This window comes from Chelon labrosus (genome assembly GCF_963514085.1).
Source record: "Chelon labrosus genome assembly, chromosome: 8".
NCBI lineage: Eukaryota > Metazoa > Chordata > Actinopteri > Mugiliformes > Mugilidae > Chelon > Chelon labrosus.
Window position 1 is genome coordinate 24,989,039 of NC_140358.1, and position 128,491 is coordinate 25,117,529.

General features: G+C 41.2%; 9 protein-coding genes across 9 annotated transcripts; 4 read left to right on the forward strand and 5 right to left on the reverse strand.

Annotated features, from left to right (window-relative positions):
- The first annotated feature begins 668 nt into the window (after positions 1 to 668).
- Positions 669 to 6,835, forward strand: magt1 (magnesium transporter 1). The gene is made up of 10 exons (XM_084550065.1): positions 669 to 820; positions 1,151 to 1,320; positions 1,420 to 1,537; positions 2,848 to 2,988; positions 3,125 to 3,265; positions 3,362 to 3,451; positions 4,019 to 4,082; positions 4,797 to 4,871; positions 6,336 to 6,426; positions 6,539 to 6,835. Exons 1-10 carry the CDS (start codon positions 740 to 742, stop codon positions 6,561 to 6,563), a joined length of 996 nt encoding a protein of 331 aa, XP_084406191.1. The 5' UTR covers positions 669 to 739; the 3' UTR covers positions 6,564 to 6,835.
- Positions 6,836 to 6,988: 153 nt separating this feature from the next.
- On the reverse strand, positions 6,989 to 10,616 carry igbp1 (immunoglobulin (CD79A) binding protein 1). The gene is made up of 3 exons (XM_084550064.1): positions 9,871 to 10,616; positions 8,593 to 8,925; positions 6,989 to 7,545 (listed from the first exon to the last, which is right to left on the reverse strand). Exons 1-3 carry the CDS (start codon positions 10,345 to 10,347, stop codon positions 7,273 to 7,275), a joined length of 1,083 nt encoding a protein of 360 aa, XP_084406190.1. The 5' UTR covers positions 10,348 to 10,616; the 3' UTR covers positions 6,989 to 7,272.
- Positions 10,617 to 12,072: 1,456 nt separating this feature from the next.
- Positions 12,073 to 23,914, forward strand: abhd18 (abhydrolase domain containing 18). The gene is made up of 14 exons (XM_084549996.1): positions 12,073 to 12,281; positions 14,208 to 14,316; positions 14,530 to 14,614; positions 14,717 to 14,817; positions 16,312 to 16,387; positions 16,685 to 16,769; positions 17,969 to 17,996; positions 18,399 to 18,537; positions 18,724 to 18,813; positions 18,917 to 19,018; positions 19,124 to 19,347; positions 20,246 to 20,382; positions 21,695 to 21,857; positions 21,982 to 23,914. The coding sequence occupies exons 2-14, from the start codon at positions 14,225 to 14,227 to the stop codon at positions 22,037 to 22,039; spliced, it is 1,380 nt and encodes a 459-aa protein (XP_084406122.1). The 5' UTR covers positions 12,073 to 12,281; positions 14,208 to 14,224; the 3' UTR covers positions 22,040 to 23,914.
- A 767-nt stretch (positions 23,915 to 24,681) lies between these two features.
- Positions 24,682 to 34,065, forward strand: rnf103 (ring finger protein 103). Its single transcript, XM_084550502.1, has 7 exons — positions 24,682 to 25,709; positions 27,433 to 27,581; positions 29,143 to 29,258; positions 30,030 to 30,452; positions 30,565 to 30,697; positions 30,887 to 30,973; positions 32,256 to 34,065. The coding sequence occupies exons 1-7, from the start codon at positions 25,484 to 25,486 to the stop codon at positions 33,207 to 33,209; spliced, it is 2,088 nt and encodes a 695-aa protein (XP_084406628.1). The 5' UTR covers positions 24,682 to 25,483; the 3' UTR covers positions 33,210 to 34,065.
- A 432-nt stretch (positions 34,066 to 34,497) lies between these two features.
- atoh8 (atonal bHLH transcription factor 8) lies at positions 34,498 to 47,623 on the forward strand. Its single transcript, XM_084549447.1, has 4 exons — positions 34,498 to 36,951; positions 37,191 to 37,346; positions 40,304 to 40,495; positions 46,509 to 47,623. Exons 1-4 carry the CDS (start codon positions 36,298 to 36,300, stop codon positions 46,533 to 46,535), a joined length of 1,029 nt encoding a protein of 342 aa, XP_084405573.1. The 5' UTR covers positions 34,498 to 36,297; the 3' UTR covers positions 46,536 to 47,623.
- A 171-nt stretch (positions 47,624 to 47,794) lies between these two features.
- anxa5a (annexin A5a) lies at positions 47,795 to 67,589 on the reverse strand. The gene is made up of 11 exons (XM_084550431.1): positions 67,510 to 67,589; positions 64,096 to 64,190; positions 61,419 to 61,532; positions 59,567 to 59,657; positions 57,924 to 58,003; positions 57,523 to 57,573; positions 55,218 to 55,311; positions 53,185 to 53,280; positions 52,957 to 53,015; positions 51,396 to 51,518; positions 47,795 to 48,824 (listed from the first exon to the last, which is right to left on the reverse strand). Exons 1-11 carry the CDS (start codon positions 67,520 to 67,522, stop codon positions 48,765 to 48,767), a joined length of 876 nt encoding a protein of 291 aa, XP_084406557.1. The 5' UTR covers positions 67,523 to 67,589; the 3' UTR covers positions 47,795 to 48,764.
- Positions 67,590 to 79,305: 11,716 nt separating this feature from the next.
- Positions 79,306 to 82,582, reverse strand: ccna2 (cyclin A2). Its single transcript, XM_084550503.1, has 8 exons — positions 82,062 to 82,582; positions 81,261 to 81,519; positions 81,063 to 81,169; positions 80,714 to 80,937; positions 80,423 to 80,627; positions 80,230 to 80,343; positions 80,004 to 80,137; positions 79,306 to 79,916 (listed from the first exon to the last, which is right to left on the reverse strand). The coding sequence occupies exons 1-8, from the start codon at positions 82,287 to 82,289 to the stop codon at positions 79,865 to 79,867; spliced, it is 1,323 nt and encodes a 440-aa protein (XP_084406629.1). The 5' UTR covers positions 82,290 to 82,582; the 3' UTR covers positions 79,306 to 79,864.
- Positions 82,583 to 83,558: 976 nt separating this feature from the next.
- Positions 83,559 to 89,424, reverse strand: bbs7 (Bardet-Biedl syndrome 7). The gene is made up of 19 exons (XM_084550380.1): positions 88,944 to 89,424; positions 88,718 to 88,783; positions 88,570 to 88,632; positions 88,305 to 88,480; positions 88,032 to 88,218; positions 87,876 to 87,948; positions 87,675 to 87,782; positions 87,428 to 87,558; positions 86,724 to 86,808; positions 86,493 to 86,595; positions 86,174 to 86,366; positions 86,006 to 86,080; positions 85,823 to 85,891; positions 85,380 to 85,519; positions 84,870 to 85,034; positions 84,670 to 84,779; positions 84,472 to 84,575; positions 84,061 to 84,184; positions 83,559 to 83,955 (listed from the first exon to the last, which is right to left on the reverse strand). Exons 1-19 carry the CDS (start codon positions 88,977 to 88,979, stop codon positions 83,822 to 83,824), a joined length of 2,142 nt encoding a protein of 713 aa, XP_084406506.1. The 5' UTR covers positions 88,980 to 89,424; the 3' UTR covers positions 83,559 to 83,821.
- A 300-nt stretch (positions 89,425 to 89,724) lies between these two features.
- tmem33 (transmembrane protein 33) lies at positions 89,725 to 95,180 on the reverse strand. Its single transcript, XM_084549191.1, has 8 exons — positions 95,094 to 95,180; positions 94,056 to 94,112; positions 92,961 to 93,055; positions 92,667 to 92,854; positions 92,290 to 92,357; positions 91,876 to 92,009; positions 91,540 to 91,623; positions 89,725 to 90,810 (listed from the first exon to the last, which is right to left on the reverse strand). Exons 2-8 carry the CDS (start codon positions 94,092 to 94,094, stop codon positions 90,681 to 90,683), a joined length of 738 nt encoding a protein of 245 aa, XP_084405317.1. The 5' UTR covers positions 94,095 to 94,112; positions 95,094 to 95,180; the 3' UTR covers positions 89,725 to 90,680.
- Between the last annotated feature and the right edge of the window lie 33,311 nt (positions 95,181 to 128,491).

The window sequence follows — 128,491 nt, forward strand, 5'->3', positions numbered from 1 at the left end:
ATAGTTGATAACGCATTGACTGTAGGTTTGAAAATGACATGCTACATACTGCCGTTGACTATAGGCCAGGTATCTGACATCTTCTTGTTGGTTGTTGGTATCTATCTATCTATCTATCTATCTATCTATCTATCTATCCACCCTTTCACCTATCTATCTGTCTATATAAGAAGAAAATGAAGAAGAAAACGAAGAAAAAGAAGAAAACGAAGAAGCTCCAGCTCCACTCCAACTCACATATATCTATCTATCTATCTATCTATCTATCTATCTATCTATCTATCTATATAAGAAGAAAACGAAGAAGAACAACAAGAACAAAAAGAACAAGAACAAGAAGAAGCTCCACTCCAACTCACATCTATCTATCTATCTATCTATCTATCTATCTAAGAAGAAAACGAAGAAGAAGAAAACGAAGAACAAGAACAAGAACAAGAACAAGAAGAAAAAGAAGAAGAACAAGAAGCTCCACTCCAACTCACATCTATCTATCTAAGAAGAAAACGAAGAAGAAGAAAGCGAAGAAGAAGAAGAAGAAGAAGAAAAAAACAAAGAAGAAGAAGAAGACGAAGAAGAAGAAGACGAAGAAGAAGAAGCCCCAGCTCCACTCCAACACAACAGGTGGCGGTAACGCCCCCCACAGCTCGCGCCGCCACACCCAGACGACGAAGAAACCGTCGTGCGCGAGCGCGCGTGTGTGTGCGCTCGAGCACAGCTGGTGTCATAGTGTAGCAGAATGTCCATAAAACTTTTAATTTCCTTGTTTGTCCTTGTATGTTTCTACAATGCATTCACTGAGGCACAGAAGAAAAAGGAGGTAAACATACTTTCAGTAACACGAAGGAGGTTCACAAACTTTGGGTCAAGTTTTTCTTTTTCTGAACGTTTTTAATGTTTCTTTCCTAGTGTTGGCTCGGCTCTTCCGATTCCCATGCCAATGTCGGGTTAGCTAGCTTAACCGAGGTGTCAACATGAGGCGCAGTAACACACCGGCCCGTTTAAGTGTTTAAAGCAAATGGCATTAATTTGGTTTTGACTTGCTTACAAGCCACGCTGACTGACTTTTAAAAATGTTTAGCCGTGCACTTTGGATTTGTTCCAGACTGCACTTTCACTTTTTGTCTCGGTGTGTCCGTGTTGTGCGCAGACGCTGCTGTCAGAGAAGGTGACTCAGTTGATGGAGTGGGCCTCCAGACAGTCGGTCATCAAGATGAACGGAGACAAGTTCCGTCGCTTCGTCAAGGCTGTACCCAGGAACTACTCGATGATCGTCATGTTCACAGCTCTGCAGCCTCACAGGCAGTGTGGGGTCTGCAGGTCAGAAGCAGCAGCAGCAGCAGAACCAGTATCAGAGAACACACACATACAATATAATGCATGAAATTATATGCATCTTGTTTTTCTTTTTCTTTCCAGACAAGTAGACGAGGAGTTCCAGCTGCTGGCGAACTCCTGGCGCTATTCCTCAGCCTTTACCAACAAAGTCTTCTTCGCGTCTGTCGACTTTGACGACGGGTCGGATGTCTTTCAGATGGTGAGACACCACATCTTGTTCCCTTCACACCTTGCATTGAGATCAGATCTCAGGAGCGATCCGTATAAAAAAAACAAAACAACACAGGTGTGAACACCCACGGGATGCATCTGACCACATTCGTGGTTTTGGTTTTGGTTTGACCTAAATACATAATCCTGTCATTGTAAAAATGACACAGATCGGGACGCTCTGGTCTACCTCAGACCCACAGTTTCATTTTAGCAGTGCAAGTAGACAGGGGTGTCAAACTCATTTTACTTCAGGGGCCAGACCAATAACACAATAGCGTATGTACCAATAAATAACGACAACTCCAAGTGTTTCCCTTTGTTTTAGTGCAAAGAAGAACATTATGAAAGTGTTTACATTTAATGACTGGACAATTCTTAAGAAAAAGAAATGCAATTTCTGTTTGGTTCCAGGTCTCAGTGTTGTGTTATGTCCACAACTCTCAGTAAATCTGTGTGAACCCGAGGAATAGCAATTACTTTTAGTTAATATCTTCAATGTAATTTTTGCAATTCGCAAATTCATCCCGCGGGCCGGATTAGACCCTCTGGCGGGCCGGTTTTGGCCCCCGGGCCGTATGTTTGACACGTATGAAGTGGACCATACAGGGGCCACCTTTAACCTTTTTGCTTCATATTTAATGACTTTTTTCTAACTTAATAGGGACACTGACATGGACACTGGCCCCCTACATAATATATGTTATTATTCTTGATAATAGTTTTTCATGCCAAATGTTACACATAACAAGAATATGTACTTAGAAATGATATAAAGCCACTTAAACATGTCTCTTTCCAATTTAAGGTCAATCAGTGAGATTTTACGGTGAACCCCAAGGAACACAGTTATTCACGTCTTCCCTCAGCTTAGCTGCATGACTGACAGATGCTGTGGTAGTGTATAGATTTAACTTGAAGAAATGACACTGTGTTGTTTTAATTTTGAGCTCACCTTGATGGGGTCGTTGGAGGGGAGGAGGGGTATATCCCTACTTTTAAATCAACAAGTGAAATAAAGAAAATAGAGAAGACGTGTGATGGTTTCTAGGAGGAGGAAGGAGAGAATTTTCTGTGCTTATCCAGCCGCTGAGAGAAGGAGGCTGTAATTATATATTTACTAGATATGGTAAATGCTTGCCCCAACAGTAACCTGGATAAAAGAAGGAGCTCTAACATGCTTCAACCACATGGAAGGGACTCATAACTGAATTATTACTTGGATATAATCAAGTGCTGTTGAATCCCACTGCTGCACGTTTCCCAAATGATCTGACGACAGTGTTTGTGTGTTCGCAGCTCAATATGAACTCCGCTCCGACGTTCCTCCACTTTCCAGCCAAGGGGAAATCTCGCAGGGCTGACACGTACGAGCTGCAGGTCAGAGGCTATGCCGCTGAGCAGCTGGCTCGATGGGTGGCGGACCGGACCGACGTGCACGTAAGAGCGAAGCATTAAGTCTCTGCTGCTGCTTGAGATCCAATTGCTGTTTTTGTCACACATGAAAATACATTTGGTCTCCAACGCTGACGTGGTTGTAGCGTCTGATGATTACTCTTTGGCTTGTCTGTTTCAGATCCGCATCATTCGTCCTCCCAACTACGCAGGGCCTCTTCTGCTGGGCTTCCTTCTGGCTGTGATCGGGGGACTGGCGTATCTAAGGCGGCACAATTTAGAGTTTCTCTTTAACAAGAACGCCTGGGCCTTCGCTTCCCTGGTAATAACAACCAACACATACATCCATACAACTGTATTTAGCTTTGTATTAAACAGGAATGTGTGTTTTTTTTTTTTTTCCTTGTGTGTGTTTCAGTGCTTTGTCCTAATCATGACATCCGGCCAGATGTGGAACCACATCCGAGGACCACCTTACGCTCAGAAGAACCCCAGTACAGGACAAATTGTAAGACAGAAACACGACTCATATACTCATACCATATATTAGCCAAATGTTGGTTAACTATAATTATAATCCAAAGCACTGCCATCTGTTTTTGGAAGAAATACTTTTTTAAGAAAAGGAAACGTTCCTCTTGTCTAAAAGGTTTGCTTGACTCCTTATTCTTAAATTTCAGTCACGCTCCTGTCAGGTTGTATAAATGCTCTGGAGTCACGATTACTCAGCAGTCCTTGTCTTTTTGAACTCATCATTTGTGAATTTTGGCTGTTTAACATTGTTCGTTTATGCATAAAGTCTTAGGGATGAGACGATGAGCCCGTATCTCATGATTTTATTTCCTTTGCTGCAGCACGTTACATGTCTTCAGAAACCAATAAATCACTTTAATGATGGCAAACGTTCAAAAACTCTATATAGATGGATACGAACAACTAAGTGAACACAACTGTTGGGTTTTTTTCTGCATGAAAGTACCCATAATGAAAGCTTAAGACTTCAAATAACAAAAATCTTTCTTTTCAGGCCAATACGCTAATGTATGAACTAAGAGTCTCAATTCTGTGTTTTCAGAGTTACATCCACGGCAGCAGTCAGGCTCAGTTTGTGGCTGAGACGCACATCATCTTACTCTTCAGTATCCTTCAACAGTATGCGTTCTCAAACAGCAAAAAAAACTCAACTGGTGTCAGCCGGCTTTACGCGATTCTGTGTTAATTATTGACGTTGTCATGTTGATGTATGAGGAAACCCGTGCGGAAGTTACTATTTCCTCATTTACCGATGTCTTTGTCATAAAACAAAGCTGTTCTCGGTTCTGGAGCGGCGGTAGAGATCCATTAAGAGACAGCAGCTGTTAAAATAATCTACTGCGCCCCAACTCACGATTGGATACCTCAGATCGGATCTTAATGTGAGGTCTGAACAGGCCCTGTATCAGACTTGATCCAGCACATCCACCAACACCCTGGTGCAGGTTCACGGTGTCTATCTAGAGCACCCCACAAGAATTAATGTCAAAGGCTTTCAGGTTTTTCCAACAACAAATATGTATAAAACAACTTTTAATATGTATTTTAATACGTTTAATATGTCCCAGACTTTTAAATGGGCTGTTGCTCAATGTTACTCACTTCACTAGTGCCTTATCTGAAAGGTTGAGCTTATTTTAATGTGTGTGGTTAATGGCAGCTGTTTGTCTACCAGTGGTTATCAGACTCAGAGCATCCGCTTAGTTCCTTCTGAGGTTCTTCACTTTAAATTTTTATTATTGGCATCATTTTAAAGCACATATTTAGTTGTAGTGGTTTGACTTAAGAGTTTGTTTTCATCCCCTTGACCTAACTGTCAGATGCTGCTATTACAATGGGAATGGTGCTGCTTTGTGAGGCTGCCACTTCTGACTTGGACATTGGAAAGAGGAAGCGTACGTACAAACACACACACACACTTCAAATAAAACTCTGTCATTCATGCAAAAACAGAGCTAGTAAGGAAGTTGGGAGTTGGGAATTTACATAATACAAATATATGCTCTCTGGTAGCGTCTGTGCCTCGTTCGAGATCTGCCGTCCTTCGTCGTAGTTTCTGCTTCACACATTTTACATCTTCAGGGTTTCCGCGGAGTCATAAAAAGTCTTAAAAAGTCTTAAATTTGATAATGCCAATTTAAGGCCTTAAAAAGTCTTAAATACGAGCATATTTTGCGTTGTAGGTCTTAAATTACATTTTGTCAAGTCTTAAATCCTTACATCCATTTACCGCCCGGAGATCTATTGCGGTCTACAGCAATGTGTTTCAAAGCCATTTAATTCCATTGAAATACATTACAAAACAATGCATGGCACATTGGATGGCAGAAGTTGGGACATGTCTCAATGCACGTTAAATCACATCTAGAGGGTAGTTCATAGTTGAATGACAATACATTTTGTTATTTTGAAAGTAATTCTGGGTCTCTGATTTTCCTTATTTTTTGTACTTCGAGTAGGTCTTAAATTTAACCTATAATGGTCTTAAAAAAGTCTTTAAAAGTCTTAAATTTCACTTGCTCAAACCTGCAGAAACCCTGATCTTGCACACGGCAAATAAAACCTTGACGCTCGGTTCCTCCTACTCTATTCTTCATCTGCCTGGTCTATGACAAGATATGCGTCCAATCCTGGCTATAATTTACAAAAACTTATATCCAGTCCAAGTCCCATCCACTAACATGGAGGAGGCGGAGCTTATAAGCAATTTCTCTTGTGGATGAATAAAGTTTATCTTTAAGTCTATGACCTATATTGCAGCCAGCCACCAGGGGGAGCTCTAGTTGATTTGGCTTCACTTTAGAGGAGCAGTTCTGCCACTGTCCATCTTTATTTACAGTTTGTGGTCTGTAGACAGGAGATGCTCTTGACAGTTTGACAGATACAGTGTGGAACGGTTTTGCAAAGAAGTGCTGAGCTGGCTCTCAACCGAATAGGCCGAGTGTTGTAATGAAATCAGGAGATTCAACTAAATACTCGTTCATGTGTGCACATGCTTTTGCAGTCATTCTATTTATTTTTCTCTTAAAATGATTTTCAGTTCCACTGCATTGTGACTTTTTTTTTTTTTTATAAATAAAGGTACAAAGGTACCTTTTAAGGACTTTAATCGGTATGAGTGGGCCGTGTCTATTCACTGAACTTTTAAGCAGATGATATTTGTTTACTGGGTACATGTCTTGTTTCTAAGTCCCTATAACGAACAATTAAATTGTAAGTGAACACGTTTGGTTTAGTGATAGATAGGTACTTTATTTATCCTGTGGGAGATTCGGTATCACAGTAGCGTCATTACACTGAGAAAGAGAAATGATTAATGTCTGTGTAACTGATACAGAACATGTGGTTGTGTTCAACAGTGATGTGCATCGGAGGCATCGGCCTTTTGATGCTCTTCTTCAGCTTGCTGCTGTCTGTTTTCAGAGCCAAGTACCATGGATACCCATACAGGTAGGGGCCGACGTTTACAGTCACATCAGTTTACGTTATTTTACGTGCTGTGATTGGAAGGTGTTAACGTCCCGTATCATACTGGCTAAACATTTGGTTGTCTCTGTTGCAGCTTCCTGTTTACTTGGGGCTCATGAGGGTCGTAACATTTCAAAGCAATAAAGGAACTTGTGGACAGGGAAGTTCTCACGGGTGCCTCAATAAGCTAAGGACAAACGAATGCCACGTTCACCAAGCCATTGACTTACCTTTGAGTTAAATCCCAGCAAGTATACCACCATCACTGTGTATTGTAAACTGTCCAGCGTCAAATGGTTTCTCAGGATTTTGTCAAAAATAATGATGTCTACGGGACGCAGAATCCCAGTTTGTATCTCAGCTGTTGGAAACATAAACCTATTGGACTCTTTTTGGTTTGTTTGGATGTTTTTTTTTCATGTGTGGCTGAACTTTAATTAGAATATGACAAAGTAAACATTATTTCAGGGGATTTTTTCTTTTTTTTGCCAACACTGCAGCTCCTGTAATTCATCCAGAAAAACTCCCCCTCCTTCCAAATTCTGGCTTGAACAGTCTCTTTATTTTTCAATGACAGCATTAAGGGGAAAACACGACAAAGTAGAAACATTCACTCCCATGTTGTACATTCATGTAAGACTCAAAAACCTCACAGAGGACTGTTCTGAATGACGAGAGCGAATGTAATATGATACGTTAAACAGCTGCAGTGTTTATGGATGAATCGATGAACGGGTTTGTTGTTTTGGTTTGGTGATGTTAATTAATGTGGCAGTTTTAAGGACCAGAAATGTGAAGAAGAATGTCCACACGCTGTCGCGGCGTCATTCAGCCCATGTTATGGCGGTTTCCATAACCTCTCGGGTGAGTCTCTTTCCAGTCGTCCCAACTTCTGGCTTTCGCCAGAGACTCTTCGTCATCATTTTCAGCCTTTTTCTCTTTTTCTCCTTCCTCAATCTCCTTGGCGTCAGTGTCCTCATCCACAGTAATCCTCTTGGGTATACCCTGGTCAGGCAGCGCTCCGTGTTTCCTGTGTTGATCATACCAGTCGTCTACTGTCATGGTGGGAAGGCTGGGGTAACCGGCGCCAAACACTCGAGCCTGTGGATAATGCAAACACATCCCATTACTGATGGTGACAGCACAGATCATCTATAGCCCCCCACCGATTTACAGCAGATCCTCTTTGAATTAAAGAATAACATGATACGAAATAGGACAGAAATATGAATTCAATTATCAACCTTATAGCATGAACATTGATTTTACTTATTTGGAAACAGAAAACTGTACCAACACACTCAAACCAGAATGAATGAGGTGTTAAAAATGTCTAGAATTACAAAAAAATCATCTTGCAAAAAACAAGACACAAGATTTTCACGTTCAGGAAAAAAAAATTTCAACGGATGTCCTGATCGGTATTGGGAGATCATTATCTCGGCCAATCCAGGCATTTCTAGGTCTGGCATAATTAAAACCTCGTCCCTGTAGCGTATAAAAGTATTCTTTCTCTTCGTCGCCGAGCATCAATGCTGACAAAATATGAAGAAGAGAAAAAGAGTCAAAATCAGATGACTAAACATGTGTGGAAGTAGAAATTTGTAACTTCTGTATTGCGGATGTTTGGCGAGCTGGTAGCAGGAGATCGTTATTCAATACTTCCAACTTGATTTGCGACTGCACTGGAATGACAACAACAAACTGAACGCTGCATTGTCTCAAGAAAAGTTTCAGCGTCAAGCAGAGCACAGGTTTTCTGGAGCCAACGTACCCTCTCCTACTTTGACAGCCCTAGTTACTGGACTTAATACAGACACACCGTGCACATGTGATCTGACAGAATACAAGTAAGATGAGAGGAAAGAGGAAATTTAGTTTATTTTAGATCAGCTCAGGACTCGGATCGGCTGATCTTGAATATTAAACGATTGGAATCGGATCAGGGGGCAAACAAAAACTTGATCGGGACATCCCTAATTAAAATAGAGTGGGATTGTACTGTGTATTTGCTGATTTTCAATTTGTTTTAAGCTAAACTAGAATTAGTTACAATGACTGTGTACAGTTGCTGATGTACGGTGAATGCGAGCACGTGCAATAACCGATGAGAGGAGGGGCACTTCTTAATATAACGGATGGTCTCACCTGTACAGCATCCTTGGTGAGGACAAAAGGTTTCATGGGAGGCCTGGCAGGCTGAGCCGGCTGCTTGGCAGCACCTTGCTTCAGAGCATCCATATTTTTGAGTATCTCTATCTCCTGGTCAATGCTCTCCATCTCCTCCAGACACACGGTGATCCACCTCCGGACACTGAGGAGGTAAAACTCTCTGACGACCTCGTCGTCGGCCTGCCCGCTGTCCACGGCTTTCCGGACGTCCGACAGTTTGGCCTCCAGCTCCTTCTTGCGACGGTACCGCTCAATCTTGGCCTGTCTCTGCGTTGCCATGGCAACCAGGTCGGGCGCCCCGGGGACAGCCTGAAACAAAACAAACAAAAAAAAAGAAGCACATCAGCGATATTGTCCCAAAAACTGCTCCACACCACACACACGCTTCCTGTATTGGTTTCAGACTGAAAGCACACTGAACCGGTTGGTCCAGCCGGAATCACGGAGCCTCATGCAGCGCTGTTAGTTAGTTATGACTCGAGCCACTGTTAGTAGTCACTGAAAAACTAGGCCTGTATCTCAGGGGTAATTACATACCCCACATGCAACACGTTTATTTCAGTTTACTATAAACAGTGTCATATGTATGCCATCAGAAATCCATGACAGCTAACAGTGATTCATTCCTATTAAATATTTCAGGTGAATAATAAATACATGGCCATGGTTTCTGGTCTGGGGGCTTCTTCCCCTGGAGATTCATAGATGTTTTTCTTAGTTTGATTGTATTTGCCTAGATCACGTGAGCAATCGCCAATAAAACAGGAGAAGTAGTAGTTTTGGTTTGTGGCAGACATAAAATTAAAAAAAATTAAAAAAAACGGGCTTGGATTAAGTATGATTCCGATCCGATGTCCCGTTGTATCGAGATATCTCCATCAATAACGCAACTATGCTGGCGGTTGAATCGATATTTCGGTTTTCGATTAGTCATGCTAGCTACCGTGGCTAGGCTAACAACCAGCGAAGGCTAGCGCGAATATTGCATTTGAGTACATCAGCAAGGATGTAGAGACATATTTGGCTATGTCATCTCACAAACAGAGACATAGGACTTAAAACTCATCTCGAAAGAGCCACTTAAGTTGCCAAAATACTTTGTTTCTATTACAAAGGTGATTTATTATGAACATAGCATAAGCTACATAAGCTAACTTGCCTGAAAATGATCGGATGCTAACGTGCATCAGATTTATTCAAGTCTTAAGTCATTTCCTATCGTGTGGCTCATTAGTCATCAACTTAACGACTTACCATGCGTTTAGATTTTCCATCTTCTGAAGCTTCGTCGTTCGTTGTGTCTTCACTCGTCGAGTCTGGCAGCTCAAACTGTGCTACGTTATACTCTTTACACCTCCTTAAGAAATCCATAAAGTAAGCCCGGGATGCGATTACTATTTCCAGCCGTTTGTCCCGTCTGGTCAGTTTCATGTTGAGAGCTCCTAAGAGAGCGGGCAGGAGCAGATATTTCAGGTCTGCTGTGGCGATCTCCTCAAGCTCTTCGTTGCGACTGAACAGGTCGAGCTGAGCCACCATCCTGGACGCTTCTTCTAACATACGAACGCCCCGTTCAACTTGGGCCTGGATGCTGGTCGAGCCCAGGGGTTTGTTTGTACTGTCTACCTCTTCAAATGTTTTCCAACCACGGTCTAGTAAATCTGTTAATGTAACGGGGTCTGCGTCTGAATTTGACAACTGGCTCATATCGTTGCTGTCTTCGCTTTCCGCCATCTTGCAAAGTTTGTGATTCTCTCTTCTTCGTCGGTTTGTATTTTTGCGGCTTACTGCAATGTCACGGAATATTACTGCCCCCCACAGGTCAAACGTTAAAATTACACTTAGCGGTCAAACACGTTTTTACTCAACAATGTTCCAGAAACGCATTGGGGTCACAAAATTATCCGTTTCCTGTTGTATAAAGTTGCCGAAAAGGGAAAGTGATTCTTTAAATAGCTGAACAGTCTCTAAAAGCGGTGTTATTGCTGCTGGGTGTCTTAATTAGCTCATTTTCCTGAATAAGCAAATACACAAGCATAATGTTTTTGTTCAGTTTGTTTGATTATTAGTCCACTTTCAGGACTGAAGGATGCACATTTTTTATCCTGCCATGAGAACAGCCTCATGCCCTGAGACATGGAGACTGGACAATACTGGAAAAGCATGTAACATGTACCAGTTCAATGGCCAGCGGACCTGAGAGTGCAGAAAACCTCAGTGGACAGTAACCATTACAATGTCTGACACTCAAGAAAGGGTCTCAAGTATGAAGAGATGACATGAGCCATGGTTAATTGGTAAAGAAGCCAACCAGCTTGCTAATGGATGGTACCCACCCTGCATAGCTGATTGTTACTGATCTTTAACTGCCCCTGTTCATAGTGACCAGTCCTGGGGGAAAAAGAGGGGGACGCTTGCAATATCCTAGCAGTAATAGTGAAAGACAAGTGTGACACCATAATGTTGTGGGGTGGGGTAACTGGTGCACTTCAGAAAATAGATGACACCATGAGGAAGGAAGATTATGTTGGCATACCGAAGCTACAAACTCAGGTCATTTGAGGGTCCTGTGCTTGAGGGTCCTGTGCAGTACCTTACCTGTTAGCTGTGTATATATTGTGTGTAAATCTGCATACTGTATGTATACAGTTTATATATATGTAGCACCAGTCCGTGGTTTGGACACACATCATTATTCAACTGGTTTTCTTTATTATGCACTCACACTAATCGCAAACATTCTCTCTCACACACACTTTTGTTTTTAGTTAAGCTTATTTAGTTAGATTATAGTGCACATAGCACATTTCAGCAGCAGTATTTTGTGAGGGAAATAAAACTCTCCCCACACCAACATCGTGTGCACTACTGACACTTTACTGTATAGGCGTTAACCACAGTTTGTACACATCCTGCTGTAATATAGTTTCTATTAATCATAGTTTGTACATATCCTGCTGTAATATAGTTTCTATTAATCATAGTTTGTACATATCCTGCTGTAATTGCCATAGATTATATTAATCACAGTTCTATACTGTAAATATCCTGCTATCTATTGTCATTGTGTACACTGGAAACATGGTCAGTTTTAATTAAAATTTTATTGCATCTGCACTTCTTCTTCTTGGGTGCTAAATGCATTTCTTTGCCTTGTATTTAAACACGTGTAAATACAAAAAAAATCGAATCTAATCTAGTCTAGTTCCGATGCTTTTATTTTGATAGTTAAGGACGGAAGCGGCGGAGGGACAAAAAGGTTCAATTGACCGACAATGGAAAAAAAACAGTAGTTTTATTCAAATGCTCAGGCCTCTGTGTTTATTATAACGGTTATTGAAGTACACACAGAATAGCTTTGTTTTTAAACTCGGCGTCCCGGCGTTTTGATTTTATTAGCTTTTTTCAATAGTTTGGGGTAAAATACGATAATTTTAAAGCGACAGTATACGATATTTCTTCCTCGGGCAAACACTGGTGGGCGGCGACAATGCACCAAAAACCATAGAATAAGAGAAGAAGAAGAAGAAGAAGAAGAGACTTCCTATTAGTAGCTTGAGAAAGTACACTTGTTTGCCCTCTGAAGGACGGTAGTTGTTGTTGGCTAGTCGTGCCGACAAACTCAACACATCCACAACAGGGATAACAAACGCCTGCGGCAGTCTGAGGTAACGTTATTTGCGTTGTCACTGTCACTGTCACGTAGTCGGCGCGTTTTGTAACTGTCGGTGATGAATGAACGGGAGGCTAAGCTAAGCTAAGCTAACGGAAGCCAAGTGAAAGTTCAACTTCGGGACACTGGTGTCTGAAAGTTGAGGTGTGCTATGTTGTCCTTTCTAGTTTATGTACTTTTTCAAAAACAGGTGACACGGTATAAGGTTAGCAGTTATAAATGTTACGTGTTGTAATTAACATTTTTATTATTATTATTATTATTATTAGCTCTTTCCTCGAATACCAACTGTCAAATATTTTACACAACTTCGCACATTATTGAAAACATTATCATTATAGCTTTTGAACTGTACCTAAAAAGCTAAAACACAACATTTCTTACTCATATAAAGTGAGAGTAAAATGTTTTAGTTTATTTTTAATTTTAATTTTAATGGTCGAGTACGAAATGTTAGCTAAAGCATGTTAGCTAAAACACGTTAGCTAAAACAACATGTTAGCATTAATGTCTGTTAATGGTCTTAATCTTCCTTTTTAACACGGATTTTATTCATGTAACTTAAAGATGCATCAATAAATCAAACACAGAGGAAAAAAAAGACAATATTATTAATTATAGATCTCATATCTATCTCTCAGATCAGATATTTAGACTATCAGGGCTTCACATCTTTACTTAAATACTGAAATAATATGAGAATGTTAAATCTGTCCAATTTTAATATCCAATCCAATCCAGCTTTATTTATGAAGCACTTTAAAAACCCCACCAAACCAGAAGAAATAAATAAAAGACATAAATTACACAGGGTGTCAGAGGCCAAGGAGAAGAGTAGTGACTTTAAAACAGACAGATAGAGGCCTGACGTCTGATGTGTAGAGGCAAATCATTCCACATTTGTGGAGCCGCAGCAACAAAAGCCCCTCTGAGCTTCTGTTTAGGAGCAGCTGATCAGCTGGAGTAGTGAGCGGGTGGGGGTATGAAGGTGAAGCAGGTCAGAGAGGCATGGTGGAGCGAGACCACTGAGAGATTTAGAAAGCAAATAAAAGAACTTTAAAATGGATCCTGAGGCTAAAATGAGGCTATTGTAAATAAAACAGACGAGTACTGTATTTCACTTGTATATTCAAATTTAATTCAAATTCAAAAAACACTTTATTTACCCCTGAGCATCCCAGAGAGCAACGACAAGGACGAGACATAAAAAAATAAATAAAACACGTGTTGTATCCAGCCCATCTCAAATAAGCTTAATGTTTAACATTTTATGTGCTCTAAAGTTACGCAAGTGTTGATGTAGGTGTACATTAACACCTCTTTTTGTCTGCTCATGTCCAAGTTCTTACAATTGGACATTGGACAGACATTGGACAGATCAGATACTGATATGAGTATTTGTCTGGAGACGTGACGTGGTTCATGTCATGTTTGTTTATCTGCTGAAGTATTTTTCTCTCTACCTCAGATTCAAGCTCTGGCCAGATTTCGTTTCGTTACACATTTTGAATTATCTCATAAGTGGACTCTGGTGTTGCACTGTTCATAGTAAATAAAAACTGCAGATCAGTGTAACTGCTTTGGGGTTAAATTTTTAGTGTAAACATAAATCTACTCAGATTTTTAATGCTATCCTTGCTCGTTTAAGTTATAGCTGATGGATGACAAATGGCATAAACAGACTTCTGTTATTATTTCCCTCACAGGGTTCATCATGATCTGCACATTTTACACAATACCTGTATTTGTTCTCCTTTTAGCTCTGGTCTCTAGCGGAGTACACCAACCGCAAACTAGCCAGTCCGTCTTTAGACAGAGTTGTTTGCTTCATCTTTTGTGTTGGGGAGTTTTCTTACGCTAGAGAACTTATTTTCTCCACTTCCTGACTGAAGCTTGTGTGCTTGTGTCTCTCTCTGCGCAGATGCCCGGGCCTGGTCCATGGGTGTGAGCCGACTGGATGTATTTTACAGAAGGCTGCTCCTCACCAAACTCTTCATTGGGGGATGGGGGAAGCCTGAAGACCTCAAGAGGTATGAAAAACAGACGAGTGTGTCGGAAAATAACTGGAAATATTGCCACGAGGCTGCACTGAACGTAGTCGCTACAACATGTTTTTATGCTCGTGTCCTGTTTGATAGTTTATATTGCAGGTTGAAAAGAAGCATCATGAGCACTTGATAAAATGATCCGTAACAGTACGGTATAGATAAAAAACTCCCTCCTTGATTGATTGTGTTTTGCAGAATCTTTGAGTTTCGTAAAATCATTGGAGACAGAGACAAGTGCAAGTCTCTGGTGCCCAGCGACTATCCGGTTTACATAAGCAAGGTACTCGTGTCTGTTCTCTTCTTATTTACCACATTATACCATTTTTTTTGTATTCTCATCTCATTCTCATTCTGTATGTGTGTTTGTGCCTCTGTGTCCCAGACAGAGGAGTTCACTGACTGCCACATTCATGATGGGTTCTTCATCTCTCCTCTTGAGCACTTGGTGCCTGGGATTTTGCCACCGGAGGCCGTCAAAGCCAGGTACAGAACATTTACCGCAGCTCCTGTTGTAATTATCGAACAGTAGCTCGTGGCAGGTATGAAGATCCTGATCCAGGGTTCCCACGCATCCTGGAAAACCTGGAAAATGATTGACCAATTTTCCAGTCATGGAAAACATATGGAAAATTAGAAAAAAGGTCAAATGTCCTGGAAATTATTAAGTTATCCTGGAAAATTATTTATCCTCCCCCTGCCTTCTGACCAAATGCAAACGGGTTAAATGTTATGCGCATGCATGTCTTCTGGGCAACATAAGGCACAGAGCTTCTCTGCCTCTAGCCAGTGCAGCGCCCCACGTGACACTACCAGCAAATAAAAATTTGATTTTGTCGCTAGCTTTAGCAGAGAATTTCTGGCTTTAGCGGCTTTTCAGACCCTGCGCCTAGAGACAAAACTCGGGACTACGGTAAGTTGAAAAGTGCCAGTGTCGCTAGTATCATTCCAAAGAATGAGCGGGACGGCTGAATGTATTAGTGTATGACATGATAACTTGTCTCTGTAGCAGCTGAAAATGTCCTGGAAAAGTCCTGGAAAATAATTTCAGGTCAGGAGTGGGAACCCTGTGATCTGACCAGCATGCACCTGCTCATATTTCTTAAGTTGTACTGACATGCTATAGCAGTCAAGTTAGATGCCGGTTTTTAGGTGATATGCAACCTGCTGTTTACAAAGTATACACGTTAACGCTTTCATCTCCCATCTTACACCTCCGTATGTACTGTACAAGTGTTTATAAACTGGTATAACTGTATATCGGCCAGAGGGACTTTGCCTGTACCTTTACTGTAAGCACTTAATTACATTCTGCATATAATACTTGTATATACAGTACTTTTATAAAGTAGGATTCTAAATTTTATTGTAATGGGATGGTTTTTGGTTGCTCTAACGGTAGATATAGTCAAGTGAAGGACTGGACTCATTCCATTGCCAGTAAAGAGCAGCATATTAGAGGAAAGGTGCACTAGTTTCAGACATATTTAGACACAAATCGTAGTCGTAAATAAAATTTTACGACTACGATTTGCCCACTCCTAATGTTCGTGCCATCTCTGGTGGATTTGTGTAGTTTCTTTCAGCATAAAGATGCGTCTGTTTCGCTTGCATTTGCATAGAGCACAGTTGGACCCATGCTCAGGATTATAGCAGCAAGTTTCCAAATGCAAATGCCACAGCTGGAATCAACTCGCGACCTTTCACCGCCTTAGCTGATGAATAGTGACGAATCCTCGACACCTGTCCGTGAATCTCCTTTTGAGTCAGTGATCCAATTGTGTAGCTACGTATTAATTACTAAAACCCCGTCTTCTAATTTGGATGTGACGACTGCTGAGGCTGAAGCCGGTTGGATGGTTTCAATCTATTATTGTCGGAGTCCAAAAATAGATGGGTCTAGTTGCAAATGATCACTCGTGATATGTGTGAGCTGTAGTGAGTCCTCACAGTGTGTTGTTGTTGTTGTTGTTGTTTCAGGTTCCAGTTTATAGTTCCCAAGAGATGGCAGAAGAACAGACCAGTATGTATCCACCTAGCTGGGACTGGAGACCATGTAAGGCCCTTAACCTTTTATCAGTATGACTTGAAAATCAATGTATACTTTCCAGAGATGGCAAGTTGTTTGGTGTTTTCACTAATGTACCTAATGTTTTGGCAAGTGAGTGTATTGTGTCACCATTAAACCTTAGAAATCCAGAGATAAGACTTTTGTTCCACGTCGCCCATCCCTACATTGAAACCCTGAAGCATAGTCAATGCCATAGTGATTACAGAAACAGACGTTAGACAAAACAACAACATACAAACAGTTCTCTGACTCCTACTCTATGTATTTGTGACTCCTGTATAGTTTTTCTGGCGTCGACGGACCCTGATGGCCAGGCCCATGATAAAAGAAGCAGGGATGGCTTCACTGCTTCTGGAGAACCCGTATTATATCCTTCTATTGTCTTTTAACACACGCCTAATCTCTTTTTAATAGCTTGGTATTAAATTTCCTTGAAAGTAATCAAAAAAAACAACTGTCAAACCAATATAGATCAAGACATTCAGACGTTTCTTGACAATGTGGGTCAAGCTCCAGAAACACTGAATATAGTGTTCTTATACGGCTATCTTTCTGAGGACTTTAAGTTTTATACCATCAGAGGACAACTGTGCAAAGTGAGGACATTTTGGCCGGACCCCACTTCTTTACATAGCTGTCTGAGGGTTAACCCATTCAGGCCTAAACACTCTTCTGTAAACCCCCTCTCAAAACCTGAGGTTTTTCAGAATATGTCAACACTTAAACCTTAATTTCTCAGGCTCTGTAGCAGATAAAAACATGAGATAAAAAGCATTTGACAGCTTACTTCTTTGGCTTTCAACTTGACTGACTTGCTAGGGCATAATCTTCAAATGCATTTTTTTTAAAAATCAATAAACACCAAACATTTTTAAAATTTTGAAAATTAGTAAAGATCTATTTTTCCAATTACTTCGTCAATATCACTTCCTTCACTTGAGTCAGCCATGACGGATCGCTAGCACGGTGTTTAAAATTTTCGACCAAAACATACTCCACGTGTAGGCTTATTTCGACCAATCACAAAGCGTTTTATTAGTCACATGAGTTTAAAAAAAATCTCTGTCACTCACCCCAAGAATATTTCAGCCAATCACAGTGCATATAATTGGCCATGTGCCTCGAAAAAGACGACAACGCTCAAAATGACACAGATGCGTTCGCCGGCCTTAATGGTAACTACGCATAGATGCGTGATCCGGTCTGAATGGGTTAAGACTTGGTTTTAGGGTAAAGGTTTTAGGTAAGACCCTATGCAGACATTAATACTGTAACCTGACGGCCTCCTCCCCAGAAATTTAACTATACGTCACGGCGACGCAGACTGCAACAGCTGTGATTGGTCCGCTTGGTAGCAGCGTGTTTCCGCTTCAGTATTTCCGGCTGCTTCTCCATCTCCGCAGTTTTCGAATTGATTGTTTTGGATAAATAAAGATGGAACACACTGAGGAAAGGTTAACTGAGGAGATACAAACATTTGTATGACCCAATTTTTTTTTGACTTGTTGTTTTCATCTGATGCATATTGTCTGTGAATATTGTTTTATTCCTTGACTGATGTTTCACATGGTTATCGCAAACCCAAAGACCAACTGTAAGTGAACTCGCCTTCAGACACCAGTGACAGTTTGTTCAGACAAAACTACACGTATATACACTGATCAGCCACAACATTATGACCACTAACAGGAGAAGTAAATCACACTGACCATCTTGTGACAATTCAGTGTTCTGCTGGGAAACTTTTGGACCTGCCATTCATTCATGTGGATGTTACTTAGACATGTAGCACCCACCTAGACCAGACCAGGCCCCCCACCCCATAGCAATGACACTCCTTGATGGCAGCAGTCATCCCCAGCAGGATGCAGCCTGACACAGACACGCACACACACACAAGAACGCTTTAGGAACAACTCAGACCTGCAAAATAATGTTGTGTGAGTAAATTGAAAATAATTGTACAGTAAACAGGGGTGTGATTTAAATATATTAGGCGGTCCTGTCTAAAGAATGTGTCGGACCTGTTTGTGATGGGAGGGGCCTTGATCCTGGAGTCAACGGTGCTTCTCCGGTGGCTGGAGAGAGAAGGATACTGGCCACTGGGCATGACTGGGATCTCCATGGGAGGATATGTGAGTCACATGTCATTTGATTTATTAAAACTGTTTCCCTTTAGGTTTCCTTTTATTTAACTTACACATCATATCCTACACGTATTGCAGTAAGTGACTAATCAAGAAAATAGTCCACATACAAATTTAAGCAGTTCAATCAGATGTGTTTTACGAAGCCCCTTTTTTGTGTGTCCTTCTGTCCAGATGGCGTCCTTGGCTGTAACTAACTGGCCGAAGCCAATTCCTCTGATTCCTTGTTTGTCCTGGTCCACTGCCTCTAGCGTGTTCACCACGGTAACACAAACACTATTCATTCATTTATCATATCATCCTGCTTGTTTACTACCAGTTTAGTGTGACCTTGTGTGTGTGTGTGTGTGTGTTTGTGTGTTTGTAGGGGGTTTTGAGCAAAGCGGTGAACTGGACTGAGCTGGAGAAGCAGTATGCCATTAATTCAGTGTATGAAGAGGAGATCATTAATATGCTGGAGTACTGTGGGGTAAGATATCTGATAGAGATTTAATCCTCTCTTATCTAACTAAAACATGAACACGTGATCATCAATAAGCAGCTAAAATGCCTGTGTCTTGTTTATGTACGTCAGGCTGACTCCTTTAAGATGGGTCCAGAACTTCTGAAGAACGTGGACTCTTTAGAGCATCTTCTCAACCTCTCCGGCGATCACAGTTTGTCTGTGGCCCAGTACACCAAAGCAGGAAGGGAAGCCGAGGTTGGCGGAGGCTCTGACGGGCGAGGACCTGGAGGCCGAGTAAACGTGTTACTGTCGTCGGTGAGCGGCAGCGAAACAAGCTTGGACGCTCTGTCAAGGTAACCGGTTGGAAGTTGTGAATGGAAGTTGCTCAGTGACAGATAATCACTTGTGGCTCCCCATTATTATGAGTCTTAATGTAGCATGATTTTAATGGTAAAGGAGGAGATTTCCTCCCGTTGGAATCCAAATCCATCAAAAGCGCAGCTAAAAAAAAATGTCTTTAGCTTCACCTACAAGCCCCAAACATTTCATGACTTTAAAAACCAGGACAAGGAACAACTTTATTTATTTATTGTTTTTTTTTCCCACATATGGACATGTCTCTCAGACACTGGTGTTTGTACTAAAGGCTTTTATTAAGAAGCTTAACTCCCAGCTATTCAAAAATAAACAAAGAGGTGGAGCGTTGAGTAAAACTGAGGCATCTACCTGTCTCTCCAAGCGGCCACGCCATCAGTTAAGTCTTAACATAGTTTATAAACCTTGCTCGATCATAAGGGTTGATGTTGGAATAGTTTATTCCAGATTCAGCTCAGTGCTGTGATGCCTCATAGCAAGAAGGTTCTGGGTTCGATTCCGTCTGGGGCCTTTCTGTGTGGAGTTTGCATGTCCTCCCACCTCCCGCATGCTGGTTAGGTTCATTGGTGATTCTAAATTGGCCGTAGGTGTGCCCGTGAGTGTAAATGGTTGTCTGTCTCTCTGTGTTAGCCCTGCAGTAGACTGGAGACCTGTCCAGTCTGAACAGATGTAGATGTAGACTGGCAGTTGCTTTACAGAAGGATAATAATGGTTAGTATTGCTGCATTATGAACAACTGAGCTCTCAGACCTGCTTGCTTGTTTTTCTGCTTTGTTTTCCTTTTCACAATTTGTCACTTGTTCCGATAACAGTGTCGGATCGTGCATGTAGGTTTGATCTAAGATGCATACTCTTTTTTTTTTTTTTTTTTTTCAGAAATCTAGATGCACACAAAACTCATGGGAAGAAGAGGAAGTACGTCGCCAAATTCTGTCTCCCAACGTCACACAGAGAGTGCATAAGCTTCATGAAGGGAGTGATGGACGAATGCACACACATGGCCAACTTCTCCGGTGAGTTTAATAGCGCAGACGGGTTAAACTTACAGGCAGTCATCAGGTTGACGTGTTAGAACAACAACAAAAAAGCCAAATACGTCCAAACCCATGTGGAGGTTATTGGTTGGTTTGCTTGTCCTGATGAATACACACAGTATTGCACATCCTGCGTATTAGTGCTTATTCTGCTGCTGTACAGAAATAGTCGGGACCGTACTGAGCAACAACAGTCCGAGCAACAAAGAACTTACATTGATATGAAATTATTAAATTCTTAAATACACCAGAAAGACATTTGGAAAGTCTCTCTACACTGAATATGGGATCTTTAGGTTGACTGTCACACTGTCTTCCGCTTTCGTTCTGCTGCGTTTTTCCACATTCAGGCAGCTGGGAGGCTCCTTAGCTCAGGACTGCTGAATCTGGGTTAGGTCTCTAAGGAGGAGGGCCACACTACAGACCTCCCTCCTGCTCCATTTTTAAGTCTGTGTGCCAGAGTGTTTTAAGCATGAGTAGTAGGGTTTTTTCATAAACGTTCATTTATTTCAGCTTAGAAGTCCAAAATCTGTTTCTGAAAATATTTGAGATGAGAAATCAGCATCTTGGAGCCTGTTCGGACTTTGCATTAAGATTCGATCACGTAAAACGTCCCCAGGATGCACTGAGATCGCATTTAAGAGATCCGATCTCTGACAACGTCTGTAAGTGGTCTGGTTGCATGTGTCCACCTTTGGTAGAGTGAACACAATGTGTCCTGAGTCCCATTAAAGACCTATACTCAACAGGGGTGCTTCTGAGTCAGCGGAGTTTTGCTTCATTCATTCAGAGAAAAACATACAACCGCTGTTATAAATCATCGCCTGAAAAGGAAAAGGCAGCGTCAGTGATGTCTGTTTATTAGTGATGAGAGCCTTTTAAAATATTCTGTCCTTGTAGCTGTTAACTAACTCACAGATGTCTTTATTTACCTTTATTACTGAAGATTACGGTGCCTATGGAAGCTTCCATGAGTTATAATCTGAGTTTTGTGCAGGTCTAACTAACGTCAGGGTGAAACTAACATGTGAAACTAAAGTCATGACTCGCACACATAAAACAGCTTTGTTCTCGGTTCAGGAGCAGCGGTAGAGATCCATCAGCTGTTAAAATATTTTACTGTGCTTTACATTATGTTGTGGTTTATTTGCATAAAGAGCAGGAAACTGAGATGGAACGCATGTTAGTGTCAGGTCGTCGTACCTAAAGCTGGTCATTTGTGATGGATCATCTCTGAATGCAAGGTCTGAACAGGCCCTTAAAGATAAACATATGCTTCTCTCTGTCCCAGTCCCTGTAGACACCAGTCTTATCATTGTGGTCCAGGCCAAAGAGGACGCCTACATTCCTCGAACAGGGGTCCTCAGTCTGCAGGAGATCTGGCCGGGATGTGAAGTCAGATACCTGAATGGAGGACACGTCAGTGCGTACCTGTTCAAACAGAATACCTTCAGGTAAAAAGTTACACATGCTGAAATACATTCAGTTTGTGAATACGGAGTCAATTCATAGTTCATCTCCAATGTTGTGTTACTCCTATCATTTCACAAATATATGAATATCTGTTTTCATTTCCAGACAGGCCATATATGATGCATTCAACAGATTCTGCCTGAAGTACCCCAACCTGCACTAGCCCGACGAGGCCTAATCCCTGTATTCCCTGTCTGAGCACCAGGACCAGTGGGTGGACATGAAAAAAACAAACAAAAAAACAATGCCTTCAAGTCTCGGCGTGTTGTACGACAGTTAAGAGACACGATGTGCCACGGATTTACAGGCAGCTTGTCCGTAAAAAAAGGTTCAGCCGAGCACGGTCACTCTTTTTGTCATCGTTTGTATTCGTTCCACGTCACCAGGCTGAACACAGTCCGCAGTATTCCACCTTTTGCCCTCATCTGGAAAAGGTGTAATTAATAATTAGCTGTAATATATTATAGTGCATATAATGATACACCTTTTAATATTATATTGATGTGATTTGTGAAAGATTTACTTTTGATTGCTGCAGTGCATTATGTGATGAATTACAAGGAAAACAATCTAACAGATGAAAGATTATGACATGAAATCAGATTGTGATTGCAGACTGACACTGAAAAACAAATACTACACACCAGTTGATCCTTAGTTTTATTTATTGCTGAGTAACTGATATATTGAGGGTGTTTTCTTATTTCAGACCCAGTGTTGAATTGTCTATAAAAACACAGTTTTGAAACTGGAGACCTCAATGTTTGAGACAGATTTTTTCAGGTTCAATCTGAGTCCAATAAACAAGACTGAGGATCAAATTGTATCGGCTTCATAATTTGTTTTTCTTTAGAGCAAACACTGACACAGGGAAAAAGGGAGTGCCTCGTATTTTATTTGGTTTATGACCTTGATGGTTGAGCAGTGAGCACACAAGCAGGAACACTATGTTCGGGTTGTGTGCGGTCGTGCAAAGTGGCACAGGTAGCTGCTCCCACACTTTCTGCTCAGGTGCCTTCACAGTTTGAACAGAAAACTCCAGTAGATTTTCCTTTTCTTAAACTTACAGATATTTTTTATTAATCCAACTGTTGCCCTAACAGTGTTCCTGTGTTATATTTCTATCTGTGAGGTGCAATAGTAAGCTGACCTCTAGTATTACAGGTTAATTTCAAGGCCAAATTAGAGTCCACCTGTTCAGAAAGTGTTTCCAGTCGCTGTAAAGAGACTGGGGTGTCGTTCAGTGTCCCGTTTTGTTTAGAAAACAATAAAAAAAATCAGGGATTATCTCGGTCTGATCTTGTTTGTGACAGTGTATGATGGCACAGACAAAGGAGCTTTCTGAGCTTTCTCAGGAAAAAGAGTTGTTGTTGCTCATCAGACTGAAAAGGGTTTACAAAATCCACAGTCGGACAGATTTAAGACGACTGACAACGAAGATCACTCCAAAAGGACACAAACGGAACCCAGGGTAACTTCTAAGCACCTGAAGGCCTCACGTTCTCACACTGACTAATGGATCCACCATCAGGAGAACGCTGAACGACCATGGCGTACATGGCAGAGTGACAAGGAAAAAGGCACTGCCCTCCAAAAAGAACATTTCTGCCCCTCTACAGTTTTCTAAACATCACGTGGACTAGACAGGAGATGACTGGGGAAATGTTTTGTAGACGGATGAGGTTGAATAATGAGAAGCTCATTATCTGGAGATGAAACAACACTGCACACCAGCATTAGATCGAGGACGGTGTTCTGATGAGGAGGCTTGAATATTTAAGCTTCATTTGTGTGATTGGGATCTCCTTGTCTACTTTTGGGACTTGCGTGAATATCTGCTGATGTTCTGAGTCATTTTTATGCAGAAATGTAGAAAATTCTGAAGGGGCACATTTTTTAAACTGAACAGAGCACGTCTATGCAGGGCTACTCAAACCAGTGAGCACTTACAGACCGTCACTTAGGTCACCAGTGGCCTCTTGGTCGTCGTCAGGCTGTGGATAATCTATACGCCAACATCACAGCTTGCTACATGATGCTGTTGGAGTCATTGTTTGTATTTTGTGGAGTAAAATACATTAAAATGCTCATTAAAAAGAAACAACTGTCACACCTGCCACATGACCTCAGTTATTAAACTAAAGTTTTCCTTTTTTAATAGTAAATAATTACTAAAATAGGCCTATGTAGATTTAGTTTGCAGCATCGAGCCTCTATACCGTTAAAAGTGTGCAAAGAATATGAAAAAAAAAACTGAATGGAGGTTTTGAGCAGCAGCCAGGTTTGATTCAAAATGAATGTTTGTAGTGTAGTCAGTCAGGTAAACAGGGCCAGATGAGGCTGTTAAATTTTACAGCCAGTCACAATAACTAATCTTTCATTGTTGCTACAACACTGGTTAAGAACTAACAATAGCAATAGTTTATATTGGTCTGAGGTTGCTAGTAAGGGTTATAAAATAATTAAGCCTATCAACATTTATTTAATTTATTAGTTGTGTGAAACCTCTCACCTTTCATAATCACAATATATTCAAGTTCGTAATACGACAAGGTCTCTCAGACAGTTAACACTTCAAGACTTTTATTTTGTGGTTTGTTTACAAGCAGAAGGTGGAAAGTCTACGAGTACCACTAGGACAGGGGTGTCAAACTCATTTTAGTTTAGGGGCCACATAGCTACAGCCCAAGTTGATCTCTCTCAAGTGGGCCGGACCAGTAACATAACAGAATAATAACCTATATAAGTAACAACAACTCCAGATTTTTTCCCCATTTGTTTTAGTGCAAAGAAGAAGAACAAGTAAATTAGGAGAATAAACAAACTATTCTTTAAACAGTGGTAAGTGCTCTGTCCACTTCTCTTACTAAAAGAGTAGAAAAATTAGGAATAGCAGTTATTTTCATTGAAAAATTGCAGTGTTCTGTGTAATTTTGGGCCACTTTTGCCCTGCAGGCTGTATGTTTGATTTGATACTGGAATAAAAAAAGACTAACTCCTTCCATAATCACAATATATTCAACTTTGTATCGCATTTGATCAGTAAATACGACTAATTAAAAGTAACAGGGCTTCATCATTACCAGATATTACGTTGACGCTTCAAGACTTTTATTTTGTGGTTTGTTTACATGCAGAAGCCGGAAGCGGAAGTGACGTCAGCTCCTCTATGCCCAGTTGCGAATCGGATCTCGGTCAAGATCCGCGATTCTTACCATGTTCTAATGTTTTGAAGGCGTGTCAGTGGGTACGAGCAGCGCCCGGTAGTCGCCGGTGCCCTAAGCGAACCCGGTACACCTGCAGCGGACATTTGAAGCCCGTCGTTTTTTCCGGCTGCATCACCAAGGCCTACCTGCGATGCTAAGCTAACTGGTTAGCTGTCACCGCTAGCCAGCAGGGTATGTAAAGCACTTCGTGGAAGACGTAAACAGTCCGGGAAATGTCTTCCCACCCACATTTGGATAAAACCGGTCTGCAGACATTTCAGCGACGCGGGGAGCTGCTGTCGGTGTGAAGGGGGAGTTCATGTCGGAAGCCTCTGTAGCCTGTCTGCTGATCACAGACAACCTCTGAGCAGACCTGTCGTCGCTCTCTGGCCAGCTGTAAGATGTGGCTGAGACTCTTCTTCCTGCTCCTGTATTTCATCGTGTTGTTTACGCTAGCGAGGATTTTTGAGGCGGTGGTTTGGTATGAGACCGGTACGTTCGCCACGCAGCTCGTGGACCCGGTGACCCTCAGCTACAAGAAGTTAAAGACCATCCTGAAATGTCGAGGGCTGGGGTACTCCGGGCTGGCCGAGAAGAACGATGTCAGTGAGCTGGTGGAGAAATCAGGTAAAGGTGGGGGGCGAGGGCTCTGTGACATTGTGCCAATATAAAACTATTAGACATTGTTATTAAAATAAAAAAAATAAAAAACAGTATCACACCTTTAATCTCTCCTTCATGTTTTACAACAGGCCCCATATTTATTCCCAGTCCACCTGCACCCAATAGGCATATTTGCACTATTACGTAATGTTTATTTACTGTTTTAAAATGCTGCTATTCTTCACTGTACCAATTATATTCATGTGTAAAATGTGTATATACAATATTTTGTTGCGTATACCTATTATATATATATATATATTTATTTTTTTATCTTTATGCTGCTATAGTTTCTATTTTATTGCTCCCGAACCAAAGAGCTGCCAAACTGTTTTTTTTTTTATTGTTTTTCACTGCCAATGACAATAAAACTTCTTAATTCTTCTTCTTATCACTTCTATTCAGTGAAGAGTTTTACAGGGCGTGTCAAAGATATGGCCCGAGGGCCAAAACCAGCACCCCGTAGGCTCCAGTGTGGCCCCTCGGGAGGAATTTAACTGGGAATTTTCAATAAATTTGCAAATATTCCTAATTTGATCAGCCACAACAGGAGAAGTGAATAACATTGACCATCTTGTGACAATTAAATGTTTTGCTGGGAAACTCTTGGACCTGGCCTTTATTGGTGTGGATGTTACTTAGCCATGTAGCACCCACCTAGACCAGACCAGGCACCCCCACCCCATAGCAATGACACTCCTTCATGGTAGCAGCCATCCCCAGCAGGATGCAGCCTGACACAGACACACACACAAAAACACTTGGAACAACTAAAAAAAACATGAAGAACATCACAAGGTGTTGACCTGGCCTCCAAATTCACTAGACCCCAAACTGAAGTATCTGTGGCATGATCCACAGAGGCCCCTCCCCTTTAAAGGCACCACAGGACACCCTCAGAAGGCCCATGTCCATTCTCTGACGAGTCACAACTGTTTTGGAGGCACAAGGGAGACCTACACAATATTAGGAAGGTGGTCATAATGTTATGGCAGATAGGTGTATATGTTATGATAATATGATTTGAGTTTTATGACACTTTTTTATGGGAAATAAGTAATTCAGGAGTATTGAAATTTATATATTGTCTTTTGAAGCTTATTTTCTGTATATACTACATGTAAGGTTATTTAATAGGAGCTCATTGTAAGGTAAGGCATTGTGAGGTGTACACAGTAAACTACTACTATATATAATATAGTTAGTTAAGTTTTAACAACTTTTAAGTGGCAGTTATTAGTTTTTAAAGGAAAATATACTGTTCTTGGGCCTCTGTCGGGGGACATGGTTGCTCTGCAGGCCTTGTTACTATAATACAGTCTAAATGTGCATAGAGGTAAAAGCAACCCGTGCACATGGAATACACCGATATTAAGGCTAAGCTCACATTTGTGTCTTGTAATCTTGTAGGTACCTCCAATCCACCTTTAAAATGGTCTATAACTGGTTCAGAATAAGTTGTGGTGCATACAGATGTGTTCTTGAGCAAAACAAACTCTCCACTCCATAATAACTTATACAAATGAAAAATTAAACCTCTACCTGCTGATTTTTGTGGATGATGAGGTAAAATAGTAAGTCAAATTCATGGTACCGAATGCAAAAGTGAAAAAACAAACAACCGATCACTGCATTATGGATACAAGTTCCAAACCCTTCTTCATGTGTTTTATTCCCCATCCCTCAGGAGAGTTGACACAGGGAGAGCTGTACTCGGCCATCAAGAAAGAGAAGGAGCAGAGGGAGGCAGGAGATTCCAGCACCACACACTTCAATGGAGAGACCCACTTCTATGAGTTAGTGGAGGACACTAAAGATGGCATCTGGCTGGTTCAGGTAAAAACAAAATACTCATTATATAGAAACCTATAGTTAGGGGTACATTATTAAGACAACCGGGAATTCATCTCTAGTCCCACACTGAACTATTTTCTGTTACCCGTGTGTTCTTCCTGATCATGCAAACCCGTCCAACACTGAGGAGCACACGCTCTGACGCTAACACCAAGCTTATTATTCAAATAATGATGCACAGGCTGCAGGTGTAAAGGCTGAGTCTGCTCGCCCGGGCTCTCGCAACCGTTCTACCAAAGTTATCCCTCTGCAGCTGTTCGTGACCACACTACACCTGTGGGTACACGACAGCGGGTAGCGCAGCCTCAGGTACCTCACAGAAAGAAGGTCCTCGGTTCAAATCGGGACGGAGAGGGTTCGGTTCTCTTTCTTTGTGGAGTTTGCATGTTCTTGTGGGTTTTCTCCAGGCACTCCGGTTTCCTCCCATCATCAAAACATGCCTGGTGGTAATGCTGCACTTCTTCTCTACCATGTCAGGCCCGAGAACCTCCTCATCTTCATTTGTCGGTCAAAAATATTGTCTTAAAATATCCTGTGGGTGGGAAACAATGTACGCAGGAGGCAGACTGTCGGAGATAGGAAACAGAACGAGAGAAGACGACAAAGGGAACTGTGTTGAGGAGCTACTGAGGCGATGGATACCGGGTGTAACAGACACCAACACAACAAACACAAAGCTCTATCTCGCACGATCGCATGTAAACTGAAAAACCACAAGCTTCTTCTGCCGCGCTGCTCCTTAACCGAAAAGGAATTTGGTTAGACCACATACAGCAGCTGTGCCAGTCGACTCGCCCCACATCCGTTTGTGAATCAGTCTGAGTGAGCGGAGCAAAACCGAAGCTTGCTACCGCACGCGCAGGATCAGTGAGGATGCCAATGACTTCATCATTTGAAACCGTTACCTCCTTTTTCCCTCCACTTTTTGCTGTAGAAAACATTCAGATAGCAGCTTGGCAGTGCAAAGTCACAACACACTAAATAATAATAGCTGTGTTTCTTTTAGTAATAGTGGAAAAACTATGTTGCATGCATGCTGTGCTTCCAGATATCCCACATATGTGACACCACACACATGCATGCTTGTTTAACCACAGCTATCACACAGTCACGCTGCAAACTTAAACCTGTACATCTAGTAAAGAGAGTCTGTTTCTGCCTCTGGACATTACACAGACTTTTGTACGAGGGAGCTGGCAGAGTCAAATTACTTTAACGTTCTGTCTGATTGATTGTCTCTCCGCCTATTTACTGGGTGATTAATGACTTCCTAACCTATCTGACGGCCCTTACTGCTTCCCCTCCGCCCTCACAATCAAGCATTGTTGCCTCGCAAACAGCAACGCCACAAACATACATCACAGACAACATCGCTGTGGTTACTTTGATCTCAAACAACAATAGCTGACGTTGAAATGTGTCTTCCACCTTGGTTAACCATTGATGTGGGCTCTAACGTGAGTTGTAGTGCATTGATGTGTGTGACTCTGGTTACCCTTCTTTTATCTTTTACCGCTGCCTTGTCTCTTGTGTGCACCTGTAGGTCATTGCCCAGGACCAGGAAGCTATGCTCAGCCAGTCAAATTGGGGGAAGATGGTACAGAAAGTGTCTCAGTTTGGGATCAGAACTGGAACCTTTAACTGCTCCAATGACTCCAGGTAGGAAGCTGCTACTCCACACACACTTGTCGTCATCCCCGTGTGCTATAAACCAAGTCAGTTCATGTGTGTTCAGGCCGTTCCATCAGGCTGAAGAACATAGACTGTATATAAATATGGACAACGCGTCCCCACTTCCTCCCGTTGGTCAAACTGAAGCTAGTTTCGCTAGCTGGGGATACAGGCGGCGCCATCTTGCGAATTTGGAGCCAGAGTCTGTGCAGTAAGCGTTATTGATGCCCCGCCCCCATTTTCGTTTAATTAATACTACAGTACACTCTGTTCTACCTCCACCGTTTACAAAGAAATGTTGGATTATACACCGTACTTATTTCTTTATTTATTTAATTATTCCTACTCTCACGGTCCTAGGTAGCTAGGTGGCTTTACGGAGCGGTTGGCATGGCAACTGGATGTCATCATGACGTCACGTCCTGTTTCTATAGCGTTAAAAATAACTAAAACAAAGAATTGACATTGGAACATGCATCAACGTTATATTAATTACCTAAAATGACGGAAAGCGTCCTTGAAAAAAATGTACTTGACGTGTATTTTAGTGTTTTAGTTTGGCCCAAGTCCCGCCCACTAACATGGAGGGGGTGGAGCTTATGACCTATACCGCAGCCAGCCACCAGGGGGAGCTCTACTTGCTTTGGCTTCACTTTAGAGGAGCAGTTCTACAGCTTTATTGGTATATGAAGCAGAGTCGAGTTACATAATACCATCTGTGTGTAATAATAAGACGTTGTTCTCTCCGCTCTCCACCAGGTCGTGTATAAAGCGTGGCTGGCAGCGCTCCACTCTCGTCATGGCGGTCCCCCAGACCTCCGCATCAAAGGGCAAAGTCATGCTCAAAGAATACAACGGCCTCCACGGTCAGACCGAGCACATCTTCCGCTGGATGACCTCACACGTGGCGCATCGGATCAAAACCCTCCGGCGGTCCGAGCAGCTGATGGAGGAGTGGCGCTCCGACCCGGCCCACCCGGTGAAGATGTTCTTGTTCGCTCGCCTGTCCCAGCCGCCCGCCTTCTTCTCCTCGCTGTCCGTCAAGTTCACCGGCAGGATTGAGTTCATCTTCGTGGACATACGCCGGTGGGACAACCACACCAGCCTGTCGGAGATCGGCGTGACGCAGAGCCCGGCGTACATCCTCAAGATGCCCGAGGGCATTTACCGCTACGGCAACAGGTGACTAAACACGGAGATGATTATTTTTCAGTTTAATCGAACAAAACTGATTCCTGTGTCTTCTCTCTGTCACCTCCCCCTCTGTTCTCCCCCCTCTCTCACCTATTTGCAGTACAGGGGAGTTCCTCTCTCTTGCTGCTATGGATACATTCCTGCGTTCGGTCCAGCCGGAGGTCAATGACGTGTTCGTCCTCAGTCTGGTCCTTATAAACCTTCTGGCGTGGATGGACCTCTTCATTACACAGGTCACTTTCGCCATTTCCACCAGACGTACTGTAGATATGAAAAGAACAAAGGGCATTCAGTCAGTGGCTGTACTTAAATACAATTTTAACATACTTATTTATGTGTTTTTAAGTTCTAAACATGGAGAAAATACTTGTTGTATTCCTGTATTTAGTGTTTTTTTAACATGTATTATCTTTCATGGACAGGGAGCCACAGTAAAACGATTTGTAGTTCTGATCCGGACTCTTGGGACCTACAACTCCGTATTGTTGGTGTCCTGGCTTCCTATCCTGGTAGGCAAACATCTACACCACAGAATTCTTCTTTTATTATTCATACCTCATTCATTTACATATTATTTTGGGAATTAATCCGTGAAGCTAAGGCAGAAACTATTCTTACTTGACGAGTTTTTGACTACACTGTACACTAAACATTTGCACCTGCACAAAAATGACCCCTCCCCCACTCCCTCAACATTGCATTATTTTTTTTTTAACTTTCTTAAAGATTGGTTTGGGAACTATCCTATAAGAAAGGAAATACATGCACCTTGTCTGATTAACACAAATGTGAGCACAACTATTTTTTTGTTTATAAGGAAACGCCATAGACAGCCCTCATCATCTGTCATCATAGCAGTAACTTGATGGGTTCCATGAAAGTTACCCTGGGTTCCTTTGTGACCTCTCAGTCTGTTATGGGTCTGTCGTTGGTCTGCCACTCTTGTGGAGGGTAACAGTCGTCCTAATGGGCGGTTTTGGCTTCTACATTGATTTGACGCCGTAACTACAGCGACAGCTACAGTGACAACGCAGACCCTAACGCCGTAGCCTGACGTGCACCTCCCCAGACCACAAGAGCTGTGATTGGTCCGCTTGGTAGTAGCGTGTTTCCGCTTAAGTTTTTCCGGCTGCTTCTCCATCTCCGCAATTGATTGTTTTAGATCAATGAAGATGGAACACATCGAGGAAAGGTTAACTGAGGAGGTCTGGAGATACAAACATTGGTACGACTTGACTTCGGTGAAATTTCGGCAGAAGTTTCAGTCGCCATTGTAGAAAGTGAAGCAGGAAGTAGAAACAAAAAATAACCTGACTGGCAAAAAAGACACAGCGCCGACTAGTGTTTGGGTGGTGTTTTTAAAGAGCAACCCAGTCTGACGAGCACACAAGTACAAATGGCTCACACCTGTGTTGGCTACGTGCGTAGGTTACGGCGTCTACCTCCCGCGGTGTCTTAAATGAGCCTTAAATCTCCTCCATTTGTTAGCAATCTGTCCAAAGTCTTGGGAAATGGTTTTGTGACCATTTCTCAGCCTAATGAACAACAAAACAAAACATTTGTTGTGAAGATGAGGCTGAGACTACTCCCTGATTGTTTTTTTTTGGGTCACTGAGTGACACCTGAGTCTCATCACATTTATTGGAAACACTTCTGAACAGATGGGCTCTAATTTGGCCTTGAAATCAACTTGTTATTCCAGAGGTGCACCTCACCCGATACGTGATATTGGGTCATCTACCTGTAACTGATAAGACTGATCTCTAATCTCTGATTGGTCACTCCTTCTAGGCTCTCCTTCAGCTTCCTTATCTGGATTCCCTCTACGGCTACAGCCTGAAGCTGCTTCGTTACGCCGACACTACCACACTGGCAAGCCTCGTGAGGGCTGACTGGACCTTCTACTCGTCCCACCCGGCCCTCTTCCTGTCCACCTACCTGGCCCACGGCCTGCTGGTCGACTACTTTGAGAAGAAACGCCGCTGCGGCGCCAGGAGCCAAGAGGACAGCACCACCAACCTGGAGTGGCTGGCCAGTCTGTGGGACTGGTACACTTCCTACCTGCTCCACCCGATTGCATCACTACAGCAGTTCCCATCCGACCACTCAGACTGGGAGGATGATCCCACCTTCTTATTTGAGCGTTTGGCTTTCCCCGACCTCTGGCTGCGCCCGTTAGTAAACATAGACTATATTAAAGCACTACCAACCTGGAAGCTCAGAGTTGCTCAACACGGAGGCGAGGCGACCGGCGTAAAGATGGACGAAGAGACAGATTTAGACACAGATTGTGAGAGACAGAGGGATTCCCCTTGCGCCGGTCCCAGCAGAACTCACAGCAGCAACATGGACCCCAGCAGCAGTTGTCAAAGTGCTGCTGCTGCTGAGTTACCCTCCTGTTTTTGTCACGGGAACAGAACCTCGTCATCAGCCGAAAGGGCGCCGGAGAGCGGCCCCCTCGGACCCGAAGACGCCTCCGGCCACCAGCACTACGACTGGGCGGCGTGGCCCCACGGCGTGCTCAAGTGCTCGGAGTGCGTGGTGTGTCTGGAGAATTTCGTGAGCGAGGAGTTGCTAATGGGCCTGCCCTGCGGACACGCCTTCCACCAGCAGTGCATCGTGGTGTGGCTGGCAGCCGGCAGACACTGCTGTCCCGTGTGCCGCTGGCCGAGCTACAAGAAAAAACAGCAGGGGGCGGCGGCGGCTACACAGAGCGGCTCTGCTGAGAACACACCGCGATACTGATCAGTCGGTCCAACGGTCTCCACTCAAGCTCACTGGGCAGTTTAGTCTGTGCCTTAACATTAAAAACTAGCTTGGAGTGAAGTTGGGATGGGGGAAGGTTTAACAAGACTACACTGCTGATATCGTGAAGCTATTAGTCATGAGTTTATGAAATGAAGGCAAAGATGAAACTATGAACGCTAAATCTCAACGGTTCCTGCGTAGTGGGGATATGAATTCACACCGTAACCATAGTTATAGTCGCATTAAACTGCAATAAAAACGTTTTTTTTCCTCTAGTTTTGCTGTGTTTATCTACCAGCACTCTGATATTTTCTGTTTTTTTGAGGACAGTAAGATTTCTTTCACATACAAGACTTAACTTATCAAGCTTAACTGCATCAAAAAAAAAAATACTATTGTATAAAAACACACACGTTACACTATATACTTAACCCTGTCTCAAGACCGACTGCAGATGCAGAACGTCTTGCTGTATGTGTTGCATTCTAATGTGCGTTTCTGTTAAGAATTCGGAGCGAACTGAGTAGATGTGTCTCTTGATTCCCCGCCAGGGGTCGACTAAGAAAAGATGTACCGGTCTGCACAAAAAATAAAAAGTCATATGAATGAATGTGATGTGGAAGTAAAGCTGATGTACTCTTCGTTATTGTTCTGTTCTGTTCTGTTTCGACGCCACCTGCCACGCTGCTGTCTGTTGTTTTCTCTGACCCCGGTACAAACTGAAACACTATAAAGCATTAAAATAGAAGCTGAAGTTTATTTTTTATTATTTCGGTTCTTTTATCTGTTCTACAGTACAAAAAAAATAATAATTATATTTAATTCTTGTTCTTTGTTAAGTATGTCGTAATAAACAAAATCCTCCCTGGTGTTTCAAAAGAATCCAGATGCAGATTTTTCAACACCTGTATGCACAGATGAGGCATAACATTATGACCACCTTCTTAATATTGTGCCTCCAAAACACTCATCAGAGAATGGACATGGGCCTTCTGAGTGTGTCCTGTGGTGTCCGGCATAACATTATGACCACTGACAGGAGAAGTGAATAACGTTGACCATCTTGTGACAATTCAATGTTCTGCTGGGAAACTTTTGGACCTGGCATTCGAGTAGATGTTACTCAGTCATGTAGCACCCACCTAGACCAGACCAGGCACCCCCACCCCATAGCAGTGACACTCCTTGATGGCAGCAGCCTGACGCACTTTAGGAACAATTTAAAAAAAAAAAAAAAAAAAAACAGCACAAGGTGTTGACCTGGCCTCCAAATTCACTAGATCCCAAACTGATCAAGCATCTTGTGGGATGATCCACAAGGGAGACCTGCACAATATCAGGCAGGTGGTCATAATGTTATGCCTGATCGGTGTACGATTATGTGCCCAAGAGGAATCTTGGGCAGGCGCGGTGTCTCATTCCAATTTCACACGGATGATCCTCAAGAGAAACCCGAGTGCATTAAGCAGCTGTCTCCATGACATTAAAAACTGGACGAGCAACAACTTCTCGTAGCTGAACTCCTCGCGATTGGACCAGAGCAGCTGATAACCCTCGGTAACAACAACATCAGTCCTGGGTTTGGGAAAGCTTGGCGGCCTCAGCTTCGAGTCCCACACTTATTCTGAATCTGAAATTAAACGGAGAGTGCGGTTGAAAGTTATGTGCCTGCGAGCGGCGCTGCTGAGCCGTGTGTGCGGACAGGACTGGGGTAGAACCACGGACACGAACCAGGGTAGAAAACCCCTCTCTCTCTCCCCCTCTCTCTCTCTCTTTCTCTGAGAGTGAGACAGCTCCAGCCAGTCAGACGCCAGGGGAGATCTAGGATCTCTGCTCCGGAGCTGCTCTTCAACACACGGAGGCTTTCGCTGAACGCTGCGCGCACCGAGGTGTCTCCAGACGAGTGAATGGCGCAGAGGACCAGAGCCGACCCAGGATGTAAACTCAGATAATAACAGCTAGAGGATTAATCAACAGTTATATGACAACAATGATCATAATAATGCCTAGATAAGAAACTACCTGTTGAAGCCGCAGAGTGCCGTTAACTCACTCACTGAAGCGCACCGGAGTTTTCTTCAACTTCCCAGAGGGATGGATCGCTTCTAGGGGAGAATGTAAACCGGAGACATTGACACTTTTTCATCTCCAGTTGCTGCAGACACTTCTTCACAGAGGTTTGGTGGAGTTTAGAAACTCCAGCGTTGCTCTGCGGGACACATAAAGTGTGTCTTTGTCATGATTGCCACCCATGTGTAGTCGTTTTTGTTTAATTCTCTTATTAATCCAATGAGATCTTGTCTCCTGGCTGTTAATCAGTGACTGTATATCATGACTGCCCGGTGTGACTGTTTGTGGAATTGTCATTCTGCTCCTAAATCTGCTTTCCTGTTCTTGTGCTGCTCTCATTTTCATACCCAGCAGCTGCACTGCAGCATAGCTGCGCTCAGTGTGTGTGCCTGTGTGAGTTATTCACAGTGCTGCTATGCAGACTGACTGGAGCCATGCTCAGACAGCTCTAATGTAACCCCAATTCTGAGGCAAAGGCCTGGACTGCTCACACAGAAAGAAACCTTCAACAGCAAAGAAAAATCTCTCCGCGCTCCCCAGCCCAGTCCAGACGGAGGACTTGTGTGGAATAGCAGATGTTGCACAGCTTTGTGTACTAATATAGATTATTCAGGATGCTGCTATGCAGACAGAGTGGAGCCACAAAAAAGTGCTGGTAGAAATTAGAGTCACACACATGGCCGTGCAGCTTCTGTCAGAGCAGTTCAACGGCGTGTGTCACACAGTTTGTAAATGAGGCTTTGTCTGCTCGTGTTGTTGTTGTTGTCACCGCCGTGTTTGGATTGTAGTACAGAACAAAACTCAGAACTGGAGCCAAAAGTTGTGTCAGACGCACACAAGTCCCACAAGCTGTTACATAGTGAACTTTTATGGACATGAAAAGTATTGTTGGGACAGTTTCAAAACATATGAAGGTGACACATCAATCATTTCCATTCCCATACACCATTTGCCTTTTGAAAGTATAATTCTGTTTGCATTTAACTGACTTTGTAGCTACAGTTAATGTTGTAAAATGAAGAGTCCTCTTCCACTGAGTGATACCTGGAATGCATCCATTAACAAAGATGCAGTACTCATCTCCAGGCCAGACACTAACAAGAAGTTCAAGAGGAAGTCCCGTGTGCCTAAAAGGCTTTTCACGGGCCCTGAGCCCGAGAGGATGAAAACCTACCAATCGGATGTGGACTCGGTGGACGACCTCACGGAGGCCAGCGATGTCAGCACGCTGGCTCCGCTGCACAGACAGTTGATGGCGTCGCAGGAGGCAATAGCCGGCTCTACGGGGATTCTTTCAGGACAACCAGAAGGCAGCATGTCCCCTGCTCAGAGCGGCGGCGCCATAGATATGAGAATTGGCATCAACGTGCCTGCCATCAGTTCCAAAGTGTCCCAGTTGCCCGCCTTTCCATTCTTTAGCCCAGAGATCTCCCAGTGGCCCACGTCCATTTCTCAGCCTTTGTCTAACAAACTCAAACTGGGCGTCCACTCCACTTTTCCTCTGTTAACGTCCACCAGCAGCAGCAGCAGCCACTCACACTCACCCAGCCAGCTGGCCTTCTCCCTGAAGCCCTCTCTGTCGGGCCAGACTGCAGCTCTGGCTCTACCCAGAGCGTCGAACTCCTCGCAGTGTCAGGAACACGTGGCGTCCCAGGACCTGTCTCCCAAGGTGAGAAGTAGCTGAAATTAAATGACATAAAGCTGAAGTAATTGTGTTAATTAATAGGTCTGTTGACGTAGCGTCTTCATTGTGAGAACTTTCCTCAGTTTCATGTGTGTGGGGCTCAAGTTCAATAACAAACAGTGCGCTGGTGTTTTCTTATTTGTGGTTCAGTTGTTTCTGATTTCCAAATTCCTTCCTTCCTACATTCCTATATTCTGAGGCCGTCCCTTGTCTTCTGCTTTCAGGACTCTCCGACCAAGCGGACTGGAATGAGCGGTGACGGACCTGGGCGTCTTCCAGAAGTCAAAGCCATCCAGCAGACCAGGAGGCTTCTAGCCAATGCCAGGGAGAGGTCCCGCGTTCACACCATCAGTGCAGCGTTTGAAGCCCTAAGGAAGCAGGTCAGACTGAAAACAACAATATGTGCACAATCCACATACATGCACACAGAAAACATTCAAAATTCTACATTACCAGCACAGAGAAATGGAAAATGTAATAGAAACTATATGCTGTATTATACAATCTCAGTGCAACTTAACTCAGCAACAGACAAACAATCTAAATTTTATTAAATTAGACTCTCATAAAGGGTTCTTCTCTAGTAATAGTTGTTCTAACATGATAAATGGGCCTAATTAGTCTAACCTGGCCTGTCTAAATCATTTTATAAGTCGTATTTTCTTACCGTTTCAATTTGCCATAGATGTGAAACAGAAGAACAACGTGTGGTTAAACTCTACCACTGCCATGAAAAGCCAAACTGCATTATTAATTAGGCAGTTTTCCAAAACCTATTAAAGTTACATTATAATACACTGTCTGGCGCCAACTGGATTTAACTAAGCAAAGAGGTACGAGCCTCCTATTGGATAATTACTGCATGGGTGATTATCTTTCAGCTGGCAACAAGTTATTTAACCCCATCTGATGCAATGAGTAGCTTCTCATTTCTTAAACAACCATGTCTAAAGACACATCCCGTGGTTGTGGAAAAGATGTTAGTCTGTTTGAGAAGGGTCAAATCATTGGCAGAGAAGCAGAGAAAACATCTAAGGAGATTGAAGAAACTACTAAAACTGGGTTAAGAACTGTCCAACGCATTATTAAAAACTGGAAGGACAGTGGAGAACCATCGTCTTCCAGGAAGAAATGTGGTCGGAAAGAAATCCTGATTAATCGCGATCGGCGATCACTTAAATGTTTGGTGAAATCAAATGGAAGAAAAACAACATTAGAACTCAGGGCTATGTTTAATAGTGAAAGTAAGAGCATTTCCACACGTACAATGTGAAGGAAAAAACAGGCTTCAATTTGCTAGGGAGCATAAAGATTGGACTCTGGAGCAATGGAAGAAGGTCATGTGGGCATCAGGGTAAGAAGAGAGGCAGATGAAGTGATGCACCCATCATGCCTAGTGTCTACTGTACAAGCCTGTGGGGGCAGTGCTATGATCTGGGGTTGCTGCAGTTGCTCAGGTCTAAGTTCAGCAACATTATGTTGCCCAAAGAATGAGGTCAGCTGACTACCTGAATATACTGAATGACCAGGTTATTCCATCAATGTATTTTTTCTATGTCTGTAGCGGATTCCAAGTGTAGCATTTGCATTTGTAAACTGTCGCTAGAACCAACATCATGGTTTTCAAAGGAGCTCTCAAGTGGAACAGCCCTTTCTTAGGTTACAGAAAATCAGAGAGATAGCTGGAACAATAGGAAGCCAATACAACACTATGCTATAGTGGAACACGGACTGTAAATAAAGATGGATGACAACAGCTCATCAAAAGTGAATCCAAAGCAAGTAGAGAGAAAAAAAGAGAGACTGCACTTTAACCTCAAATTCATTATATATCTATAACATGAACTTGGGCATTCAGCTTCAGAACTAAATAAGTCAACACAGATGTTATCATTGTCCTTCTGTATATAGACCTTTAATCTTATTTTTTCAATAAGAAGTGGCTTTGAAGCATCCTCTTATTTGGCATTTGGATTTGAGAGATTGAGTGGAGGTTGAGTTGGGACAGCTGAAGGCATGTTGGCTGCCTGTATTGTTCGTAATTATGTTATTATGCTATATTATTACATTAGGAATTGTGAAAACGTTTCAAAACAACAGAGATAGAGTGTCTCCAAAGCATGAGAACAAAGGGCTGCTTTGAGACAAAACTGGATTGAGATTATTTTGAGCTTCATGCATAGGAATAAACAACAATATAATAGATTTGCGTATTCAACGAGTAAAAGTCGGGACGGGGATGGGGGATGAAATAAAAACTTTCAGCAGCATTAAAGGCTTTCATATCTGTCTATATCCTCTCGAATGCCTGCTACTGTACAGAAATTAAATGAATAAAACTGGGTAATGGGATAAACAAACTGCTGAGACTATATGAGCTAAAAGCAAGAGTTGCGTCGACTCACTCACAATTCAAAGCTCCACAACGGACCGTCATTCTCAACCCCTATTTCTTCCAAATATAGTTCTTATTACAGTTTTATAGTTCTTCAAGGAGTTCCACAGGGTTCTGTGCTCGGACCGATACTTTTCACATTATACACATGCTTCCCTGGGGCAATTTTATCAGAAAGCACTGCATACATTTCCATTGCTGTACAGATGACAGCCAGCTATGTATCGATCAGCCACAACATTAAAACCACTGACAGGAGAAGTAAATAACATGGACCATCTTGTGACATTTAAGTGTTCTGCTGGGAAACTTTTGGACCTGGCATTCATTCATGTGGATGTTACTTAGACATGCAGCACCCACCTAGACCAGACCAGACACCCCCACCCCATAGCAATGACACTCCTTGATGGCAGCAGACATCCCCACCAGGATGCAGCCTGACACAGACACACACACAAAAACGCTTTAGGAACAACTAAAAAAAAACATGAAGAACAGCACAAGGTGTTGACCTGGCCTCCAAATTCACTAGATCCCAAACTGATCAAGTATCTGTGGGATGATCCACAGAGGCCCCCTCCCCCCACTAACAACATCCTGTTTCCAGACACCACAGGACACCCTCATAAGGCCCATGTCCATTCTCTGATGGGTCACAACTGTTTTGGAGGCACAAGGGAGACCTACACTATATTAGGAAGGTGGTCATAATGTTATGCCTGATTTATCCCTATAGTAAATTAACGGTACCTTTAAATAAAATAACCATTTCTCCAATAGATCTGTCCATTCTGTCCATTATTTTTTGATCAATCTCTCATGTAACGTGCATCACCTATATCTTGTTCTGTTATTTATTTATATGCTGCAGACTGAATAATTTCCTATTCTTCCGTACATTTACCATTATTCATTTCTTTATCTTTTTTTTCTCTCCAGGTGCCGTGTTACTCGTACGGTCAAAAGCTCTCCAAACTGGCTATATTGCGTATAGCTTGCAACTACATCCTGTCTCTGGCTCAGCTTGCCGAGCTGGATTACAGTCCAGACCACAACACTCTGAGCTTTTCTCAGTGCGTGGAACAGTGTACCAGGACCCTGCAGGCTGAGGGCAGGAGCAAGAAGAGGAAGGTGAGTCTGTGCACATTTTCTACGACAAACATACTCCCGTGTACTCCTGAAAATCACAAATAACTGGAATACATACATGTTCTCATGGCTGTGATTTCTGTTTTGTGACGCATTAGAGAGCCTTTATTTTAGTGGGACACATTCACCATGATACCTGAAGGGATATTGAGTTGACAGTTACATTAATTTACGCCTTTCACAGCCATCTTGTGTGAACTGTCCATTGACACTAGAGTTGGATTTGGTGCACATGTTGCTCTCTAGTCTCACGGTGGGCAGGTGATTGTTGGACTAAACTTTCATTTCCCCTCTGAATGATAAAGTATCTTCCTCCTTGGAAGACAAACTCTATCCCGAAGTTGGTTAAGCTCTCCGTTTGCAACTCCTGCATGGTACCTCTCAGCCCAAAGATGGTAACGATGGACTACTGTGATAAGTCCGTGTCTGGAATGACAGTAGCACGGCCGAACCTGGCTTCAGCACTCCCTGCATTTGACTATCCAGGTTCAAAGCTCCACTGTAGCCCCAAAAAGAAAAGGTGGAAGTGTGGTGGACTTTTGGCTCTAGATTAAAACTACAGAATACAAACAAAAAACAGTGACAGGACATGGTAGCAATTGTCCCAACCTGGTGACCTTCCAATATTTCTTTATCCATTTCTGCCAGATTGTTACTGCTCGCTTTCAGACCCCGATTTCCCAAACTACGGCTGCATTAATTGCGTGTTAAAAAAATTTGGGGAGTTAAAAGGAAAATGTTTTGACAGCCCAGATATAGATCTCTTATCAGTGCTTCCGGTAACACTGAACCATCCTGTAGTTATGCCAGTAAAGGTCTAGGCTGCAGGGAGACGCTCTGCATGATGCACAGATGCATGATGTCCTCTGCTCTCTTTCACACCAAGCACCTATCCTCTAATTTCTTCACTCTTACTACTTACGCATTCATATGCTACTACTTTATAGTATGTTAATACTCTGTGTTCCTCTCCCCCTCATCCCCCTCGTCCTCCTCGCTCATCCTGTGTGTCCAGATTGGACCCTCTGTGTTTTTGTGTTTCTGCTCTGCCGAGCTCATCGACCTGTCCAGTTTTCATAGTTATCCATTCGCACCTGAATGCATTAATATTCCAACCCACTTATGACACCTTCATTCAATTATTATAGCAGCTAACTCACCTGTAATAGAACTACTACTGTCAATAACAGTTGTATGTCCCTGTGTACTAGTTTATCCTTATAACAGTAACTTCATGAGCCATTAACCGTTTCTACAGTTAATATTTTGAGTGCCAACTCTATCCACACTCGCGTTTGTGCCATGACTCGATTCCACATGTACGCTTTAGTCAGATTTATGTATGTATGACAGATGGATGTTTATCTAGTTTCTCCTCTCCTCTTTTTCTCTCTCTACCCGGTTGGCCTCAAGCAGATGAGCTTCTCAAGGTTTCTTAATGTCAAAAGTTTTCCCTTGCCACCGTCGCCTTGGTGCTCACTCGGAGCTTTGCCGGCTTCCGTGCAGTTAACGTGGCCGCCCGTCATTCTGTTGCAATGTTTTGAACTGACCAGTCTCTCAAAATATTGATGAAAATAGTCTCTAGAAGACGACATGCTTGCATCTCTAACAGATTTCTTGCATCATGACCTGCGTCGGTATTATGTCTCAATCTCCTGTGCGTGGACGCAGTTTCACATTCAGGTATTACATACCATCTCTGGTGGTCATCCAGAATTCCCAGAACTGTATTTAACTCTTGTTTTAATTCAGAATTTCCAGTATGCACAAAGTGTCCCTTCTCGACCAGGGTTAGAATTTGATGGTAGCTAGCTTTTAGAATTTAAGAGTGTTTCTGGAATTTATTTTACAATAGAAGCACCACTAAAGGACGTGTGCACAAGCTCAAGAGGTTCTTGGTGTTCGTTGTCCATCCCTCTATGTCTGCATATTGTATTTATGTCATGCCATATCTTAAAAATAGACACTTAAAAGTTTTAAAGGCGCTCTGACTGTGAATGAATGAAAAGTGAAGTAGGTGTTTACCGTGGGATGAACACAAAACAAAAATCTTCCTGTCTTAGCCACGTTTGTTAGCACACGCTTCATTGCTGCTGTAGCAGGTTTCTGGTGCGTGATCTAGTTTCTTCTACTATCATCATAATAAATAATGATAAAGTTTTTATTTGTGAGTCATAGTGTACAGCTATTACATCCAACTTCATACTAATGCAATCATGTTGCTCTTCTAGATGTAAACTAGCTGCTGAGCGCTTATTCCCTGCTGGCCGGCTGTTTCTCTCTCTCTCTGTGTGCTGGTGTGTGTGTGCATGTGTGTGTGCATGTGTGTGTGGTTGTGCATGTGTGTGAGTGCATGTGTGTGTGTGCGTGTGTGTGTGTGCTGAAAGTCCCAGACACCAGATGTTTAGAGTGGAGGGGAAGTGGAGCTGGCGCCATGAAGGGCAGAGGGCAGCGGGAAGGCACGCGAACTGAAACCACACACACACACACACACACACGCCGACACACACACACACACAGTCACTTCACACAAATACTTGGCACATTCGATCGTAGTCTCTCCAACACATTCCCCCACTCTGCCTCTCCAGGCCATCTGCTTCAGCATACTTTGAAACATGAGGGGAAAAAACACAGTCATCATCAGCCTGTCAGACAGCAGCAGCTGGTGGAAAGAGAGAGTGAGAGAGGGAGAGAGAGAGAGAAAGAGTGTGTGTAGGGTGGTTGGGGATTATATATGTGTGTGTGTGTTTTTGAGAGAGAGAGAGAGTGTGAGTGTGTGTTTGTTTAAGCTATTTTCTCAGAGCCACTGAGTCTGTGGACACAGTTTGCAGGAAAAGAGACTTTCTTGCTTTGCTGTGATTTTACACAACCATAAATGGGCCCGAGGCCACACAAACAGCAGGACATATAATACACATATATATTATGTATTATATACAGTATATATGTCTGTGTACAGTATATAGATAGGTAGGTAGGTTGACATCTATATCGATAGATAGATAGATAGATAGATAGATAGATAGATGGGTAGGTTGGTATATAGGTATATAGGTAGGTAGGTTGACATCTATATCGATAGATAGATAGATAGATAGATAGATAGATAGGTTGGTAGGTAGGTATATGCATAGGTAGATAGGTAGGTAGGTAGGTAGGTAGGTATATAGGTAGGTAGGTAGGCTGACATCTATATCGATAGATGGGTATACATGGGTAGGTGGTACGTACATAGGTAGTTAGGTAGGTAGGTAGGTAGGTACATAGGTAGGTACGTACATAGTTAGGGAGGTCGGTATATAGGTAGGTAGGTAGGTAATCTGGTATATACGCACATAAGTAGGTAGGTAGATAGCTAGGTAGGTAGCTATGTATTTAGGTAGGTACGTACATAAATAGGTAGGTAGGTAGGTATTTAGGTAGGTCGGTATGTAGGTAGGTAGGTATTTAGGTAGGTACGTACATAAGTAGGTAGGTAGGTAGGTAGGTAGGTATTTAGCTAGGTACGTACATAAGTAGGTAGGTAGGTAGGTAGGTAGGTAGGTATTTAGCTAGGTACGTACATGAGTAGATAGGTAGGTAGGTAGGTACATAAGTACGTAGGTAGGTATATAGGTAGGTAGGTACATAAGTAGGGAGGTAGGTAGGTAGGTAGGTATTTAGGTAGGTACGTACATAAGTAGGTAGGTAGGTAGGTATTTAGCTAGGTACGTACATAAGTAGGTAGGTAGGTAGGTAGGTAGGTATTTAGCTAGGTACGTACATAAGTAGGTAGGTAGGTAGGTAGGTACATAAGTAGGGAGGTAGGTATATAGGTCAGCACATACATAAGTAGGTAGGTAGGTAGGTAGGTAGGTATTTAGGTAGGTACGTACATAAGTAGGTAGGTAGGTAGGTATTTAGCTAGGTACGTACATAAGTAGGTAGGTAGGTAGGTAGGTAGGTATTTAGCTAGGTACGTACATAAGTAGGTAGGTAGGTAGGTAGGTAGGTACATAAGTACGTAGGTAGGTATATAGGTAGGTAGGTACATAGGTAGGGAGGAAGGTATATAGGTCAGCACATACATAAGTAGGTAGGTAGGTATATAGGTAGGTAGGTACATAGGTAGGGAGGTAGGTATATAGGTCAGCACATACGTAAGTAGGTAGGTAGGTATTTAGGTAGGTACGTACGTACATAAGTAGGTAGGTAGGTAGGTATTTAGCTAGGTACGTACATAAGTAGGTAGGTAGGTATATAGGTAGGTAGGTAGGTAGGTACATAGGTAGGGAGGTAGGTATATAGGTCAGCACATACATAAGTAGGTAGGTAGTTAGGTGCAATATCTGTACTGGTTCTGACTGGAGCTTTTCATATACATATCATTATAGAGGAAAAAAACTTCCAGTAGTATAAGATAGAAGATAATTCTGTAAAAACTAGGTGAAGTTCTGCAATTAAAATACTATGCTAAGTTATGTACTTCAATATTACAGTAGTACTTTACTCTCATTGATTTGATGGTTTTGTTCTGCTTTAGCCATCAAAGTTTTAAATGAAAAACCATTAAAAAGCCATTGTTCCCTAGCTGCTCCTCCACAGTGCAGTAACAGGGTAATGGAGCATTCTTCAGAGTAGGATTCAGCCGTTAACATCCTGAATTAGACTCCACTGAGACCACATCAAGCCCTTTGTATGGAGCCGTTCAATCAACACAACAGGAGGAAACCTATTTACTCTACATCTTCTGCCTACTCATAAACTTCTGTGTACTGGAATGAGCTATAGACACGAAGTATTTCCAGCCTACAGTAACTGGAAATGATGTGATACGGTTGGAATCGGCGGCTGTAATTAAGAGAAATGCAATTATGGAAAGGTCACACTTTAAGGCTGAACATTGACTTGTCACAATATGGTCAGTGTTACTTACTTCTCCTGTCAGTGGTTTTAATGTTGTGGCTGATCGGTGTATGTATGTACCTGTGAACTTTATTCAAATCAACCTCTAGGTGGTGCTACAAAGACACAGAGTTTTTAACTGAAAAACCGCTGGACAGAATTCCATAAATTTGATCTTCTGAGGGTAGAAGTATTTACCAAAGTCGAAAGAGTGATTATTACAGTGCATGTTTTCATTGTCTGGTAATTGTTAATGATAGTTTCTCTAAGTTAATGGAATCCCATCTGTTTACGGTTTCAAATTTCTTCTGACTTCCTGACTTAGGTGTAAATAACTGGGCATTTGCCAAAAAACTGTATGGTTAAAGTAAGATTTACGTCAATCTGCAAAACATTTTACACTGTTCTGCAGATTCTTTTAGTGAGTAATGCCACCAGCTCCAAAAATGCCTACTGCTCAAAATTGTTATTTACCTTTACAAGGACATGTTAGACCATTCAAACAGCGTTTCTGGGTGGCGCATCGGGTTGATTGTGTTAATTATCAACACACAACAAAGCACATCTCTTCTTCTGCTTGAGATCTCAGCTTATTATCAGACGTGCTGCAAACAGACGAGCAATTTAATTTTGTGGTATGATGTGCCACGAAACAGACAGCGGTAAGAAAGGACTGATGGTCAGGATGCTAGTTCAGTGAGTTTTCTTCACAGAGTGATGTGACGACTATTGGTCAGTCGACACTGTTATAAGAGCAACTTACTGTTCTTATAAGACAGCTTCAAAAACTGTTTATACTATTAGGCGTTGCACATAATGACTACTGTGTGACTTGGTTCCCTCCAGATCTAAGATGTTTCCAACTTATTGTTTGGGTTTTACGGATGATGCACCTTTGGTCCAACCTTGTTCTGTGTCTATATCAATACTTAAAACCTTGTTAAGTACTTGAAACTTGCATCGTTGAAACATATGCATTTATTCTACGTCCTGAGTAGATGCCAGTTTTCTGCAAATAATACACGAATTAAATGTCTGTGTGGTCTTTTTTGTCTGGAGTGGTTGTGTTCTGTATTTTATCTAATGTTACTTTTAATTTTGTCGACAGGCTGGAAGAATGCCAGAGGATGTATGATGCTTTCAGAGCACCGTCTCTCTTTTTACTGTGGACCGACGCCGGATGCATCCCTACATGCTTCGTACAAACCCGCCTTGAGCTGAACTCATTTGTTGTATTCTGTTGAGCGAATAAGGAATGAATCCAAGACTCCAAATAATAATGTTCACAATAATATTAAAAAAGAAGAAGAAGAAGAAGAAGAAGAATCATATGAAGAATGAGCTACATTATAGAAATGGACTAACTGGAAAACGTGCCTAATAGGGGCTGGAAGTTCTGCTGGCGAGCAAGTGATGATGATGATGATAACAATTATTTTAATGTCAATGTATTATGAAAACTGTGAAACTTCTTACACGGCATTTTAACAACCACAGACTTTACCTGACGTCATCTAGGGCCTATAATCTGAGTTACACCTTACTATTTTCTCAAAAAAATAAAAAATAAACATGAAAGTCGACAATGTTTACAAGTTACTTTTATTACACTGTATCCTTTGGTAATGTTTGTTGAAGTTACCGTCTTGGTTCCCATATGAAACCAGAACAGGCCGTACTGATTTTCAATGTTTCAGATCCTAACATGCCACCTCGAAGCAAGGCCAAGACCTTTAGGAACCCAACAGAAACAAATCCAACATCAATCTCTGAGATACTAACTATCACAAGAAGATCACAAGAAAAAAAAAGTCGCCAGCTGGATTTAACTGAGCAAATAGGTAGGAGCCTCCTATTGGATAATTACTGCATGGGTGATTATCTTTCAGCTGGCAACAAGTTATTTAACCCCAACTGATGCAATGAGTAGCTTCTCATTTCTTAAACAACCATGTCTAAAGACACATCCTGTGGTCGTGGAAAAGATGTTAGTCTGTTTGAGAAGGGTCAAATCATTGGCATGCATCAAGCAGAGAAAACATCTAAGGAGATTGAAGAAACTACTAAAACTGGGTTATGTGTGTACTGTCCTGTCGTGTTGCCCTCATTACAGAGTCTGGAGAAGGCATTGCGAGAAACCAGGGTTATTTTCCGAGTCATTTTGCAGGGAAATGGAGTGAATACATGTCTGCAGACGGAGCATGCCAATACATGAAAACACTTCTTCATCTTGAACTTTCAGGTGTTTTTTGTTTTTTTAATACATAACACAGCGTCTCGCTGTCTGACATGCGTTTGTGAAAAATGACTGGCGAGTTTCTGAAGCATTTAGTTCTATTTTTACAACTTAAGGGGGACTTTATGAATCCAGTCTAATTATTGCGTTCTCTCAGGTACATAATAATATTTTAATCACCAACCGCAGATGCTTTGATGAGCTTGTATTATTGCAAACTCCTGTTCTGAGGATGTCCCAAACCAGTCACTTTATTTTAAGTTATATTACGGATTCAGATTTAAATGTATTTATTGTGTGAAGTTGAATTACAGTGACATGAGAGGAAACACGCAAACCAGACAAAAAAACAAACAAACAGTGCAGACACAATAATATTAATCTAAAACTTTGTGAATCCTAAATTAAACAATAAAGAGTGAGGCTACATGAATTCAGGCAGCTTATTTTCAAAGTCAAACCAGTGCAGAGTAACAGTGTGCTCATTTTAAACTCTGCTGCCACCCTGTGGCTCAGCTCCAGCACCATCTGAGCCATTTCTCATGTGTTTGACATCTGGCCTCCCGTCATGTTTGAAGACACGGAGGCAATAGATGTCTTTATATGAGTCAACAAATGTCTAATAGCGTCCCATCACTTATTGATCGCCGACAGCTGCATTGCCATTCGAGCCTCGGATCGGCTTCTCATTCGTAATTAATTAATGGGAGCAGCAGAGTTGTCGACATGTAGGGTTTAATAATTCAGCAGCCGTATTGTATTTTCTAATCTGCATTTAACACATGCTGCGAACAAATAAGGTTCAACGACTGCAAACTCAGTGCTTGAGTTCTCATCTTTAAAATTAAAACGGAACTGCACCCCAGCCATTTATGGGTTAAATTATGTCTGACATTAAACTAACGCTAATAAGTGAGTGCACTGTCACTGATATTCAAGCTCTAGATACTATCATAAGTCAAAATGACAAGAGGGTAATTCACACTAATTCAATAAACAGCACGCTAAAGTCAGCAAGAAGAAGAAGAAGAAGAGGAAGAACTCTGGATCAATATCCTCATCCTCATTTGTCTCGCAGCGTTGCAGCGGCTCATCATTCAGTGCTGCTAAACACATCATAAAGCTGCATTAATCATTCCCCCCGCAGAGGTAGAGTAAAGCCTTCTGGTAGTCTCCATCTGTGTCCTCCTGCAAGAGCAAAAACACACAATTATGAGTTTTATCTCATTTCATTTACGGACTTATGTCAGTAATTACTCCTTTCTATTTTCTGTCATTTCTCGCTTCACAATATCCAGTCGTTTGTTATGTTGTTTTTCTTTTGTATGCCACTCTGACATGTGGGTGGCTGCAGCGCGGGGCGGTTCGATCTCCTGCCACTCCTCTCCACATGTGTCCTTCAGCAAAAAACCTTGAACCTCTCCCTTCTGGCAAAAGTGACTCTTGAAATGTAAAAGTGTTGACTGTGGGTCTCAACATCCTGACATTACAGCCGCTCACACGTCTTCAGCATCTGCTAGCTTACTAGCTTACGTTAGCTAGAGCCACATAGCTAACAAAAATCCAGGCAAACCTATTCTAAAATTAGACATAAACATATAGCAGATGCTGACATGATGCAATTGTGACTTTGTTCAGTAATGACAGGTGCTACACGGCTAGCCAGCTAGCTAGTTAACTAGCTGTAGTTTTTATCTTTAATTTTGAATTGTATGTATTTAATGCTGCTTTTAAATGGAACTTGTGAGCTGGGGACACTTTGTACTTTGTAAGCGGCATTCAAGCCATTCAAGCGGAAACGTTGGTGTAAATTAGGAGAACACCACTTGTAAGCAGCTATCAGCATCTAGAAATCACAAGGCTAACGGTTTAGCTAATGAGCTAATGAGCGGGTAAGTTAATGTACAAAATACAAAAGTTGCATTTTCCTTATCTGACATATTTTAAAATTATGACGAAAACTACGTCTGAGCTCTGAAAATTTCCAGTTATGACTTTAGGAATACCACAAGAGGGCGTTGTTTATATTGAGCCTACTCGTAAACATCACACACGGCTAACCAGCTAGCTAGTCAGCTACGCTCTTTAAAGGCAGCCAAAAATTTCTCTCAATACCAAAGAGTAACTAATTTCACCAAATTAAACTATGGAAACTTTCACGCAGACAGAAAGAACGACAGTAAACTCTGTGGATTGTTCAGCTCCATAGTGTTTGGCACAAGTTGTAAAAGAAGTTGTTAATTTATTCGCTTTTTTTATGCATTCATTTTCATTCCCAATTGGGCATATCTCGATGGATAGAAACTACTAACAACAGTTACTGACAAAACTGCTGGTTTTAAATTATCCAGGAACAGAAAAGCTGCAGTTTATTTAGTATTTGAATGAATAAATTATACAAAGACGTCGTGATCGCGAGGGCAATCTGCTGCCTTCAAATGTGATTGTGCTGAGTGTGATTTGAATTCCCTCCAACGTTGGCCCATTAACATACAATTTAACAAGTTATGATGTGTTTGCTGACGTTTTCAGACATGTACTGTAATATTGTTGTATAGAGCTTTCCTTTTATAATATATTGTTATTTTCAGTCACCTTAACCAGTTTTCATGCCTTTGCATCCGGCCATTAGCCTGCTAAACCGTTAGCCTCATTGATTCTAGGTGCCGGTAGTTTCCTAGCAGTGGCAATAATTGTGTGTGTTATCCTTCCTTTAATCCTTTAATCCTTTAATTTATCCCACAGCTCAACGGTTCCGCTTGAAGGCAGCAAATATGCCAAGAAACGGTTTATTTCTCCTAACTTGCTAACAGGAGCTAGCGAACTGGCAGTCGTCGGATCAAAGTGAAAACTGAACCGTTTTCTAATGAGATGTTTTATTCTGGAGGCAGAGATGTTTATATCATGTCTGTTGGATTTATGAAGCACTGTCTTTTGATAATTTAGCACCAATCATTTTAGGTTTAATCACCATGAACGAGTGACTTCATTGGTCGAAGGAGGAGGAACAATTTTTACAATTTATACCAGTTTTACTGATATTATATATTTGTGTGCTAGGAAAGAAAAAAAAATTATTTAGTCCAAGTCATAATTGTGATTTGGATCCATTTGTATTAACATTCAGACAACAGACAGATATTAATAATTATGGGAGACATAAAAATGCAGTTGTCAAGGCAGGAAAAAGTGGAGGTGAAAGGAATGTGAATGTGCCGCAATGAAAATGATTGACAAGGCAAAAAATTATACATGACCAGGGTCTACTCATAAAAAAATAACACGAAATGTGAATAGAAAATACCAAAATGTAACATAAATCGTGTCTAAGTTAAATAATAATTGGTATAATCAAGTAAAAATTAAGCAAAATGGTAAAAAACACATCGGTTGTTGCGTATTTTCTTACATTTACTCAAAGGTTATTTTCTAAGTATCTTATTTATGTGTTTGGCCGTTTGGGAGATCTACAGGAGAATGGCAATAACTCTTCACTGTAGGAACATCTGGCCCCAGGAGAATAGATTAATTCACTTCAGCTTGTGGGAAAAGCAGGGGAGCGGTCTCATCACGATGAACAAGACATTTAAAGTAAATCACTAATCCCCACTCCATCACTGCACCGACACAAGCGGCATAGCTATAGTACATCCAGCTGGTGCTTTAAAGTCGTGCAGAGGGACTTCTTCTTCTGAAGGGCCAAGCTATTAAAGATTTATCATAAAAACCACACTATGGAACAGTTCTGGGGAGCAGTACCTGGATGGTGGTGTACAGAGAGTTGCCGTACATCTTTTTGAAGCTGGCTCTGATGTCCAGCATGTCCACCTCACTCCTGGACACCATAATCCTCATGAGGGTGTCATCATCAGTTCCTGCTCTCTAAAATATAAGAACACAAGGGATCAGAATTAATGCTCTTCACTAGCTGGCTAGCTATGTCTTTAATTAAATTCTGTGAGTTCGATATCCTCCTGACTACCAGTAGTTAAAATTTGTCCCCTGTGGAGACATTGGTAAACCTGAATATCTCCCACCCACTGCATACTACTGAAATAACTCATTTTGGTATCTACAGAGGACATTTAGAGCTTTTCAATGATACGAAATGTGAAGGAGTGGAGCTTTGGTACCTTTGTCTTTCTCATTAAGGAAAATGTCGTCCATCAGTTATATGATAGCTTAATTTTTTTAATTTTTTTTTTACCTTACAAAGATTGGGGAATTTAAATAACATTGTGATTGCTTGGACAATATATATGTATATATTTGTTTACTGGTAGTCAGGAGGATATGGCGTCAAGCTTATTTTTAAGTGTTTTTGGAAGATTTAGGTGTTGTTTCATTTTATTTCAGGGGCCACATACAGCCCAGTTTGTATTAGTGCAAAAGAAGTGCACAAACATTATGAAAGTATTAACATTTAATGAGCTATCTTTTTACAAAAACATTATATGAACAACCTTAAGAAAAATCAGCACAATTTCAGCACATTGCTGCAACATATCCGTTTAGTTCTGACCCTCAGTGTCGTGTTATGTCTGCAACTCTGACTCAAACAGTGGAACCCCTAGTGGACAAATTAGGATTAGCAGTTACTTTTATAGCTTAAAGATCCCGCGGGCCAGAGTGGACCCTCTGGCAGGCCTGTTTTGGCCTGCGGGCCGTATGTTTGACACCAGTGCTTTACAGTTTTGCAGATTTCTGTGTGACATAAAAGTCAATTAAAATTGTTTTTCAGACTTGGTTGAGTGAAAAACACCCGTAAATTTCCTAAAGAGCAGTTTTGAGTGGTGTTTACGGGCGTCGCCATCTTGGTAGTTCCTGATTCCGCCCAATTGCCAACTGATTTAAAAATGATCTGAATTTAAACCTTTATACCATTCAAATTGGCCAGTTAAGCTGAAATTTCCCCCTTTATAGTTATCATGAATGTGTAAATCAGCTAAAACGGCTCAAAATGTGTCTTTTTTTGTTTTAATGTGGACATTTTAAAATGGGCGCGACTCACTTTATAATCCACCCTCAAGTGGTCATTTGAGGAACTGCAGTTTTTCATTTTAACGCTTTAGCTTAATCTTTTTTGGGAGATTTTTGCTTTACTGAACGCAGTAAAAAAGAAGATGTTCAACATTTAAAGAGTTAAATGAAATTGAAAAGAGTGGGTCTAGCTTCCCCACCCCCTCCCAGATTCCAATCTTTGTGCTAAGCTAATAGTCTGCTGGCTGTATCTTTGTTTATTTATCTGAAATGAAAAGTCTACCACTCTCTCCGCATTTAACGGTGTTATACACAGACTGGGTAGATCGATGATACTCACCCTCATAGATCTATACAGACGCTCAGCAAAAAAGCCCGGGACACTCTTTGTGCATTTCACTGTGGAGACAAAAACATGACCAGTTTATCACGATAAGCTGATACTGGCATTGATTTGCTAAAGTCTTACATGCATGACAAAACAAAACAAAACAAAACAGCGGGAGACTGATGCGTTGTGCCCGTGTGTAATGACTCAAGCGTCACCCTGATAAATTGTCGGTCTTACCAACAGCTAGAAGTAAGCTCTCCAGATTCCCAATGGTCTCGCCTTTAATGCTGTCCTCTATATCCAAGCCGGAGAGCTTCTTGTAGGCGTCGAATACTACAGAGAATTAAAAAGAGTGTGGAACAAACCGGGCTCAGCATGAAAAATAAAAGGTGTGTTTTCACTTCAGGGCAGCTGATTTGTGTTTGTCTGGACGTTTACTTTATGTCTTTATGCACGATATGTCACCACTTTACATTTACTACACACCACTAAACACACTGAATAGCTTTGTATAATAAAAACATTCTGGTGCAGCAAATATGAACAGATTTCAGTGTCTGATTCAAGTATCAGGTATTTAAAACAAGCTTTTTTTTTTTTTTTAGTTTTTTATTTAAACCAGAGACCGGTTTGCAGAATAAAATGAGTCTTTTGTTCAGACACAGATGAATTCTTGACTAACAACATGCTGCAATGTGCAGATAATTAGCGGCTTATTGTCTGTAATGAGCGAACCAAGCTGTGCGAGTAGTAAAATATTTTACAGGAGAGAAGTTGAGTCAGACTTTGAGCTCCACAGACAATGTTTTCATCCATCTCTGGTTTAATTTAACTCAGATGGCAATATTAGTCTTTAATTTACGACGGTGCTGGAGTTTTATTTTCCAGTTCTGATGTGATGTGATGTGTGAGGATTTTTACTGTTATTATCTTATTTAATTTCTGCTTTAATTTGCTTGATATCATTTTATCGTCTCATGTTTCATCAGAGACCACTAATGTTAATGATAATTTCGTGATCTGAAGGTGTTTGGTTGAGTCGTAAAACATCTCCAAGAAACCCCACAAGCCCGTTTGCATTTGTTCCTGTTTGTTTTATTACACATACCCCGACCTGGATGACTGAGAACCATCACAGATGTAGTTCTCCAGATGTTTACCTTAATTAAACACTGTCCACAGCTTTGGTTCCCACCACCAGGTTCACCGTCTTAGAGTGTGGCATGAGCCCAGATGGAGCGATGCCACCATTATTGGTGTTAATTTCTTATCAAATGCGCAGCAGTGAAGGCAGCTCGGTCCACACACTGGTAATACATTCTTCTAGTTTCACTTAGAAAACATTTTTGGTGGGAAATACACAAGACGGTTACCTAGGCAACCAGAGCCTGGACTATCCACCAGTGATCAGCTGTCAGATTATTGGAGACGAGTTGCTTGCTTTATGTGTGGATGGAGCTTGAAGTGTTTTGGAGTTTTGCTCTTATAGCCACATACAGTAAGAGAGCCGATCAGGCATAACATTATGACCACCTTCCTTATATTGTGCAGGTCTCCAAAATAGTTGTGACTCATCAGAGAATGGACATGGGCCTTCTGAGGGTGTCCTGTGGTGTCTGGCAACAGAATGCTGGAGCCTATCCCAGCTGTCTTTGGGTGAGAGACGAGGTCCACCCTGGACAGGTCTCCATTCTATCTCAGGGCTAACACAGAGAGACAGACAACCATTCACACTCACACCTACGGCCAATTTAGAATCACCAGTGAACCTAACCAGCATGCCTTTGGACGGTGGGACAGAGTACCCGGAGTGAACCCACACAGGGAGAACATGCAGACTCCACACAGAAAGGCCCCAGTTGGCCTGGATTCAAACCCAGAACCTTCTTGCTGTGAGGCACCAGTGCTAACCACCACGCCACTGTGCCGCCAACACGAACGAATTAGTAACTTAAATTATTGAATATGAGGAGGCTGTGTGAAATTCTGTCATAAAAGCATCGACACTGAGCAAGTTTTGCCGTCTTCCTCCATGACCTCTCTTTGCTGTGAACAATTTCTGTTGTTGTTGTTGTTGATTGCACCTTATAAAACTCCAAGTTTTGGTCTGTTTACCACAGACTATAGACACAGTTTTATGGCCCATGTCCATTCAACTGTTCCTGAGGCACAAAGGAGACCTGCACAATATTAGGGAAGTGGTCATAATGTTATGCCTGATTGGTGCATGCTTTGCACATGTCACAGCTTTCACGAACAAACAAACTCACATTTCATGAGATGCTCCGGGCTCCTCTTGCCAAGAATTGTAACGAATTTTTCCTCATCTGCGCCAAACTTGGCCTCTCCAGCCTCAAACAAGTCCTGTAATGGCAGAACACACACACACACACTTAGATCCACGCTCACACACATAGAAACCTGGTTTTGACATGTCTCATCGGAGCTCTCGGGCCGAGCAGAAATGACAGCACTAATGTGGGACGGTGCACTCTGCAAAAACTTCCGCCTCTCCTATTAGAAAGTTTTCTCTGCACCTGTTGTTTTCTCTCAGATAACTTCCATTTGATCATACCACAAAAAAATAAATAAGGAATGTGTTCATAAAATCTATTTTTTGATGAATTTTATTTCTGCTAATTTGGTCGCAGAGCATCTTAACAGTGTGTTAGCATCGCTATGAGAGACGAAGCAGGATGCGTTCAGCTGCAGATACACGCAGGATTAGTTAATGCTCTCGTGGGCTGGATTCAATATTTTTAATGAGTGATGGTTTTTGAGATGTCCTGTTGGCGAAGGTTAAGACCCTGTAATGAATTTATTGTATCGACCGTTCTGCAGAGAAGACTCGCTCGTGGCGCTCTTGGCCTTTAGCTTCAGAGCACCTCTCGTGGACATGATGAAATTCTCAGCATATACGTGACATTTAAAAGAGACTCAGATAAATCTGCACTGGCCATCTACACTGCCTTGCAGCGAAGGTTTGCATTTTTATCTTCAAGATGTTACAGTAAATAATTAAAAAAACCACAGACCGGAGCATATTAGGTAGAATATTTTCCATTTATACGCCTAATTAGACAAAAACAAATCATAAAACACGAATAGGTGCCCGTTCTAACAGTCAAACACATTAAAAGTTAAATGTTCTTTATTGTTAATATAAATATGTGAGCGTGAGCAACTTATTATTCCTTTCTATATTAGAGGAGCATTACGCCTGATAGCCAGCCTGCAGAAAGTCGTGCAGACTATACCAAGGCACAGACTTGCATTTAATTATTTGCACTATGATTAACAATAATGACTCTCTTTAAAATTATTAGTTTCAAATCATGCATTGATTTTATATATATTATTTTATCGTTTTATTAAATCCTTAGAAAACACACCGAGGGAGAATCATCATCTGCAGTAAACTGAGCCTATTTTCAATTGTATATTGAACACATTTCTATATTGTTAAAAACAACATGTCATGCAGTAAACATGGAAATACAGTGCATGTCAATAGTATTCATCACCTTGCATGTTTTATGTTGCTTTTATGGCCCCTTTTATTGCTTTTAGCTGCAAACAATGAAATCGATAGAAGTAGACGAACACGAAGTTCACGAAACAGGAACAGGGGTTTGTTCTTACAGTTGAACTTATTGAAGGCCAAATATTCTTTATTATTAATATAAATATGGAGCGTGAGCGACTTATTTTTCCTTGGAGTAACGTCCATATTAGATGATTATGTCTGTGTGCATGAAATAAAGTAGTGCAGCTGCAGCAAGGCGTGAAGTTCACCTTTAGGCAAAGACCAAAAACCAATATATGCGTTTTAATTAACCATAATGAGTGCCTTTAAACTTAAATTATTAATTTTATATCATCCATTTTATTTTAAACCCTTAGAAAATACACTGAAGGAGAACCCCCATCTCCAGTGGTGCATACAAACTAGAGGAAGGTGCAATAAATGTACAGTAAATGAAATTAAAAGCCGATAAGAGAAGACTACATTTCTATTTCAAAACAAACAAAAATATGTCTCCGTTAAATACCATGCAGGAAATACGGCGCCTGTAAATAGCATTTACGGATGTTTTCCCCTCATATTGCTTTTATAAGTGGAATCATTTATAAATTCACTAAAATATTTTTAATTAATTGACGTCACTTTGTAGAAATCTGTTTTCTCTTTCACGTTAAAGAATATTTTTTTGCATTTTTTTTGTCAAAAAAACAAAACATAATTATATTGACCATGATTCCATTTATAAAAGCAATAAAAGGAGAGTACTTTTTATTAAATTAACCATTTTACTGAGAAGGTACATGCCAGACCATTGGTCTATTGGTGCTAGCCGAGAAATATTTTTATTTGCCATGACCACAAACCTTTTCTAAACTTTACTATTCCATAGTAACCATGTGTAGATACTATAGAAAGTTCTTGTCTGACAGTTGGTGTTTGAGTCACGTCTTGTTTGTGACATTGGGTTTATCATGATATTGTTTATTCCTCCTAACTTTTAAGGTTATTTTTTTGAAATTCCTGAAATTATCCGGGTTCTCGCTTCTTACCTTGGCATCTTTCTCTACCTTTCCCTCGTCCACTCCCTCCTCTCGGCCCCCCTTTGCAGCCGGACAAACGTTGACGAGAAGGAAGGGAGACGGGCGCAAGCAACAGGGAGACGGGTTGACAAACAGAAAGCAAAGGTAGGTCAGTGTGGACGGAGACACGGTGAGCTCAGAGCCTCTCTCTCAGCCCAGGTAAACCCTGAAGATGACATTATCTGCAGAACCAGTGAAGATTACTTTTCTGTCTGTAAACAAAAACACATTAAAGCACTGTGGTGTATTGTGCTGCCGTCGCCCTCTCCATCTCTGCAGCCCACACCTAAACCTCTCATGACTTTGTAACGGCGCCACCGGCAGCTCTCATTATCGGGAGAAGGAAACATAAGTCTTTCCAGCAGCTCTACCTGCAGCAGCATCACCAGCAGTTTCTGATATTGCCCTGAGGTGTCACCGCAGATATCTTTCTCCAGCTTGCCACCGAACTCTGGAGGAAAAAAAAAAAAAGAGAGGATTGTTTACTCTTCTCGCTCACGACGACCCTAGCGGGCTGTCCTCCATTTGGCAGGGGGATCTCAGACATGAGAGATTTGATTAGTTGGCTAGCGACCAGAGTAAGCCCTGTGTTTTGTCCAAACTGGATCAACTGAGCTCTTCCCTTTTGGCCTTTTGAGCCATTATTCTCACATCTAATATCTTCCGTTAGGTTTTTTTATTTTTTTTTGCAATTTGCTGCTGCTACATTTCTGTAGGGACACATTTAAATGGAAGAGGTGCTGCACGATGCTATATTCTGTAAAAAGAAACTGGATTTTGTGAAAGAAGAAGGTATTTGAATTGTGCATCAAACAAGAAATACAAGCCTTTACAGCCACTGTCGTCTTTCAGATCAGTTTTTACGTGCAAAGCTCTGGAGGCACCATCTCAAACTGGTGTAAAACGTTTGATAATTTGCAGTTGAAGTGAAAAAGTCCAGCATTAATCACACATATGAGGTTTGATTTTGTCCAGGACGTGGAGGTTTTGTTACGGTAAATGAGTGGAGATGATGCGGTGCCGTGTCAACCTATCATGCACATTTGTTACACCTATCAGCTTTCAAACCGACGCCAACAACATCAATGAGCACTTGAGCAGCACTTCAATGGCAGCTCTGCGGCTGTGTACAGGGTCACGCTTGGGGGTTTGGTAACTTTTTGTTGCTATCAGTGTGAATGCAGCATAAGGGTAAAAGACATTGAAGAACTGTGTGTTGAAGGCTTAACCCTTCATAGGGCACTCATTGAAATACTTGGAAATTCAAAATTCCAACCCTAGAGTCTTATTGTAGGGCATAAGACTTTGTTACCTAAATATTTCATATTCATGTAGAAAATCAAGGTCAGTGAAGTTACCATATATGGTTCCTTGCCCTTAAGTGGTAAACAAATGTAAACATGTATTTAGACCACTAGAACATTAGGCCACTTCTTCATGGTACCTAACAAAGTAGTTACGTTCACCGTTCATGCAGAGGTGGACCTTGCAGACCACATTTTACCTGAAAATGTCACCTTGATCTTCACTGATCCACCTCCACCTCACTGAGAGGCACCAGGGACGCAATTTAAAATGTTTGCTGAAATTACCAAATATGGTTCCTCGCCCGATAAAGGGTTAAGTTGAAATTTTTGAGAAGATAAACGAGTAAACAAAATCTCAAGCGTAAGAAAAGACAACGAGTTAATCAACAAGTTCAATGTAAATCCAGAAAAACTCTCTCAACCAAAGTTTTTCATGGGACGACCCAAACCCTGTTCACCCAATGGCCCAGAACTACTCTTGCTTACGTGAAAATTAACCATGTCTTTGCAGTTATTAGTTCACGTATGACACACTTGCAAATGTGCAGTAGATTAAACCAAAACATAAAACTCTACTTCAGGTTTCTTTGGTTCTCAACCAGCCCTACGGTCACATACATTGTCTGAATGCAAGATCTAAAAATGCCTTTACTGTTAAATTAAAACCAACTGTCAGGTTTCTCCGCCGTTATCTGCCTCTTCCTCACCTTTCTTGTACACTTTGGTGATTTCTTTAATCTGGTCGCTGGTCCTGGAGGCCAGGATCTCAATCAGCACTTCATCATCAGTCCCAACGCCCTGGGAAACAAACAAGCACAGTTTATAAATGTGCTCACCGTGAGGCAACATGGACTCTCGAGGCCGTGCTATCTTCTATTATGTTTCCTTGTCAAGGCTGGAACAAAGAGTCAAATATTGCAGGCTAAACTTTAAAATGGTGGTAGTTAGAGAATAGAGAGTAAGAAGAATGATTTGTGAACACAGCGCACTGTGCAATTAGAAAGTGAAAGGATTCAGAACTAAAGAGAAACATCTTCTCTTCGCTGCAATTAACCTCACAGCAAAGCAATGCAGCAGAAGGTGAGGAGGGCATGTTGAGGCCAAATCTTAAATGCTTTGCCTTCAAATGTGCTCGCTCTGATAAGTTCAGTTTGTAGCCTTAGAGCTGCCAATTGCGTTTTACTTCATGAGCCTTGAGAGTGACATAAAAAGCAGCAGAAAATGTTTGAAATGTTGTGTTTTATATAAGGAGAAATTGAAAAATGCAAGGGAACATGGCTCAGTCAAAGCCAACAATCTAAAGAAACTAACATCTTGCACCTCTAGAGATATTCTAATGAAAAAAAGAGAGAGAGGCCTAACCTCCAACATGGTCGGCCAATTTATGAAGCCATATGAAAAATGATTTTCATTATGCACCGTATGAAACACCTGGGACACATGCAGCTTCCATCGGGTTGTTTGTTTTTTCTTTTTAAATTACAGTTAGAAAATGCGACCCTGAGTAATCACAGTGAAGGGACAAAAACAGTGTCAAGGGTAAGCAGCATCTTGCAGTACCTGCGACATAACTACACATAATGAATCTTTAGTGCATCCGTAACATACTGAAATGACAGTTACACAATGAATAAAACTGAATTAATGTGCGGACTCTTTAATTTGGGCATAATTCCTATCCAAACTGTTTTCAGGGGCCTTTGGGTCCTGTGTTTTGAGGGGAGGGGCCTCTGTGGATCATCCCATAGATACTTGATCAGTTTGGGATCTAGTGAATTTGGAGGCCAGGTCAACACCTTGTGCTGTTCTTCGTCTTTTTTGAGTTGTTCCTAAAGCGTTTTTCCTGCTGGGGATGGCTGCTGCCATCAAGGAGTGTCACTGCTATGGGGCGTGCCTGGGCTGGTCTAGGTGGGTGCTACATGTCTAAGTAACATCCAGGTCCAAAAGTTTCCCAGCAGAACACTGAATTGTCACAAGATGGTCAATGTTATTTACTTCTCCTGCCAGTGGTCATACTGTTATGGCTGTATGTGCCAGCTGGCCGTTGGCTGTAGGCTTTGCATTGTGTTCAAGAGTAACATTTTGGTCCAGACACAAGGGTCGTGAGGTGGAGTCGGCCTTCGTTGCCGCTATAAGTCTTTAATGTTGGTTTGGTGTGTTCACACCTCATCTTTAATATGTTTTAATATAAAGCTAAAATAAGAAAAAGTATCAGTGTCAGTGTCCAAATACATACGGATCTAACTGTAAATGAGTGATGTGGCCAAATCAACAAGCTAAAAGAGGCATATAGAGGGTGGAGGAACCATCCTTCCAGTGGTTTTACTGGAGATAAATCTTATAGACATTTAGGAAGATATATTAACTAGTCAGTCTGTATCAATAATGGCTCTATTTATGTGAGCCAATGGGATGTCCAGTGGTTTTTCTGCATGGCGTCTTATCGGCGAGGCTTAAAACAGAATGGCGCCTTGATTGTTGTTATTGGACATGCGCTTCTCCTTCCAATTCATCATCTGTGGGTTTTCAGCTCATGTGAGGGAAACTGTCATCAGTTACCTTGAGAGCCTTGTGCAGTTGCGAAGCGTCATATGAAACAGACGGCGTCATCAAGGCCACGATCAGGCTCTCGAACAACCCACCGATCTCAGATTTCAGAGCGCTGACCAAGTCCTGCAGTCAAAACAGTGATAGCTGTATTTATATGGAACATTTTTTTAAATGACTGAACCAGTTATAAAAAGGCAAAATGACAGGAAATACACAATGCTCGCCAGCTGTGTCGGCTTCTCTGGCAGATTGTCTTAAAGATTATCTTCATATAATTACAAACAGATGCATAAATAGAAAGCGAGCGTCTGGGTTCTTCACGTCACTGAAGGCTTGAATAACATTTCATTGCTTTGCTGACATTTGGTAAAGCATCTGTTAAAGAAATATGCAATATTTTCCTTAAACTACCAGCAAGTCAAACAGCACTTATGACTTACAGGTGGCTTCATCGGAATCACCAACTATTTTGGTGATTGCCGGGAATACCTTTGTTATTTGTGTGTATTTTTGTACAGAACACCCATGGCAACCTTTGATCTACTGTGCTCAGCCAACGCTCTTCAGCATATGGTCCAGCAATCATCTCTTTAGTTGCTCAATAACTTGAAAAGCAGAAAATTCCTCTTATTTCTAGATAATAAAATCCACATCTGTCTGTTTTGTCTCTTTCTTAAAAGTTTGTCAAATCAAATTCCCATGCAACACTTGCAAATTAATCCTTTTCTGATGTTTTTTTTTTTTTTTTTTTTGCAAATGAGTCGTTTCAGGCAATAATGACTTTTTGTAACATGGAATAAAATTGCACAGAAGAGCTAGTAATAAAAGGCTAATGGGTTCCTTCATTTTGATAAAACGCCGTAATAATAACACATATTCCAGGAGCTACCCCGTGATTTTCTCATGTCCCTTTTCCTTCTCTCTCCGGATGCTTTGTCTGTTTACACCTGAGGCAGCAATTGCCAGAATGCTTTCCCAATAACCTCCAAGGAGGGCAAATTAACTTGCAGGCTTTCACTCCACAGGTGGTAATAAAACAACTTGACAGTTTGAGGAGGCTATAAGAGTGTAGGATTCCCATGTCTTGTGTTCTTGCTGGTCATCACCGCCACTTCAGTGATGAACATTTTCCAGACGATTGATGAGTGTTGGTACAACAGAAATGTTTTTCATCACTTTTGACCACGTTTTGCTATTAAGCGTTGTTGTAGTCGGGGCAGCAAATGGTGGAAAATGTAGTCTTTTATTAAACCACTGTGGAGCGTGCAATGGAAATGCTCAAAATAAAAAGATATGTTTATAAAATTTATATTCATTTCCAATTGTTTGTCATTTTATGCCTTTAATTTGCCAATAACCATGGACAGTACTTGGGTTGTCCGTACTCAGCAACACCTGGACACAAACATCCACTTGAGCTCAAAGATTTAAATGATTTTGGTGTTCAAGGGTCAAAGGTCGGGGTAACTTTGAACCTTACAAGACAAGTTTCTGGCTATAACTCAACTTGTGAATGTGATATTTGTGAAATGTCTTCAGGGAATTTCTTCAAATTTGCCACAAATGTTCAGTTAGCGTCACTAATGAACTGATTTGAATTTGGTGGTCAAAGGTCAAAGGATATTCTGTCCTCACAAAATGTAAATGCTAATTATGGCAAAATTTTACCATTTATGAGAGGGTAACAATTATGACATTCATTCTATTTATATATACAATATGTTGGAGGACAACATCACAGTGATATATTAATATATAGTGTGTTTTAGAGTGGATTTGTTCTATAATCAAATATACGTTCATTAGTGTGCATTAAAGGATGTATGTGTCAATAAGATGCATTATTATTATTATTATTGTTATTATTTTATTCTTACTGTCCAACAAATCCCGTGATAAGAAACTAAATCTAATATCTTTCCATCACAAATCTCCACAATCTGACCAAAAACTACAGCAAGTACATGTGTTCCTTTGCATAATTAAAACGGAAATGTGGAAGACTTTCATTTCAATAAATGTCTATTAAATCACCACCTATCATGAAGTCAGGTCAAAAAATTCACAAAAGCTGGGAACTGGTTGTCTGTGGAGACACCTCTTCGGATCTTTGAGAAGTGACGTTCAAAAACACTCACCTGCAGTTACCACTTATTGCCACAGATGTTGCCAAATAGCACAAAACAGGCCTTTAATTATGAATTCAACCCACATACATCCTACTGCTGCTTCACATGTTCACTGTTGGCCTGGCGAGCGCCACACTCTAGATGCGATCAGTTTATCCACATAATTTTCTTATTAGTAATTTGTAACTAGGGAAGGAATTCACAAGAAGAAAGCAAAGATAAGAGTAACCACTATTTTGTGTAATGTTTTGTTGTGTTTTCAGGTTGATCTTACGATCCTTTTTGCGGGTCCAGACCCTCAAAGACACATAGAACTAGAACAGAGCTAAAACTGACCCTATAAAGCAAATGTTACTCCCAAATAATATCTACCAATACTACAGTTATGAGCTTGTTTAGGATTAAAATTTGGATTTGATGTTTTGGTGTAGTTGGGTCGAGCATCAGTTGAGCTCCATGTTGGTCAGGGAGGTGGACACAGTGGCTGACATGACCTGTAAACATCCCTTGGTGTAACTTTCAGCTGTCACCGTCTTTCTGTTTCATTCCCATCTCACCTTTCCGTGGGCCTTTTTGTACGCCGCCTTAATTTGCTGGCGCTGATCGTTGCTGCGGGCGGCCAGAAGCATGAGTATGACGTCTTCATCCGTACCTGGACCAACAATCAAAAACAGAAAAAGACACTGAGTGAAACGTGGATCTCAACCCTATTTTTTAATGAACAAAAAGCTATTAAACATGACTGAACATCTCGCCTTCAATAGAAAAGACAGCTAAACCCAAACGAAGAGTCAGTGTCTTAAAGCAGGAGATAAAAAGGATTGGGGACGTTGATGATCTAACGATCAATAGCTCCTGAAAGTCACCAGCACCTCAGAGAAAAGGGCTCAGGTAGACAAACAGGCTCAAGAGCTGCTCGTGGTATATTCAAGTGGGAGGAATCCAAACGTTCAATTAGTCCAAGGTAATTATGGCACAAAGCCCTGCAGCTCCACAGTGACAGGTCTGGCAAAAGAAAGAGGTGTACTCACTCTCGCAGCGTACACACTAAACTGTCAGGAAGTAGAATCAGGAGTTAAAAAGTGCTGAACACAACATTTAACATCACAGGTCTATTATTTAATGAGTGCTAACCACTGGTTTATATTTAAAAATGTTTTCATATGAGAAAAGAGAATTGGGTTAAAGGTCAGCTCATTAAAAATTTATCCAAATTAAGCTAACAGCCGGCAGCAAAGGCAAAACGTAAAGTGACACAGGATACTTGAAGTGTAAAAATACCCTCACACCTAATTTCTTAAGCTCCCGTCCTCACTACATTTATTTAGCACAAAGAGAATTTGGTGTTTGTCAGTTAAATGTTGATAATCAGGTTGTAATTCAAGTGCCAGTGTCTAAACAGAAATATTTTAATAATGCTGCAGCTGGGACACTGTGCCACAAGTCTGGACATCTTGGCTGAATGATATTTTACTGATGAATTCAATGTCAGGTTTTTACGTGACGTGACCAGGTATGCTAATTAACCCTTCCACATGATTTCAGTAGAAAATCAGAATTAAATATGTCGCCTTTAAAGCATTATTAGATTCCAAAATAGCTGTAATTTGTACTGTGGTGACAAAAATATTGTGGTGTTACAACATGTCACTCTGTTTGCTTGTTCTTAACAGTTGACAAAAATATATTTTTAAAATAAAATAAAATAATCCTATAGGAGCTAAAAATGATTAAGCATTAAATAACTGCAAAAACAGAAAAATGAAAAACAATAGAAATTGTATGTATGTATTTTGCACATATGTATGTATACATGCAACATACGTTACTGCACGGATGTTAAAAATAATTAAGATAATATTTATAATAGCTTCAATGTTCACAGGAGACCTTTTCTGTACACACATTTAGTTTTTACTCCTTTTATAATCTGTAACTCTAGACTTTGGACTTGACATGTTTGAATCCGAAGAACGGACTCAACGGACACAATCTTTGTGGCGTAAAGCTAGTCCGCGGTTCTTCCATTGGCAATTGCCATGCCAATCAAATCCTTTGGGCAGGTTTTAAGCGTTGGTGGACAGCAACGTAGTCATACTTGTCATCTGAGCGCCGTGGAGTTGAGTTAGTTTACAGCTAAATGGCTCTGATTATCCAACAGCATGAGGAAGGTATTATTCTCTGCATTTGAAGAATTGAGTGTAACTATTCCCAAGTGTGTTATCTTTTTTCAAAAACTATTCCAACCAGTTCAGATTCAGTTTACCAGCCTTTCCTGCCACCACACCAAACTACAGACTGTTGCCATGGCGATACAGCAAGCGCTCATTACTGGTGTTTTTTTTTTTTTTTTTTGCAGAGCACTCGAATTGACTTGTTTTGTTTACTGCAGCGTACCGTCTCTGTGGAAGTCTCGGTATAAACTTTCAAACTCGGTGATGCTTAGTTTCTCCTCTAATTACGTTTCCCCCTGACAGCGTTCCTATAGCACCTTTTACGGTTATATAGAACTTATAGAGAGTTACATGGAATATAACCATTAGAGAGATGGGAAAAAAACAACCTCTGCATGCCTTTTAAACCAACTGTGCAACTACTAATGAGGCACAAATACATAACAAGACTCAGCCTTCCCTCGTGGTTATATGCAAAGGTAGCTTAAGTGGTAGAATAAGGTCCAGGGAAGGATGAGTGACCTCTGGCATCTCACAGACATCTTCCTGAAAACGTTGTACACTAAACTGTACATTAAGGGTTGCATCAGATTTTTTAAAGTCGACTATTATGCGATGAAAAGTCAAGTCGACACCAACACTAGTCTGTATAACCCCTACTGTGTACGACATTTGCACATTTGGAGCTACCTTCATCTTTCCTGCGTATAACTTGGACAGCTGACCCTTTGTTAAGTCATGCCTTCCTATGTTACCACAGTCGTGCCTAGCTACTCAGTGGTTCACTTTTCACGGACTCGCTTCTCCACGGGTTTTTAATTCATACATATCTAATTTTATATCGCGGAAATTTCGCTATATCGCGGGAAAATACGGCCAATAAAATCGAATCATCCCGCGCATACACCAAGCGTTCAGCATCGCGCCTTGTCCATTTCACCTCATGATCTCTACGAGGTGTTGTGTGTTGTGTGTCCTTTCGGTAACAGGTGTTGGGTGTTGCAGTTAAATAATTGATTTAAAGCCCTACGATGCCTCCCTTGTTGTTAAAATTTACTACATTTTTTGTGTAAAAATTATTATGTATATTTTTTTGTTGTTAAAATTATTACATATGTATGTTTAAGAGTGTAGAAAGTGTTTATAAGAGTATGGAAAAGATTAATAAGAGTGTGAGAAGGGTTCATAAAGGTTTAAAATACAACAGTATAATTAATAAAATTTCAAGTTTCGCACAGAGAAAGAGTTGAAGAAGCTGCAGTAAACAGTAAAACTGTTGGTAACACTAGCTGCCTCAGCTCCATGTTACATTTAGACTCCACTAGCAAGCATTTCTGTAGCAAGAATCTGTAGAAGTGATGGCCAGTGGGAATGTTACAGGGCAGAACTGTTTGTGCATTACTTGCTAATTAGCAAAACAGTATTTAAACTGTTGTTATGTATGAAAATATGTAGGTATTTTTAATGCTAGTGCCAGGGTTTAACTGGCAGTGTTGTTGTCCATGCAGCCGAAGCCATTGGTGACATTTCTTTCTGTTAAAAGTACCCCACACACATCTTTTAACCATTTACCCGTTCTTAATTCCTCTCAATTTCATTCTAGTTTATTGGCTAAAGGGTTTACCAGCTCAATTTGTTTGTAAGTTATCAACCTCACGTAGGAGCCCTCTAGTTGTTGGGGTCAACAGGCCAATCAGAAGGCCAACAAAGGGTCAATTACGGCGGTGCAACATGCTGAGAGTCGTAAGGGAAACACAAGCATCAATGCAGTCAAGTACTCATCATGAGAAAACCGACCGATTCCTTTCATGGCCTTATGGAGAACCTCAGCATCATGTTTGGCGTCGAAGTTGACGTATGGTCTGACGCTGCCTCTGAAGTCCTGAAAGACAGCAACACAGATATATATTAAAAACAAACCTTGTTATTAATATTTTATCATGTTGATTGAGGATACACTGTAATAAACACGTGCAAGTATTTACACAAAGACTTTTATAAATTGTATGAAATTGTATGAAACCAAACTCGAAAAAGACGCAATTAATATGATACTGTATTTGCACATAATGCAGCTACCATTAGGCGAGGGGCGGGGTACTACCTGGACAGGTCTCCAGTCTATCACAGGGCTGACACAGAGAGACGGACAACCATTCACATTCACACCTACGGCCAATTTAGAATCACCAATTAACCTAACCAGCATGTCTGTGGACAGTGGTAGGAAGCCGGAGTACCCGAAAAGAGTGCTAACCACCACCCTACTGTGCCGCCCTTCATTACATCATTTGAAAACTAATTCTCAACTTAATGGTACTAGATTTGCAGCTGCACCCACTTAAATTAAATATAACTTCAGCTCAGTGTTTGGACCTAAATTCCCAACTCCGAATGAAACTCCCATAAAGCATAAAAGTTTAAAGATGCCGAAAATTGTTCCTAACATTTTCTGGCAAGCTGCATTGTGGAGTTGGACAATAATTAAACCCATGTGAGTTTTTTAGTGTTGTAGACCACTGACGACACATGTTTGTGGAGGTGTACGACGGCACGGGTGAAGGAGCTGGGAAAATATTTTGTAGACAGATGAGAACTCAGTGTTCGGGTTTAAATGAGAGGTGTCACGTTTGGAGCCGAAAGATGAAACCATGCGGCGCTAATGTCCTTGTTTGGGCCTGTTTTGCTGCATCTGGGCTGGGACGGCTTGACTTCATTGATGGACCAATAAATACCAAAACTATACCAGCGAATTCTAAAAGAAAATGTCAGATAAATTCAAAAGGTATAATACTTCAGTGGTTTCTTTTTAACTTCATTGTGGTCAAATTTTTCAACAGAATTGTGAAGTAGAACTAGATATCAGATTTAGCGGATAATTGGTTTAGGCCAAGAGTCAGTTAAAGTAATAAAGTATTTTTTTTAAAGCTTTATTATAGCACAGAAGCAGTAGTGTGCTTCCTTTTCAGCCATCAGAGAGAACTGACTCCCATCTGTCCCTCGATGAAACTGTAACCCAGTGGGGGATACAATAGACAAAGGTGTTTACATGCAGGTCTCCAGTCTATCACAGGGCTAACACAGAGAGACAGACAACCATTCACATTCACACCTACGGCCAATTTAGAATCACCAATTAACCTAACGAGCATGTCTTTGGACGGTGGTAGGAAGCTGGAGTACCCGAAAAGAGTGCTAACCACCACCCTACTGTGCCGCCCTTCATTACATCATTTGAAAACTAATTCTCAACTTAATGGTACTAGATTTGCAGCTGCACCCACTTAAATTAAATATAACTTCAGCTCAGTGTTTGGACCTAAATTCCCAACTCCGAATGAAACTCCCATAAAGCATAAAAGTTTAAAGATGCCGAAAATTGTTCCTAACATTTTCTGGCAAGCCGCATTGTGGAGTTGGACAATAATTAAACCCATGTGAGTTTTTTAGTGTTGTAGACCGCAGACGACACATGTTTGTGGAGGTGTACGACGGCACAGGCGAAGGAGCTGGGAAAATATTTTGTAGACAGATGAGAACTCAGTGTTCAGGTTTAAATGAGAGGTGTCATGTTTGGAGCCGAAAGATGAAACCATGCGGCGCTAATGTCCTTGTTTGGGCCTGTTTTGCTGCATCCGGGCTGGGACGGCTTGACTTCATTGATGGACCAATAAATACCAAAACTATACCAGCGAATTCTAAAAGAAAATGTCAGATAAATTCAAAAGGTATAATACTTCAGTGGTTTCTTTTTAACTTCATTGTGGTCAAAATTTTCAACAGAATTGTGGAGTAGAACTAGATATCAGATATAGCGGATAATTGGTTTAGGCTATGTGTCAGTTAAAGTAATAAAGTATTTTTTTTTAAAGCTTTATTATAGCACAGAAGCAGTAGTGTGATTCCTTTTCAGCCATCAGAGAGAATTGACTCCCATCTGTCCCTCGATGAAACTGTAACCCAGTGGGGGATACAATAGACAAAGGTGTACCTGCAGTTTGCATGCACGTGGTAACACAATACGGCACAAATTAGACCACCGTCATTAGCCGAAACAGAGTTCTTGCCATCTACTTATCCTCATCAGACAGTCTGAGGTCTCTCAACAAGCTGGAGGGGATAAAATCAAATCAAGGATATCAAATGAAGCTGCTCCTTCTCTTTTCGTGCCAATGTGAGCATACTTGCACAAGGCGCACTAATGTTTTACTAATGAGCGCATCTTCGCGGCAAGTCCTTTCAGTGAAATGAGGATCAGCTGGAAGTCGGTGCGGGTCAACTCTTCGTAGAAGTCCGAAAGGAGAAATTTGAAAAATGAGAATTCAGTTTTGTGTGTGTCACTGGCTTGGAAGGTGATGACCTTTCAACACTGAAGACGCGGTTCATTACACAAACAAATAAAGGTTAGTCCTGATGCTGGAGCTGAAACACACTGCTTTTAATTTCAGCTATTTTGTAGGAAAATGCCAAAGATCTCAAGGCACTTCTTGTATTTATGATACTTTGAGAGTATTTGAGTGAAGAGAAAGGAAAACAATAAAAGAAAAGACTTACCATCTCTTTTGTTTGAAGTAAACTGCAAGAAAAAGGAACAAAGTTAAACAAAATTATGATTAAATTAGACCTTGTGAGGGTGCAATTGTACGAAAACCTCTGCAGCATCAATGAGGAATTACTAAATGCAAACGAGTTCTCTGTTCTTACCAACAAGCGTGTGCCTTCGTTCTCCGCACAGGTGATGTGTGGCTCTTTATTCTCTGTCACCTAAAACTCCTCCTCACAAGGGAAAGCTGACAAGATGCACTTCCTCATCCACCTGTAGTGTTGCCTTTCGCTCTGGAGATCATGAGCTCATGCATCCAGTCGCTTCCAGGGGTTAAATGTTTTTCCAACTCCGGGTGACCCAAGTGTCCACGGGGGCTCTTTTTACAGAGAGTGGACACTCTGTCTTAGAAGAAGAGCAGTGTTTGTCGCAAATGTAAATGCAGTTAATGAAAACGTATTTCCAGGAAGGTTAAAAATCCTCTAGTTTCTCTGCAAAATATAATTCTGGATTTATTTCTCTTGCATTCAATTTTCAGGACTGAAAATGTTATTATACAAAAAGTATGTAACTATTATTAGCAATATGTACTTAAAGCATTAAATTAGAAGTAAGTACGTAAAGTACGTAATGCAAAGAAGAGCAGGAAGGTGACTGTAAGTTATTGTATTTGTACTTTTAGATGCAGCAATCATTCTTATTTAGTTGATATTATTTTATTAGAAGAATGCATCCCATATTATAAAAGCCTAATGTGTAAAATAAAATATATATGATATAATTATAGTTAATTAATATAATATTTTTTATAAATCTGTAAAAATAATGACGAAGTACAAGTACCTCAAACTTGTACATTACTGAAGCAGATGCATTGAGGTGATTAACAAGCTAAGCCCTTAATTACTTCAATGTTGTGAATCAATGCCCAGAAGAGGTTCCTTTAAATAATAAATCATTCTCTATGTGAACTTAATATAATATGAAATTTTAATTTGGTCCTGTTTCTCATTTGTCCTCTATATCATCTTTATCATTTATTATCGCCAACGCTCTGCAGCAAAATGTTTTCAAGCGTGGTTAATTTGAGCTAAACGTGCCTTGTGGCGGGCGGGACACAAAACGGGAGACGCCTGATGGCCGATAGGAGCGAAGGGATCAACGGAGTGAAGCGCCAAGGTGCGGCTCACATATCATTATTTGCAGTCTTCTTCCCTGCAAACCTTAATTAAAGTGAGCACTTGTGAGAAGATGAGAGTGTTGAACACCATCTCTGGAGGTGATCCGGTTACAGCGGCTCACCGTTTCATTTCACACAGCCTCCCAGAATGACGTGGAGCCAATTTCCTTTATTTGCAAATACACAGCAGCTAATCAGAAACATATCAAATTAAATAGAGATCTTCTCACATAATTGTCCTATTTCATAGTGCCAGACCTGTGCAAACTGAAGGGATTAAGTACTGTTCTCAATGTTTAATATTTCAAATACTGAAGATTTTAATTATATTTCATTTGAATTAAGTGGGATAAAGTGTGTAAATCTTCCATGCTTCCCAAATATCTTGTTCCTTTGTCAAAATACATTAATGGATAAAGGCCACTGAAAAGCTGGACACAACCGTTTATGTAAGTTGCTTGAATAATGAAATTTAAAACTTACTGAGGATTTTAAATCTTCAACTGGTGTGACCGAACTAAAAACCCAACATATCCTAATATATAATAAGTTATTCTGACTTTTTAATCTCATAAACAATAAAATAGAGTTCTATCTGCAAGCGAATTTCAAAACATTGAAGGGTTTTGCTGCTACAGCCTGATATGATGGCTAATGCTACCAACGCTAATGCTATATTTTAGCATATTACTGCTACTGCTGTGACCAATGTAGCTAAGTGAGCTGGTGCTGAACTACATCTTATCGTTTACTATATATCTCTATCTATACCCACACCACAAAAGTGACATTTGACTTGAAGCATGATGAGGGGTGAATGGCCGTAGCTTGTTAGCTAATGGTTAGCTCGCTGACAACAGCCCCTGGGGACTTTTCTCCTGCTTTCTCAGTACTCATGTGTGTTGTTGTGTTTCCTCTGGCGCTGCGCTCACATCGCACAAAACTTTTAATTAAACAAAATGTTATTAAAGACTGTAAATGAAGCTCCCCCTGGGCTAGTTAGCAAACTCATTAGCCCAATCGCTAACACAGACAGTTTATTAAAATAATAAAAAAAATTAAAAAAAACATATTTGCACCACTGGATCCTGTCCCATAAACTATGTCTCTTTTGTGGAATATATTTATTGGAACTGGGCAGATTAATATATCTAATGAGCTAAAGGCTTCGTCGATTGTGGACTCCCTCGATCCTTTATCCCGTAGCTGTGACAAACTTGTGGACCAGAATTTATGCGTATTTTGCCCCAACAAAATAATCCTCGGATTCAATTGAAACGAGAAGAAAAACACTGTAATATATATTTTTTTAAATCCTGGTGTCCAGGCTATTTTTCTTTGATTTAATAGAATGGTGACACTTTAAGGGATAATTTAATTTTTCATAAAAACACTTCACTGTTTGACGTGTCGTTGGATGCATGATAATTTATTCATTGCCCAAATAACACAAATTGCAGATTCCTTCATTTGCTAAGTGCTTAAATCTGCAGGGGCACATCTATTTAAATGTCAAATTCATATTATATTTAGAGATTATGGTTCCCTTGTATGTTTTAACATAAAAAAATAGATGTTTTATCAAATGACCTGGGTAAATCACCACTGTGAATCTTATGTTCATGCTGACAAGATTGACACAGGTATCAGATGGATGGATTAACACGCTACATAAAGCGACCAACATATTTGTTGTTATATTCTTTGTAACCCACATTTAAGACCAGTGCAATAATTTACATTCCAGCTTCTTCTGCTGCAGAAAATCATGTAATATGTTTAAAAACTTCAAGTTACTCAATGGACGTTGAGTTCAGAACATTTAGTCGATTGCACTTTCCAAGATCAAGAACAAACGTTAACTCAAATAAAATTTTATAGTTATACGAAGTAAAAATATATATAGCCTGCAAACCGACTGCTGACTGCTTGGTTTCACTTTCCCCACTCCATCATCTCTTCCACTGTCATGGTCATTTTTTTAAACCCCATCTCTGTGAGATTTTCACTGATGACGCTTGTGCGACAGCTGTGCAACAGAGCCGTGTGTTGACAGCTCAATTTGTCCAGCGCTGACTGACGGACAATAGGCGCTATCATCAATCAAAGGGCCTCCCCAGCCGCCGCTGATCGCCTCTGTTTGCTATCTCCTTCCCTGCTGAGGGGAAGGCTCCATTTCAGCATATATTAACTAGACCTGTTGAGAGCGTCCACAACAATGTATCATCATGTTTGAGACAGATTACTGTGATTAGCATCTATTTTTCCTATTGGCTGTCTACGTGGCTTGGGTGTAAAGAAGCATGAGGCTAACTTCGGTGCTTGTTAATTACTTTAAACTATAGGTTCTAATATGTTTTAAGCTTATATGTAGTTATATCCGTGCATTACACTCACTCAGATTAGTTTGGCATAAGAACTCCAAATCTCTGCCATGACCTCTAAAACTTAGAAATTAACTAATTTAATTTGTTTACTTAAACTGGGGTCTTTCTGTGTGGAGTTTGCATATTCTCTCTGTGTCTGCGTGGGTTCTCTCCAGGTACTCCGGCTTCCTCCCACCGTCCAAAGACATGCTCGTTAGATTAATCTGTGATTCTAAATTGGCCGCAGGTGTGAATGGTTGTCTGATGCACTAGAGACCTGTCCGGGGTGTACCCCAATACCAGCTGGGATAGGCTCCAGCTGCCCCTGCAACCCTTCAGGAGGACAAGCGGTAACAGAAGATGAATGAATTTGTTTGCTTAATTTAAAAACCAATTCATATAAGAATAACAACATTTGGGTGGAGCTGTCTAGTCGTGCTACTCTAATCATTTCTAGGTTTCAGATTAATATTTATCTGTGGTTAGAATCTAATATTCTATTATAAACCTGAAGTATCACAAATATTTGCACACTGACTATGGTTGGCAATCTGTCTTTGGCTAGAGTGCATGCCTTTGTGTACATACTTATTGTATTGGAAGTCCTAACACCTAATAATAATAATAATTTAACCCTTAATTGTGCAATTAAATGCAACAGGGAAATTTCAGTTCCTGCTGTTTGACCCCATCCCTTTGTTCACACAGTAGTGTGTACAGTTGGAGAAGTGGGCTGGAGAATCTAAAGACACGGGGAACAATTTGGGAGTCAGATGCTTGCTCAAGGCACCTCAGCCATGGACACAGCGGGACGCCAATCCCTCGGTCCCAAGCTGCACCTCCAACCACTACCCCACAGCTCCCCGTTTGAACAAAAACAAAAAAGGAACAAGAGACTAGGGTTGAGACAATTTTACAAATGCTAGTTTAGCTACTTAGCATGTAATCCCTTCAATGTTCAAAACAGCCACCAAACGAACAAGATCTATGCTATGTTATTTCTTCTCTTGTTCAGAGGCGTAGTTTACCTTGATTTATTTTTATTATCACCAAGCAGGTGTTTTGATCTCCTTTCCATCAGAGCGTTAGTTTAAAAATGCAACTAGAGAAACAGAAGATGAGACAGACTCCCCCTCTACTGTTTGCAGGATAAAACCAACAGCACAGAGGACACATTTTTTCTGTTTGGATTCATATATATATATATATATATATATATATATATATATATATATATATATATAGTCAGGGTATAGTACAGCGAGGTCTAAGATGACCAAACGGCACCAGAGGACAAATTTAAGCTCAACAACACAGGTGGAAAAGCACAAAGCCATGGGATCTAAACACAGTGAGACGTGTACAATCTACAGATCTCTCGCTGGAGGGAGCAGACAAGCATATTGCTATTAGTTTGAAATAACCTCAGTGGAAACCTGTGGAAGAGGAATCCCTGAGGATTTGCCGGTGTGAAAATAGCCAAGGGATGAAGCGCTTTCAGACAGACCATTAAAAGTGTCTGAGGGAAAAAATGTTTACAGGAACAGTTTGACATGCTGGGGGAATATACTTCTTTGCTCTCTCGCCAAGAGCCAGATGAGAAGATTTGCTACACCTGTTTGGCTGGAAGCTAGAGCCAGCAGCTGATGTGCGTTCACATGTGACCCCTTCTTGGGGGATAGAAGTGTAATCCCCCCTTAGAAGTGGAAATTTTTACATAAGATCCTGATGTTTTCCAAAATGGTGGAAGTGGATGGTAAGTTCAAATATTGTAATTTAGTTTTTTAGAGTTTTAATTCTGTAATAAAACTAAAAATGTTTGAGAAATATCTTTATTCTCTAGTCTGTGAGCAAGCATGACTTAGGAAAGTTGGGCTGGGGTTGTTGGAAAGTGATTATGCAAAGATCTACCAGGCCAATCAAATTATTTGGGCAGGCTTCATGCAGCGATGGACAGATGAGTAACGGCGACATGGCCATCCGTGTCATCTGAGCACCGTGGAGTTGAATATCCAATTGCGTGAAATCGAAGGCGTGTTCCCAGACCCAACAATGTCTTACATACATTAAGTTACCCGCTAGTTAGCATGCTAGCTTACTGTTTGCCGCAGTGTCTCCCATGGCAACAGTTGCCTCAGAGCAGTGTTCTCACAACTTGAGGCTGAAGATACTAACGACACAACCACCAATAAAACATAAACACAAGCTGCAATTTTCATATTAGGTCTGAGTAGGCAAGTTGTGTCGTGTTTGCTAACCCGTTACCTCCCTGTTACCTTGCTAACTTGCTAGCCTCTGTGTCTCGTAGAAGCCGACAGTTTCCTAGCAGTGTTCTCACAGCTTAAGGCTAAAGATATTAACAGATCTCGAAACTAGAAGCTCCCAAGTTCCATATGAAGGCGACATAATGTCTGAGTTCATGAGTTTGCTAATACTTTTACAAATATTGGACAGGGACAATAAGCTAATTATCGCAGTTTAGCCCTATAGAGTTTTAATTTTATATATCTGAAGAAAATGTTGACATTTGCAATAGCCTCATCCTGTTTTTATGCCTTTACATTGAGTTACATGGTTGTTAGCATTGCTAACCTGCTAGCCTCGTTGGCTTCTAGACACCAACAGTTGTTGCTTTATTTTACTGCCTACCTTCTCATGACTCGAGGCCAGTGTTAACACTTGAACGCCAAACATACTGGGTACACGACTTCCCATGTTGTAAACCACAAGTTTTAATGATTTTGTCAATGCTATCAAACATATAGCCTTTGTTTCCAGTTTGTATGATAGGCTAAGCTAAGCTATGCTAAGGGGTATAAATCTTGGAATAAATCTTTAAAATGAACTGACTACATTATTTTGAAGCAAGTCAAGACGGAAACCTGTGCCATTGTTTACACCCTTTGACAAATAACGCTATAGAAGTCTGAACCATAGGCGCTGATGTTATTATGTGGTGGAAATCAGCTGTCAAGGTGTTATTAACATGCTCCCCTCGGGGTTAAGAGGCTATTGATTCCTCTCATACTATTCAATCAAAGACTGCCTGGTCTGAATAATGATTGAAGGAGAATAAAACTAAACCACCTTAAGAGACAGATTTACTATGTTAACCTATGTACAGAAACCACTTGTGCCTTGTGCATACCAATAAATATCAAACAGCATTAAGCATGTGAGATCTTCCCGTTGACGTTGGCCTTTTGCTTCAAGGGCGCCGTTTACTCTCTGACATGGACACAGGAGTTGAGAAACAAAGTGCCACGGACCCTTTCATATATTTCATCTCCTCGATAAGATGAGAGGAGTGCAAATTGCCCTCCCGAATGCATCGCTTTAATCAGGATGAATCGAGATGTAGATTTAATCTTGGCTTGTGCTTTTACTCAGCAATTTGGACGCTGGAGCTCGGCTGTGCAAATTCACTGATGAGATAAAAAAGAAATAGCTGCCGCACAAGAGCACAAGATTATTTTTAATTGCTCTAAAGAACGTAGATAAAGAGTCCCTGTTTCACGGTTCTATGAGAAGGATAATGCTTTAAAGCTGTTAAAAGAACAGACAGGGGTTGCTACGTATAAGAACATGAGCTTTTATTATTGTCTGAGGCAACAAAAGCAGTTTAGTCCACAACAAATCTTTTTTAAAAGTCATTTTTCTTACATGAATCTGCAAAGGCACACTGAAGCCCTCCAACGAGCCTCAGTCCTGGCAGTGTTTTGGCAGATTTAGTCCCATTTCTCACAACACGCGCTGCAACCCCTGTTCGACTTGAGGCTGTCTGAAAGAGCGAACCGGCTGCAGCATGCATTTCCCCACCGAGTTCCTGAGCTGCTTGAGGAGCATCCAGAGAAGGAGCATCATGAGCACCAGGAGTCCGAGGAGCATCCCCACGTACAAGCACAGGTTCCAGCCCCAGCCCAGGGACAGGGGCAGCGAGGTGGACGCCACCAGAAATTTTCTGGGGGCAGGCATGGAGTCATGCAGTAACCCGCCCTCCAAAAACACTTTTTTACCCACACCTGGATCTCCTCAGGGGTTTGGCAGATGCTGTGCTGTTGCTGCAGGAGCCATTGTTAAAGCAGATATCCAACTGGTTTGGCTATGTTATAGAATTCCCATCAGTTTCCATTGTTTAATCCTCCACATAGTGACAAGTATGTGCCGTCGGTGATGAAGCAAACCTGTTGAGAGTGGTCTTGTCCATTCTCCTGAGAAATCTTTCTGCAGCTGCGCTTTCCTTCTCCTGTCAGAGTCCTCGCACAAAGCCAGCCTCCCAATTTATCATGAGAGAGGGAGAGAGAGAGCGAGGGGGAAGAGAGAGCGGCGTACCTTCAACGCCATTGGCTCAGTTAGTTCACTTCACAAGAGAAAATTAAGTCACTGATGAATGAGAGGAGGAAAAATGTCAATCTCAGTTCTCTTCTCGACTAATTAACAATGTGCACACGGTAAGGTCGGGCTCTCTTTGCCATGCATGTCTTTATTTCCACCTCGCTGCGCTGGAGTGGATCAGAGGCAATTAAATCTGCCACTACTGCCAAGATTTCACAAAACACGTCAGCCTGTGGTCCTTCTGAGATGCGTCATTATAAAGACGATTGTCACACATTGATCTCTTCTTGGTTCGACAACAGGAAATAATCAAAGAGGCCACGGTGTAATGGAAGCTCTGCTCCCACGGGACAGTTGAGCAAATGGGTAGAAGTAGAGGGAATAGAAAATTTATAGGGGGTACGACTGAAGAAAAATAAAGGATGGGATTTGAACTCAAACTTTGTCATTGAACTGGTTTTAGGGATTCAGGATTCATTTTGTTTGAAGAGACAAGACCCATTAGTATAATTTAAACCTGATGTAACACAGAGTCGTGCATAGCTTCATACATCATCCATTACCTGCAAAAACCTTTCTCCAAATTGAATCTCGATACGCCAAACACTGCTTTTTTGACTTTTGTATTTGGCCAATAGCAAAACATGTGTTAGGGGCCTGTTGCTTAAACTGAACTCGCAATGAGGACTTGGGCCACGAGCACAATTAGAGATTTAGTTCAAATGAAAGCCAGTGTCCAGAGGTTTCAGTTTGTGTAAAATTATAGCCAGTTGGAGATTTTATAACTTGGTCTAGCCTAATAACCCTTATTCAGCTCAGTGTAGTAACAATTTTTCCTCCCCTCTTCATTCATAATTTAAGCCTCGTTTCAGACCAAAGGATTCAAATATGCCCATTTCAAACCTCATGTTGCTGCTGAAATACCAAATCATGGTCCATGCAGGACTTACAAGCCTCTATTGTTACAACTCAACCCTAAAATAATCTTCCTACACAAATTGGATGAACATAAGCCATCCCTAATCAAGTTATAACCCTTTAGTTTTACCAGCAATTACAACCAACCATGAAGTTTTGACAAATGACCCTCATTTGAAGCGTTCAAAGCCCAAACTTGCCCTCTGCTGCCCCCATGTGTCCAATGTAATCATAAACATGTAGAAATAAAATTTCAGTTTAAAGGATTTTATTTACAAGAGCCATATTTTACAGTGCAGAAGATGCCTCAAAAGGCTGTTGACTTCCAAGACACCAATACAATGAGACAGCCGACTCCCATGACAGACAAAATGTACTTTAATCTGCGTCCCACGAGGTCAAACAGTTAAAAGGTTACACCTCCAGAAACACAGGTTAACCAGCAATAACCTGGCCCTTTATAAAAAAAAAAAATTGGGGGAAACCACAATTGTTATCTGGGTTTGAACACATTCAGTGGTTTAAGAGTTTGACATTGCAGATCAAAGCACCATGTTCTCATAGTGGTGTTAAGACCTCCACATTTTGTCTGTTTAAAAGTCAAACCATTAAAACTGCTTGATTGGCCATCAACTGTAGTGTATGGCGTGAATTTGGGGATTTGGAATATAAAAATATTAAAACCTCTAAAATATCTAGCACTACTCCAAGAAGAGCAGGGCATGTCATTGAAACCGACACATCATTTAGAAAAAAAAAAAAACAAAGACAAGGGGTACAAATCTACATGGACAAGGGGAATGGAGGAAGTCAGTTCAGTAGCAGTTTTGATGGTGCTTCAACAGAAGAAACTTCGAAGTACCTGTCAAAAGGAAAATAAAAATTTAAGCAGTGTTCAAATTTGTACCAGTACATGTAGCTTAAACATGTTTATCAAATGTCCACTTACTTGGCAACCTTATACTTTTCCCGCACAGATTTCTGAGGATGCTGAGAGGCAGTGAGGTATGTTTGGTGAAGATCCTCAACACATGGCATTAGATCTTTGAGGGAGTAGCCGGTCATCTCCACCAAGGAATTGGGCTGAGAGCAGAAGAATCGAGTCATCTTGCATGTTTGTGCATATCAATCGTTCGTCTAATATTTACGACCGTCTGACGTAGAGGAGAACTTACCCATGAGCCACCAGTCAGGGTGTTGTTGGCCACGATGTAGGCTGCAGCCGCCGTTTGTGACGGCAGGTATTTCAAGAAGGGATCTGAATCAACCAGACTGAGCTCCCCAAGGAACTAAAAGACAAAAACCCACAAAGACTTTGTTTAGATTACAAGAAACTTTAACGAATGTAAAAATGCTTTGTACACTCACCATTGCCAGGCTCTCAACCCGTTTGCTGACCAACTGATGGAGGAAGTACTGTGTGAGAAACTGGTTTATTGTTGGTGCTGCCAGATCAAAGGAGAGCACTTTAAGCACCATGTGCTCCATCCTCAGCACTTGTTTCTTGGTGTAGGTGTCATCTGTGATGTAAACGAACTCTGCCACCTCAGGAGGGTAGATCTCTTCAAATTTCCTGTATTGAACATTTAAGGCGAACACCTTTAACATTTACACAGAAGAACAGACTTCACATTTTATAACCGAAGGGTAGATACGTACGAAGCTAGAAGCATAGCAGCAGTCCCAACCAGCTGAAGCTTTCCCCTCAGGACGGACATGGAAGACAGGAAGCGGTCGATGTAGTTGACAGCCAGGTAGAGAGTCTCGTTCTGGAGCTTGTACTCTTCTCCGACCTCGACCAGCCAATCCACCAGGATGGCCCTCATGCTGTTCGTGATGTCTGGCTGCTTCTTCATGTAGCCGGCTTTAGGTCTGGTCTTCACCTGTGGGACATCAGTCAAAGCCTTAGATTCTGATCGACTGCCTCTGTGTCATTTGCACACATATCTGCCAGGGGACACATCCAAGACAACAGCAACGCCAAAAGGCTTAATTGCATGTTTCTCACCTCCATCTCTCTCAAGTATGTGTGGATTTCAGCTGCATATTCTGGGACCTCATTTACATTGACAGGCTTCTCCTCCCCCTCAACCACAGACATGTCCATGGGAGAATCTGCACAGAGGACATTTTACATTAAGCGCATACTATAAAAATGAAACCAGGCAAGGTGGTTGGAAGTGATATGCATTCGCTTGGGACGCACCAAAGCTGACATCCATCACAGACGGGACATCAATGGCGGCCAGGGGCTGCCGGAGCCGTGCCACAGCATTGCTGACCGGAGGAGAGTCCTCGACCGTCGGCTTCGCCTTGACAGCGTCGACCACCTGCTGTGGCTTCTTGACTCGGCCGCCGTCCGGCTCGTCCACGTGGATCTGGAAGGTGGGCTGCTTGGCAGAAGGCTTCTCGTGGCAGCTTTTCTCAAAGTCTTCATTTTTACAAGACAAGGGCTGTGATGACTCCTAGAAGAAATGATAAAAGAAAAAAAAAAAAAGGTTATTTTGAGCCCTTTTCACTCCCGTGAGGAAGCACAGCAGGATTAGGAAAAGATAAAGACATTAAAGAGGCTTTTACAGAGTTCATAAATCGATTACACTGCAATTAGTAGTATTGGGATGAATTACTACTCATGTGCTTGATTTGAGAAACTCTGCAGGCTCTCAGTTGGAATTGCTAGTTTCCCAGGATGGCGGGAGGATGCATAAAAATGGCTCCAAATATAACTTTACTTCGTTTAATAAAGTAAAAGTGTATGGCAAGACATTAAGATAATGGAGCTATTAAAATGGCGGACAAGGGGGGAAACTGAGGTAGCTACAGCTTAGTTTACAAACACATCTTTTTTGTAAATAAACAGCTAAGTAAATCGAGGATTAAGGCAACTTTATGCACTAAATATTGCAGTTTGTTGTGTTTAAGGGGAACATATTGCCTCCAAAAACCGACCAACGCCATCCCATTGTAGCTACAGGCATTAGCAAACAGTAGCTGCTAGCATCGTTACCTGCTTTCCGCCGCGCTGGTTCTGCTGGGCTTTGCCCGGGTGGTTGTTGCTCTGCAGGGCCCCCAGCACGGTTCTGCCGCCGGCTTGTTTCGGTGGAAGGTTCTCCTGGTTGTCATTTGAAGCGGCGGCTCTGTGTTTCATCGAGCCTCTTAGCCTCGATAGCATGTTTTCCTGGTTGTGGTACTCGCTGCTAGCCGCGCTTCCCTGTCCTCTGTTAGCTCCTGACATGTTAACCCACCCTCAAACAAAAAAAAAAGGCTAATAAAACTACAAAACGTGGTGGAATAGCAAAAAATAATAAACCACGAGTGTGTTCAGTGAGTAAATATCACGTTAAGTCGAGGCGAGCATTAGCAGCTACCTTGCAGGGAGGAAGAATCTTTCACAATCAAAACTAAGCTGTTGAGATGGCAACGAAACTTGGAACTGCTGTGACTAAAAACAAAGCAGACGCGGAAAAATAATTAAGACACGCTCAGCTCGAGGCGGTAAAACAGCTACAATCTGAAAGTCTTAAGTCGCCATAGCCGTGAAACGTCCACCAACCTGCAAACAAGGCAGCTAGAGCCTCAGTCCATTTACACAGAAACACGCAGAGTCGAGTCGCTTTCTCTCAGTTCAAGTAGCCCGCGAGGATTGAAACGGACCAATCAGAGGCCGCGCAGCCGGTGACGTCTGAGGTAGTACGGGAGCCGAGGGAGTACAGTTTTCCTTTAATTACAAATTCAAAACCGGTTTGACATATTTGAAAGTAAAAAAAGTCGCTTCCTGTAGTTGAAAACAGCTGTGCGAGGAGCAAACGTTTACATTTAAATTAAATTCATGATACAACATCTTGTTTTTGATGTCATCCATTTATATTCAGTCATGTGACTCATTACTGCAGATTTGATGTTTAAATCAAATCAAATAAGCTTTATTTTCCATAACCTGTAAAACATAACATCCCCATTAAGTTATGTGATTATATTTCTTTTCTTTTTAGCTCCAAAAGTCATGACAAGTGTTTGACATTGAGTTTGTCTTGACCTTTTGAGACAGTTGTTTTTGTGGTCAATGTTCATTTAACTCATGTCTCGTGTGTTTTCATACTTTTTATTGTTTTATTGCTTTTAATCGTTTGTCTTGCTCTTATTCTTACGCACGTACAGCACTTTGTTTCGGCTGTGGTTGCTTTCAAAGTTGCTCTATAAATTAAGTTGAGTTGAGAGTTGAGAGTCTCTGCTTAAGTAAAAATATTAAAAGTCGACAAATACTTCGCACAACTGCGTATCCGTGTGATACTCCAACACCTTATCTCTGATATTTGGAGTGTCAGAAGAATAATCTGGTATAATAGGAAGAATGTAAGCTCATAACTTTACCTCAGTGGTTGAACAAATGAGACTTGTGTATATTGTGTGAAAAAAACAATTTCATTTTCAGTTTAATTTTCTCAAAAGCATAAGTTCCTGGAATAACGAGTCTTACAATGATTCCTGTTTTTATTTAAAGAAACACAGTTCTATGATAAGTATGATATAAAACATACAGTATGTGCTTTCAACAGGGTTAATTTGGATATGGCAATCAAACCTCTCTGCACAGATGCTATCAAAAGACTTTATAAATATTTAAATATTGCAATCAGTCAGTTTCTAAATGACGACATGACAACGTGACATTTACACAGACAGTAACTATCGTCAAATAAAGCTGATGTATTTACATAAATAGCACAAATCAAATTAAATAAATTCACTCTCTCGATCTATTTGACGTCACGCCTCGTTGAAAAAGTCTAACAGGGAATTTAAGTCATAATTATCGAGTATCTCCAACAGCGAGGACACCTTCGTCTTCACATTCTGACCCTTGAACTTGAATTTGTCGATGAACAGGTCTGTGATCATTCCTACAGGAAAGAAATAATACATATTAAGCACAGCGAGCCAGCGAGATTAATACTAACACCAGCCACGATGCACTGGCGCTTAAATGAGACTGTTAAATACCGCACCGTAAAGTCTCTCAAGGTGTGCCGGCTGCTTCTTGTACTCCTCCAGGAGATTAGCGGATTCATCCAAGATGCTGCGATACTCCGGGATGAGGAAGTCGGCGTTGCCCTCGTGAACCTGAAGCTCCTGCCAAACAAATTGGAACGGGTGATTAGGGATGAACATAAGCATCTCTCCCAAAAGAAAAAAACAACAAGAATGTTTGACTTTTAACGAAAAGTGGACTTGAAGATGTGTGAAGCAGCTGTTTGTAATCACATTTGTACACAAGTGCATAAAATTCTGATCTCGAGGCTGATGCAGGTGCAGCTGAGTGGCCTCTTTCTCAGCAAAGTTCTCCCTGAAGGAAGCATCGTTGATACTGAAGAGCTGACACTGAATATTGAAGTTTATTTAAGCTGGCCGATACTTACTTTAAGTGCATCGATGAGCTGAACTTTTCTAGCCAACAACAACTGGTACTCCAGCTTTGGATGAATCATCTTGAGAGTGTGGCTCACAGACTCGTCGCTGATATCTGGAAGATTAACACACATGCACTTTCTTTAATCTTTAGATCGCTCGCTGTCAAAAAGAAAAAAGAGACGGGAGCAGAATAACAATGCACCCACCGTATGAAATGTTTTGATTGATTTTCCTCTTGGTGGCTTCCTTAGAGAGGACGTCGCTCAGTATGGAGATGGTAGAGATGTTGTCGGACCTGAAGTGACCCTCGCCTTTGCTGAAAATACAAATTCAGACATGTTTGTTTCTAAATAAACTTTAAATCTCTTGCTGTTTGGAATCTCTTCTACTGTGTGCTGTCATTTACCAGTACGTTGCTTCAAGCTGAGTACCAAGGAACGTGTTATGGAAATAGAAAGTGATGCTCTCTCCTGCTGGCGTTTTCTCAGGCACCTCTGGCAAACAGAAAACCACCCAGGAGTGGATCTCCGCGAAACTGAACTGCCCCACCAGACTGAGCCTGTTCATGGGCCTGAAAGAAGACAAGAGAGCAGATCTGATGTTGGCTCAAAAGCATGAGCGTGTGTCGCGCGACAGCTATCGACAGAAATACGTAATTCATTCCCTAATCTTAATGACAAATATTCAACAGAAAACAAGAGCAGGTAACGCATTGAGCTTCTATAATAAACATTTCTAATAAAAAGTTATGTCATTCAGTCCTTTTAGTTCTGAATGATATTGAAGATCCATAATTCTAGGAGCAATAGCTGTTAATGTGGCTTGTACATGATCTGAATGCGCTTGTGAAAAACACTATTTTCAATGTTCAGCCCTGTCCAAATTTGTTTTGTTTCTGTTAACTGTCTATCTTCACCTGTCTTGGTCTATGCTGTGCGTCCGCTGGTGGAGGGACAGAGGTTTGATCTGGTACTGGCGGACCTGGCAGGTCTTAGGCTGCAGTCTGGGGGTGATGTAAGCCTGCAGGGTGCCATACTGTCCCTCGATGGACCTCACCTGGAGAGGATAAAACACATTATTTGGATTTATTTCGTCAGCGCATGTGTGGCACAGTGCGACTAGTAGAAACAGTATTTCACACCTCTGTAGGTTATTGTGGAAAAGACAATAAACACGACTAGAGTCTTGGTTTTAGTGGCTTAAATTAAGTTTTACTGCTGACCCTATTCACAGCAATTCATGGCTTGACTTCTGTGCCTGTATTTTGGATAAATACCTCATATGACCCAAATTCAAATGATAAATTACAAAAAAACAAACCATCCCTTTTACCATTCCACTCTTAGATTTATTTATTACCTTAAGCTCAAGTCTGGTAGTGTTGGCCTGACATCTGTATGTGGCCAGGAGGAAGTTCCCATTAGGCTGCTGTTAACAAAATAAGCGTGTCAAGCTCCAGAGAGACAGCAGCAGCAGGTTTGTGTCTTTATTTTTTTTTTTACAGTATGTTTGTCCTGTGCAGTAATAGTTTATACAGCTCACCTCTGAGTCGCATTCACTAAAACTGACAACAGCTGAGTTCTTATCCACGTCCAGCAGGTCTATGGGGACGTCACTCTGCATAAAAGATCAGACTTGGGAGTTTTAATTCTGAATGTTTACATCTGAAGCAAGTGATTAAGTACAACAGGGTTTAATCGCTGGGTGTACCTGCAGCAGCAGGTTGTCGATGGCCGTCTGCACCTCCAGCGTGAGGCTGTAGCTGGCATCGTCCTGGCAGAGAGTGAACTTGTCATTGATGCTGAAGACGGGGACAGCAGAGACGGCCGTGCTCGACTGAGAGGTCTGCTGGTACTGCTCGCGTCCCTGCAGGACTTTGACCTGAAGCTGCTCCAGCTCCGCCCTGCAAGGTAACAACACGACTCGCTCAAGAACAGGTTTGTTTTCGGATCGTAGCTCAGCCGTTGCAGAGTCAAACAAATCAAGGGCTGAAGAACATGAACGTGAGAAGGAAATGCTTTGCTGATACCTGAGTGCTTCTACTTTGGACTGCGTCTCTTTACTCATCTTGATCTCGTCTCCGGGGCCGGCCTCTGCCTTCTGAGGCTCAGTGGTCAAACCTGTCACCCATCCTGACAGAGGTGAGGACAGTAAGTTAATGTAAAGCTCAAGCAACAATGGCCCTAATGAATAATTGAGTCATGCAGGTAGGCTTGCATGAAATGAGCGCGCTGTTTAGTTAAAAAAAAAATCATCTAACCTGTATAGGTGGCAGTCAAGACCTCATCATAAGACTCTTTCCCCACACAGCCACCTTGGATGGAGGTCACGCTCTCTGACAACACCTTCAACCAGGAAAGACGAGAATTTGACCATTTGACAAAAATATTATTTTGGATCTTAAGGGTGGTGCAGAGCTTAGAATTTAGAGCTCTGTGTGCAATATATTTAATATTTATAATGGTCTTACTCTGTAAATGGGATTGTTTGTGAGTGCATGTAGTAGAGTATAAATGTATGTGTTTTATTTTATTCTTGCAATGTTGTTGTATCATGCATATAATGACAATTAAGGCTTTTCTATTTCTGTTATCTAACTATCACCTCACAGCCAGACGATTTGGGTTGAAGCCCTGGTCGGGGTGGTTTTTGTTTTTCTGTAGATTTACCTTTCTGTAAATCTTTCCACCTCTTGAAAACTAGGATAGGCTCTCCTACAACCTTCTACAGGAGAGGCATCATTAGATGATTTATGAATCAACTTTGGAACTTAAAAAACACTTAAATAAGTCCGGGTTTAGGACTGTAAAACATATAAAGTAAAAATGCATAAGACGAGAAACGCAGGCTTGGCTGAATGTGTTATTAAATATCTCCATATTCTGTTCTTCACTATCTGAAAACCACCAACTAGACTGAATTAATGGATACCGGTAAATATCTGAGGATATTATAAATACTCACGTGCTCAAAGCGTAATGTGGGTTCATTGGAGCTGTCAAAACCGTAGACCTCAACTGTCCCATCGTCTCGGCCCACCAGGATGTCATTCACTCCGTCTCCGATAATGTCATAAGTGTCAATGCAAAGAATTCCTTATTGGGGACGGGGAAGAGAACTTGTGTTGGAAGATGAAATAAATCTACTCTGTACGGGAATTAAGAGATAAGTACGGAGTCTTAAACACAGCATGATTTCATAAACAACATACCTCCTTTCTTTTTTTCATTGTCGATCTCCCATTTAGTTGCAGCCGAGTGTTCACCGATCTGGACCAGTCCTATTTTTCCATCTGTGGTTCCGTAGAGGATGTCCTCTCCTAAAGAAAAATCATTGATATTGTGTTAAATGTAGCTTGTATGAAAACATGTTTTATTGTTATAATAAAGAGCAGACGGAGAAGTTAACTTACCTCCATCTTTATTGTACATTTCCAAAACGGATGGAGGACCTGGGACTTCAATGTCGTAGGCAAGCTCAGATCCCTACGGTTAAATAAAAATAAATCTTATCTGACAGTTTAAGGCCTCACATCAAAATCTCAGCAGTAAATATGAACTTGGTCTACCTGCAAGACTCTGAGAACTCGATCTTGGCATGCCAGGACAGGGACGAGGCGACTGAGGTTTTCCGAGGACACACACGTGATGTCGTTGATTTTGTCCCCAGAGAGGTAGTAGTCCTGATCCTTGCAGTCACAATAGTGGTTGTAGATGTAGCTCGCGCACACAAACAGGTCAGCGCCCGAGACATGCCTGGAAAGATGTGATCAGCGTCTCTTAGTGGGGGCAAAGGGAAAGTCAATCAAAAGTAAATCAAAATGAGGAGAAGTGGCTCCTACATGGCGTTAATGTTCTCGGTGAGGTTGGCTTCAAAGGTGAGGAACTGTTTCCCTTTCTTGGTGAATCCTCGCACCTGGGAACCAGAGCAGACAAAGACCTTCTCCTGGGGAGTTCCCACTGCGCCTCCCAGGTCCATTCTGGCAATCTTCTGCCCCGGGAGCGTTTTAAACACAGGCTGAAACACACAGTACGATGTCTTAATAACAGAAACCTTCAGTTTCAATTCAACCTTAGCTGTGTAATGAGATGAAAAGCTCAACTCACTACTGCTTCTCCCTTCTTCATCCCAAAACATGTAAGTATACCATCGTGATCGGCAATAGCAACCTGAAACACAATAAGATACCAATCAATAGCTATAATACTGAGGGATTTAATAAAAATACACATTATTAACTGACATTATCAATACCTTTTGGGTTGCCTTTTTTCCCAGTGCTGGAAGCAGCTTCATAGTTTTCTGAGATGTCACACCAACCTGAGAAGAAAATATAAAATAATAAAACTGCTACCTGATTCCATTTAGTCTGAATTACATCTGTACTGCAATACTTTTAATGCAACATCATATAAATATATGAAATACTACTGAGAGAGAAACCTACATAGGATAGATTACTACTTCTACTTCGTGTTACCTGAATATAATCAACTCGATTCAGGTGGAGCTCCATCTTCTTTCTCTTATGTGTCTTAACTTAAAGGAAAAGTGTGGTGCAAATCCTCCAGGTATGGACACAGAGCTGCAGGGATCCTAAGCTGTAGCTCGCCGTGGTCAGCTGCCATTCACACACAGTTAAAAACAGATATGAACTAAAGTAGAGGACGACAATGATGGTTCTGTTGAGGACTGGGATTATCTAAAGCGAGGAGATTAGCTCGCCGTGCTAACGGTAGCTAGCAGGCTAAGTGGTTTATTAGCTTGCTTGCACGCAAACGGTCTTCTTCGCTGAACAAAAAAATCATCTTAAAAAGTCAGCGACATGAAAAAAAACCACGAAGAAGTGTTGTGTCCGTGAAGAGGAATTAAAGTTAACAGTAATATTAAGCGTAAACTGACCAGGCAACACTTTTGAGCCCGATGAACGCAGCTGCCGTTGCCAGTGACAACGACGCAGCCTCTAATAAGCTGCGATTCCATTGGGTGAAAATTCAGCGAGAAAATGAAGCTGCGCCCTGATTGGTTGACTCATTCGGATAAATCCTGCAGGGTTTTCCAGTGATACAGTAGCTTTTATTTTAATAAAGGGAACTTGTTATTAACGTTTCAAACTAGTAGGTCGTAATATTTCTTGGTAATCATTATATAGAATATTAAAAGGGTTGAGAAATAACCTCAGATCATTTATTGAAAAACGAGACTTTTTTGTCCATATAAGATTTTTGACCAACTAGACAACAATAAATTATTAGCACAAAACTCAACTACTATTCTTTTATATTTTATTAGTTTAATTAAGAGATAACTTTATTCTCATCATAAAAATGTGGTTTGTGTGTAGGCAAATAAACACATGTAACATGGCGGAAAGAAAAATCAGAGCATGCGTTAAAGCAGGGCAGCTACAGCAACACATAGATGAACGAGACACATTTAAAACAGCTCCCAAACTGAGGACGACGTCAGCAGTGACCAGGATGCATTTCAACAGCTCGACGTGCACGGTGCAAATCATTTCAAATATGAATCTCTCGGCAAAACGTCTGGTACCTTGACATAATCTAAAAAAATAAAATAAAATACAGCAGATAGTTTTGATTCTTAGCTTAACGCCCAGTTTGACATCGTAGCTACATAGATTTTGCATGGTGGCATTAATAGAATAAGTTTAAAGTTAGGCATTTAGACATAAGAAATATGAAGGTAGAAACAGCAAACAAACAATATGATTATACAAAGAAAGGACTTTATCAATTAAGAATAAGCACATGTTCATTAAGTTACTCTTCTTAGAATGTTAATGTTTCATTATAGAATAAGCAAATTTTCATGAATAAATAATGACAGAAGGAAAAAAAAAAACCTATAACAGCCATAACACAGCTATAACACAGCTGATGTCGACTGTGTGTTGTTCAGTGAATGTAACACAGTGAAGAGCGTCCACGGCTTGAACGTAGTCACATTAAGAAGATGGGAAAAGAAAAAAAATCACCATGAGACTTCAGTGCATGAGTGGCTGGTCTTCAACTGCACTCAGATATGCAGAAGAGCTCGAGCACAGACCATAAAGTTGACATTCAAAAAACAGTTCCTTCCGTTGATGGCAATGTCTGTCCCATCAAAGTTTAAGTCGCACCTTACACGGTTAAAAAAAACAAAAAAACAAAAATAACAAAAACGTGAGGAGAACAAAACTTTCTAGGTAGTGCGATCAGACCCCCGTTGGGGCGAGGCGGCTGATGAAGGCGATACTGCTGAGGCACATCCTCCTGAAGAAGGCAGGACAGGCAGGCTTCATGATGAAGTGCTCCAGAAGAATTCGCAGCTCTGTGAACAAGGTGCTGGGGTGGAAAAAAGTTGAGTTTAATAACAAGCTCCAATCGTCCAGTACAGTACACTAAACTGCCAGTACATTAGGTACAGTAGTAAAACAAATCTCCATGAAGGTTTTGGTATTCATCTTTGGTTTAAAATAACAAGAGAGCTGTTGATTCAACTGTGTTTTAATTTAAAGGCTTTAGCTCATACTACTATTTAACTGCAGATTGTTACATCAGTGGCCTAAATAACAGAAACACTCTTGTGTTTATTTCAATAGAGTTTAACGGCACCACAAATTACATCCTCCACATTGATCATCCAGCTGAATTCCTCAGCCTGTCTTCATACGAGTGCTCTGATCAACTGCAGCTGGTTTACTGCAACGTGACGTTTATTATGCTGCAGGACGGGATGTTAGAAGCTGCACTCGTGTGGTAGACACTGCACTCTCTTGGACAAACAGTGTAATGGCAGCATTGTTTTGTCACTGCCTCAAACATATGTTTTTGACAGTATACACCAGTAGGTCTATACTGTGTACTGCACGGTGCAAATTCTCAGACATTTTTATAGCTCATAAAAGCAATTAAAGAATTAGAACAAATAACTATAATGTCATCATACTGGGGCTCATTTAGAATTACTAACATTTTATGAATAATATAGAAATATGCATATTACATATTACTATAGAGAATATTTTATCATTTTCAAGCTGTGTGACAATATTGTGTAATCCAACACCTTACCGGCAGTAAGGGTTTCTTCTGGATGTGTAGCGGAGAGTCAGGAATCGGTAGTAGATGAAAGGCAGCAACAAGCTCCCCTGGCCACTGTTGACAACATGAATATGTGTTAACTGATATAACACGACTGAAATCTGTATTGTTTATTTTAAAGGCGTGGTGAAAATCTGGCCTATCTGTATCTACGCAGATTTTCATTTGTTAGTTAAGACATAAGACTAACTTATGAGGTTAAGGCAAGAACAAAGAAAACAACTTCCCACTACACTGACAACGACTCCCATATTGTTTTATGAACAATCTGTAATGTACGTTGGTAACAGAAAACTCCGAGCATACCTGAACAGCATGAAAACTGTGGCGGGCATCAAGAAGATCTCATTACAGGCGATAAACTTGAGAATGTTCTGCTGGTTGGCCGTTAATTTGTCCAGGAGGTTTCTAATAAACATCATGCTGCTGGGGCCCACGGACTGTGAAAACACAAAAGACAAAACAAAGCTGCGGTAAATCATAGTCTTCAGTTTACCTCAAGAAAATCCCATTAGCAATCATTAACTTGTGAGAGATTTTTGGGTTGAATTAGTGTCTCTTAGCGGTGGCTGGCTGATTGATCAGGTAATTAAAACGCCATTTAGTTGGTGCTAATAGCCCACCTGGATGCTCAACACTGTTCAACAAACTGCTTTCAGACATACATTTTAATAAACAACATTAAACAACCAAAACAGACGACTGCTTACTCATACTCACGTCAAGAACTTTCTTTGTGTAGGTAGTTGCGTGAAGCAATGAAAAGAGGAAAACTGGGAAGATACTCACTGGACAAAATGTTAAGAATCAACAACAACAGAAAAACCTAAGCTCCAAACCATTATTTAGTGCAGTTTAAAAGTGTAAAATCAGTAGAGTCACTCAATGATTTACTGTTGACGTGTACACTATGTGAATTAGCAATATTTTTGCTTCTGATTAAGGTTGAATCTGCCTGGATGCCATAAAGAAATGTGTTAACCTGACACGAGGTGAGAGAAACAAATATTCAGAGTTTGTAGAGGTGGTTCAGACCTATAAGTACCTGTATCTACAGCTGGATTGGTCAGCTAACATAGACTTGTCTGAAAGGATACTCGTGATGGGGTATGAGTTGACCAGGATGAGTGAGTACAGGAGGTAATGGCAGCTGTCCTCTTGAAGAGCTTGGGCCAGGAAAGCTCTGCTCAGCTGGAAACGTGGAAGCCTCTGGTGTAAACGAAGGGCACTGGTGAGGGCGTTTGCTAACAAGGCTCTCTGATAGAAGTTAGCTGCTGCATAGGGTCTGAAACACACAAGAGGCGACAAATGTTTGATTTCTGTTAGTCAGCAAACTAACAATGAAGTGTTGTGAAACTGTGTCTTTTTAAATCGTCAGTGAGTGAACTTACCCCAAGATTGGTAGAATAAACATTACAGAGCAGTAGACGGTGAAGAGCCGTGAAAGCCACATTGCAGTTTCCAGCTTATTGCTCATTAAAAATTGCTGTGAAGACAAAAAAAAAAAAGATATATTTGTCAGTTGTTTTACACACTAAGTAGATGCACCCCTCAGTGCAGAACAGTGTAGTTGACTCATGTAGACTGAAACATCAAAGACTCAGCTCTTCCCTCCGCTTCTCTCAGCTGGAAGCATAAACCAGCCAAACTAAAAAACAACTTAACTCAATTTAATAGTTAATTTAGATTAGATTAGTTTTAGATGATTTGTCTTCAAAAGGCAGCACGCAGCTGTAGCTTCTTGAAAAACTTGCTGCTTCATCTAATGTTGGCAACGTAAGACGTCCGAGTCTGAGGAATAAAGAAATGCTAGAAATCTACCATCATCTCATAATCTAAGAATCACAAATTAACAACATTAATGACTGTGGTACACTGGTGCAAAAGTACAAAGTCAAAAAAACAAAACCTTCATCTTTTGGGATGGACCTCAAAAATAAAAAATAAATATTGGATATGATAATAATTACACGTGAAATACAAAACAATACTGGTTAATGCACTTAAATACTATCTGGGAGTAAAAGCCATCTGTGTGTGTGTGTGTGAAGGGATTCAGTGGCATCCTTAAATTTAGTATAGATTATAATAACACACTCAAAAAGAAGCAAAATGTTTGAAATCAAGATGAAGCTTGACTAAATTTTAGTTTCCAGTATGAAGCAAGTGATAAAAATGTAATAAAGCAACTCAGTGTGTTTTATTAAGACTCATCCTGAGTGATATACATTTCCCCAGGTTGCAACACAAGCTTTCTATTAATATTTCTTTAGATAATCATATGGAAACAAAATCAGGAACTAATTTCTCGGACAAAAAAATCCCTGCAAAGCCACAAAGGACATCTCAAAGTTGTCTTTAGTTCTTTGTGGCCATTGTGTTTGTCATGTAGAATGAGTAGAACAGAAGAAAGACTGAGCTACAGGATATAAAGATGTGGACGATTATTTAATAAATGAATAAATAAATGATAAAAAATAACTTACCAGAGGCCCCGGTTGGGGTTGGTTGTTTGTGTCTGCCATCTTTGGGAGTGTGAGTTACTGTCAGGAAAAAATAAGTCACATTATGAAGCAACACTGATGAGTTATTAGAGACTCACAACCATGGCACAGCCTTTCTTCTATGGGAATCTCACTCTGCTGCTGATTATAAAGTCAAATTCTAGTTATTATGACATAGAATAATTATCAGTTAAAAGCCATTAAGTCAACAAGCGAAGTATTCAGGTCTCGTTTTCATTGAATTCATTCATTCAGCTGTTTAATGTGACAAAAAAAAAAACTATAACGTGTAATGAGCTGAATACTGTACAAATTAAATAATTCCAACATGTCACCATGGGCTTTTGAGAAGTGGGATAGTTATTTTTCACGATATAACTTTACATCAACGAGGTCAAACCTGTATTTAGCTGACAGTTGATGCTGGATGTGGCCACTAATTTAGCAAATTCAACTAAATAACTTAAATAGAACAAAGCCCATAGCGTTTAAAGATTAAACTATTAGCCTTGTATTAGATTAAACTGTGTATGAAAGGCAACATAGGAACGAACAACCTAATGAGCAACGTTAACTCCATCATTTCTGGCAAGATGTAGCTTGATAGCTAACTAGCTAGTTTAGCCTGCGCTAGCTGGACTGAGTGATGTCTACTATGTTGACAGAGAATAATACACCAAATAGAAAGAAAATACCAATCTACTGTTGCTGAATTATGAGGTGGGTGGGTGTAAGGAATCAGAAAAGACTTCTATGTGTATTTTTCTTATTAAAGCTTCCGTGCTAGCAGCTAGCGTTAGCAGCAGGTGGATCTAGAATATTCTGTTACCATCGTTACTAGCATGTGAGCTACCGCCTCAGCTAACGTTAGCTACCTAGCATTTCATACATTTACACTACCCTGGTTAAACTGGCTAACGGACGTCAACCGTCCCGGCTGTCTAAAGAAACCTGGTGGATCTCAACTGCGAACACACCTGGTTCATATTATATGTGTCAGTAATAAAGGATGTAGCTTACCGGCGCTACAACGTCGACCAGTTCCGTTGCGTGCTAGGTTTACAGCCAACTGCTAGTCACTGTAGTAAATGATCAGCTGACCTTCTGAACCAAAACGGGAACTACGGTTTATCTCGCGATATTTAGAAAGACCGCTCTGCCGCATCACGTGAACATTTTTTTTTAATACACACAAGACAGTGATTTCACAACTTACACATTTAATTTAGTAAATAATAACTTATTGTACGTATAAAATATATAATATATAGACAGAAAATCTAATTATACGAAGATATTAAAAGAAAAGGACAGAGACACACAAAATATTGATAAGAAAAACTATAATAAGTACAGATAAGTAGTAAACACCTCATATTACTGCATTTAGAAAAAGTACTGTTCACATCACATATTAAAATAAATATATATTATAGCAGATTGTATACTGTTATACTATTATATTATTTACTGCAACACTCTTTGCACTTAATTTCTAACCATGCATACACAGTTGAGCATAACTCTGACCTGTGTATATGGTATAGAATGTGGTATAACTGTTTGCAGGAACAAACAACTGAGAGTCAGATTTCGTTTGATCAAACACAATAGGCAATATTATATCTTTGTTTTCTCGGTTATTTCTTGAATTAGTCTCACAGATGTGCATACACATAATTCAAAAAGCCAGACACCCAAAAGATTTGCTTCCTGGAGCAATACTCGACCACTGCATCACATCTGAAGACCTGCAGACGGCGCATGCACCGAGGTCAACGCCCACATTTTCAGAGAACAAGCCCACTCCTCTGATTTAGATTTAGCCCTGCTGACTGCGATGCTTCCCATAAACGTGATTAGCATTTGTTGCAATTAGAAACTAATATCACAGCTTTACAGCGTCTTTGCATTTCTTATTTTCTTATTCTTACTTTCATCCAAACGCTCTTCTGCAGTGCAGGTGGATTTAAATGCTGTTGTTTTACGCCACCACACGGGGGCGCACTCGACCAGAGCATCTTATTCGCTGCGGGTCGGCCTATAGCCTGTGCTGGATAATTATTTTAGCTTTAAGTGCACCTTATTTGGTCCCAACATGTTTTAAAATCTTACATCTGACTGCTCCTGTAGCGGATATATCCGCAGATTATTGGCACGAGTGTCGCGGGGTGATGTGTTTGCTGCAGATGCCATTTGAAAATATAGGCAGTGTAAGCACTGTAGAATCTAATTATTTCTTTGCAAAACCTAATTAGGCATTAAAAAAGGTTAACGCCAGCGCCTGAAACGTTTTTGTTTAATAATCCCATTACTGACGGCTCATCATGTATAAAATGGTGCAGGAGGACACTAAGTTTCCACTTGTTAAAGGGAATCTCTGAGAAATAGTCGCAGAGTTTTTGACACTATCTGCGATTGGAAATTAGGGCTTGTAATTAAACTGCGGGGACTCAGCACAGCGCACAGAGTAAGTAAGGCTGCGGCGCCCTGCCATGCATGCATTTTCTAATGTTTAATTGATTATTCTATCTATCTGCCTGCTGCAGAACATTGCTGCTATTTTCCTTTTCTTTAATGTGCCGTCGTTTGGGCATGACTGAACTCTCCAAGCGGGAGCGTATACAGTCAGAATAGACCTTGATTATTATTAGTATTTTTTTTTTAAGCGTCAGCTCCTCTCGGACCATTACCAGTCACTAGAGAGCTCAAGGTGAGAATTTAAATGAGACAACGTTTTCTGACTGACTTTTAATTTGGCAGGGCTGCAGAGGGAGAACTTGGGAGAGCGTTTGGTGACTTTTAAAGGAGAAATATGCCGCAAAATTACAAATACAGACGCTTTTATGGGGGTCTATGCTTGTACGCACTGCCGATGAGCTATTCAAGAGATTCACTGTTGTTACTTTTAGTTTTAGTCGTTTGAAAATGACATTATTCCTCATATATATTTATATACATTTAAAACGCTCATTAATAGAAAAGACTTACGTGGATCAGTTTTTGATTTAAGAATAAACCCTCTGAGATCAAACACCAACATGAACCGATTTCTTTCGTGCATCTTTTCTGAAGCTTAAAATGTCTGTCAGCTTAGACCATAAACAAGATAATAAAAACAAATTAATGTGTTTTATTTATTTTAATATTCTCGTTAGAAAATATTAAAGTCAGGCGTTTATCTGGCCTTGACTATGTAGATTATTACAGTTTTCTATTAGAAAATGTTAGGTTATTAATAATTACAGGCCTCCAGGGGCATAATTACAGTCTGGATTATAACAATATTTGTTTATTTGATATAAAAAGAGTTTTCCATTTGCGTAAAAATAAAAACAAAAGGTCTCAGTGCGCGCTCACTTCATTCCGCCTTAAACCTTTCCCCCATCAAAGCTTCCTCATCAACAGTTTTCAGGAGAAAAAGGAGCAAAGAGAAAAGGAGAGTGAGTGACAGACCAAAGCGAAAGGGCCTCGGAAAGAAATAAACCGGCGCGTATATGAGCCGAGATGAATGCGCTTGTAACAGCTCCATCTCTGCCTCTGGATCCATTCGGCCAAAAACAAACAGGGCGTGGAAGGGGAGGAAAATCGGGACAAGCGAGGAAGACGACGGGAAGAAAGGAGTCGGTTTGATAGGGAGGTAAAGGAGGACACGGTGAATTTCCCTCAGACTGGTTAAAGAAACAATAAAAGCGAGTTATCAACAGACTCCTCGGCCCTTTTTTCTCTTTGTTGCGCGACCTAAGGAGGCGTTTCAGGATTATTTCATGATGACTACAATGATTAATAGTGGAGAGAAAAAGCTCTTTGATGATGATGAATTATATGTTTTTTTTCTCCACTCTGAGACTTAGAATCAAAAACATTTAAATTTAAACTGAATTTTACCAACACGTAGGAGTTGGAAAATTTATATTTGCCAAATAATTCAGGACATTTACACTTGTTTTATTTATTTTTGAGACTGAGATTTTCTCCAGGACGGAGGTCAAGGCTCTGATCTGCATCTCCTTGCATTGCATCCGTTAATTCGGTTGTTTATTCTGGCTGTTTTCATATTATTTCAAATATTAGTCGATATTTGTGCAGATTAATTTAATTTGTTGTTTACATTTTCATCATATTGTGCAGGGAACAGTTAAATTCTTGTCTTGGAAGCCTTTGTGGTTAAAGCTCTACAAAAAAAAACCTCCTCGATTTTATCAGATGCTGCAATATTTTCCAAAATATTCTGCATCTCTGTCCTCCTTAGTGATCAAACCCCGAAGCAGGCGGCTGTCCTTAATGCCATAACAAAATTCAGCTTCTTGATCTGGACATTTAACCATCTCTTGGTAGGCTCATACCAGGAATCTTTTATTTGATCAGATCAAAAGCACTTTGTGGAAATGTTTCTTTTTTTTTTTTTTGCAGACGTGGCTTCAATTCTGCTCTAAGTTGTTTACATGCAGTGACTTTTCATCATGCGGTTTCTTATTCTGAAGCTGAATCACCTCAGTCCTCCATCAACACCTTCATAACAAACCCCAGAAACCCTTTTTTCTATTTTATTATTATTTTTATTGCAGCATCTCTAAAATCTTTCATGCACGCCACACTTTTCTCTGCATGTGTGCAAAAACAAAAGCTTCCCTCATATTTGTTTTATGCATGCATTCAATTATTTTAAAAGCAATGTGAGCAGCTGTTTTTAATTTACTAAACTAAACTGTAAGTGCTCCAATATTTGGGGAAAGATAAAAGGCTGAACCGTCTTCTGGAAGTTATCTGATGCCCACACTGAGACCCTGAGTCAAAAAGCTATTGACACAGAAAGCAAAGGGATCCACCAGAATGCTGACTTCTCCCCTTTTTGGGAGTAAAGCTATGTTTGTTTGTGGCCTGAATGGGGCCCTATAATGGATCTGATGGCATCAGGATTGTCACCACAAATGGTCTGGGCGTTTTGCAAGGCTGTTTGACAGAGCCTATTATGTCATTGGTCACGTCCCTCCACTCCTTGCTCGCTCGGGTTTGAATGGGAGTGAATTAATCAAATGGTTTGAGAGAAATCAGCCAACTTAATGCACTTTGTGTCTACAGTGATCCGAGACCCCGGCCTCCTCCTACCTGAACCGCTTTCTTCTGAACATGTGTGGACTTGAACCTTAGTGAAAACACAATCGTGCTCCGGATGAGGACATTTAATGTTGCACTAAAACCGACTGTGACCTTTTATTTAATGGATTTAAAACAAATACAACATGAATTATCACATCGGCAGTGTCTGCAGCGACTTGTAGTTTGAATTTACTTCACATTAGGAGCCAATTCCCATATTTAGTAGCAGAAATGTTTTTGTTCTTAACTCTCTGCGGTATCCCTTTGAGTGTATTTCCTGGTTTAAGGCTGGCTGTTACATTTGTGGTGTAGTCAGACTGATTTTTAGGTTTTACACACAAATATCTGGAATCAGTATAAGACTATTTTGTATTGTGCTCTGTCAAACTGTGCATTTAAGAAATCCATTCATTTCTAACCAATACGAGCGTATTTCATTAAATTAAATCATCTACTTTTATATTATTTAAAGGTTTTTGTGTCTACAATGACAACAGATTAGTTTCTTAATTCATTATTTGTAAAAAAGAAAGTCCATCTGATCTCATCTGGACTCGAAGCACAAAAAGACTGTAAAATGGATCATTTGGCTTTATAAATTATAGCATCTGATATACATTGTCTATAAAAACATCCACCATGGTGTTTGTTTTCCAAGAGGAGAAATGGTCCAGAGTCGAGCGCAGTGAGCTTATTGCTTTATCAAACGCAATCAAAGTGTGAATTAATCAAAGCACTCTGCGTTAGAGCACCTATGCATGAGCATTGTTTGCCTGTAATGGATGGCTTTAAAATGTGACGTTATTATTTCCCGTCATTTCTGGAAACAAATTGAACATTTATTGCATATATATTAAAAATTATACAGTCGTCGAGAGAGGCTGATGTCTCTTTTATTGAGGCGCACCGAGAGGTGAGGTCTCTCCGGATCAATTTCCCTGTCTTGTTACTCCCGCAAGAGGATGTTTGGAAAATGCCTGCACCGCTAAATTGATTCAGAAACGAATTCATAACTTGGGGCGTTTAAGCAATTTCGCGGCGCCCAGTTTTCATCCCGCAATCTTTTCTTTTGTTTCACGCTTTGATTGCTTTACGCATCCAGACAAACTTTTGTACCATCCTGCTTCTCACTGATTTACCCTCCGTTGTGCAGCCGCTTGTACACGTTTGCCTATTTTTCATTCTTTGCAAAAAAAATGCATTTAATACACTGGGTTTTGGGTGGCTTCACAAACATAGCCATTAAGCAGTCACAATGCTTTTATTGTGCACTTGATCTCAAAATAGAGGCTGGTCTGACTGCAGGATCCAGACGAACCTATGGAAAAGGCCTTGTCTTTGTCCGCCTGTGCAGAGATGAATGGCCCGTGTCAACCAGATGATTAGTTTGCACTATTAAATTGTCAAAAAGGAAGGATTTTTCCCTAATAGTGCCTTTTCGCGAAGAATTATGGAATTCAGAGTTGTTTGCGACTGCCGGGGAACTTGCAGGGCTTCGCAGGGGCGAGGGCGAAGGTCAGACAGAGTTCTCAGCGCTGCGTCCAGTGTGGCACAGCAGTCAGAGGAGACGTGGAGACAAATGTAGGCCTATTTGGGAAGATTAATCTCGACATTGTGCTTGGTGAACGACGCCCATGCAATGACACTGCGATTCAACAAGCAGTGTGCTTCCATGACAATTCAGTCAATGCGTAAAATTCGTGCGTAAATGCGCAACAATGCCACTTATAATAGCTACATGGGAGACACAGAGCTGCAGCCTTACAACATGATCAAAAAGTAATATATTTCTGTAACACGAGTCAAACTTAAACATGACTTTCTTAAAAAATATATATTTATTTCACACATTTTAAAATTTAAACTGCAATCGTGCGTAATTGCAAACGCAGCAAACGTGCCTACAAGCGGCAGATCGGCCGCTGCTCATGAGCTGTCCCTCTGCGTGTCACGACTGCCCTGCTCCATCCAGGAAACCCCCCTTCCATCCCGCGCAACCTCTATTCTAGTGCCAACGTTTTGTGTTAAATGTTAACAACTTGGCCCGATCCATTTAATCTCCAACAACAAATCTGTGTTGACTCTAACACTCGCCTTCATTGTGCCCATTATGCGCCTGCCCTCACTTGAAGATTTATGTATTTTTGATATTAAATTCCTTCTGTCATCAACACTGCTCTCTTGTTGACTTTTCTTGACCCGGCGACCTCGTTCCCCAAACTTTCCCATATTTAACGCGGGACCCTCAGCCTGCCCCCACCGACTTCTTCTGCTCTGCCACAGCTGAATGCTCTGTGGCTCCTTTTGTTGGCATGTGCTGTTTGCACTGTTCTTGAACTTCAGTGCGCTGCCCTGTCCCCACCCTGTACTTTGAACCGAAACAATCTCCCTCGGAAAATAACGACTTATTGTTTACAAAGCCTGGAGTCGGTCCACTAAACTGTTGCAGACTCCTTAATTTGTCGGAAACCGGAGGGATGGCTGACTGTCTGCGCATCATAATTTCTCCAGTGTCATCATTAATGCTACAGTCTTATCCGGATTTCGGAGTCAAATTCTTTATTCGCTCTCTATTGACGCCGAATGACGGATGCCCGTACCTCTGCCATTTATGACGTCCATGTCGCCTATACAAGCCTCCCTCTGGCTGCCCAGCTTGCTAATTAGTTAAACAAACGCTCATACTAATGATCCCACTGGCCTGGTGAGCTTTGGGGTTTTTGTTCGCCTACTTTGCCCCAGCTTCTCCTGCTGGAAACTTGGCCCCCACTGACCCGAGCTATCACAGAGCTGTGGAGACGGCTGGACCGCCCTGTCCGGAGTCCATCCCCCCAGGGGCCAAAGGGCAGCGTCCAAGGCCCGGGAATGCCACCACCAGCTGCTTGCGGTGACACCATTTACAAAGGGTGCTTGGTGAGCAATCCTTCTATGGGTTGTCAGTGTTGTGACAGTCCCGGTTTGACATTTATTTACTCTCTCATAGGATCCATTTTTTATTTTTGGGGGGTTTAAGCGCAGACGTGCCAAATTCGGATTACCTTCAACGTTAGCCACTGCTGCTAAGGCTACATGAAGCAGGAAGCTCACGTTATGACTGGCTTATAAGACAATGGGGGATTAGGAAAGCATCTATTAATACTTTATAGATCAGTTATAAGCCACTGATGAGCACAAACCATGACATGCCATGCTGTGCCAACTTCCTCACTCAGGCCAGAGATCATCTGGACAAAAGTCTATTCATTAACCTCTTATAAACACTGTGAATATTAAATAAATGTACATTTATGACATTTTAAACCAACCACTGTTTAATATCTACAAATACAAATGATGGGAATAACCTGCCATCCCCACATTATCATGTAACGTTTAAAGCAGAAATAAAGGCACAAACTGCAAGTCTTTTACAAATTATGTCTCATTAAAAAGTGGAAATTGTATTAAAATGTCATGTCCTGTTAATAAATTGTTAATAAATAATTTGAGCCCTTCATAAAAGGCTGCAAAAACTGTGAGATGCAGAACATTTCAGTAATGCCCAAGTCATGTTTTTGTGTTTATCCACTGGACTGCTTATTTGCTGGTGTCTCTCCAGCAAACGTGTCAGCCAGATAGCTGATTACCTAACAAGATTAGACCCCATTTAAATATTAAATAACAGTATTGCTCTCCACTCCCCACCCCAAAAAAATAAAGCTGCCCCTAATCTGCTGTTAAGCAAATAGCAAAGGCAATTACGGTCAATAACGCGGTGAGCTGGAGGTTTTTGTGCTTTTATGTCCCGCTCTCCCTAAATTCAAACGTTTTTCTTTCTCCGCAGCGCGCCGCGCGGTTAACACTGGCCCCATTACGCGTTGTCATTTGTGGCTCTTGGTGTTATTTGGACAATGTTTGGCCATTTACCCGGCCTGTGTCTGCGCGCTCCAAGGAGGTCTCGACAGAAATTGATACTAATTGCGGGGACTGTACACTGCTGGCTGGTGGAGCGCCTGCAGGCAGTTGGAGGACCTGCTTGTCACCGCCTAATTGACAAGGGCTTGTCTGTCCTGGGAGCAGCTGGTCCTAAGCACTGGCGCACAATCGCAATCTTGACACGGCCTCCACTCGCCTGAAGGAGTTTTGAGGGGAAACGCCGTTAAAGGGAGATTTATTGAATCTCCCTTTGGGTGACGCTGTATTAAGTACGCAATATAGGCTTATTTCCGCGGGTGCAAAGGGGAGCCACGCTCCTGGTATTAATAACGGAAGGTGCCAATTAGGCCAGACAGGTGACATTTCTTGTGACATTATGAATCACTGCAAACAAGACAAGCGTGGGTAAATAAAAGCTATGAGGAAATCGGTTTTAAGGGAAAGTTATTTTGCTTTTCTCGGCTACATGACACACAATGAGTCTATATGCGCAAATCGGATGAATGCAGGGGGATGTGTTGCACCAGCCATTCAGCTGGCTCAGACACAAATAACATCAGCCCTCACAGTAAAATAATCAATTCATTATTCTGGCCTGTTTCTATTAGACCCTGCCTTTATAGCTGAATGCATCAAGAGGGGGAAAAAAAAGCCAAGCAAGTATTGTTTTCGTCTGCAAGTGGAAAAGGTTTTCCTGCACTTTCCCACTGCCTGTAAAGAAATGCTGCTTTTCTGGCCCTTTTGAACTGAAAATCGTGATTTTTCCCCTGGTGTTCTCCGGACGCGCTCCTTTCTTTCTGCGGAACAATGACAACACTGGAGCACCCCGCCGGTGCGCCACAGTTGGGGATCTCCCGGATTGTTTTGGACATCTTTGGATTTCATCAATCAAAATGACTGCAGTTTTCCATAAAAATGCTGAATTTGGTCCTGGAACCGAGCGGGCAAGGTAGAAAATACGGAGCTGTCCTTCTCGATGATAAATGGGCATCCTTTGATTGAGCAAATAGAGAAATACGTGCCACGGTACTGAGAAACAGGCGAAGATTGTTGGGAGAGGAGTCTTGCGTCAGATCATGCCAGAAATGAATCGCTGCGAATCGTTAGGATGGGAAAAACAACTGCGTTTTCCCAAACCAAGGGGATACTTGAGACTTAAGAGCAAGATAAACCTTAACTGCTCTATAATATGTTGAAAAAATAGACTTTATATAGAAACTAAGCAGCCTAATAGCCAATAGCGGGAATCGTATTAATGTTTTGTCTTTTTTTTTTTGGACATAAATCCTGAGACTGGGATCTCCTCAACTCAAACCCAAACCCTGACTGACAGCCATGAGCTCCAGATGCCACATCACCCCAGTAATACTGGCCTTTCTTACCGGGTTACCGGCTCTAACAAACCAGATTAGGACCCATAAACATATAGGACTCTTTGGCCTGGAACTGCAGGAAGCTGCTCCGGTATCCCTGCTCGTCTTCCCAAACCAATAAACCCCTATTAAGATGGAAATACCACATCCCATCGACTTAAACCCAATTATCCGGCGGCGGCATCTTCCCTGCACCTCTCGTTGGAGCAGACCCGGAATGAATTTAGAAATTTGCCAAGTAAAACTTTTAATTTTCCTGCAAAGCAATTATGATTTAATAGCCGTGCAGACGCCTCTGAAGGTGTCCCCTCTAAACGGCGTTAAGGCCGCGGTTAATTATCCCATATTGACATTTTGTCCCGCCTCAGGTCACCGGGTCAACAGTAGGAGATTAATGGCACCGGAAGCAGGTTTGAAAACAAGGGAAAAGCGACTGTAATGCTTCTATAATACACATAATGCTTTATATTTTGTTTTTGACAGAGATAAGGTCCAGATATTTTAGATTTTAGGGGCCTTAGTGTACATTGTGTCTCCAATAACAAAGAATATTGTTGTTTTTTTCCTTATTTTATTTAAAATCCTATCATTATAACCTTTATGTCATCCAAATAAGGATTTATAGTCTATATTTGGTACTAAGAATTGACCCCATCATGGGGTTAGGCCTTTATCTCCATGGATATAGGGTATTCCTGTTTCAATATAGTGTATTTTTAATAATTTTTATTGCAGCAGCAATCTGGCGAGGGCACCATCTCCCCCCTCCCTCCCTCCCTCCCTCCCTCCCTGAAAGATATAGCAGAACTGACTGGCTTGTCGGGCTTGAAGAATTGTTTAATTTCAGGGCCCCGGCGTTTCCTGAGGTGAGGTCTGCATTGGCTGCTAATAGAGATCTAATTGATGGGCCGAGTCCCGTTTCCGTGCTCTCCCTGCTTTTATTGCGCCCCGGCGTCTGCTGTAAAATAGGTCTGTAATCAGATTCCGCCTATTCCTCCTGGAGCAGGATGAGAGCTCAGGGCTGCAGAGAGAAAGAGATGGGGCAAAAAAAAAAGAGAAAAGAAAATAGAAGGAATCGTTATTAAAAAAGTTAGGCTTTAAATTCAACACACTGTTGAGGCTTGATGAAAAAGAAAGGAAAGCCGCGCTTTAACATACAAATTGTCCTGACTTTTCTCTAAATACACTTTCCTATATCAGCTTCCAGTGTAGCACTCATTAATGGGTGTGTTTTTATCTCTCGGAATAGTCTTTTATTTCTTTGGGGATTTATAGGTTTGCAATATTTTTTTTATACCGAACCCTGCTTCCTTCATCTTCAGACTCATGAGATTAATATAGATCTGTCATAAAAAGGCTTTGCTGCCAAAACTCTGCTGTAATCATGATGTTTTTATGTGCTTTCATGATTCAAACGCTCGATCTAATCAAATACCACGCAGGCCTGTATGCCAGTGTTGTCATGCACCCAGAAGTTATAGAAGATGTCGATCAAATCAGACTGGCAGCAGCAGCAGAAACAAACTGATTCTCTGTTTTTCTTTTTTTTTTCCTCCTTCTTCTCCTGCTTCTCTCTCCATCTCCTATAGAGCTTCCTGGAAGGCTGTGATTGGCCGGCTGTCTGGGCAGCGATAGCAGCCCTGGAGCCGAGGATGATTGATGATGGCGAGGGCAAGGCCGAGCGCTGGCAGCATAAAGCCCCATAGACGCCTCAATAAAGAGCCTGGCTAGTGGAGAGCCTGGGCCCCGCTCAATAGGGCCCCTCCGCCTCCCGAGGACTCACGGCCAGAAGAGTGCATGGAGAGCGAGGGAGGAGAGAGGGAGAGGAAGAGAGGGAGAAGGAGAGGTGCTCTGTTGTTGGATAATCTGTTTAGCTATCGAGCCAGCAGCCGTCAGAGTCTGGATAAGTGCAGCGACGGATGTGTGTGGGGTGAAAATAGCAGGGGTTGGCTGGTGGAGTGCTGGAGGGGGAGATACAGGGAGGGAGAGGGAGGGAGAGATGGATCATCCAGTCTCAGGATGCATAATGGGGGGAAAAAGGGAAGCGGATGAGCAACACTGGAAATGAGATCCGCGGGCTGCTTTTCACACACACGCTAGAAATGATCAAAAGCCAAAAAAATAAAAAAGCACGAGAAAGTGATCGGAGCCTAAATCTGAGACGCCGCGTGACCTCTCCTCTCCGCCGCTACTCTGGTGGCCGTCATTCAGCCTACAGATGCATAGCTGCGGTGACCTTTGCTTCTGCAGATCAATGAGACCCTGCTAGGTTGGATTCCTTCGGTGCTGCGTCCACCGCTGTGGCCCCAGACCGCATGCAGCCCTGTTGTAACCCCCAGCTCACAGCAGCTCTGAAAAGCACAATTAGACAGCAATCTGCTCCTACCAAGCCAGCTTTCAGTGACTCCAGCATGGCTACACGATGTCCTGCAGACCTTCCTGGCTGGAGTTGGCAGGACGGAGGTCTGAGAGAGCGGACTGATGACTGTCTTCCGTCTGCAGCGTCTGGAGAGTTGAAAGATGAGGGGAAATGCTTTTTGACGTTTGATCTGAAATAATAAAACAAGCTGGATGAAGACGACCAAATACTTTGCAATACATGCTTTCCCACCAAATTTCCTGTGTAATTCAGACATGTAGTATTTTTTGGGATTTGTATCTTGCGTCAGACATGTTGTTAATGCCACTTCTGCGAATAAAGAATCTGCAAAACTGATCTGCTGTTGGTTTTTAATTCCTCCACTTCATGCATTGATAAAAGAGAGTTGTTTCTAAGCTTTTTGAAGGAAGGTTTGAATGCAAACTCAAAAAAAAGTTCAGTTCAAGCCTCAAGTCGAGCTTAAAGTCAAGATTTTAAAAAGCACATTGTGCAAACGCAAGCTAACCTACGTCGAATCAGTTTTGGATGCAACATATCGAGGCTGTAATGTGTTTTCTGACGTCCGTCCTCCCACATTAGCAGTAAAAGAGGCAGAAATAAAATTTATATTTAAAGTACAAATTACAGTTCTACCTCAAATCTGGTATATTCTGCAAATAATAACGTCTTATTTATCCTGAAATGCCGGTTTAATCTAATCACATCTCGTAGATTTGAGCATTTCTTTTTGGGATCTGCATGTTAAATAGAAAACATTTTAGAAAAAACTGCTCCGATTAAAACGCTTGACACGTCGAGGGACAGCAGAGTCACACAACCGTGAGCCTTTATCGGCATTAATGCATTTAATCGCAGTAACCAAATAAACACAGTTTCCAAATGACCCACAAGACAGATCTCTGCAAGGTCAGTTTTTATTCCTTTACTGGGTCAAAACTAATCAGGTTTTTGCTTTCGAGTCTCGGGTCTTCGGGCGCTCAAGACTCAAAGGAGACGAATGTGGATTAAAGTCTTGAATTTTGTGACTCAAGTCTGACTCCAGGTTTCAAGCGTACCGTAAAATGCATAAAAGAAAACCAAAGAACAGGGAGACGTAACACAAGATATGATTTGCTTTCTACTATTTGTCCCAGTGTATAATTAAGAGCATTACATTACACATAAATAAATCACATTAGAAATATGGGCCCCAAAGTACAACCTTAATACAAGAAATGTGATGTAATTTCCAACAAAGGCTTATTTACATGATTGGGTTTGTAGCCTGGTTTTGGGGGGGTGATGCATCTGAGGAACCGGAACAAGATTGGTGAAGATGGGAGAAGATCATCAGCAGCTACAAAGGATGAGATCTGCAGTGGAGGTTCACAGGTGGAGGAAGAGACAAATAACAGAAGAAGAGTAATTAACTATCCTGGTTAATTATGCAACTATACATCTGACTTGCTGGGGACTGTTTTTACTGATTGCTCAGGGTTATGATGACCTTTTACATTCACCCTCATTGCAGACACCGCAGATAGGCCGACATAATGTCTGTGATACCTCATTCAAACATTTAAATTAGTATAAAATAACTCTAAAACTAAGCTTAGCCTCCCTATTTTTGTCACATCTTAAGAGCCAGGTTGAGACACAATGGACAGGCCATGGCTCAGAACACAGACTGGTGAATGTTGGCAGCACATTATTTGACCAAATCAAACCAAAACGTTCATTATGGACCTGGTCGGGAGTATCACAGTGACTATGCTGCATGTGGAGAGAAGATATGACTTTTATAAATGTACTCCAGCTTGTTTACGCAAACACAGAATCACACCGTGGCGTCCTCGTCCGCAGATGATTTGCAGGAGAGGAATTTTTCCCATGTACGTAGTCTGCATCAATCAAACAAGAGTTCCCTGATTTGAATCCAAGCTTTGGAGCATTAGGGTTAACCCTAACCCTGACCCTGGATTTACTCTAAAAATAACATGTTTTTAGTCTATTATACAGAGGATCAAACTCCTCAAATTAGGTATAATACAGATGAATAAATCCTGAGTTTACAGTTTCTATTTATCAGGTCAAGAAACAAAAACGACTTAAACAATATAAAATTCACAAAACCTCTAAAGGAGAGTTGATGTCAACGCTGCCTCTTCAGAGGGGTGTAGATGAACTGCAGGTGATCACAGACCTGCAATGAGAATCAGAAATAAATGTCCATTAACAATGATGCCGGTGATGATATAACACACATACAACATACCTGTGCAGGTGAGTGTGAAGCCGCCGTGAAGCTCTAATCTCTTTCAGGATTCGAATCAACGACTCCTACCATTTACTAATGAACCTAAAGTGGCCTAACCGGCAACAAATTGCACCTTATTGCTTTGCCGTCAATTAGAGCCACCAAAAATTTGTTCAAAAACAATAGGTTAATGAAGGCGGAGCAGTGAAACGTGTCTTTGTTGATTTGCGATTAGTGCATGGGGCTCATTCGTGGGGTATCCATAACTTGATTCTGCCTCTGATTTTAATTGCCTAATTGGAGTGATTATTTAGCAATGGGAAACCATTCCACCTGTTCCTCCTCTGTACGTCTGGAAGCGTCTGCGGTGTTTGATAGTCATGTTAACACAAGCGGTTACAGCGCCTGAAAATGTACTCCCATTGATTCCCACTCTTTATTGGTTTTGTAAATGGAATTATTGTCAATTTTGACAGAAACATTTACAAAAAAAATTGTAATTTCAGCCAGAAATACAGATTAACCAGTGAATGGACCTTTCAGATGTTTTTATACTAGAGCCACCGGAGAAATATTCACGGCACTCAGATGATTTATAGAGACAACTGGCTGGACGTCCAATGAATTATGTTGGTCACCTTAAAGAGGAATTACCGTTTTTTACAACCTGGACCTTATTTCTGGCATAAAATACGATCGTTTACTCACCCATATAACTTTGGTGTCATTTGGAGTCATTCGTCAGATATTTAGATCCAGCGGAGCGCCGCATATATCCATATAGTGGGAGTGACTGGGGCACCGAAACGCAGCCTCTAAATAACGTATTATCTGCCGCGAAACTCGTTCATTTCACCAATATTTTGTTATGATACACTAGTGCTATTCCCCGTTGAGTCAGGAATTACCTGTTATCTATTCGCGGACATGGAGTGGTTTGTTGTTCTTTGGTCAGCTGTTCCTCTCTCTGCCTCCACATCCTCCTTTCAACAAGCTCCTCATCCGTATCTATCTATCTAGACAGATAGATAGATAGATAGATAGATAGATAGATAGATTTTTTTTTAATTAACTGACATTACTTTGTGGAAATCAGTTTTTACTTTACTTTAAGCAATAAAAAGTAATACTATTTATATGCACCATACAGCCTAAAAAGATTCTAAACGTCCTGCATCCACATCCTGGTGAAATGTCTTTACCATCGTCTGAGCTAACGGGACTTATTCTGCAGAAAAATAAATGTCTGAGTAACTGTTTTCTGAGGATGACGCAGCTAGTTTCAATTACTTTGTAATCGTTTTAGTCCCTCGACTCCCAACAAAAGGGGTCAGGTCTCGCTGAAGGGAGATAACCCCTGGATAGCTGCCAGCGAGTCATCTCATGACAGCGGCCGTCCAGAGGGGAGGCCAGTTGCGAAAACAAGCACGAGTTTTTGCATGAAAATGCCTCGAAAGGGGTTGAATCTGCTCCGAAGGACTAGCGTATTTTCTTTTGACCTAAATGTTCTTCTTCCTTGTCAAAACCTGGCGCCTACATTACCCATAACGCACCAGCAAGAGATGCTAGCAGCAGCTAAAGCAGCTTGCACTCATATAGTCAGAAGTCGTTTTTCTCCTCTTATCTCTTTTGAGATTAGTTTAATTCTCAAACTTGTATAACATATCTTCCCAATGTGTGGTCGTACTCCAACACTACTACGACGTGACCTGTAAACACACTTTTATGTGCAAATTCACTGGAAAATCTCTCACTTTTCAAAAACAAACAAGGTTAAAGTCAGTTCAGACTTAATGGGCGCTACAGAGAAGATTTGTATGCGTCCGAAAAGGGATGCTAACGTCCGCTTTATGACCGCTGTGGAGCACGAACAAATCCAATCTGCGTGTTCTCAGGTGGAGCCATTATCCGGCACTGAATTATTTCATATCGCGGCTGCTGCTGCTGCTGCTGCTGATGCTGTTGTTGTTGTGTGCATAGTTGGTGGGCAGAGGTTAACAAAAGGCCAAGACAAAACCCGAGCCACCGGCGTTGGCCGCATGGGGAAACGTTGGCAAGCGAGCCAGAGAATAATCATAGGCTAATCTGATTTCCAGCTCTGATAATGGAGGCCAGGCTAAATAAGAAAAATTCCAGGCAAATTTGTGCAAATGAAAAAAGATTCCTCCTGACATAATGGTACGGTGCAAGGCAGCCTCTAATGAGCAATAATCTGTCTAAGAGCTTCTCTCTCTCTCTGCCGCTTGGTTTCTCCCTCCATCTTCTTCCTCATCCTGTCTCACCCTCCTCCTCCTCCCACCTCCTCCTCCCTCCTCCCTCCTCCCACCACTCCAGCTCTCAACAGCTTCTTCTCTTTTTTCCCGGGAAGGTGCGTGTCACAGCTGTGTGACATGGAAGACAGAGGAGGGGAAGATGTGGACAGTAGAGGAGTGTGCAGTGGACTTTTAGTGGACGTTTAATGAAGATGTAGTGATGCACCGCAAGAATCTTCATCACACCAAAACAAATCTTTGCAACAGCTGAACCTTAGAATGTTTTAGACGTTCGTTATGATAATCATTGTTGATATAAAAGTGACGTAAATGAAGCGTAAGCGCTAATCCTGCATGTTAAGAGATCGGCACTCATTAAAAATAGCTTGGAAAAGCGTTAAGCAACATTTCCATAGATTTTGTTCTGCAGGCGTTTATGTTTCTAAGAAGCCGTGTGACGACACATTAGAGTTTTTCTCACTTAAAGCATCAGTAAAATAAATACAGTAAATATCTTGTGCATCATATCATATAAAAAATATGCATTCACAGAAATCACACTGGATTTAATCATAAACTCGTCATTTTATGGTTCTAATTTTGTTTTGTGCAGATAAATATGACATGCACCTTGTTATTTAATAAGGTTTGGACTGAGACAGGCTATAGCTGTCTCCTCTGGTTTCTTGCTAAGCTTGAATTTCACAATATATATCAAAGTTCTCCGGGTCAGGACTCTCTTTTGAGGACGACGGCGTCCACGTTTTAGCGAGAGATGACCGCTGGTTTGAAAGAGGGGTATAGGAAGCCATCTATGTAAAACGGGATGAGGGGAGGTGGGGGTGCTGATGATGAGGGGGGGCCTGGGACATCACTTATCAGCCACTTTCAACACAGTGTCATGTCTCTCTCTCTGCACCTCTAGTGGCCTCGCAGCGGCAGTGCAGGCGTCTTTGGCAAGGGGCTTAATTGCCTTAATATCCACACCTGATAAGAGGTGTGGATAAGAGAGGCCTGGAGAAAGAGACGCCACAACTCAACTGTTTGCTTCTTCTTTTTTAAATGTTATTTATTGAAATAAACTTTTAATTGTTTATAATTCTGCATCCGTCTCCAAGTTATGCTGCGCCCCCCCTTAGCCTGGTCCTAACAAAGAGAGTTTGGGTCATTAGAGAACAAGTAATGGTTTAAAAAACGGGACAAAATGTTCTTAAATAAAACCCTAAACTAATCATTTAGAACTGAAGAAACTATTTGCATGAAACGTCTTCAAGGAAACAAGTCCAGCATCCTTTGCTTTAGCTTTCTCGCCCGTCTCGCTGCAAACAAGCTTCTAAAAGGGCCTTTCTCTAAAAGATTATTCCAGTTTTTTGGGAAATTGCGTGTGCACTTGGTTTAAACAGATCTCAGAGAAGTAGAATAAAAGATAACTGACCTAAAATAAAACCCGCAATGACAATATAATGGAGTTTTCTCCTGTTACAGGCCTGGCTCACTGCACTGTAATACGTGTTACAACATCAGTATTCACACACTGTGGCAGCAGCAGCAGCAGCAGCAGCAGCTGTGAGACAATTTTACCTCCATAGAAAAATAACACCCCTCTCCCACTCCTCCTCCTCCTCCCCCCTTCTCTCCCCTCGGCCAGCGGCAGCTTGGCTCTGTGTTCCTGACAACTTCCATAAATTATTGGAGATTTTCATATTTCAAATTTCATCTGCATTCATGCGGAGCGGCCAGGGCCCCGGCGGAGGCTAGCGTCGGGGTGTCGGGTGTGGAGGCAGCAGCCCCCTCGGTTGCAGCGCTGCCACCGGCTGCCTGGCTCAGTGGCCCCAGAGACCCTTGGCTAATTGAATTGCATCCCCTGATTAGATTATCCTTGCGGCAGCTTGCTGCCAATCTGAAGTATGGGTGCCTTCTATCCTACTTAACCCTTCTGCCCCCCACCCGCTGCTGCAGGCGCACACACACACAACACACACACACAGCCGAGGCAGAGTGCCCAATATATTCAGGGGCCATCAAAGTTGGCCAGTTTTGTTATTTTTCTTTTGCATTGTCTTGCCTTGTAAAAGTGGCCATCTTTCACCGCCTGGCCCTCACCACCGCTCGCTCTTTACCAAACAGCCGAGTCTGGCAAACTCTCAGTGTCATTACTCCAAGTTAGTTTTTCTGTTTGTTTTGCTGTTTCTTCACAGGTTTTGTTCAGCGGCTGTTGAGGACAGAAACTCTACAAAGCACAGACACAGCCGCTGCCAACAGTCAGTCCTCATAGACTGTATACCACATTATATTACTATATTACATCAGTCTGCTGTGTTGTGTTGTAAACAGCAGACGCTAATTACATTTTATATTTTCTGAAATAAATCCTCTTATGCATGTTGTAACCTCTCACTGCTACACTTTAATGTTATGCTTTGACAATTATAATTAACATTTTTATCACCTAATACAACAATTATTCTACTGATCTTTTGTCAACTATCTACATTATATCCTGTTTTTAACATAAAGACAGAAAGGTCAGAACTTTAATGACAGCTTTGCTTGTTTTTATTATATTACACACCTACTGCTAATTTGACAGATTCTGGTTTAACATAAAAACAAGTGGTCACATCAAACATGAATCTCTGCGTACAGAGGTTCTTGATAAGTACGCCACACAATAAACATATTTACGTTCAACATAAGTATTGCACGTTATTGCTTTACGTACAAGTACGGAGGTAACTCGTGTACTTTTACTTTACACAAGTTTCTTTAATATTGAACGGTAAAATGTGCGACGCAAAAATAATAGGTGGCATTCTTCAAAACCGACTCAGCTAAATTGACACCGTCCTTCAGCTGCTCCTCTGGCTCATTTACTGGTTATAACCAAGACTCTTAAAGCAAACGCTAACCGGAAAGGAAACCGGCTGACGACTAAAGGATTCATGATTAAGAGCTCAAGTAAGACGCTCCAGAGGGTCGTCACCACAGCCCAGAGGATCATCGGCTGCCCCGTCCCCTCTGTACAGGAACTATACAACTCCCGCTGCCTGAGGAAGGCCCAGGCGATACTAAAGGACACAACCCACCCTGGACACTCACTCTTTGAACTGCTACCATCTGGTAGATGGTTCAGAACACTGAAGGCCAGTACTAATAGACTGAGGAATGGCTTCTATGCAAGAGCCATAATCGCACCGAACAACTCGAACATGAAGGATATAATGTGAGTGTACAATAATTCCTATAATAATGTGCAATACATGTGTGCAATAATTTCATATGTGCAACTTGTAATAACTTTAATATGTCTAATGTGCAATAATTTCTCACAAACAAGTGCAATAACTTCTTGTGACGTGCAATAACAGTTTATTTATTTTTTTACTGCACCTAAGGGGGGGACCTCAGGTCACCTTAATTTCATTGCACTTGTGTAATGACAATAAATACATTCATTCTATTCTATTCTATTCTATTCAAAAAACTCATAACAGTCCAATAAAACTAAGCCAGAACAGAGCCCGAGTATTATCGGCCACGTCTGAGCTACATCTAAAACGTAGAAACTGGTTCTTTAATGATTTGGATCATGTTTTTCTGGGTGCACAACTTTGGGTTTAAAGGATTTATTTGTCGCATAAACGTATACCGAACAGTGTGCTGGGGAATCGCCACAAACTAAGAGCAAATTAGACAAATAATACGTGGCTGTTTGTTAAAAATTGAGAGAAAAGAGAAAAGGGACATAAAAAATAATGTAATGTTAAATGAAACTTATGTCTTGTTGGTGAGTTTATTTCATAAAACACACACCGTGGGGCCAAAATGTCCCGTAAATGGCCTCATGACCCTTCCATGACTGCAAACACCTCCTCACTGACTACACCCTCCTCCGCCCTCACCCCACTTCTCTCCCAGAGACTAGCAGGCCATGTCATCGCATGCGTTGCCACATTTCGGTTTTGGGCCGATGCATAACCCAGATGAATATAAGTGTTCGCGGAGGAAAAGTCATGTTCTGATGTAATTATCATCTATTGCTTCCTGTAATCGTATCAGATCTCTTTTGAACAATAATCTCTTGGTGAACGTCTGGAAAGAAGGAGCCCTCCTCCCTGTTTATTGTTCTTCACTCCGGTAAAACACAATCGAATTGAGGAGTCAGCTATTAGATTTTTCGCTCTGTAGAATAAACTGAAATCGTATTTTTGCTGGAAATTATCAATACATCTTGGGGAGCAAAAAAAGTAAGACGACGTGGAGCAAAAGTAGACCCTGGGTAGACGGAGGGGGAGAGAGAGAGGGAGGGAGGATGGAGTAGATGAAAGATGAGGAAGAGTTGATGGGAAGACTTTCACCAACTGGAAACGGGATTTATTGACATACTGGGGTCAGATGTATACGCTACAGTTTGCAAATCGCATCAAAACTGCAAAATAGTGCTCCTGCAGGGAAGCTACTTTATTGTGCGCCTGTTAAATCCAGTAAGTAAACGGATATGTATTGAAATGTGGAGAGGAAGCAGAGTACAGTAGATAAGAAAATAAAAGAAAAAAAAAACAAACACAATTTCCCCACAGCAGAGATTTAAAAACAAATCAAAAACTTTATCATTTTTTTGGATCTTAAAAAAAAAGAAAAAAGAAAGAACATATACTGTACTCATTTTAAAGAAGTTATAAAGATAAATAACCGGGACAACTTTTAAACCACAGTAGCTACTGTCCTAGTTTTATGTTTTATTTCATTCTGTAAATTAGTAAATTACTCTGACAGCTTCACAAAAAGACAAAAAACTGCAGGGGTATGCATCATTTTGCATCTGGCCTCGGAAATATTGGTGCCACAGAAGTTGAGGGGAAGCCGACAGCACAACCCGGGTCTAACTTGTAGAAGATACAACCTGTGCCTGCGCATAAGTAGCCTTCTCTTTAGGAGTAAGGTTACTTCCTTGTCCCCAAAGCTAACCCTAACCCTAAGACCTAACCCTAACCTCAAAACAAACAGTAAATTCACCCTGAAATATAACTTTAAAAGAGCAGCAATGCATGTTAGGATTTAATATATGCATTCCATTCATCTACATTTATGTGAGATTCACGGGGGGCAGGTACTTTGTTTTCAAATCACCCGTGACCTGTTGGTTTTTCCTTCTCCTTCCATTTGGATATGGTGCAGTTTTACAGGAGGTCTGTTACTCTGTGTGACGCCTAAACTAAAAACTGTGGCTGTGACTAATAATGAGAGAAACCAACGATTGCAAAGTGTGTTTACTCAACTAAATAAAGAAAGAGCCTCTCACTAAACTGTAACTAAATTGAATTATTAGTTCTTTATATGAAGACTCTGGGTCATTTAAAGCTTTGTTTAAGAGTCTGAATTATAAGATATTAAGACAACTTCGTTTGATTTGGGATTTTTTTGACATTGAGGTCATGTCAACAGTCTGATTGAGGTGTTACCTTTTAAAAATATAGACAAGAATCTGAATAAAACGACTAATTATTCTCTACTGGCCTCCACTGAACAGCATTTATTAGCTTTGGATGTCTCAACATGTTGAAGTGTGTGCACGTGGCTGCATTGTAGTATTATAGTAGAGTGATACTCCAAAACTAAAACCATGGTTAGCGTATACTGGCTAACATAAATGAATAAATAAAAGGATCAGGACATCTACTGCACTTGAAATCGAGAATTACTAAGTTATTTAAAAGGACTGAAGTGATAAAATTCGGCTTCAGTTCGGGCTAACGTTAGCGCCTCCGTCCAGCTCCATGCCAGCCTCAACTCTTTTCAGAGTATCAGTCTGGTAAACATGGCTTTTAGAATTTATTATGGGCCATGTTTCAACCGTTACAGAGCAATAAATTACCTCTGTAAAGAGTCTATCAACCAATCAGAGCAATTAAGTATGTGGTGTTAAGCCATTTAACCATTAAGTAAGTGTTAATATTTTAGGTATTTCGCATATTGTCGCAAGATGCAATAGCAGACTTGCGGACAGCTAGCTTCTCCAATGGATTGAGTTGCATGACGTAGATGACCACTTACGACGTTGTTACTCATCCATCCATCACCCCATAAATCTCACCCTAACAACTTGACTGACCCGGCAGATCTTTGCTGGAGAATAATCATTTCCCATCAGAGCCACTAGAGACCAACTTTATGCCACAAAACAATTGGGAAAGCTGCTTCCGGGTTAGCTCCCTACAAGCATCAAGGTAGTTGAACCTCCAACTAAACCGTTATACGAGATATTACCTGAGCATTAGATTGATGACATGCTCATCCTATAAGCCTTTTCTCTTCTAACATGCAAAACTAAATTTAGTTGAAGTAGAATCCAGAAAAATACTGCATTATAGTATTGACGACTGACTTTTGTAGGCTCAGCTACTTTGCAGATTCAAATTAATAAGAAGAATAATCAACAACAGAAATATGGTGAATTGTTTCAGGTGAAGATTATTAAACCCTGGGGCAAACTTACAAAGTAACACACTATTTGAAGTATGAATATAAACACTTAAATATGAACACTATAGATATATTACAGTAATATACAGTACTTTGCAAAAATTTGTACTTTTACTTTTGCCACTTAAAACATATTTTAATGTACTTCTGTGCAGGCAAAACCTTGAATGCATGAATTAAATTTTGATTTGCATTTGTCTGTATTTAAGCTGCAGATTGTGTCGACATCTTTCTACTTTAGTTTCTGTTCACCAACACACAACAACACACAACACAAATGACTTTAATCTCCATCATTTATGAAACAACCAGGTACATGTATATTTTAATGCTGTTGCTTATTTTATAAGCTGATAATTCAACAAGAGATGATGGTGCACCACTGATTGAATTTCAGTGTGAGTGGAAGTGAAATCCGCTCACCTGTTTTTTCCTGGACCAGGAGGCTGAGGATGCTCCGGCATGTGCAGCGGGCCGGGCAGCCTCCCTGCTTCCCTCAGTGGCCATCCCGCCATCCATCCATCCAGCCAGCTCTCCTGAGTCACTTTTCATAATTATTGAATTACATTCCTGGCAACCCATTAAGCAGGACATTCTCTTCTTAACCACCTGCTCTTACCCCCTCCTCCACCCCATTTTACGCCATCAATCTTTCAGCGTTACCGGAGCCCCTAAAAGCTTTCTGACTGCTCTATAATGGGGGACAGCGCGGGGTCAGGGGGTGCTACAGGACTGTGTGCTCAAGAGCAGTGATGCCTCAGCATTCGGGCGGGGAGCGGGGCCAAAGGGACGGGTCGCAGCGGTGGTGTGAGGAGGGGCAGCGGGGGTCACTGTGTGCAGCCTGGCTGTAATAGGTCACTGACTGGACCTTTGGCTTGGAGCGAGAGGGGAAGAAACATGCATACTGTGCAGCTGCTTCAAAGAAAAACCTGCTCTGAGACTCGCCGTCCGATATTATAAATCTGACACGTTCAGAACATTTAATTCAACTCATTTATCCTCAACCTGCTTCTTCTAATTCTGCTCCAGCGGATTTCCTACATTTCCCAGAATACCTTCGTCATCCTGAGGTGATATAAAGAGTAAAGATAGGCTGAGAGGTGTCTATTAAACCCGTCCGCAGTGCGTCAACCGGCTCTAATTACCAAAGTCACAGGTATATTAAACTGCAGGTAACCATAGCAACAGGCAGCACTCCTGCTTCAGGCTAACGCTGCGATCAAATTCTCCTCCACGTTAAGTTATTCACCATTTCCCCACACGCACATTATTTTACTTTCTAGTGAGAAGTAAAGTGAGATTTCAGACCCTTATGACTTATCAGTGTTAAAACAGTAATTCACAACAAACGGAGGTAAGACAAAAGTTGTTAAGGGTTCATACGATCAAATTAATCGAGTTATTGATGGTTAATACACCATCTATTAAAAATAGTTATAAGGACAATGTCTGAGTTTGAACTCGTTTGTTTATCCTCATGCCAAACTAATGACTTGCTCAACTGTAGATATATTTCTGATTTATTAAGCTTCATCATTGCAGATGACTGACTACATTTGGCCAATGGATCATTAGAAACCAAGGAGCTTAAATGTAATACCCAATACTAGGCTAATGACTAAAAATCAAAGAGCATATTAAGGGCACAAAACTGAGAACTGGCTACCTGGACAATATTTCTTCAACACGATTGAAATCATTCTGATCAGGGTTTATGTGGACGCTATATATATAAAATGATCTGACAAGGAGTTTACATGCCCCACAACGTAAATCAGAATATAAAGTTTCTCACAACGAGACTCAGTTTAGATCATCAAATCTGCAGGAAATATAACATAAAAAGACGATTTTGGAAACTTGTCGCATCAACTGACGCCATGTGGGGTTTACATGTGCAATAATAAATAATTTATTCCAGATAGAGAGAAATACATAAAGTGTTTTACATGGTTATTAGGAGCTAATATTTTCCTATTGAAGAGAGTATTAATGGCTGACACCACCCCTCTGAATTGGCCAATCTGTTCTGATTCGGGTGGATAAATGAGGCATTTTTATTCTGATCATTTGTGGAACATTAAATGTATTAAATAAAGCTTTGTGCAGTGTCAAGTGGGCAGTACGCTCTCTAAAATGTGAGGACAGCGTTCGACTAGTTAATCTGAATTATATTGACCATTTAAACCAACATCTGGATACAAAAACTGGTAGAGGAGCATTTCCTTCAGGTCCTCATCAGTTATCATCATCACTAAAAGTATTAAAGAGCCTAAACTGCTTAGTGGTCAGGTTTGAGTCGACACTTTCAAGGTCTGATTCTGGTGCAGTTTTTCTTCGCTCTTAAAAGATTTAAATATTAATCTTGATTCTCCTCTAACACATATATGAATGTACTGTATAATATATTTAGCTGAACAAAGCTTCAACACTCATCACATGAAGAGCACTTCCATTGTGACACGGCTGGCTTTTTGGTATTTTGACATGCAGCGCTCTTTTCATCGGTGTTGTCCAGGAGATTCCACTCAAGTCAATGTTAAGTGAATAGTAAGGTTAGGTTTCGTCTTTACCCTGCTGGCTTATTGACTCGGCTGTCAATACCATTGCAGGCAAAATCTATAAGGCCTGTGAATGCTATCTCAACATCCGCTTGTTTGTGGGTGGGTGTGTTCGCTCGTGCATGACAGGGTTTATAGGTCCCACAAAACATTTTTGGCACAATGTGCGCGATATGCATGAGGTGCTGATATACGAGGGTTCAAAATGTTTTAATGAAAGGACGGAAATCAAATAAAAGGATGACATTTTGGATAAAATTTTAAGTCATGATCATTTTTGGGGACTAGTCTCCAAAAAACAAAGCTGACATGCGACATACTGTGAATCTTTTTAATAATAATGGATAATTGTGCACTAACGCCCCCATATCTCAAGAAAAACGTGGCTTATTAGTTTCAGTTGTTTCCCTTTCTTTACTTGCTAGTCGCTAACTCTGTCTTTGAGTTGTTTATTGGTGGGAAGGTGGCATTAAGGAGGTTTATCTGAGCTTTATTATGCAGAAAACATACACCTGCTGCTGCTGCTGCTGCTGCAAGCAGGTTGTGCCATAAATCCAAAACAAAGACACTAAAAGAGGCTTAAAAACTCAAAAGAGCTGCAGAGTTTATGACTCATCTTTGTGGTTTCATCATATCAAGCAAAACCTGTGATACACGTCGTCCTGTTTCCGTAAAAGTTCACTTCAGGCTCTGGATTAGCGGTAAGCGAATAAACGCGTGACCTCACAAGGATAGCAGAACGAGTGTGTGTATGTTCACTAGTAAGCAGTATGAGTGCAGATGGAGGACTCGTGCCTCACCTCACAGCATGCTGCTCATTACCTAATGCTCAGATCCCTGCACATATTAGTCATCTCTGACAGCTTGCCCGCTTTGCATAAAACAAACACACACTCATAAACACACGTTTGTACCTCTATCATTCTGAGGACCCTTGCTTATATAATGTATTCCCAGGCCCCTCACCTTAACCTGGACCCATCACGTCTAAACGCGTAACCACAACCTTAACCTGATGCTATTCCAAAAAAACTAAAGTTTTGACCTTCAAACAAACCTTTAAAGGTGGTTCTTTACACGCCAGATCGTTCCCGGCGATTAAAAGAAAACCTGAACTAACAAGCAACTGTACAGCTGCTCGAATGCGCATATGCTGCCTGCAAAAGTGACCTTGCAGATCATACTTCAGCATGTGCTTCACACACACTTTTACACACACACACACACTGAGAGCATATGAGTAATGAACAACCTTAATAACACCTCCAACTTTTCCTCTTCTCCTCTCTGCTGGCTGTTTAAATTCACATCCCCCTTTAACGTCGCTCTAATCTGATTACCGCAGGGCTAATGGCTCTCCTTCTGCTCCTCCCAGACGCTCTGCCCAGACCTTGGAAAACACACACCGCATACACACAAACACACACACACACACACAGAGCACTGAGGGTGTGTGCTGCTGCAGAGGCGCTGCATCTGCAAAGTATGGCCGAAGGAAAAAGAGAAAGAGGAAGAAGTTGGTGTGTGGAGTTTATATGCATGTGGGTTTTTTGAGGGGTGAGGAGAAAGGGGGGAGGGTAGTGGATCAGCAGTCAACTCCCTCCCCTCACTCTCCCTTTTTTCTTTCCCTGCAATACCTCCTCCTCCTCCTCCCTCCCCTCCCCTCCCCTTGAGTAAATCTATAGGGAGGGAAGGCAGAGACAGGTGCATTTCTCCACAAATTGAGTTAGCCAAGACATGCCACATCCAATTGGACTAAATTGATGTGAGAGTTTGTGATGTCTGCCGTGGGTATTACAGCAAAGGTCAGTGTGCCGAGACAATGACATCAATCTGGTCCACGTGGCCGAGCGCTCAGGGCCCCCACCAGCACCCTGATTCAGATGCAAACCTGCAAACACAGGCAGGGGAAGGAGAGGGCGGACGAACGCTGGTTGCAAGCTGGTGGGCAATTTTGTGATTTTTGCTTTTAAACTGAAAACTAAACAAGATCTCGACACACGTCGGCTGATACACGATAGATAATAAAAGATGATTATCGATTGTTTAGCATCAAAAAAGGTGTTGATTCAGAGATATAAAGACGATACTCAGATTAACGTGTACTTTACATCACTCAATTAAACTCACTGAGTCTTGTTTGACACTGAGAGCAAACCCATACTAATAAATCAACCACGTGAACCGTCTTTGTCATAATCAAAATATGAGATTAGCCGAGTTACTCCAACCAAATAAAAACACACACACACACCTGGTTACTTGAATTAATTCTCATCAAAACTGACATAAGGAAATTAGGTTTTACTCACACATATAATTGGCTGTACCAGCCTGACTTTTAATGTAGCACCACCGACGGCTTCAGATTTCCACCTCTGTGGCTATTTAAGGACACATTTAAAGGTATTTTGGGATACGCAATTAGTTCCCTAGCGAGGGTTAAATGAGAAAAATGAAATAACTGTCCTCCTACAACTAGTTCAGGTATAGCACTAGCGCTAGGAACCATCTGGATTATTTAAGCAACAGGGTAAACAATTAATCTGCCCATCTCTGGCAGTTGTTTACAAACCAGTTACAGAATTAATGCTGCCTTCAAATGGAAATTATAAGCTTGTGGTTACGACGTGGGAAGTCATGTACACAGAAAGTTTGGCGTTCGGACTACTAGCGACAAAAGCTACAACATAGTCAGTGTGACCAGGAACATTAGCGTAGAGTTGCGGTGGCACTCGTCAAGCGCTAGTTGACTTTGTGAGAGGCCTTATTTGTTTAAAAGTTAATTAGTATTTTAAAAAAAGTACTGTTATTGTAGCTTGTATGCTACTGTGAACATAGCATAACTACTTAGCAAGCCAATAGCTATCTAGAAGTAGCTGCAAAAGGCTTAATGAAAGGATGAGGCATCAAATTATAAAGCAAACTCGTCTAAAAATATAAAAGATTAACTTATCACCTCTGTCATTTCTGAAAACGTCTGCAAACGCATTACAACTTCTGAACTTGAACCTTAAAAGAATATTTCCACTTACGACATTGTGAATACCAAAAGAGGGGACCATTCATATGGACCACGTAAACATGTTAAACCCCGAAATCCGCCTTTAATGACTGATTACGTCTTTATATAGAGCCTCAATACCGTCGAGCAGAGTTTTAGTTTAAGATTTTGCTAATATAAACATGCTAACAAGCAAAGCAACCAATAAAAAAAAATATTGGACTGAAATATTGGAGTCTATGTGAATCTGTGAGACATTCCTTCTGTCTTACATTCAATATTAAAAAACATATATTGCAGTATGTATGAATAACCGATGCTTTAAGTGTTGCTAACACAGCTAATTTGCCTGAAATTCAACCATTAGTTTCCTATAATATATGTGTCACATTTTCCGGAGTCTAAGCAAGCCTACCAATGTAATTTACCTCATGAACACATATTGCCTATCAATTTCATATCCAGCACGTGAGTAGCAGTGGTTTAAGGCTACTTTGCTTCTACTCTCAGGAAATCCAATAGAAACTTCATCACGCTGTCACCTCGGCCAGGGCCTGCAAACCCCAGATTTCAGGGGTATGGCTTTCATCCCACCTCCATTCAGAAAGCCATTTTCTTTGATCACATTAGCGTTATTGCTCCTCTTACGGTTCCCTCTCCGTCTTCTCGCTGCTACTCTATATCAGCCCTGGGCTATTGGTTTTCATTCTGTGGCTTCAATCTGGACCTGGACCAGGCTGCCAAGCTCTCGACCAGCTTACACTGACGTTAATTCATATAAAAGCTATATGAACAGCCAAGTTTAACTCCTGACTTCACAAGCTCACTGCATCAATGGGACCTTACATCTGACAGAGTGTATTAAAAGGTAAATATATACAGCAGTAGTAATTTACTGATGAAGTGGGTCTTCTCAAATCCCTCAAACCAACAACGGCAAATAGATGTTCTTGTTTTGGTGCTCCTTTGTATAATACTGTTTATATAAAAGCTTGTTGTTTTTATTGTAGCATTAGCTTTAGTCTTTATTTATTCCAGTGCTACGGTGCAGTTGGGTTTTTGTTTAATCTCAATTTTGTTTTGCCAAGAATGAGCCGCAATTGACGAATTTTACGGTAAACTTTTCGCAGATCCCAAAACGATTAAGGACAAGTCCTCGTCTGCTCTGTTTGACAAGGTTTCCTGGAACCCATGGGATCCAGGAAGAAAGTTCAATTCATCGCCAGTCAGTGGAATCCCAGACCAGAGATTTGTCTGAGAGGCAATTTACTGTCATTTGCAGAAGAGCGCCGGTCTGATGCATAAACATCGCTCCTAATATGCCAATTCATCATCAGGCGGCCGATGGGGATTCTGGGTGTGTTCTGATCAAATTTGCACCCGGCGATGATGAGGGGCACGATGGTTTTGCTGCAGAAAAGTGCAGATCCAGCTATTTGTCACGTCAAGCTTCCACAGGGGAGGCAGAGGAGGGGAAGATACGAGGCATAGAAGTAATACAGATAGAGAGGAAGCTCAGAGATGTACGGCAAGTGTGTCCGTCACACAGCTAAGACTTAATATTTAGCTAGTCACTCTCATTTTAAACAGCCCATACGTTTGGTCCAGACGGAAATATCTCAGAATAGGCTACAGACATTTGTGATTCAACATATGATTGAACATCCAAGATCCCAACTCTACATGTGTTTGGTAAATGTGGTTTTGTGCTCGGCATGAAATTGTGTACATTCTCATCTGACTCCTGAATTTTTCCTTTACAGCCTACTGCTACTAATGTTAGCATGCTAGCACGTTTAAGACTCTCAGTCATCCATATCTAATACAAAGCTAAAACACAAGCAGCTGGAGTTTTCTTTAAGTCAACTCTAGAGAAACAGAAGCCACTTGGATTTGTGAGGAAACGTCTCCAAACAAGTCCCACTGCATTTGTGTTAGCTTTGTTTTTAGATGTTGGGACAAAGTTAGCTTAAAGCTAGCATCACATAGGCTGCTACCATGACTCCATAAACTCCTAAGGTGTCAACACGTAGAGGTTTACACCAGCAGAACTGTTTGTAGGATGATTTAGTGGACTGAGAAACGTCCTCCCTTTGCAATATCAGTAGATCACTTTAGAATTCATCTTGCCCGGCTTCAAGCTAGCAACTGTGGCTAAACCACAACCAGGGTTTGCACCAGTTAGCCTCCTGTGAAGAGCGACTGGCAGCTACAGGTTTTAAAGTTTGACCGCCCTCCATTTTAATGACGATAACATTGAGCGGTTGAAGTTAGCCTTTGATAGATGATGATCTTTTCCCCCTTCTTGTGCTTTTCCAATCAGTTTCCAAGACTTCTCATCTGCTCCGTCAAGTTAGCAGCAATTGGCTAGATATGCAGAAGAGAGAAATTTTATTAATTTGGGCAAATAGCATTGTTTCCATTGCTGCAGTTGTTTTTGCTTAATTCACCAAATCGTATTTGCGGCTCCTGATAAGTTCTCAGTCTTTTCTACGAGAAAAATCCATGCAAAGTCCAAAACAAACACTTTTATATGTGGCTGCCGGATCCACGAGTAAAATAATAATAAATAAAAAGTCTGAAATATTTCTTAAAATTCAATTAAATAGTGCATTTAGGGACTATTTTGAGATTAATAAATACTTTGTGCGCTGTATTTCCAGCATGTGTGTCCATCCTAATGAAGCAACGGCACGACTCAGTGATGTGTTTTTAATGGAGAACAAAGACACGAGAGGTTTTGTCTGCACAGAATATACAAGCATCAAATCATTGTTTTTTTTTTTTGGTCTTTTGATTTGCTGACAATAAGAAAAACATGCCAGAGAAATAACTTGCTAGTTTCTAAATGTGTTCCAACAATGAAGACTCTCTAAAAACCTTATAAATCAGACCACCCTTCTTGTTTACGGGCCGATTTACCATCCGCATTTATTGATTCCAGCCAGAACAGCGAATCTTCCTCTTCCAGCTCTGCGGTGCGGCATCATCCTTCAGAGCCCAGACAGCGGCCTTCTGGGAACAGGAAGTGAATCAGAGTCTGCAGCGGACAGACCGACTCTGATGGCCCCCATCTGGCTGTTCTTAAAGGGTTCCATCCAATCAAATTAGGTTTGATTGATCAACAAGCGCTGCCATTGGATGGTACTCATGGCGATATAAATCACCCCTCTGCCATCGATACGGATGGCTTCTCTGAGGAAGAGCAACGGTGACAAAGTGGGGATGAAACTCAAGGAGGTTTACTTCCTCTTGTCCAATACACGGTTTACTAATTTGAGGTTACTGTTAGCGAGGAGAGAGATGATGAAATCAGACGATATGGCTGTGCTCTGAGATTGATGCGATAAGATAAGATAACTGCAGTTTGGCAAAAACAAAAAAATGGAGGATTATATTACTGACATTATGAACTCTGATAAGAATACTTTCAATAAATGGGTCAGTCTTAGATTCGGAGTCAATTTAAGAACCGAAATCAAGCTTTGGTCTCGATTATTCACAATTGAATCTTCTTCACAGCTTCTGTCATTAAGTTATTTTGCAGATTTTATTAAGCTCCAGATCTGTTATATCAATAAATGTATTAACAGAGATTAGAGACAAAAACAAAATCATTAAAAAACACAAATGAAAAGAAATGTGTCATCATTTGGTTCTATATAAATTTAACTGATTGTTTTTAACGCAGTTTAAAGGGAAGATCTTTCTGTATATATCTTTAGGTCTATTTAATGCAGTTCTGTGTCAGCTGTTAACTGCTGTACAAAATCAATTAAACTGCAAAAAATATAATGCCTTATCAGTTATACTTACAATATGTGGAGCTTCTGCTTCTGCCTGCCAATTTTGAGCACGATTTTAGCATAAAATTAGTCATTTTCAGATGTAAAACAATCAAATTTGATATACAGAAAAGCCCCATATCATTCAATCTGGCTTTAAATTAATGCAGGATGAGTCAAATACCCTTACAGTGTCTGTGTCTGTTGCTGTACATTGTGGTTAGATTTACTTTGGTTAAAGTTGGGTGGACATTTCTCAGATGTTTGCAGCAAATAGTGGAGCATTTCACATCCATTTGTCAAAATGACAAGAACTTGTTCTGTCAGTGATTATCTGTCCCACGAAACCTTGTAAGATTATAAAGAATCCCATGTCCTAATGTTTGTGTGAAGACTGATTAGATTAGATGTTTTTTTTTTTTTTCTTTTTTCGAGCAAACACAAGTTTTCTCATAAAGATCTACATTTAAACTCCAGTTACACTTTTTGAGAGGATAGCCACTCTCTATGTGCACTGAAGTCCCAAGGTTAGCTAGGGTATCACTGGGTTAACTAGGCATCAGTCTGGACGACCACTGGGGGGAAAAAAACAAAAAAAACAAAAAATATGCATGAAAACTTTTATGGAAAGCGCAAAATAAACCAAACTCACCAAACTTTCACAGCGTATCATCAGGTCTCCTTCTGTAAAGTTATCTGGTGACAAATAGCTGCTGATCAGGTGTCACATCTCACTGTTTACAGCAATCCTTGGTAAATTACAGCAATGTTACAGTAAGCAAATATAAATATACTGTAAAAGGTTCTCGCTCAGTGAAAATTACCCAAAATGCAACATGAACTACAACGTTTTACTTATAAATCTAGAGCAATATTTAGCAAACTCCTAAACTGATGCACTTCTGTCGTCAGCATCTGTAGACTGTCCTCTGCCACTGGTTCAAGCGTCCTGATGCTACCAAGGTCTGATTATTACTTACTTTTTAAATGTGTGAACGAATTGTGCACATTACACCGATCAGGCATAACATTATGACCACCTTCCTAATATTGTGTAGGTCTCCATTGTACCTGGTCTGGTCTAGGTGAGTGCTACATGGTAAATGGTCTTGTTTTTATATAGTGCATTTCTACCCATTAGTACTCAAAGCATTTTACAGTCACAGACGCATCTACCCATTCGCTCACACAAGCACACACACATTCATACACCAGTGCCACGCACTTTGAGCAACTGGGGGTTCAGCGTCTTACTCAAGGACACTTCGGCATGTGGCACGTTCCGGGGACCCTCTGGTTCACGGTCAACCCGCTCTACCTACTGAGCCA

Bases quoted from the DNA above. Each gene is read 5' to 3' on its own strand.
- rnf103 (XM_084550502.1), top strand. From the start codon at position 25,484: ATGTGGCTGAGACTCTTCTTCCTGCTCCTGTATTTCATCGTGTTGTTT. The intron at 29,259-30,029 runs GTAGGAAGCTGC...GCTCTCCACCAG, and splicing joins AACTGCTCCAATGACTCCAG to GTCGTGTATAAAGCGTGGCT. The intron at 30,453-30,564 runs GTGACTAAACAC...ACCTATTTGCAG, and splicing joins ATTTACCGCTACGGCAACAG to TACAGGGGAGTTCCTCTCTC.
- atoh8 (XM_084549447.1), top strand. From the start codon at position 36,298: ATGAAGAGTCCTCTTCCACTGAGTGATACCTGGAATGCATCCATTAAC. The intron at 36,952-37,190 runs GTGAGAAGTAGC...TTCTGCTTTCAG, and splicing joins CCCAGGACCTGTCTCCCAAG to GACTCTCCGACCAAGCGGAC. The intron at 37,347-40,303 runs GTCAGACTGAAA...TTTTCTCTCCAG, and splicing joins TTGAAGCCCTAAGGAAGCAG to GTGCCGTGTTACTCGTACGG.
- abhd18 (XM_084549996.1), top strand. From the start codon at position 14,225: ATGGGTGTGAGCCGACTGGATGTATTTTACAGAAGGCTGCTCCTCACC. The intron at 17,997-18,398 runs GTAAGTGAACTC...TAAATATATTAG, and splicing joins CGCAAACCCAAAGACCAACT to GCGGTCCTGTCTAAAGAATG. The intron at 20,383-21,694 runs GTGAGTTTAATA...TCTCTGTCCCAG, and splicing joins ACACATGGCCAACTTCTCCG to TCCCTGTAGACACCAGTCTT.
- ccna2 (XM_084550503.1), bottom strand. From the start codon at position 82,289: ATGTCAGGAGCTAACAGAGGACAGGGAAGCGCGGCTAGCAGCGAGTAC. The intron at 80,938-81,062 runs GTGAGAAACATG...GATGTCCCACAG, and splicing joins CATACTTGAGAGAGATGGAG to GTGAAGACCAGACCTAAAGC. The intron at 80,628-80,713 runs GTACGTATCTAC...TGTTCAATACAG, and splicing joins GCTGCTATGCTTCTAGCTTC to GAAATTTGAAGAGATCTACC.
- magt1 (XM_084550065.1), top strand. From the start codon at position 740: ATGTCCATAAAACTTTTAATTTCCTTGTTTGTCCTTGTATGTTTCTAC. The intron at 2,989-3,124 runs GTAAGAGCGAAG...TGTCTGTTTCAG, and splicing joins CGGACCGGACCGACGTGCAC to ATCCGCATCATTCGTCCTCC. The intron at 4,083-4,796 runs GTATCCTTCAAC...CCTAACTGTCAG, and splicing joins GCACATCATCTTACTCTTCA to ATGCTGCTATTACAATGGGA.
- igbp1 (XM_084550064.1), bottom strand. From the start codon at position 10,347: ATGGCGGAAAGCGAAGACAGCAACGATATGAGCCAGTTGTCAAATTCA. The intron at 8,926-9,870 runs GTAAGTCGTTAA...GTTTTGTTTCAG, and splicing joins ATGGAAAATCTAAACGCATG to GCTGTCCCCGGGGCGCCCGA. The intron at 7,546-8,592 runs GTGAGACCATCC...CATTATCCACAG, and splicing joins TCACCAAGGATGCTGTACAG to GCTCGAGTGTTTGGCGCCGG.
- tmem33 (XM_084549191.1), bottom strand. From the start codon at position 94,094: ATGGCAGACACAAACAACCAACCCCAACCGGGGCCTCTG. The intron at 92,855-92,960 runs GTAAGTTCACTC...TGTGTGTTTCAG, and splicing joins TTTATTCTACCAATCTTGGG to ACCCTATGCAGCAGCTAACT. The intron at 91,624-91,875 runs GTATGCTCGGAG...TGTTGTCAACAG, and splicing joins ACAGTTTTCATGCTGTTCAG to TGGCCAGGGGAGCTTGTTGC.
- anxa5a (XM_084550431.1), bottom strand. The intron at 53,281-55,217 runs GTGAGTTTGTTT...AATTCTCTGTAG, and splicing joins CCCGGAGCATCTCATGAAAT to TATTCGACGCCTACAAGAAG. The intron at 51,519-52,956 runs GTGAGTATCATC...CTTATATTTTAG, and splicing joins GTCTGTATAGATCTATGAGG to AGAGCAGGAACTGATGATGA.
- bbs7 (XM_084550380.1), bottom strand. From the start codon at position 88,979: ATGGAGCTCCACCTGAATCGAGTTGATTATATTCAG. The intron at 86,809-87,427 runs GTGAGTATTTAT...TCCTGGTTGAAG, and splicing joins CCACATTACGCTTTGAGCAC to GTGTTGTCAGAGAGCGTGAC. The intron at 86,367-86,492 runs GTATCAGCAAAG...GTTACCTTGCAG, and splicing joins TCCAAAGTAGAAGCACTCAG to GGCGGAGCTGGAGCAGCTTC.